The 144,179-nt window shown below is 37.4% G+C and overlaps 4 protein-coding genes across 29 annotated transcripts; 2 read left to right on the top strand and 2 right to left on the bottom strand.

Moving 5' to 3' along the window:
- The first annotated feature begins 9,558 nt into the window (after positions 1 to 9,558).
- On the top strand, positions 9,559 to 36,653 carry camsap1b (calmodulin regulated spectrin-associated protein 1b). 3 transcript variants are annotated; one of them, XM_079873276.1, is made up of 19 exons: positions 9,559 to 9,693; positions 10,095 to 10,259; positions 14,982 to 15,244; positions 21,465 to 21,626; positions 21,934 to 22,014; positions 22,661 to 22,693; positions 26,100 to 26,241; positions 27,273 to 27,412; positions 27,524 to 27,620; positions 27,819 to 27,954; positions 29,174 to 29,265; positions 29,880 to 29,958; positions 30,059 to 32,318; positions 32,655 to 32,791; positions 32,909 to 33,123; positions 33,232 to 33,334; positions 33,475 to 33,596; positions 35,343 to 35,461; positions 35,570 to 36,653. In XM_079873276.1, the coding sequence occupies exons 1-19, from the start codon at positions 9,633 to 9,635 to the stop codon at positions 35,864 to 35,866; spliced, it is 4,704 nt and encodes a 1,567-aa protein (XP_079729402.1). In that variant the 5' UTR covers positions 9,559 to 9,632; the 3' UTR covers positions 35,867 to 36,653. The 3 variants fall into 3 exon arrangements, with proteins under 3 accessions (XP_079729402.1, XP_079729400.1, XP_079729401.1); XM_079873274.1 differs by having other exon boundaries at positions 27,819 to 27,987; XM_079873275.1 differs by lacking the exon at positions 22,661 to 22,693 and having other exon boundaries at positions 9,560 to 9,693; positions 27,819 to 27,987.
- An 887-nt stretch (positions 36,654 to 37,540) lies between these two features.
- Positions 37,541 to 43,463, top strand: LOC307158768 (uncharacterized protein). The gene is made up of 5 exons (XM_079871665.1): positions 37,541 to 37,774; positions 37,860 to 37,958; positions 38,850 to 39,374; positions 39,725 to 39,952; positions 40,069 to 43,463. The coding sequence occupies exons 1-5, from the start codon at positions 37,768 to 37,770 to the stop codon at positions 41,790 to 41,792; spliced, it is 2,583 nt and encodes an 860-aa protein (XP_079727791.1). The 5' UTR covers positions 37,541 to 37,767; the 3' UTR covers positions 41,793 to 43,463.
- On the bottom strand, positions 42,168 to 129,186 carry kcnt1b (potassium sodium-activated channel subfamily T member 1b). 24 transcript variants are annotated; one of them, XM_079871640.1, is made up of 35 exons: positions 128,663 to 129,186; positions 126,671 to 126,716; positions 126,359 to 126,526; positions 82,083 to 82,162; positions 81,692 to 81,797; positions 76,214 to 76,306; positions 76,033 to 76,081; positions 73,148 to 73,207; positions 72,425 to 72,499; positions 72,003 to 72,086; positions 69,603 to 69,697; positions 67,881 to 68,061; positions 67,454 to 67,618; positions 67,206 to 67,342; positions 63,438 to 63,501; positions 62,845 to 62,953; positions 59,903 to 60,029; positions 59,384 to 59,533; positions 58,372 to 58,607; positions 57,974 to 57,994; positions 56,909 to 57,122; positions 55,472 to 55,577; positions 54,871 to 55,043; positions 54,260 to 54,331; positions 54,034 to 54,168; positions 53,772 to 53,883; positions 53,046 to 53,147; positions 51,521 to 51,604; positions 51,031 to 51,159; positions 50,737 to 50,757; positions 49,356 to 49,647; positions 47,981 to 48,043; positions 46,190 to 46,201; positions 45,722 to 45,806; positions 42,168 to 44,676 (listed from the first exon to the last, which is right to left on the bottom strand). In XM_079871640.1, exons 1-35 carry the CDS (start codon positions 128,691 to 128,693, stop codon positions 44,559 to 44,561), a joined length of 3,795 nt encoding a protein of 1,264 aa, XP_079727766.1. In that variant the 5' UTR covers positions 128,694 to 129,186; the 3' UTR covers positions 42,168 to 44,558. The 24 variants fall into 24 exon arrangements, with proteins under 24 accessions (XP_079727766.1, XP_079727783.1, XP_079727777.1 ...); XM_079871657.1 differs by having other exon boundaries at positions 59,903 to 60,011; XM_079871651.1 differs by lacking the exon at positions 46,190 to 46,201.
- Positions 129,187 to 130,090: 904 nt separating this feature from the next.
- On the bottom strand, positions 130,091 to 142,216 carry LOC307159116 (uncharacterized protein). Its single transcript, XM_079872329.1, has 8 exons — positions 142,077 to 142,216; positions 141,590 to 141,705; positions 140,900 to 141,083; positions 138,123 to 138,266; positions 137,820 to 137,953; positions 133,816 to 134,027; positions 133,495 to 133,601; positions 130,091 to 132,056 (listed from the first exon to the last, which is right to left on the bottom strand). The coding sequence occupies exons 1-8, from the start codon at positions 142,097 to 142,099 to the stop codon at positions 131,978 to 131,980; spliced, it is 999 nt and encodes a 332-aa protein (XP_079728455.1). The 5' UTR covers positions 142,100 to 142,216; the 3' UTR covers positions 130,091 to 131,977.
- Between the last annotated feature and the right edge of the window lie 1,963 nt (positions 142,217 to 144,179).

The following is a 144,179-nucleotide window of genomic DNA, read 5'->3' as shown; positions in this document are numbered from 1 at the left end:
CACTCCACAGGCCACAATCAACAACCTGATCAACTCTATGCGAAGGAGATGTTGCACTGCGTGAGGCAAATGGTGGTCACACCAGATACTGACTGGTTTTCGGACCCCCCGAATACAGTAAAACTGCACATTTTAGAGTGGCCTTTTATTGTGGCCAGCCTAAGGCACACCTGTGCAATGATCGTGCTGTCTAATCAGCATCTTGATATGCCACACCTGTGAGGTGGATGGATTATCTCGGCAAAGGAGAAGTGCTCACTAACACAGATTTAGACAGATTTGTGAACAATATTTGAGAGACATGGGCCTTTTGTGTACATAGAAAAAGTCTTAGATCTTTGAGTTCAGCTCATGAAGAATGGGGGCAAAAACAAATGTGTTGTGTTTATAATTTTGTTCAGAATAGATGACCAACAGAGGACCTCCAGATACATTTGCTTTTTTCTTTTGATACCAGGAACATTTTGACATTTTCATGTGTGCCTTAAAGATCCTGACACCAGGTACTCTTTGTATGAAGTTTGATACCCTTTCCCTTGATACTCTCTCCCTTTGCCATGTCAAAACTAGGTAAATATCTTTAATCAGTTTGATTCTCGATTAGTTTGTCAACACCATCAATTGTGTCAACACCGTAAGATTTCATTTTTATAAAAAAAAAGGTATGTTTCTTTTGTTCAATTGAGTGTGTTCATACATTAAAACACCAACTTATCTACATGCATCAGTTTCTTGTGTGCACAAAACCACTGATTGTATATATTAAAAATTTAAAAAATTGTAAACTAAATGAAGGTAATTTAAAATGGCTAATTCCAAAACAATGTAAAATAATATTAAAAGTGTATACAATGCAATTTCTCACTTAACCTTGCTAAGGCACACCATTTCTACACACTTAAAGACGTTACAGTGTTGTTGAATTGCTCAAACACACAAAAAAACATATTTTCATGTGTCAGACGGAGTTGACAAATGTCAAGTTACTAAGTGAGTAAATGTCAATTTTTATAAAAAGTGGTTAAATAAAAAACCTATTCCTTTTCATGGTATGATAGATGAGACCCGTGTTTATGAAGATATCCAATTCAAATGAATGTAGTATCGATTTTTTGTTTGTCACTTTTCAAAAGTACTTTTGTCCCTTATCTCAAGAATCAGTGCTACACAATTTGGACCACAATAAAAGTTTCAGGCTCATGGGCTGTTGAAAGGTCTTGGTTTTCCTTTTGTGTACATTAAAGGAGAACTCTGGTCAATTTTAACATTGAGCTCATTTTTTTGTAAATTTGGAGTGCTGTCAGTACAGAGAACAACGACAAAAATCGGTGTTGCCTACACCGTGTTATCCTCTTTTTAAAATTTGCACCCTGTTGACTTCAATGGGGCAATATTTAAACCTGCTTTTAGCCTCTTAAAAGGAGAACTCCGGTCAATTTTAACATTGAGCAATTTTTTTTGTAAATTTGGAGTGCTGTCAGTACAGAGAACAATGACAAATATAGCTGCAAGCAGCCATTACCGGGGCCAAGCAGAATAAGACGACAAGACAGGCCGACATGTCTGAAAGTGTCAGACCAACTGCAACAATGAGCAATTAAAGACATTTAAAGAGGATTTTAGGCAAAATGCCTGAAAAATCATAGAAACAATAATTAAAAATATGATTTAATGGATTATCACTTTCGACCAATAGGTGGCGCAGTTACAAAACTCATGTGATGTGGTCAGAGTGAAGTTACAATGACACATACAATGTTTGGTGTCAATATGTCAAGGCATTGCAGAGATAAAGCCTGATTAGTGCTATTAGCATCATGCCTCAACTTTGCTGCTGCGCTATACAAAAACGGTTTCGTCTGTCGACACGAAATCCATAACTTTTAGTCGGCACGGTCTGGAGATGATACGATTCGATTTTGGTGAAAATCGGACAAACGGTCTAGGAGGAGTTCGAAAAAGTAGGTTTTGAATGAAAATCAAGATGGCGGACAGGAAGTTAGGCCAAATAAGGTAAACTTGGTATCTATGTTCTCAGCTTGACCCAAGGAATCTACTAAGATGAGTTGCATTACAATAGGCCAATTTATTCAAAAGTTATTAGCAATTTTGGAAATTTTGTTATAACTTTTGACCACTAGGTGGCGCTGTTTCTAAATATGTTGGGTACCTTCAGGGGATGGTGCAGATGGCACATTCTGAGTTTTGTAATATTACACCAATGCATTTGTTTAGTATAGCATTTTATTTCACAAAACTGTATTGAAGTCAATGGGAATTTCATGTTTTGTTCTATTATAGCGCCACCAAGAGGCTCAGTCCAACCATTTTTTTTATGTGTCCTCAGAGTGAGCCCATACATATGTGTGTCGATTTTGGTGAAAATATCTCAATTATCTTCGGAGTTATAGACATTTATATGAAAAAACACGTAAAAAATGACTGACACATGACTTTAATTGGAATTTACTACCTCTAGACATCCATATTTTCGCATTTGGGCTTTGACGTTTAGTTAACAAGCTATGATTCCAAACTTCTGACGGTGGTTTCGTCTCGATCGGACAAACGGTTTCGAAGATATCGCCTAATGTTTTTTAAGTGCTAAATCACAACGCTACACAAACCGTAAGGCGAAACCTAGCATGTTTGGTATTGTTGGACTCGGCAAGGATTCAGGAGTCTAAAGAGATGAGTCTCCTGAAAATAAGTCAACCACACCCAAAGTTATAAGCATTTGAAAAAAAAAATTCACCACTAGGTGGCGCTGTTTCGAAACTTCTCAGGCTCCTTCAGGGCATCGTGCTGATGACCCACACCAAGTTTCGTAACAATTCGTTAATGCGTTCATAAAATACAGCATTTTAGCACATAATTCAAAATGGCCGACAGTCAAAATAGCCGATATGGTAAAATTGGATATCAGTCGACTCGGCATGTCGCCCTGAATCTAACGAGACCAATTTTATGATTTTTGGACAAACTGTTCAGAAGTTATAAGCAAAAATAGCCATTTTTCATATCTCCGGACCAGTAGGTGGCGCTGCGCCGAAACGCAGCATGTAGCCTCAGGTCATGCTTGTGAGTACATGTACCAAGTTTGGTCTGAATACGATAAACCGTTGCGGAGATACAGCCTTACGACTGTTTTTGCTAGCGCTACGTAAAATGTATTCATGCGTTTATCGAAAACGGTTTGACGAATCAACAAGATTTTAATAACTTTTTGTCACCACTGCCTGAAGATGATCCGATTCAATTTTCGTGCAAATCGGACAAACCGTCTAGGACGAGTTCGAAAAAGTACCTTTTTAGGAAAATTCAAAATGGCGGCCATGTTTTTATGACGGAAAATGACGATATAGGGTGCAATCGAATCGGCATGAGCTCAGGAATCAGAGGAAAAAAGGATTTCGCTGATTGGCCTTACGGTTCAAAAGTTATTAGCAAAGTAAAAGTGAAACTTTGGACAGGTGGTGGCGCTAGAGGGAATGACTTAGACACACCAAAATTGGTGTACTTAATGTTGGGACTGTCCTCTATCAGAATGTCAAACCAAAACAACTTTCCCGCAATCGGTTCTATGGGCTGCCATAGACTCCAAGAGCGGAAGAAGAAGAAGAATAATAATAATAAGAACGCGAACGGATACAATAGGTGCCTCCGCACCTTCGGTGCTTGGCCCCTAAAAATCGGTGTTGCCTACATCGTGTTATCCTCTTTTTAAAATTTGCACCCTGTTGACTTCAATGGGGCAAGTTTTAAACCTGCTTTTAGCCTCTTAACATCCTTGATGTGTCATTACAAGTGCACCAGCCATGTGAGTGATTCCTTTAGAGCAGTGGTTCCCAAACTTTTAACAGGCATGTACCCCCTGAGACATTATAGATCTTCCGGAGTACCCCCAACACCAATTGTTAACAAGTTTTTTTTATTTTTATTAATATTTATTTTTATCAATTTTGTCAAGAATAGTGAATAGAATCATAAACATATGATACAAATCTAATCAAAAGTCAACATATGATACAAATAGGGCTGTGACGGTGACAGTTTTTTTACCACCGCGGTAGTAATGGACCCAAATACCGGCGGTGTTGTGGTGGTCTGGGGGTTGTTTTGAAATAAATAAAAAAACAAAACAAAGAAACAACACACTAAAGCCTGTAAAGCACTGAAATAAATATCAGTAAATACTGGTAACTTACATAATATAATAAAGTTGAATCTATTTAAAAATAAATAAATAAATAAAAACTTTCGTTAAATTTTCCACACAAAGACGCGTGATATAGCCTACCGCTCTGCTCTTTGAGAGGGATGTGGGACACGAGCAGGAAAGAGACCATCGATCTATTTTCTGATATCTTCATGTTTTCTACTTGTAAAAGGTATGAAGAGCGAATTCTATCTTCCACAAGGGCATTTAGCCACTGATATAGCATTTAGGCTATGTTTGCGCGCTGCCAAGAGAAAGCCAAACTAAAATCACCCGCGCGTGTGAAACGCGCTACAAATGAACTTGACGCGCCTTACCAATTATCATATGTCTAATAACAAGCACAAACTGTGTTAAAAAGAATTTGACGTACAAGTAAAAGTGTAGGCTATCTGTCCTAACACAGTAAAGAATACGAAAATAATCGACCTAAAAGGGAACAAAGGAAGAAACGTTTATAATCCCCTTTGGAAATGGGTGAGACGCGAGTGAAGATATGGGAAAAGAAACAAGAGATTCCATGCAGGGATGAGTCACGATTTTTGAATATTCGATTAGTTGATTTAATTATAGAATATCTAATGTTCTAATGTCTGTTGTGCGATCATTCTCTAAAATAAAATCTCCATGTTCTGGTGCTGATGCGGTGGTGACGAGTTCATGTAACCAGAAGGTGACGCTGCCAATAACGCACATAACAGCTGTCACAAAGAGCCGGCAAAAGTAATGATTATGAATGTGTCAAATATAGCAATGAGACATTTGAATAGTTTATTAATAAAGTGTTTGTTTTTTTGTGTCAGTGTTAGTTAGTTGTTGACGATGCTGACTCGTCATCTTTGCAGTGAACGCGCCTATAGAGAGAAATGCACACTTCATATACGGCTAGTCGGTTTATTTTCGTTTTGAATTGTTTTGTTTAAAAGTAGACGGTTCAAGCTCTCTATAAGGAATAACTAATGGAATATTTTTAAATTCGCTAATAATCGGATGACCAGATCGCAAACCAGAATTCAAAGCCGAAAAAGCTTAAGTTTATGGGCTCACGCACAACTCTCTCATTCGTCATGAATTCAAACTTTTCCATGGCTGCGATATAACATTTAATTGCTAACCTATTATTTCTTTTGTAAACAAAGCTTTGTGTGTCATAATATTAGCTAATGTAAAACAGCATTCATTTTTTTTTTTGGCAAACCACCGCCGGTGCTACTCAGCCACCGCGGTGGCGCTTTACAACTGCGGTGGTGCGGTTGTCAAGATTACCGGCAATTCGCGTACCCCCTGAAATCAGTCCACGTACCCCTGGGGGTACGCGTACCCCAGTTTGACAACCGTGGCTTTAGAGTGAACGCGGGTGAATCTGACTGCAGTAGATGTGAAAGATATTAATAAAAGTGATGTTATTTCAGCCAGCGCTCATACCTGTATTTATATCCTGTTTTCGGCTGAAGTCCACAGTAGTCGATTGTCGAGTTCGGGCGCATGATCGTACGTACTAAACCTACAGTATGCGCGTGAACTCGACAATCGACTACTGTGGACTTCAGCCGAAAACAGGATGTAAATACAGGTATGAGCGCTGGCTGAAATAACATCACTTTTATTAATTAATATCTTTCACATCTACTGCAGTCAGATTCACCCGCGTTCACTCTAAAGGAATCACTCACATGGCTGGTGCACTTGTAATGACACATCAAGGATGTTAAGAGGCTAAAAGCAGGTTTAAAACTTGTCCCATTGAAGTCAACAGGGTGCAAATTTTAAAAAGAGGATAACACGATGTAGGCAACACCGATTTTTGTCGTTGTTCTCTGTACTGACAGCACTCCAAATTTACAAAAAAATGAGCTCAATGTTAAAATTGACCGGAGTTCTCCTTTAACATCCTTGATGTGTCATTACAAGTGCCCAGCCACGTGAGTGATTCCTTCAGAGTCAACACGCGGTGAATCTGACTGCAGTAGATGTGCAAGATATGAATAAAAATGATGTTATTTCAGCCAGCGCACATACCTGTATTTACATCCTGTTTGCGGTTGAAGTCCACAGTAATCAATTGTCGAGTTCACGCGCATAGGTTTAGTACGTACGATCATTCGCCCGAACTCGACAATCGATTACTGTGGACTTCAACCGCAAACAGGATGTAAATACAGGTATGTGCGCTGGCTGAAATAACATCATTTTTATTCATATCTTGCACATCTACTGCAGTCAGATTCACCGCGTGTTGACTCTGAAGGAATCACTCACGTGGCTGGGCACTTGTAATGACACATCAAGGATGTTAAGAGGCTAAAAGCAGGTTTAAAACTTGCCCCATTGAAGTCAACAGGGTGCAAATTTTAAAAAGAGGATAACACGGTGTAGGCAACACCGATTTTTGTCGTTGTTCTCTGTACTGACAGCACTCCAAATTTACAAAAAAATGAGCTCAATGTTAAAATTGACCGGAGTTCTCCTTTAATGCCAATCTTGTCACCAGAGTTCATTAAGTAAAAAGCTTCTTTCCACATCTGGTCTCTCTTTGGGAATCTCAGCCATCAGTCTAATAAATCCTGTGTCAATATGAGCAAACACTGATTGATTTCTGAGGACAGGACCCTCCACAACCAGAGCACTCCAAAAGATTTTGGGGATGGTTAATGTTTCCAGCTGATTAACTCAGCATGGGTGTTATTCCCACTCCCTGGTTTAAGCACAGTGCAGGATCAACCAGAGGCATGAAATTCATACAAGCTAATTTATAATAAAATATCAGTATTATGTATAAAACAATAAAAACAAACATCAGCGTAACATTAGGGATAAATTCCCATCCTGAGTACACTCTTCAAAATAAAGGTCACAACAAGGACTATTTTCAGTTCCCTATAAAGAACCGTTCAGTGAACAGTTTATATTGTTATAAACATTTCCACTTTAAAGAAGTTATTTATTTATTTATTTTTGCCAAATGGAAAGTTGACAAGGTCTTATGGATGTTGAAGGTTCTTCATGGAACCATCAATGTCATAGGGCTGTGAAACGATTAATCATGATTAAATCGCATCCAAAATAAAAGTTTGTGTTTACATAATATATGTGTGTGTACTATGCATAAATATTTTGTATGCATGCATGTGTGTATATTTATATATACAAAATAATTATGCACAGTACACACACACATATATTATGTAAACACAAACTTTTATTTTGGATGCGATTAATCGCGATTAATCGTTTCACAGCCCTACAATAAACCTTTATTTGTAAGAATGTACCATGAATCTGTGTGTCATTACAACCTGACCACTGACAGGCCTCTACACCTTCACAGTGGTAGTTATGGCAATTTAATTTATTTACCATCATTTTGTGAACTCCCTGTCAAATCTCAGCCTTGATTTCCTAGATTTCTTAGCATTAATCTAAACACTTAGATTGCATCAGTTGCCATAAGTCAGACCAGCATGAAGTTACATAATCCATTCCACGATGACCGCACCTCTGTGTCTGCAACATGTTTTTACATATATACTTTGGGCAAAAATTTATGTCTACACATTAATAAAAAAGTCAAAGGCAGTGTTGTGTGTTTGTTATTGCCTTGCCTGTAAGACTCAGAGCAGGGCAGTGCAGGGAGGTGGATGTTTGCTTTTCAAGATGAATCAGTGTTGAGGTGTAACTTGAGATATTATAACTGATTACATGTAATCTGGATTACTTCATCAGGTTCCCAAAATTAATTACTTGTAATTAGATTATATTACATTTTAAAATAGTACTCGTAAACATAATACAGTTGCTGAGGTTACTCAGTTATTGATTACATGATTACTTATTATTCACAAAATGGAAGTAAATTATTCATAATTCAATGATTTGCCCAATAGTTTTCCTTTTAAAAAAAGCTCATTGCATATATATTCTGACAAGTTTTGTGGAATTGCACACACAAATAACTGCCACTTGTAATTACATGGAAAATTGAGAGGCAATATTTTTAGTAAGTGTATTATTTTTGATTGGTTTTATTTTAAAATATTTTCTTTTAATACATTTTTTTGAGATTTAATTATTAGCTTTTCATCAATTTGCAAACCCCTGCAGATCCTACACAAACCCCAGTTTGAGAAAGCCTGACATATGTTTAATGCACTTCACGATGTTAACAAAGAGGAGAATACATTTTCTTTTTCTTCTTTTGTTTGTTTGTTTGACAGAAATTCATCTTTAACACTGGCATAAAAAACAGATACATCAGACAACACTGTACAATCACATTATATGCCACATAATAGAACACATGGGGCACACATTTATCTCTATCAGAAACATGATTAAAACACAGTGATGAGTTAGGTACAAATAAATCTATAAGTAATCAGATTAGTGAGATTACATTACCTAAAATATAGATTGCGTAATAAATCCATACAAATTACATGATGAAAATTGTAGTTAAAGTAATCCACTCAGCACAATCAGCAACGTTTATACATTTGTTTATTTACTGTAGCCTACTTGAAAAACTGCAAGAAAATTAGAACAATTAAATATTCTAGATGGACACAATGGCAGTAGCCTAGTGTTTATAATCTTCAGGGAACATTAAAAAAAAAACACACACACCTTGTGTCTGCCTGTTACCTTTGCTTTCCTATTCTTAAATAAAAAGCATCTTCAAATAATTGGCTATCACAACCAACAGACAGGACAATAAAGACCGAGTAGGCTAAACAATAATATATCATATCATTACTGATTTCATGCCACGGACTGTACGTGTAGCTATATGGCGGGAATGTCCATTAAACTTGACTTTACAAAAAATAATAATACGACTGTAATAACTGTAATATAATTACGAAAGATTAACCATAATTTCAGCTCACTTGCATAAGAATTTAGCCTTATCCTAGAGGCATTAATTAGTATCTTTTAAACACACATAACAGAATATAAAACATCACTGTGCTTTTCTTAACCAAACACAACATCAGGCCTAATAACAATATCTGTCTAGGCTACGTTCTCATCCACAACAGCACATCTTGAATAATTGACATTATAAACTGTATTTAGACTGTTTGTTGAGGGTATTTTGAAGTGTGTTAGTAATGAAGGCTGTTACACACTCACAGGGGTTTGTCATTCATCCACCGACACTCGTATCTGCTCGGACTAAACGTGGCCTCATGATTCCCACCGGAGCCTTTTACCCTTTTCTTTCATTTCTCACCCACAGATTTGTTACAGTGGATTGTTGATAGCACATCATATGGAAGGTACGTTGCGGTATATGTGGTTGTTTTCATTAATTGCTGACAAAGGGGCTGTAGTTTAGCAGCGGGTTGCTAGTCCTCATCTCATTAAAGCAGCATTAGCTGTTAGCCGCTGGTAACTGTGTTTCATTCAAAACATGCAAACCAGTTTACGCTCAGGACAGCATCTCTCACAGATGGTTAAATCTGTCTCCCCGTGTGAGTGTTTGAATATCTAATATAGTATTATTTTGGTGTTTATTAGCTACCTGGGCGATGGCTAGCTAGTTACTTTGCATATAACTAATCACAGACTAGCTTATCTTGTTTTGTCAGGAGGTGGTTAGGTTTGTTTTGTTCAGTTGCTGTAACGTTAAGTAACAAACGTACATGTCGTTTATGTCTGGGATTAATATTATTACATATTTGAGAGGATAGTGTTGGAATAAAAGCTAACTTACTCGTGTGCTAGCTAGCTTGGACGCTAAAGAACTGAATTAACGTTAACGTTACTGCTCCAAAGCTCCTGACACATTTCCATGCAGCTTAGGAAACACCACTTGCCCTCACAAGAAAGCTTTTAAGGTTGTTTGAAAGTGCTTTTGCTTGTGTGTTTTCAGACGGTGGTTGCGGGATGGACGCGGAGCTGGGTGCTGACAGCGCCCGCAGAAAGATGGAGGCGGCGGGCGAGGCGCTGGAGATCGTGCCGCTGGAGATGTATGATTCAGCCCGAGCCAAAATAGCGGCTAACCTGCGATGGCTGTTCGCCAAAGCTTTCGGAATCGGTGAGTTGATTTAACTTTGTTCATGAATGAAAACAGGACCGAAAAGCAAGACTTGTATTTATTAAATTGATTTATAGACTCTGTGTGCTATGTAATCAAAGACAAGTTGGCTAGACAGCCAGAAAAAAATGTGCCTCTCCCCTTACTGTGGTATTATCACCTGCCATCACTGTACCTTGATACTGGGCAATTTATTGATAATGATAAACCATATTCATAGTTGGGCGTTGTCGTGGTGCATGTCCAAAAATTTCCATACTACTTGTACACACATACTATGGTTTTTACATAGTACTTAAAATGTGTCAATGCTATATTTACCACAGCAAAATGATCCAGTGGCAGAAACATTGGATCGCACTGCTATCAGATGATAATACCGTGGTACTTTGATGGATGCTACTGAAATTCATGTACCATGGTATTTACATAGTACTCCAAGCCCAGGTATTTCCAAGAGTTCATGGTACATGTCTGAAAAAACATGATAGCAGCATGGTACTTTTTTACATTTTTTTGCAAGTGTGAGCTAGAGGTGGGTGATATGACCGAAATCGTATTTCGCAATAACAGTATCCACCTTATTTAGAAGTTATTTTCTTCAGAGACTTCCAATTCATTTGACGCTATAGGTAAATAACTAGAATAATAGCAATGTGCACTGAAAGCTACAAACCAGTGTTACTATTATTATGATAATATGTGAAAATAATACAAAAACAATTATCAGTTTGCAATATCAAGTAGGATAACAGAATGTGCAAGTGCTTTTATTCACATATAGACAGTACCATGATCTTGACATGATACTCCAAGCTACTTAAAACTTGGACATGTCCAGAAAAAACAAAACAAAAAACATGGTGTTGCTATTATTATTATTATTATTCACTGTGGATTGATTTTAAGCAGTACACAAAATGAAAACTAGTCGAGATGGAAATACTGCCCAACAGGTCAAGCAATATTACAGATGTACTTATTAGAGCTGCGCAATTAATCGTTTCAATTATTATAATTATAATTATTTCTGTTACAGTGATTCAAATGATCACAGAATTACTCGGATAAAAGTTTATAGTTCAGAACATTGATGTCTACGGTAGCGATACAAATAGAGTAAATCACCTTTTGAAAGTAACTCAACACTTCAAATAAAAAGTTTATCAATTAAATCATTACACCAGAAGGTGGTGACAAGTGACTGGTAAAAGTGTATTTGTTATTGAATCATTCATTCAAGAGATTTGTTAAAAAATGCTGATTCATCCAGCAATGAAACAAGTGAAGTCTTTATGAGTGATTCATTGAATCATTCATTCAAACCAATTTTCTAAATAATAATAATAATTCATTCAAATTAACTACATATGTTTCGAATACACTTCAGCAATTAACATTTTGTCAGAACCTCTAGTAAATGACATATTATTTTGTTTAATTGTCCATTCAGAATCATGGGAGAATCCAGAATTGTGCAGCTCTAACTTATATATGACCTACAAATGTTTTGGCTTGGAGGGCAGCAGTCTGATTCCACCGTTGTTGTATTTGACAGTCGGGATCAAAAGCATTTGTCCCTTCTGCAGTGCTTGCACATTTGAAATGTTGTGGATGAACAGGAAGGGTTTTTCCTAATGCCACCAACTCCCTGTCAGCAGATATAGAGCGCAGGCTGTATGTGGGGCACCAAGAGTCTGTTTTGTATTTTATGTATGTAATCTATGTTAAGTTTTTTAAAAAGTCAAGCTTTCAGACATCTGTTAAATGAATAATTCCCCCAAAATTGAGAATTCTGTTGGGATTTACTCGCCCTTGATCCAGAATTTCTCTCTTCTGTGGAACACAAATAAAGCAGAATGTCCAGGCTGCTATTTTGCATGTAAAGGTGAATGGGAGAGAGGCTGTCAAGTTTTGAAAAAAAAATGTATCATAAGTCATAAATGTTCATAAGAGTATCATAAAACGTGTCCATACAGCTCATGCAGTGCACTGTATTGCAATACATATGCCATAAGATAGGTTTCAATATACTAAATTATGGCACGTAAAGACATTAATTGCCTGGTGCAAGTGCAATGCATCTTGATGCACATTTTATACATAAAAATAAAACTTTACTATTTCTTTGAAGTGTGAAAAATGAACAAAAAATGTACTGCATATGGACTTTACTAAATTTTGATAATGAGGCGTTATTATTAATTTCTGTTGTGAATCAGGGTTAACTGTTTGAGTACCTGCATATGGAAAAAGCAATGACCAGCAGACATATTTTCTCCAGGTATATTTTTAGCCTCTGCTCTAGTATCAGTCACTAATGACTGTAACATATGAGCACTGCAGTGTGTGGACAAATGTGATCAAACTTGTAGTGGGGTGGACTTTCTTTCATTTTTTGTTATGACATGTATTAATTTATTTCTTTTGTTGGACGGATTTAGTATTGACTCATGGTGGTACCAGAAGAGTTGCACACAAGATCTGTCTTGAGCATGTGGCTCCTATTAGATCATCTCATAAGACTGGCACAGTGGAAAGGGATCCCATTGGAGGATGTATTCAAGCATGCTCTGATATGTAGCCTGTGCCCCCTCTAACAAAAAAGCACCCCAATCTGCCATCATCGGTGGGTGAAACAAAAGTGGTGTGTAAGACTCCTGACCTCGTTTTAAAGCTGTGGAAACTGTCTCTCTGCTGTTGAATGTTTAACTATCTGAACTGTCTTTGCAGGGTGTGTCAGTTTGCCATAACAGTGATGGGTAATAATAATAACATGACTGTCAATAATTATTGTTATTAACGTGGGAGTTATTTAATTACTGAAGGGGTTAGACATGTGCTTGTCTGTGGGTTGAGGTTCAAATAAAGTTTATTCCACCATTATTGTGGAGTAATTTGTCCTCCCCCTTGGCTTTTCTGTTATTCAGGAAATTCCCTTCAGTAAAGCTGTGGTTAAAGCGGAGTTGTTTCAGCACAGTAATTGGCCTAAATGGAGATGAAGGCCATGTGCATCTTTACTGTCAGAAGTGGGCCAGATTTGATGGATTTCTTTGGATTCTGATGATTACTGCTTTGAATGTCCTTTTGAATGTCCAGTTCACTTTTTTTTTTTTTTAAGATTAAAAAACAAAACAAAACTTTGAATACTGCAGGATAAATACAAAATAAATGCTTGCAACTGGGCCCTTATTTAAGGCTGTCATATTCTCTTCTTCTGCTTTTTGTACTTTGGTGTATGGTAGATATTTGAAATTTTACATATTTTATTTTATTTTTTATATTATAACTATATGCAGGGCTCAACATTAACACTTGTCCGGAACAAGTGAAAGATACTAGGCTATTACTTGCCTGACCCGACAAATAACCTGATTAAAATGTCAGTAACAAAAAATCTAATGGGAATTACCGAAACGCAAGTGATTCTGATTTTATTTTATTTATTGTAAGTGTCGATTGATGGTGACAAGGTTGCCCTGTTGTTGAGGCTCGCGCAGCCTCTCAAAGAGAAATCGAAATAAATGTGCACAGCACACACAAACAAACTCGGTTAACATACTGCGGTAAAAATTTGAAATGTGGAGTTTTTATATTTATAACATATGACAAAGTTAAAGGGTTAGTTCACCCCATAATGGAAATGATCACATAATTTATCCTAGGTGTATATGACATTCTTCTTTCAGCCAAACACAATCTGAGTTATATTACAAAATATCCGTTAACTTTATAATGGGAGTGAGTAGCGCCTGAGATTTTGAAGCTCCAAAAAGAGAATCCATTCATTATAAACGTAATCCATATACGACCCCAGGGGGTTAATAAAGGCTGCCTAAAGCGATGTGATGCGTTTTTGGGGGAAAAAATAAAAATTTAACTGATTTACTTATATTAAATACCTTGTGCCTTTACTAGTTCTATATTTATATATATATATATATTATAGAAATATAGAACTAGTAAAGGCACAAGGTATTTAATAATGGTATGCCAAATAAATTTAAAGAAATGGTACAGGACCTATGGTTGATGCTTTACACTATATATTCTTATAAATTCCTAAAATGTTTAAACTAAGTTGGTATCCCTGTGCACATTAATGCAATGCTAAAATCATTCTCCTGTGTAATAATATGCTCTAAATCTGCTGTATTGAAACACAAGACATGCTCACTGTAATTTTCCAGTCTTTAAACAACACGTGCATGTGGCAGACGGACTGGTTTGGAACAAAGCAGACAGCTCCACGTGGTTCATCAGAGGGGGGCAGGTGTGTGTGCATAAATGCATGATGGATGATTGGACCCAGTGCCTTCACATTTAATGATATGGTTCTCCTGGGGGATACCGGTGCAGAGGGCATCGAAATATTTGTGGTTGGTGTGGATGGAGCAATGGCTGCCCAGACTAGGACATGTCTGGCCTTTCTTGCCAGTGTTTGAGCCTCATGGTTGCGGCCAGACCCCCAGCTGCCACATCACATCTGCGTCTGCACAGGAGATTTCATGATGAGACTAGGTCCCTATGTCTTGCTTTTCACACCATCACGCTATTGTCTAGCACATAGTGCCGTAGATGGCAACAAAGCAAGGGGTTCCCCGGCAGATTGCATATGATACCAGACATAGAAACTGTAACATCCCAAGTATTTCATCAGTATCTCAGCAGCATCAGTAAAATTTGTTTAAATCCTAATTTATTGTTTTCTCATCCTGTCAGATCACATCCCAGAGGACCTGCAAGACCCTTTCTACACAGATCAGTATGACCAGGAACACATTAAACCCCCGGTGATCCGGTTACTGCTGTCCTGTGAGCTGTACTGTCGCGTGTGCACCCTCATTCTCAAAGGAGACCAGGTGGCCTCTCTGCAGTCCCACCAGTCAGTCATCCAGGCCTTGTCTCGCAAAGGCATCTATGTCATGGAGGGCGATGACACGCCTGTCACAGATTCAGATCTGTCCTGCCAACCAATCAAAATGGTGCGTTGCATTCAAAATGTATTTGGTAATTTTGTATCTTTGGATGTGTTTGGAATATAGTACTACTTTTTTACTTTTTAAATTTTTTTACAGTATGCTGAATGGATAACGTGAGTTTATATAAGACGTGATTGTATATATTAAATAAAATGCATGATGTACATTTATTATTGAATATAATATAAACGTGACATTAAAAAATATTTTTTGTATAACATTTATATTCATTAATGTACATCAAATATATACTTAAAAAAAAAAAATATTATAGTGGGTTTTGTCATGCCAGAGGATATATGGATATATATATATAACTCAGGGTTCAGATAATGATACGGTTTTTGAGTCACGGATCGGACCATTTTTCAGATCAGCAAAAAAACAATAAATAAATATTGCTTAGTGGGTGGGCAAATGTCACTTTGCTTTTCATTTATTATTCAAAGTCCTGTTTTAGTACTTTGATACCACAGCAAAATCTACTAGCCGAACTAATAAAGTTCAAACATTAGGATATTAAAGAACAGTCTGTAATAAAATAAGAACAAACACAAACTACAAGCATAGATAAATACAATAGAACAAAGTTACATATAAAGTAAGGTCTAACAGAAGTATTCAGGTAAAGAAATGTAATAATTACATTTAAAATAACACTGTATTGTTCACTGTATAAAGTAAATATAGATTAGTCTTTATTAAATCTGTGTTTTGTTGTTTGATTAACATTAATGTCATAGTCAGCAGCAGGTATTTTATATGCTGCTGTCGCTTTAAGACCTAATTCACACATCCAATACAATGATACACATCCGATTTCTTTCTCAACTGTTTACATTAAATTAAGACATAACCTACTGTGTTTAGAAGAATACTTGTAGAGACTGGTACATTTGTCCATTTAAGTGCAAGGAAACGTGAAAGATCAATTCATTGTTTGAGTATGGAAGTGAGTTCTCTTTTGTCCCTTCGCTTGAATGATTTAAAGTCATTTGAATGTGTAAATTGGTAAGACAAAACACAACTTTCAGTCTATGACAGGGATGGACAACTTCGGTCCTGGAGGGCCACTGTCCTACAGAGTTTAGCTCCAACCCTGAAAAAATATCCTGCCTGTAACTTTCTAGTAATCCTGAGGACCTTGATTAGCTTGTTCAGGTGTGTTTGATTAGGGTTGGAGCTAAACTCTGTAGGACATTGGCCCTCCAGGACCGAAGTTGCCCATCCCTGGTCTATGATGATAAAACTTTGCAAGTAATCTGCAAATCACATGTGTGCCGAACCGTGGGTCCTGGGCCATATGGATCAACTACGATCCATTACAGCCCTAATATATTTATTAAAAAAATGATTTACATTTTTATATATTTAAAATAAGTATAAGGATAATCCACGCACAGCATTAAAAGATGTGAAGGCAAAAAAAAAAAATCAGCTACACCAGCTACGAATCGTTAAATTAGCATTCTAACTTATTGCCCTGCTACTAGGGATGGGCATTTTTCAAAAATATTGCATTCGAATATTCGGACTCATAAAATTCGAATATTCGAATATTCGTTTATTTAAATGACATTTAACGAAAAAGACGTTATTTTTTAAGTTAATTATTTTATTTTTTTTGTCACCATTTCTGAAGAAGCTTACGATTAGGCAATATACACAACAAGCTTACAATATATGTTAAAGTTTTCTTTTAATTGAAAACATTAAACAGTAGGCCTATGTGTAAACAAAAAAATATAAAGAACAAAAGGATATAAGCTCAAGCAGCGTGAACGGAAAAAACGCCTAATAAAGCAGAGTAGCCTAGCAGATTGCGCCAGTAACAGTTATCATACAGAACGTACACATACACTCGAATCAGCATATGATTATCGTGTTTATATTGTTTCACGTTTATGCTGAGAAAAACAATAATATCCACATGCAGGTGTGCCGCCAGCAATTTATGCTCGCTGCGCTGACAGACGTTTCAGAGAAACAAAAATAACGGTGTTCTAGTTCTAAGTTTCTAAAAACACTTTGCGTTTTCTGTTCTTAAACCTCTCTCTCAACGAAAGTTAAAGGAAGAATATGTCTCAAAATCAATTTGCTATTAGATAAGTTATCATCTCGGATCACTCGCACTACAGCTGCGCTTACCTGCAGTCGTGATGCAGTGATAGACAGCTGTCTTTCCGACTGCTGTTTGGATTTCATGTGATTTCTCATTGTGGTGATGATATTATAACTCCAGATTAATTAATTAATTTGATCAAATGTAACTCGATTTTGTAAAATCATTTAGTAACCTCATTTTCGACTAGTAATTCCAAACTTCGCGAGGCAGACGACGACATTATGATCAAATACAAACAACTTGTTAAACACGCGCCGCCCACAGTGCCACCCAGTGCATTTAATTATAACTGCGAGTTAGTGCTTGGGATTTATCAGGGATTCACTGCATTTACAACCCGCAAAGTATTTACGGCTTCATAAATTCAATAAAATTCGAATAGTATTTTATTTTTCGAATAATAATTACAGATCGAATATTCGAATATTCGTGCACATCCCTACCTGCTACCCCGCTAAAACGGTTCACACTTCAACCCCCCAATGTTAAAACCAAAACTACAACAACAACTTTCTTTTGTGCTATTGAATGTTTCTGTGTGTGTGCACAGTGCAATCTCCCATCTCTGTGTGTGTGTACGTGCAAAAGTCATCGCCAGGGTGTTTGATTTTGTTTTTTGTACACTGCCGTTAGTCAAAAGAGCCCTACCCCCATTTCTCTGATATTCTACTGCCAAGATATGGCAGGGGTCCCGTATGGACCTTTGTACCCAGCCCCAGGTCAAAAAAGCCCATCCCCAGCCCTCTTTGATATTCTGCTGCCAAGATATGGCTGGGTAGTGGGTAATATTAATTTGGGTTTGCTAGGGTGTTTTAGGTGGTTTGTAGGTAATGTTTTACAGCCCCAAGTTAAAAGACATTCCTAGAAATAATCCGTATGACCCCTTTTTGATTTATATTTCTTGTATAAAGCAGTAATAGCATAATTTGAAGTATTATTCGCATTCATTGCACACGCACCAGTATTTTGTCTGGAGGAAGAAACGATAATCGTGATGGTTGCTTTAGCAAGCGCTAATTACAGTCCAGAACCAGACAAAGAAAAAGCAAATGTGATATGGAAACTGTGGTTTGCAGAAATCTTCCTGTTGAATCTTCCTGTTGTAGATATCTCTGCACTGACAGGAGAAAGCTGCTATTGTTGGCATATCTAGCTTGTGTTTTTCCTTTCACGTATAACCACGTATAACAATCACCTGTCCAAACAATTAGTGTGATCAGTGCTTGAGCTAAAGTAGTTCAGAGTGGAGTGGATTTCATTGATTCACAGCTGTATTTTTTTTAGCCAGTGATGTGCTTTCTCCAGTGAATGGTGAATCACTGATGGTGGTGAATCAGCATTGTACACTCAACCGTGTTTTTATCACTTCTAATTCAAATCTTTGTGGTCAAGCCCACACCCTGTACAGAGCCTAATACAGTCTGATCCACACAAACCTGTTAGACCAAACAGAATGGCTTTGTGGGGTGTGTACTGTGTAGGTACAGCATGATGACTTTTAAAGAGGTATAGGCGTCATTTGTGTGCTTTGAACCGGTGTTATAGCATCAGTGCTACATAAATAGTTAGCTACATAAAGTTGTCAGAATGGAGTACCCTTACTAGTAAAAGTCACAACAGGGATTTACAAACTTTATGACGTGAAGTGCTATTTTTAATCTGGTTTAATTGACTATGTGCCATGCATATTATTTGTGTACGGCGAAAAAGCATGTTTACCATTCTATTTAGCTGACGTCTGGCTTAAATGCTACTGTGTTAACGTGGCTCTAAGGGATGTGGCTCTGTTTTGAAGTCCCAGAGCAGCCTTTATTCTCTGCTTAATGTTTAATGGATATCTGCCTGATCACTAAGTTTGGTTGACCACTAAATCATGTTGTGTAGCTTGACACATTGGCAAAACTTGGAATGGGATACTAGTGTATTGCTTACGGCACTGTACATTACCATTCAAAGTTTAAAAAAAGAAAGAAAGAAAATTAATAAATGTATTATTTAAGGATGCATTAAATTGATCAAAAGGTACACAAAAGACTTTTAAATTGTTAAATTCTATTTAAAATAAATGCTGGTTTTTTTTTTTTAACTTTCTATTTATCAAAGAATCCTGAATAAAAAGTATCCAAAAGGTTTCCAACAATTATTAAGAAGCACAACTATTTTCAACTTTGCTAATAATAAAATAGTTTCTTGAGCAGCAGATAAACGCAATCATTTTTTGATCAAATAAATGCAGCATTGGTGAGCATAAGAGACTTCTTTCACAAACATTAAATAATCTTACACCCTCCAGACCTTTAAATGGTAGCGTATGCTTTAATGATTGCAGTTGTTTTGCAATTTTAATTAGTGTCAAATATCTTAACTCTTGGTTGTCTGATCAACTAATGAGATTCAAAAAATAATGGCTGATTCAGTCAAGTTGACAGTATTTCATTGGGGGACACAGTGTGCTCTGGTTATATGGCGCGTATTGGCAAATGTAGTTGGTCATCTTGTTTTTTTTAATGCAAATTTCATACTGTGTGCTGCGCTGTACACATACTGCAGAGATGGTACAAATAGTGTGATAGGGTGCTTTTCTGCTTTAGTACAACGTTTATCTGAGTCCAAAGTCCATCACACTCCAATCTTCTGGTCGTCTGACATGCTATCTGAGAAAAAGACTGAAAGTTTGCTGACACTTTTGGCTTGAGTCACGGATCAGTCCGCTGAGATTGTGCTGGCGTAAGAACTAGTCAGTCGTTGACTGCTGTTGGGGTTGCCATGGTAACTGGATGGGCTTTGTTCACAGTCTCAAACTAAGACTGAATGTTCAAGTGCTTGGTGTATTTTGTAATAGGTTATTAAAATCATGAGGTCATGTACACGGTTGTAGCCAGCATGAGGAATGTTACATAAAGGTTTTTACATTTCATGAGAAATGCTAAATATTATGTTACCTGCTTCATCTTGACTGTGCTTTTTGGCAGATTAACTGGACTCAGTGTTTTTATTAGCTAGAGCTGTATGCCCTTCTTTGGGCTAAATAGGAGATTCCTCAAAGCTTTGTGCACATTTTTTTCCTTTCTTAGTCTGAGGAAGAGCAGCACCCTTAAACATTTGGACTTTCTGAGTATAGGGACGGTTTTTTTATTAGGTTGTAATAAAGTAGTACCAGTTTTGTCAATGTCCTGTGAAAAACTGTGAAAGAAACATTTTACTTTCATATGCATTATATTTATTATAAATGATTCATATTAATTAATTTTTTTTTTTTTTTTGCATGATGCTGGTGTGAAACAAAGTTTTTGAGTATCATAGGCTAGTTATGAGCAACTAACCGCTAACCGACAGTAAGAATTTTGACCGATTAAAATGATCAGTTAAATGGTTTAAAAAGTAGTTTAAGTCATTTTTAAAGTCATTTTTCAAGATATTTTAAAATGTTTTCTGCATGGTTAAAAACACACTACACTTATAAAATTGCATTTTTGATAGAGAAAAGAAAGGGATAAATCTCGTACAAGTTGCATTTTATTATTAAATTCGGAAATAATGTAAAATACTGGTAAATAAAGCAAAATGTTTACAAACATAATAAACACTTGTTATTTTTAATGGGTCAAATACTTATTTAGTAAGACTATGCCTGAAAAGGTTTGGGTTTTTTTGTTCATTTAAAAAAAGATTTGTATAATATGACTTCTTGCGTTTGTTTACTTGGTTTTATTGTATTCATATGATATTTGTATTTTTGTAATTCATTTTTTTGCCATGGAAATACCCTTAGATGCTGACATGGCATTGAATAAAACTATCTATTTATCTATCTAATGGGTCATAAACACTTTTACATTCTAATTAACAACCTTGTTGGTTAATGGTTAATGACTGGTTAAAGAGCTTTGCTTGACGTAAAAAAAAAGAAGAAATGAATATCCCTAATAGTACTACATTTACAAATGTACTTTATGCTGTCATGAAATTTATAGTGAAAACTTTGTTTATTTTTAGAAAGTCATAAAATGTTGATAAAATGTAGTTTGTTTTCTTGTTCTTATGCTGCATGAAAGTGCAGTAATGTGACACTTCTTTGTCCTCTGTTTTGTGGCACAGAGTTCTCACATCCCCATGATTGACGCTTTGATGATGGCCTACACTGTGGAGATGATCAGCATTGAAAAGGTCGTGTCCTGCGTGAAGCGGTTCTCCACATTCAGTGCCTCCAAAGAGCTCCCCTTTGACCTTGAGGATGCTATGATCTTCTGGATCAACAAGGTGTGTTTTTTTTGAGGGGTGTGGCCCTTAGTCAAGTCATGTTTGTATTGGAACTGTCCTTGATGTATCAGATTTACTTGCTTTTTAACAGAACACAGTTTAAATGGTGAAATTTCAGTTTGAATAGACATATTGTTACATGTACTAATAGCTTACCTGCATTTGTCTAGTGCTTGGCCAGATCATGTCCATTCATGCAAGCATGAAGACCTCTGCCAGCACTTTTAAAAGAAGGCTTTAGAAACTTCAGATGTTTATTTTGAATTCTTTTATATGTATCATAGCACTTCCCTTCTTTGTTCTGCAGGTGAACCTGAAAATGAGGGAGATCACAGAGATGGAGCACAAATCAAAACAGCATCTGCTGGATTCTCCAAGTCATCAGAAGGTACCAGACATCCCAGCACAAGTGTTTCACTCACAGATTGTAAAAACTCTCTAATTCTCAGGCGCCGTTTAGACCTGGTTTTAACATCTGTCTTGAGGAATCCATTCACAAGTGAACATCGTTAAAGACAAGTGTAAACAGGGTAGCATGTGTCTAGAAAACATTATTCAAACTGCATTGAAGGAAATGTTAGGGGGAAAGAGGTTTTCTTTTTCTTTTTTTTTTCTTTTTTTTTTTTGGTTTTGTAAATAATTGCAATTTTAATTGGAAATCTAACAATTAGACTTTTTTTTTCTCCCCAAATAATGCTGCCCCTAGTCTCTGATTTCAAGTGTTCACTTACTGGAGACGTGTTTGAGAAATACAATCGTCTGACCACTTGATCGTATCAAATGCAACGGTTGTTAATACCAGGTGTAAACAGGGCCTCAGGTGTCAACTGAAATGTCAAGACTCATCTGAATACATAATACTAATGTAACAACAAAAGACTTGTGGAAATGATCTAATATCTTCAGTGGCATCACTCCTACTGTTTCTCCTCTAACCTCATAGCAGGGTCACATCTGTCTGCTCTTTTCTTCCCTGACTTTACATCTTCTCTGCTCCTCTTCCCCTCTAACCTCCTCCCTCGCTACTGGGATAGTCTCCCTCAAAATGGTATTGGAAACTAGTACCTGTAAGTTTGCTGTGAGTGCTTCCTCTCCACTGCACGCGTAGTATGTGTCAGTCCCGACATGCGCCATCACCACTCAGGTCACGCTTTTATCTAATCAGTGCACACTGGAAGACACTGCCGTGCAGTGGCTCACGCTGTAATCGCGCAAAATGATCGGCCTTTCACCCTTTGAGCACATGCAGTTATGAGCTAACACATGCCGCTTAGCGTAATTTGTATGTGTGTGTGTGTTTGAGAGAGAGAGAGAGTCTGTGTGTGTTGGAGTCTCTTACTTTGGCTTTCGTCTTCTCGTCTTTTGCAGTCATTTCCATCTTCATTTGTCTATTTCTTGTTCTGTCTGTCTCTCGGCTTAGTCTGTCCTTCAGGCTGATCTTATGTTTGTACCTGCCCATTGCATGCTGGATCTTGTGGGGGTCTCATGAGTGGCACAGAGATCATCTGTCTCCATTCTGCTACCTTTACCTTTAGATCTGTCTAGCTTTCACTGTGTCCTGTCTGAAACCTAGACTTGGTGTCTGTTAGGGCTGAACACTTGAATACATTTACAAGATTATGATTATGGCTGCTGTGTTAAATGTGTAGATGCTGTAGTGGTCGGCCAATATATATGGTTAATATGCATGCCGATATCTGGCTTTTATTTTAATTATCGCCATTGGCTGATACATTTATTTTTTCAGTGTGTCTGATAAGAGTCAGAGAAGAGGGACTTTTATTTTGACAGCACTGAAAACCACAGTGCCTGCTAACAGATGTCTGATATAAATCGAAACGCTATAATACTTTGTTATACATATACCTCTGTGATATAAATATAAATATATATTTCATTACAGAAATTATTAATGTATTATTTATTGTCTTTAAATGTGATATCATGCATATTGGCTTTATATCAGCCGTCTGCTTCCCTGCTCTCTAAGCCTGCGGACCCACCGCTCTGCACATTTTGTATGTCTCCCTTATCTGAGACACATAGTTCAGTTCATGGAGCTCTTTTCTAACAAGCTAAAAAGTGTTTGTCATCTTTCTAATAAAGATGACATAGCCTACAACATGTGCAGAGCAGAGGACTGGAGTTGAGAACCACTGCCCTAAGATATTGGCATTGGCCAGCAAACAATCCACATCAGTTGACCACTACATTTGCGGATCGTTTGTATTTTGGGTTCTTGGCTTTTTGTTGGTTTTTGCACAGGTGTTTTATGCAACCAGTAATAAGAAAGTGTAGTTGTAGTCCTATATGTATCAACAGTGTATTAATGTTTCTTGATCTTTTGATTCATATCATTAGTTGTTGTTGAATTAAGTTTATTGTTATAAACTATTTTGTGGCCCGTCACTGTTCTGCTGTATTCTTACGTAAAGGAGCAGTTTAACTAAAAATTAAAAGTGCCATAATTTATTTACCCTCATGTTGTTCCAAACCCCATATGGTGTTGCTTTATCAATGGAATATAAAAGGAGTAGTTGAGAAGAATTTCCAAGCTGATCTTTTCCGCTCAACAAAAGTGAATGAGAACTGGGCCTTGGACCTGGACATTTTAGAGCTACATTGGAGCAGAAGAACTCATTTTGTTTTAGTGCATGTTGTATTGAAATTTTATGCAAGTTGATATTCTGAATTTTTTTTTTTTTTTTTCAAGCACATTTTACCAATTCCAAACCACATCAATCTTAATAACTACTATTAATTTTGTATTTAATAATTTATAAGTGATATATAATTAAGGAAGGTTGGAAGTGAAAAAATGCCTTATATTCTGGTGTTCGTAATTATTAAGCAGGTTTTCTTTTACAGGTAAAATGGACCAAAAAAGAGATTTAACTCACACTGAAAAGTCAAAAATTATTAAATGCTCATGAGAAGGATGCAATACTAGATATTGTGAAATTAAGGCGTGACCAATGGACAGCAAAACGCTCATTGGTTCAGCAGGGTCATACAAAAACAGGCCAAGAAAAAGACACGTTAACTGCAAAAAAAAAAACACCGGCACAGAATGCCGCTTCAGACAATTCCCATTTTGTCAAGAATCCTCCTAAGCACAGTCTTAAATTAGTAAAAAAGTATACGTAAAGAAAACATAGGATGTGTCAGATCCCCGTCAGGTCTTAAAGGTGAACTAAGTAACTTTTTTACCTTAACTGAACAGTTTCGGAGTCATTGGAATGGTTATATTACTTATTTCGGGTTGAATGGTGGTCGTTTCGCATTAAATAAAAATAATGCCTGGTGCCCGTGAGCGGAAAATACGCACTTGCAACTTTGAGCCGGTGGGCCGCCGGCCGCCGCGTCAGGAAGTCTCGCGTGATATCAGGTCTCGCGATGTAAACAATTGCTTTACGGCCAAAAGAAATCTGCTAAAATGCTGTCATTATTGCGCTCCCTCACGCTGTTTGAACCCGAATGAAGAAGACGTTTTAAAGAATGTCCCATCTGCTTTGATGTCGTTGATCTACTAGCCTCTGGTATCTGAGAATCGCCAACGAGTTTTTACAACAGTGTTGTCAAATATCTATTTCGAAGCTGTGGGGGGAGCTCTAGAGAGAAACCTGCGAGCAAAAAGCAAGAAATCCCGAAGTTACTGAGCCCCGCTTTAAAGTTTTTTTTTTTTTTAAAAAGCTTATTAAATCTTCATTTATATTATATTGACATTATTAATAGTATTAATTATACTGTAATGTTGAATGGCTATAATTAATGGCTAAAATTTAGGGGAAAAAAATAAATCAATCAATAGAGACATCATTGTCAGAACTGGTATCTGTGATACTGTCCTTCATTCATAGTGCTTCATAAAAGGGTGCCATAACATTTTTAAATATACTGTCTTTGTTGTTTCTATATTGTTTTGGAGATTTGACGTGAAGGTATTACAATATAAAAATATATTAAAAATGTTTAATGTTAGGTGAAATTAATTACAGAAAAAAGTGTGATTGGTGAAAAAAAATAATCGATTGACAGCAATATGGAGAAGAGCAACTTTGACATTCTGCTTAACATCTCTTTTTGTCTCTCTTGGAATTGTTTTTTTTTTTTTTTTTTTGAATGACATGAGGTTTAATAAATGACTATATATATATATATATATATATATATATTATTTATTTATTTATTTATTTTTTTTTTTTTTTGTATTTTTTTTTTTGGATGAACTAATCCTTTAACTTATCTGTTAGTCTTAGTCACTTATGTTATAACTGTTGTCTAGTGGCTATCTAGTTTTGTTAAACCGACAAATACTCTTATATTTAGCCTCAAGGATCAAATATGTTCCTCTTGCAAAAGTGCCTCTTGCCTACACGATACCAGTGCCATATACCAAAGGTTACTTTGTGGAAAAAAGGCTGTTGTTGTAGGTGGTTTTGACAGTTTGGCCTCCTCTCATGTCACCTCTAGGTACGGTATCGGCGGGATCATGCCTCAGGTAGACAGCTGCCCTTCTTCCCCCTGCTGGAGGACCTGATCAGGGATGTGTGTGACGGTGCTGCACTGCTGACTGTGGTCCATTACTACTGCCCAGACCTGATGAAGCTTGATGGTAGAGTGAAATAGCAGACTAGTTAACTAGTCTTAGTATTCTTAAAGGAATTTCAGACCTGCGTGTAATCTCTTCACCAAAGTGGCACCAAATCTAATCAGGTCTCCCAAACACTCCTACCGCCGCCTCCACCCTGCCCCCTACTTCCTCCTAAACAGTTTAAGTAGACCCAGTTACGCCATTGGTTGAGAGAGTTGTTGCTATGTCAGGCAACTTAAACAAACAGAACATGTTTTGATGGCGCCACAGAGCTTACTTTTTTGGAAAATCAACATGGGCCCACAGTTATTTACTGCACATTCAGCTGGGAAAGGAGAACGTATTGTCCCTTCAAGATTGGTGCTGCACTTCATTTTAATCTTGTAAATCTTTACGTATGAAATAATATGTTGATTTGAGCCTTAATAGACATGTCATTGTTTTTTCTCAAGATGCACAGCAGTCTTTTTTTTTTTTTTCTAAGGAATCTTTATAAAAGCTACTTAAATGTCCTAATTGAACTAAGGGCTAATCCTGGGTTAATCTAAGCCCTGTCTGTTAAACCAGGCCCATGCTTTTATGGCTCACAGTATGACTTGTAAAGTACAATGAGGAAAGAAACACCTGAAGGCCCAAAACTGAGCAAAAATATGCAATTGGGTGCAATTACTGATATTTATATGGCCAAAAAGTAATATAAAATTCTGATCTTCAACCAGATTATATAACGCCGGTGTAGCAGACTACTTACAATGTAAACAAACTGACACTTTATGTTTTCCAATAATATGTCTTAGTATGATGATATTTAAATGCTTAGATTTAAGCTCTGTAGTTTTTAATTGTGGGGGGCAAAACATATAATGCAATGCAATACAATGATGATTGAGACATTGTAACAGTCCTCTGAAATGTTGTTTTCTGATACTTCAACTCGCTAGCAAATATTGACCTCGTTTGGATTCAGCCCTTGGTTTAGCGTTCATGAATTTCAGAGCCTGCATGCCTCAGGATAGCTTGTTTGCTAACTTTGTGTTTTATGTTATCTGCAGACATCTGCTTGAAAGAGGTGACCTCAATAGCAGACAGCCTTTATAATATCCAGCTGCTGAAAGAGTTTTCCAATGAGTACCTTAACAAAAGCTTCTATTTGACTTTAGAGGACATGTTGTATGCACCTCCTGTGCTCAAGGTAAGTTATTCAGTTATGTATAATGCATCTCATCATTAACAGGACGTTTCATTTCCCTATGGATCTGTTCTTGATTTATTCGCGTTTTTTTTTTTTTTTTTTTTTGTGCAGCACAACATCATGGTATTTATAGCGGAGCTCTTCTGGTGGTTTGAGATTGTCAAGCCTGAGTTTGTCCAGCCAAGAGATGTTCAGGAATTTAAAGATGGTGAAGAGTTTTTTTGTTTGTTTTTTACTGTCCATTTGTCATATTATTGTGTGAAGTGCCTAAAGTTGTTGATTTGTGTTTTCTGCCTTTTTTCTGATATACATTTTTTTAAACCAATAAAGTTTACATGAAGCCTCAACCAACATCCTCAAAAGTTGGCTATTGTACTAATAATTTGACTTACTATTATCATTGCAGCAAGAGCAATGACTCAGCCCAAGAGTGCCAGGCCTACTGTGCCCATCTCCAATGCCACCAAACGGAGCTTCCTGGTGTCTCCTGGTGTGGTTGATCCAGCTCTTCCTGTCCAGAGCAGCCCGGAAGTTTGTAACAGGTACTTCCTGCACCCCGAAGAATCTGAGCCTCTGTAAGTGCTTCATGGTTTTGTCTCTGTTCCATATGTAAAATCATTCATTGTGGTAATTGTTGGTGTAAATGTCAGTGATCTGGTCGAACACTGTTTCAATGTAAAAATATGCCTTGGTCATTCTCAGATTTCCTTCTAAATAAACTTATATCTAACATTCCCTTCTTGCTAAACTAAAACTATTTCTACCAGGCAGACCCCTACTACTTCAGCTACCAAGTAAAAAAACACCATGCACCAACTTAGTGTTCACTATGACATTCTTCACAAAGTAAAATTATAAAACTTCTAATGCAGAGACTTTAGAAGTTAGGCTATGTTTCACATTTTATTAGGCCACCTCTACTGAGGTGAGGGTATTTCAACTAAAAGCAGCAAAAAACTGTTTCAAGATGACGGTTACTTGGTTATCTAGAGGTATTACTGTTATTTTTCTTCGTTTTCGGGGAAAAAAAATTAGCCTCAAGATAACCTTGTTAAGACTTGTTTATTTTGTAATTAGGAATGGGTCCAACACCCTGCTAGTCAATTAGTGAGGTCGAGGTTAGATTTAGATATTTTTTTGTTTGTGTTTGTGCTTTAATTTAACTTGCAGACAAAGTTTAAGCTTCACATAGTTTTGCACATCCCTAGTCATGTGAGCAATACAAGATAGATAAATAAAAATGTAGGACCTCTGTGGGCTTTTATATGTTGGGAAATATTGCTTTTGCATTCATGCATGCACTTTAGAGGGAACTTTGCTTGCATGATTATGATTCACGCTTGAATCATATATTGTCTCATAACGTCTTTTGCCTTGTCATGTTGTGCCTGTGTTTTTTCTGCATGCTGAGACAGTACTGCACTGCCCTGCCTAACTTAAATTAATTTTAATAAGTTCACTTTGCTTACTTTTATTTCACAGCCGAAGTAAAAATACAAGCTACTCAGAAATAAAATACATTTTAATGTCATGCTAGTGCTCTATAATTGTAGTATTCAGACTGTTTTAGATGAAGTTATTCTTTTTAAGGTCCTAAACAGAGCAGTGCTGCTTGTCTATATTTGTCCATTCACATGGAAAATGTTTAGTGTCAGTTACGATTAGATTTTGGCTGGATAGACCTCTGGGGGCCTGGAGATCATTCGTCCTATTTTTTTGTGCTGGTGGTTTGCCAACCATGTTCTCTGCTTGCTGTTTCAGTAATAAGGGGAGTTCCAGCTTCAGCCCCTCCCATCCACTTCTGCCACTGAGACAAAGAAAAAAGAAGGCTCAGCCAGGAGAGGAAAGCACGGGTATGGCATCAAGCTTCTGCTGCCATTCATAGAAATACTCTTTAACTAGTTTTTTTGTTGTTGTTGTTTTCATGCTCACATGAAAGGCACCCAAAAATGTTGGGTCTCAGATATAGTTAATTTGTGTTTTTTTTTTTTAAAGCTTCTTTGCTTAAACTTTGAAAGTTGGATATTCTGTCCATTTATTTATTATTATAAATTGAAAGTTTAAATGGAATCTGTAACTTAAGCCGTTTAGGCAGAATATTGGGGATTAGTTATTTAGAACAAAGTCCTAACCAGAATGTTTGAGCAATATGATATTTGGCTTAAAGAAAATTAAGTTGGTTTTAGCCCCATGATGACCCCCCCCCCCCCCCCCCCATTATTTTTATGACTGTTAAGGCACTTTTTTCCTGCATTATGGTTATGTGAATGAATGCATAAATTATGAAATATACTTACAATTTGTTTTACTCAATTCATGCTGATTTACATAAACTGTTGTATTGTAATAATTTTTACTAGTTAATTTTCATATGGGGGTAGACCGAGATGTGTCAAGTCAGCGGTTGTTTTAGTGTGTGACTTTGAATCAGGTAATCAAATTCTCCGACTTGTGCTTTTCTTATTAGCCTGTCGAAATCGCTCCAATTCTTTTACGCAAGAAGCTCACTCCAGAGGATCTGTGGCTTGGACAGATAAACGGCAGAGGTACAACACTATTGCTAAATATAAGTACTTAAAACATATCTTTTAAGATATTACATTGATTTTATATTTAGTTTGGTAATTCTTTTCTTATAATAATCAGGCCACTATCTCAGCTGAATCGGTATGTTCTCCACTCTGCTACGGACAGCGATGCAGACTTGGCATCGGGCGACAGCGTTAGTCTGACTTGCTCTATCAGTGAGGACAGCCTGGCTTCCACTGTCACACCCAAGCACCAGAGCCATCCGGGTCACGGCAGTGTTAAACGGGTCAATGGCCATGCTCTACTGGGCAACGTTAACATGGATGAAGAGGATGAGCTGGTAACCATTGCCAGGGCCGATGCATCTAAGGACGACATCACCCTGTTAAACTCTGAGGATGCAGAGCGACTGAGTGCTACCCCTGGTGCTAAAACATGCATTTGGGGAAGACAGGAGGAAGCATCCTCAGAATCCCGAAATGCCAGTTTCTTTCTGGAACCTTTGATGCCTGCAGTTCTCAGGCCAGCCAAAGAGAAGTCCGTAAGCCTGAATAAGGAAGAAGAGTCAGGAGAAGGGCGGCATCGAGGGTCAGCACGAAGAGTGGCAGGAGCAGAAAGTGCTCTTTCATCTTCCAGACGGAGACCTCCACACACCATTAACCGGACCTTTACCCCCAACTCCAGCTCTGAGTTTGAGACCACTATTGAGCACAAATCCAGTGAACTTGTGCCTCTAGCCCCTGGGCAAACGCAAACTTTCAAACCACTGGCGACAAGTAGCGTTGAGCAGTCTTCTGCTGAGCGGTCACCTGGGTTTTACCTTCATTCATCTGTGCCTGAGGACAAGAGCCCTATCCAAGCATGGGACATCCATCCAGGGTCTGATATAGAGACCGTGGAGACCATTGAGGAGCAGGATGCAGAGCTCACCAAAGAGCTCCATCCAGACAAGAAACAGTTCTATGAGGAGGACGAAGAGTCGGCCAAGCTGCGCGAGGACATGAATGTAAAGGAACATCTGGATAAGGATGGTGGGAGCAGGTGCTCTAGCCCTGGCCAACAGTCCCAAGTCAGCAGTGTGGCTAGTGGCAGTGTGCGCATGACCAGTTTTGCAGAACGAAAGATGCTGAAGTTTGGTAGCAACCAAGACATCCGGTCCAGCACAAGTAGCTCACAGCGCACAACACCTGATGGCTCAGAGAGTTGCCCCCTTCCTCTGACCTCCTGGAGGATAAAAAGAGACCAGAGCCCCACACCGCAGAACAACGACAGTACCAACATGCTGGCCTCTGAACTTGTTCAGCTTCACATGCAACTTGAAGAAAAGAGACGTGCAATTGAATCCCAAAAGAAGAAGATGGAGGTCTTCACGGCAAGACAAAGGCTTAAGCTTGGAAAAGCAGCCTTCCTGCACATAGTAAAAAAAGGGAAGAGTGACACACTCCCTCAGCCTACAAAGTCTGAGTACTACTTGAAAGATGGCCAAAAACTCAATCAAGAGAAGTCATCAAAAGATGATACCTGTGTTGATTCGAGAGACGGGCCGAAAGAGGCTGAAGAGCCTGAGAAGGCATCTCTCGAGTGGGCAGGTGGGGGACCTGTGCCCCCTAGTGCCTTAGATATGGATGAAGAGATAGATCTTAATGAATGCAACCGCTCCATTGAGTTGCTGAACGAGGCCATAGGAAACATTCAGCAGAAAATGATGCAACTTTCACTCCAGCAGGAAGTGCTTATGAAGCAGAATCTCCAGTCTCCAACAGGTGCTGCTCAACTACCTAGCAGTGACCAAAGTAATGGTTCTGAAGCCAGGATCAGAGCTTCTATACATTTCGTTGAACCAAGTGGCAGTCCTGTGATGCGAAAGCCGCCCAAACTAAGTTCAGCACGGTCCCGTTCCAAACCATCAGAGCTGTTGCTTAAGGAGCACAGCAAAGGGCAGAAGAGCACTACTCCTACACCTACTGACAGCCCCTCTGCCAGGTTAATTCAAGGAGCCAGGCCCCCCAAAACAGAACCTGAGGACATTGTGCAAAGCTCTTTTAACAAAGACAAAGGGAATCCAAAAAGCACTACATTCCACCTTAATGATGAAGCTAACTTGAGGATCTCTAGGGAACCAAGTTCTGTGGTGCTCGGTGTCACTTTCGAAGAATCTATGTCCAGTACCCTACAGGACACTGAGGCTACATTTGATGATGGGCCAGCAAGGGATAATATCTCCTCAGAGGACATTTCTAGAGGAAAAGTCAATCTTATTGAAGTAGACTTGTCTGATTTGGCTTCCAACCCAGATGAAGAAAGCACAGATGTTTTGGATGTCACCACTGATGGAAGTGATGGGGAAAAGAAGTCTGGAATGGGCTTCTTTTTCAAGGTAAAGTCAGTGCAGTGAACAAGACATTAGAAAAATATTTATCTGAACTAAAATAGATTGTATTGTTCTGGCAAAGTGTTTATTTTATGTACTGCTAACATTTTATTAGTGGAACCCCCAACCCAAAGTATTAAATGACATGTAATTTGTCCTACTTCTACTTTCACCTGGACCTGTAAGCAAACCACACTGAGCAACACCCTAGCAAAAACAAACAAACAAACACTCAGAACGCTATAGCAAACATATAACAACACCCTGGGGAAACAGCCTAGAATACCGTATTGTTTCAGAAAATGTAAAAATCTAAAAAGTTTTGTTGTTAAATGTCTGCAGGATGAGCAAAAAGCAGAGGATGAATTGGCCAAAAAGCGAGCAGCATTTCTGCTGAAACAACAGAGGAAGGCAGAGGAGGCACGGCTCCGCAAGCAGCAGATAGAGGCTGAAAGTGAGCTGAAAAGAGATGAAGCCAGGTATTGACAACCCCTGAAGTGCCGTCCTCCAGGAATATAAAAACGCTAAAGAGAAGCTTTGCATTTTTTTTTAATGGAGTTTGTATGTTTAAAGCCTCTCTTCTCTCCCAATTCCAGGAGGAAAGCTGAAGAGGATAGAATCAGAAAAGAGGAGGAGAAGACTAGGAGAGAGTTGATAAAGCAGGAATATCTTAGAAGGAAACAGCAAGAGATGTGTGAGGAGCAAGAACAGCCTCAACCCAAACCGAAGACCAAGGCCAAAAAACAAAGGCCAAAGTCTGTGCTGAAAGAAGAACCTTCAATTCATATGCTTGCCAAGTGCCATGCTGCCAGTAAGTTTTAAATCATGCCTTCTGTTATTGCATTATTGCTAAGTTACATTTTTGCTAATAAACTTTTGATGGCATTTAAACTGAAATAATGAAACTGTCCCTCACCAGATGAGAATCTCATCAGTGCCCAGTCTGGTTCTAGTCTATCACTGACCTCTGTGGCCACCACTGAACCAGACAGTGTCAATTCAGGAGGGGCGGGATCTCAACGGTAAGTCCTTCCCACTGTCCTACAGGGTGTGTGCCTATGCGTGCTTGCATTTCATTAATTTGTTTCAGAATCAATTGAATGTGTCCAGACTGTGACCTCCAGAGCACATTAATGTTGCTGTTCGTTCTTTCCACAAACAGAGGGGAATCAGTAGAGTCATTTCCAGGCCTCAGTCGCAACTCCAGTCGGACTACAGAGAGAGATTGGGACAACGGTTCCACCGCGTCTTCCGTTACATCAACATCCATGGCAGAATACACCGGTGAGTTTTTCACTTTCCATTCTGTTGGAAGCAAGTGGTTTATATTTGTGTTGAGGCTCAATAGCTGTTGGTGTCATGTACTAAATTATTTAAACTTCTTTAGATTCCTCTGCACCAGGACAACATCCTGCATTAAAAACCGCAGCATGCTGCTGATATCATCTCGGCCATGCATTAGCCAGTATGTGCTTGAGCACATACATGTTTTGCTTGTGCAGACATTAGTGGATGAATTTGTCCTTTAATCCTGAACTCTCTGAAGTGTTTCACTTGTTTGCTGTGCAAAAATGTTTGGGTTCATGTCAGTTATTTGGGTAATGCTCAGAATTGCCTAGTTACATTACCATTGATGAATGTTATCTTAACATTCACCACAAAGAACCTTTGAAGCATGTAAGGCAATGGATTGTTTAGAAGGAGAATAGACAGGTTTGTGGCATTTGTTGGGTGTCAGAATGATGGATGAGGTAGTTTAGCTTTTAATCATGGAGACTGAGAATCTCCTGTACGCATCAATGAGAGCTGTATATAGGGTTCAGAGAGGGACACCATGTCCTATCTAAGTGACATAACAAATTGATGCAAGTTGCTCCACATAAGTTGAATTATAAACATTAAATATGTTCTGTTTAAGTGATTTTTCTCATGTCATAAAGCTTTTTTTTTTCACTTTCACTGTGGACAGAAAAATAAAGAAAATAAAATTGCTCTGAAAAATGCAGTCTGCTGCATATGATCAAATCTAAGTAACGATTGTGGTACTATTGTCTTTGGTCCTCTACAGAAGTCCCTGTGAACCTTTTTTCTTCTCATATTGAAAGTTTTTTTTTTATTCAGCAAGGAAAGTGACAGCAAAGCGATTTATGATGTTTCAAAATATTTCTATTTCAAATAAATGATGTTCTTTTTAATGGTAACCCTTTACATAATACATTAAGGTCTCATTTGTTAACATTAATTAATGTGTTAAACATGAACTAACAATGATCAATATATTTGTACAGCAATTATTACCTTTGTTAATGTTAGTTAATGAATGTTAGTTCACAGTGCATTAACTAATGTGAACCGATACAACTTTTGATTTTAATAATGTATATTTGCAAATGTTGAGATTAACTTGAACTAAGAATCAACAAAACTTCTACAATATTTATTAATCTTAGTTAATTGTAACTAATGTAGTTAATTAATGTGACCTTATTGTAAAATGTTACCTTTTTAAACTTTTTATCAGTTTCCACAAAAATATTCAGCACAACTGTTTTCAACATTGACAATGATATATTAATATTTTGACACATTTTTTGTGTGTATTTGTCCGTTCAAGTGCAAAAAGACACGGAAGAGAACTCCGTTCAGTATTGCACACTATACAGTGTGAGAGGCTACTGTCTGTGCGCACGTTTTGGATGTGCGCTGCACAGAAAACAGCGTGTGAGTCGTCTTGTGCTTGAATGGTTTAAAGTCATATTAAAATGCACACAAATCAATCGATATTATATTTTTATACTTAATATTTTAATTGTATAACAAGTATCCGATTCCTGGCCTTAAGTGTCCGATTCCAGAATTGGAATTGATTTTCGAGATCAATTTCGAGATACTTTAAAAAAAAAAAATTTTTTTTAAATCTTACAGACCCAAAACCTTCAGAAATAGTGCCCTTATAGGACATCCATTCTTTTCCTTAAGTGTTATATTGAAGTTTTAATATTTTTTTATATAAATATTTTGTCATTGTAGGACCCAAGCTTTTCAAGGAGCCAAGCTCGAAGTCCAACAAGCCAATAATCCACAACGCCATCTCTCATTGCTGCTTAGCAGGAAAAGTAAATGAACCACAGAAGAACTCCATTCTTGAGGTGTGTGACCAGTTTGGAGGTTCATGGCGTGCAAATAATATTGTGATGTTGCCAATAAATTTTAATAATGAACTATAGTAATTTAATTGCCTCCTTTTTGACCTGTAGGAGCTGGAGAAGTGTGACTCCAACCACTTGATGATTCTCTTCCGGGACAGTGGGTGCCAGTTCAGAGCCCTTTACTCCTATTTCCCCGACACAGAGGAGATCCACAAGCTCACCGGCACAGGGCCCAAGAGCATCACTAAGAAGATGATCGACAAACTCTATAAGTACAGCTCGGACCGCAAGCAGTTCACTGTAATCCCCGCCAAGACCGTGTCCGTTAGTGTTGATGCGCTGACTATCCATAACCACTTGTGGCAAGCCAAAAGACCCGCAGGACCAAAAAAGAGTGGAAAGTGAAGTCAGATGGCACTCGTAAGATCTGCACTTTTACATCGAGGCCAGTAATCACTTTATCTGCTTCCGTCAGAGTTTGGATGGAAGAGGCTCTCTGGACAAACAAACAGGCATGAGTCAACATGCACTTCATTTGAATGTGTTTTGGGTGGAAGTAGTCCTTTACCCCCAATCCTGTGGTCTTTTTACCTGATTAATTTTTTTGCTACTTGAAGTTTTTCTTAGTTTGGCACTGAATAGCGAAACGCTTACCCCATGATTGTTTTTGTTTGTTTTTTTCCCCCTTTTTTGCAAGGGATATGAGTATTCCTTTTACCATCTTCAAAACATGTCTGCTGCCTCTGAGGATTGCCAGAACTCGAATTCATGTAAAAAAAAAAATAGCTGACTTGCCTATCAAACAAACTTTTTTTTGCCTCCGAAACATGCTGCTCCTTTGTTGTCGCTGGGACAATCCCAGGTCTGCGTACTTTTGGCCTTCATGCGTTGTGGTACTATGTCTGTCTGTTTATTCAGTGCTTTAAAAAAGCAGCTCAGCTGTAGCCCTTCTTTTTTTTTTTTAACTTGATGGCCCTTTCGATAGGGAATCAAACAGATCTTGATATGTGTCAGACGCAGTTCTCTTCTCTTCTGTTCTACTCTGTAGCGGCCTCTCCACTGGACAGTCTTTACTATGGTGCACTTATGATCATGTTTTAGTGCTTTTATTATCATGCAATGTAACCATGTTGATGTTGGCACTGGAGCTTTTTCTCATGCGAAGAGCAGCATGCTCTGTTATGAAGAGTGTCGCTGTAAACGATTTGAATGACAGTATTTAATATATTCATAATCGGTTACTTCCCTTGCAGTCGCTGTCTACTTATTTACCAAGGTTGAAAACATTCCAGAGCGAAAAGTGTCAACACTGCCGACATCCTTGTCTAGACGTTCGAGAACACTCACAGAAGCCTCGTGTTTGGTGTCAAGATCAATTGAGTGTTGCACATGCACTTTATTTATTTTTTTGCTCATGAAGGTGTATAGCTGGGTTAGAATTTCAAAGGGCTTACTAAACCATTTTTTTGCTCCTAAAGCTATTTGTTGAAAAGAGAAGGTACTCTGTTATACACTGAGAAACATGTGAGAAACACTAACACCGAAAAGAGCACACTGACAGAACCTTAATGACTCTTAAACTACTGTATCCAAATAATAGGTGTTAGACTTGTCTATCCGTCGCTGCATTTTGTTTAATTTTTAATTGCAGTTTTGTATATTATGTGTTTTTATATCTTAACTAAAAGATTGTATTGATGTTGATCACCTGTTTTTTTGTTTGTTTGTTTTTTAAAACACTACTACTCATTCTTTGTCATTTTGCTTCATTTATCATACTATTATTTATTTTAAATAAGACTTTGAGAATTAATAAATATTTCAAGTCAATACATTCATTCTCATTTCTTTTCCTTTTAATTGTTGACATTCTCATCTTTCTTCCACTTTATTTTTTAACACCTCTTGCTTTATACAGTAATTGCGCTTTGCCTCATTTAATAATGAATATTAGTATAAAGTGTTAAACATTGTCCAACATTTACTTTAACATGATTTTTCATGTAATTGTTTGGCAGTTGATAAACTTTTATATCAATAGCTTTATTGTCATTGGGTGATTGCAAGAGAAGATGGTAGATTAATTACTGGGGGTCTTGTGATGGGCGTCTCAACTTCTGCGAACTGGAACACTGCAGGCCGTGCTTCATCGACAAGAACTGTATCCTTGACAGTCCACTTATGACACATTTGTATCGTGGCAACTGGCAGTTTATCCACAGCGGGGGACTCAGGTCAGGCATTCAGTGGACTGATGGTCATTAGACGGGAACTCTGCAGACATTCGTTATTTGCTGTTTTTCAGTATGCACGGTGAGTATTATTGCACTTCGATTTAATGTTGGCTTCAAAGCAACCAAATTGTGATATAAACAGATGTTTCTCTTCTTCTGCCCAGCTCTCTTTATTTTTGTGGTGTTCCAGTGCATACATGAAGCAAGGAGTCAGTCCTGTATACAAACAAATACAGACTATGTTTGCAAGGAGATTCCAAAAGGTAGGATGGTCTGAAGTCACTTGATATTCATAAAAAGAATGTGCGGTTACACTTTATTTTGATGGTCCCGTTCAGACATTCTGTTGACTAGACGTAATCTTACATCTACATGTTAGCTAACTCTCATTAGTAGATGGTCAGGTAGGGTTATGTTTAGTAGAATAAGTTGACATGTTACTTGCGTTACTTATAGTCAGTTGAATGTGTGTTGGGGGACCGTCACAATAAAGTGTTAGCAGATGTTAAGCATACAGTCTACTAATACTCTAATGAGAGTTAGCTTACATGAAGGTGCAACGTTACTTAGACCCAACAGAATGTCTAAAGGGGACCATCAAAATATAGTGTTACCAATTGTGCTTGTTATCTGCCAGAGAATACAAGTCAAGTAGGTCAGATAAGTGTCAACTCAATATTTTCAATGTTTTAAATAAAGACAGATTTTTTTTTTTTTTTTTTTTACAAGAAAATACTATTTTAGTCTTTCTACTTCAAAATTTCATGTTTAATTCAATTACTTGATATTTGTTACTTGATATTACAAGTAATTATTTGTGAGATGACCAATAATAAGCTCCTGAAAGGACACCAAAAAAAAAAAAAGTACCACAGAAGTGATCCATACGACTCATGCACTATATTCCAAGTCTTCTGAAGCCATTCAGTTTTACGACTGAAAATGGTTATTCACTGGAAATCCTGCTTGAGCCCTGGTCACCATTGACTTTCATTATTTGGAAAAGTGCAGTCTGGACATTCTTCTCAACATATCCTTTTGTGTTCCACAGAAGAGTCATAAAGGTTTCAGAGTATATTATTTTTTTAGATGAACTATCCCTTTAACAGGAGTTTCAGATTAACACATTTCTATTTCTTTTTTTTTCTTTCTAGGTTATCCTGCTGGCTTGACCTCTGTGATTATCTTTGTGAATGGTTTAGGAGAAATCAACTTGTCCATGTTTAACAGCACAAATCTTACCTCTGTGAACAGTCTGACTATGGCACACCAAGGTGTCACAGCAATAGGGCCGCAAACCTTTAATAAGTTTCAGAACCTCAAAACTCTTAATTTGGACGGCAATCTTCTTTCCCAAGTCTCGTCAGACTGGTTTAGCCATCATTCTGCACTTGAGACGCTCAGACTGTCAAATAATAAAATCACTACACTGGATCACAATTCTCTTGAAGGGCTGTCCAACCTGCTCATGCTGGATTTGTCTCAGAACCAGATTCACACTATAACCCAGAATAGTTTTCTCAGTCTTAGTAAACTGAGGCAGTTAAACCTGTCTAACAATCAATTGACATATTTGAGTGCGGATTTGTTTCTTCCACTTAACGGCACAAAGATCCGTTTGGATGGAAATCCCTGGGACTGCTCCTGCTCTGTGAAGGACTTTGCCAAATACCTGAGAGGTAAACATTAATTTCCATCTCATACTTAATCTAATGCAGCAGAAATATCCAATATAACATAAGCAAAGAAAACATGTATCATCACCTTATCCTCATTCCATTTTGTTGTTCAAAAGAACAGTTTTGAATTGTAATATTTTACAATATTTGTGTTTTTACTGTATATTTGATCACATATATTACTGTATTTTTTCATAAAATAAATGCCTTGGTGAACATGAGAGACATTTCAAAAACCATAATCTTACAGACTCCAAACTCTACATGAATAGTGTACATGAGGCTTATGATAGATAATTTTCATTTTAGGGTGAAACTGGATTTTAAATGACTTTCAAACATGTATGCAGGTCTGCAGAATGCCTCACTGCTGGAGAATGAGATGTTGGTGTGTTGTAACAACCCTCCTGCGCTGAAAGGTCTGCCAGTATGGCAGGTACCAGAGTGTGAAACCACCACAACCATGGGCCCTAACACTACGAGTTGTATTAATGCAAGCCTTACCACTGGAAGTCCTGCCACTGTAATTACAAACAAACCTCTCACAATTGGACACTCAACATTAATCATTTTAATTGGTATGTAGATTTATTGCCTTACCTTAGCCCCCAGTTGGGTAACTTTCATGTACTGTAGCTTCTGTTGGGTTACAGTATGTTATGTTGTGAATGACTAACCTTTTATTATTAACCAGTGGTACTGTGTGCCCTGGTACTTGTCATTTGTGTCCTTTCAGTACTGTACCACAGGAAACGAGAAAGGAAACATCTACAGGCTGTAAAACCTTATTCAGAGAGATCAGAGATTATACAGGCCAGTGAAACAACTGCAAAGAGCAACCGAGAGGAAAACAGAAAAGTGAAATCTGAAATTGCTGATAAAACGCAAATTGCCACCAGAGATGTCTTACTGAGGACAAACCAGATGGTGGTTGGAGATGATAAGTTATCACAGATTTATCATATTTATTCATCAAGGACATATGAAACTAGAGAACCCATTAAACGTGTGAGCTCCGCCGGACCGATCCTCTGCAGGACAGAGATGTTTGCTGAACAGATTGAAGCAGAAGTGGCCACTGAGGAAGTTGGGGATATGAATGATGAGTATTTCAATGGATGGATGACCTCAGAAAAAGAAAAAGACAATCTGAATATGAATATTGAAGAGGCGGAAAAGTTGGAAGATGGAAAAAACATTGCAAAGGAGGAGAGTGATGGATTCACTGAGTTCAGTAACACCACAGACACTCTGGAATCACACATGGAAAGCCTTCGAGAGGAAAATGAAGATACTGATAAGAGTGTTAAAGCTGGAACAAGTGTAGACAAAGATGTTCCTCAGAATGGTGTGGAGATTGATGTGTTGGAAGACCTGAATGAGTTGACCGTTGGAACAGGAAGCAGTCAAGATATTCTCCAGGTAAATCATGTGACATCCCAGTCTGAGGAGACTGCTGAGAAACTGCCTTACCTCACGATTGGTGCTGATCCAGAAAGCCAGACTTCTGTGGTCGATCAGAACACTGCTGAAGTTACATCTGGACCTTCGAGACCCATTCGGCGGGTACTGACCTGGCCTCCGACCGCGGTCCAGTGGAAGAAGCAGTGGGCTCAAAATCAACAATTCCTCAACGTGTTCCCCAAACTAATATTTGTAACCGGTTGCAGGCATGAAATCAGACCATTTCATCCCAGGATTTCTCCTGCAACCCTCCCAACCGCCCAACATTTCAATGCACTGGAGTTTCTGCCTGAAATCACAGCCCCAATGGAAGATGTCAGAGTCGCTATTGATGAGGACACTTACAGGGCAAGTCTTGAGTCATCCACTCAAAAAGCATTCCAGCATTTCACTGCACAAGAACACTTCACTAATGCTAATAAATCACTGAGGGAAGATGGCAGAATTTTTACAAATGAGGAAACATGGAGGTCAGATCTTGATTCGACCATCTTCTCCGACTTATCTTTTAAAAACTCGCCTATCGAAGAAAGTGAGGTCTGCTCTGAATTGTTCAGCATTTTTAATCCATTTGGTGGCAGCAAGTCAAAGCCTGCTGTCAGAGAGGAGATAAACAACAAGGATTACATGGAGGAAATGCAGAGCGTGAAGAAAAGGACACACCGGGATCACCAGAGTGAGCAGGTTGCATCAGAATTCCAGAAGCAGTCCAGAAGAGTTGAGAAAGCGGCACCAAGAGCTCATAGAGACCAGCGGCGGGGTCAGGTGTGTAACGAGACTGGCTCAAGAGCGCCCCCTTCAGGAGGTTCTCCAAAAGATGACAGCCTCTTGCTGGGGAATGAGTACACCTTTATAGACCTGCTACATGAGGTGGTGGAAAATCATGGGCGCTGGACTCGAGACCGATGGAGACAAACACAAAAAAACAAACTCAAGCTCAAACAGAGTCGTTAGGCACTGGAAAGATATACAATATAAAAACATGATTGATTTCACAAGATTTTTCCCCCAAGCTGATCTGGTATCTGTGCCACATTTGGAAAAATATGTACATTTATAGTTTTAAAAATGACAAATTTTATGATCTTAAAATAATAATCTGTTCTGGCAGAACAAAAATACTGCAAAATATGCTTAATATGACACTCTGTTGGATATGGTATGTAAAAAATATCAACTGCAACCGTATTTTTTTTTTTATAACAGACTAGTACACACATTTGGACTTTTTACTGCATCATTAAATGTAAAGTAAAATGTGTTAAATCAGGTTTATACTGTGATTCTATACATCAATAGAGTTATTATATCCATTGGTTGGAAAAACTGTCATGTCTCTGGCTGCATGCAGCATTTATTGATTCATTCTCACATGTTAGTACAGACTTCATTTAAGAACTTGTACAAAATTTAGAAGTTTAAGTATTGTTCAGTACAATCCAAAAACAGGAGCCAGCAAATGTAAACATGGGTCTCTGACACATTTGGCAAGATTAGGACATGCATGGTCCATGTTTTCTATAACTACTGAAAAATAAAACAAAGAAATTTTGTAAATTACAACAGCTGTGATCAGCTGGTCAAGATATATCTAAATCGTAGGGAACTAGTAAAAATAGAAGAAATCTGCAAGCTGTTATTTTGAACATGCACATTATGCATATCCTTTCCAAAAAATCAGTGACCGGTGGACAGAATGTAGGTGACATCTTAACACAAGCAGTAAAACATGAACATAGTCTGATTCACTGTACAGTATTCCGAGTAACATGTCAAGGGATGGTAAAACCGGACCCTTAGTAACACCCCTTTAAACTACTGACAGGTCTTGGAGCTATGCTATTAGCAATAAATAAACTGATATGCTAGATCAATGGAAGCAAAATAAGGCAGAAAACATCATAAATACACAATTATGAAATATTTTAAACACAATAGCTACAATGATTTCCCAGTTTCGTCACTTTCAGTGTCATCTCACATTTCCTTATGGAGACAGACAGGTAAGTTATATGAGAGGTATTCAAACTTAGCTACTTTGAGCAAAGTGGGCATTCACATATTCTGTATAATGAAAGATTAATACGTCTGCCTGTTGAAATAATAGAAAGATTAAAAACAAAAGCAGCTTTTCATGATAGATTGAAATGTCAGCTCCATATTTTCTGCTAGAAATGGCAATCGAATACAGAAGCACATCTTGATACAGAGGACAAAGAAAAAAATATAAATATATCAATATAATCCAAAAAATACAATATAAATAACTTTTTTCGAGCCATTAATTCACCTTTTAAATCACTCATAAATTGGTTTAATTTATGTAAAATGTATTGTGAAATGCAAATAATAAAAAAAAAAATGTCTTATGTAGTTTAAAGGGTTACTATGTACTGCTCTGTCAACAGAGTTTTGTGCAATAAAATCGGCAACTCCAAATGATGTAGGGGTTAATTCAGGTTGATTGGGGACACTTTTTCCAAGTCATTTCAAATTAATTTCATCTGTTTGTCTGCCTAGATAGATTTTGTTTGTCTTAAATGAGCAGTAGCAATGTACATTTTGCAAAATGTACATTTGCACAAACTTAAATACAGGTGCTGTTTTAAAAAGAAAACAAATGGGGGGAAAAAAACACTTGGTAGCTTTGAGAAATGTCACTGAAAACGAATGTCTGCTATTGCATCTGCTATTATCTTTTGTATAACCCAAAAATAAATTCTGTTTGACATCAAACCTTTTTTAACACTGATCGTGTGTATAGTATACCATTTGGCATCTCTTCAATTACACCTAATCAAGATCCATGCAATATGTATGATGCACCTGAAGCACAGTTGGCTTGTACAGTACAGTTCCTGCGAATCTTCATGTTTGCTGTTGAAGAGGTTCCATTTTTTGCTGTAAACTTAAAATCGTATGGCGATGAACTTTACGTTCTGTTCTCGTCCCATGTAAACTGGTATATGATCACACTTGTAGTGATAACTGACAATTAACAGTAAATAATCATGGCGTTTAAGATTTAGCTAGGGATTAGCTTTTCAAACTTCAAAAGTAAAACTGTGCTTTGAGGACGAAATCACAACAAAATACTGTGAATACTAAGAGGTCACTGATCATGTAAAAGAATAAGTGACTAACTTATATATGTACAAACATGTGTACTATATATGTGCTATATATGTTAAAAAAAATAGCACTGATGTAAACTAATTCTGTTCAATATCATACTGAAACCCCTCACATGTATTACAGGGCAGTATCCAGTGTTCTGGTCCACTCAGGTCAGCTGACTGATGTAATAGTTGTTTCTTTCTGCTGTCTTTAGCTGCCCTCTTCAGTACTGCTTTACCTACTGTTTCTGATATACACTGCCCTATAAATCCAAAGTGCTTGGACAGCCTGTTTGGTCCAAAGTGATTCGCACTGAGCCATGTCTCAAATACAAAAATGTAATAACCAGTCACACTCAGAGAAGTCTGAAATGTGCCACGAGATTCTACATGTCTGTGTGGTAGAAAAGAGGAATCTGTAAATTGTTTCAATGGAACAGTTAAAGCCGTTTGGCGTGGTTGGGCAGCTTGGGTTGTCAGTGTGTTGGCACATGGGTCGTATCTGTGTGGTTGGTTGGTTGTGTGTCCTGACACTCTTCATGCAGACTGTAGCAGCTCAAGGCGAAGGAGGGAGGGAAGTAGGGTTAAAGAGAACTTCCGGTTCTTACAGATGGGTCTCGTCCCTCGTTTCAGCTCCATAGTCTTGCCGTAGCTTCCCTCCTGCTGGAGCCCCTGGGAGATTGTCAGGGACGTGTGCCAGCGGATCAGAGCGGATGATATAGCTACGGAAAGGTGGAAATCAAATTGTACGGTTAAAAACCAGCCAGCTAGACCCAGCACACTGTTTAAAATCAAATGCCGATTCATAATGAAAGTCAGGTCCATCACAAAATGTTGAAAAAACTCAATAAAAACCAACGTCAAAGTGTAAATGCAAAAATAACTAGATTTGTATATGTTCTGTAGAAAACGGATATATGCTTAGCAATGCAAAACTCACCATCACAGTATCTTAGGAGTTCAGAGTGTTAGCATGTTGCCATATTGATAAGGTTCTGGATGGTTGCTAGGTTTTTATGGGTGGTCTGATCACTTTGAGATGTAATAGCTCAATAAGCTGGACGATTTAAGGTATTGTTCATGTTTTGTTGCACAAATTATGTGGGGCAATATACCAATATAAAAACTTAGTGTTAAGGGTTAGTTCAAACAGGCAGTCCCACCCCAAACTTATGCAAGAAGGTAATATGATGGGGAAAAAATGCATAGTGTCTTTTTACACTAACTGCAAATGTCCCGTCTTCTTCGCAAAGGCTTTTTATACTAACTCCGCCCATCACAGTTTGGTTGAGCCAGACAAAATTACAAAAAGAAACCAATCCGGTAACAAGAACAGTGCCGTGGAGAGAGGCAGAACCTGATTTCACCAAGTACAACATGTTCCAGGAACAACATTCCAATCAACCAATCAGATTTAATCAAGTTTACAATTTGTCAAGTTTAGGCTTACAACCAGGGTAGGTGCTTCTACCTCAGTGTTATTCGCTTATAATTTCCCTCTGATTTTAGGGATAACTTATGGTTAGGGTTTAGTTTAGGAGTAGGGATAGGGTTATGATTACATTTTCAGACAGGAATGTTGTTCTAGGATCAACAAAATTCACTGACCCAGGAACGTGTCTAACTCAGCAAAATCAGGACGCGCTGGAGAGTGAGGATAGTCGATTTCGATTTTGACGCGACCGACCTTGGTTTGAATACTTTTTTTGTTGATCCCATTCTTCTCCTTATTGAAATCACAAATCAGCTTTAATATCTGACACTTACACAATATCATTGAGCTCTAGAATGGTGTCCGGAGGAGGGTTTATCAGCACATACGACAACGTGTTCTGATTGTCATTCATTTCATCTGCAAGAGAAACAAAACACAACATCACTGTCGTACTTAACCTGTATCAGTTCTTAATAGCCAAAAACATTCATGTGACACAGTTCTGATAAATTATCTTTACCATTTATCTCTATCCCTATTCCCTATTATAAATAATGAAACTTCTCTATACTGTTGAGTTGAGTCAGAATAGCCAACAAAAGTAGGGAAAAATATTCAATAAAATGTCAAAAGGGGAGGCAGTTGTGTAACCCCACAGTGTTACGATTTTGTAGGCTGGGTTTCTGAGGCTTTGTTGTATTTTACCTGCTTGTAAATGACTGAGAAGTGTGAACCTTTGCAGTTCTGGAAATAAGGAGACTCAAGACTGGGACAAAGTGTCTCTGCTTCTCCAAACCCACCTGTTTGAGCCACTTATAGTGCCAGGCCAGGTAAAAGAGAGAGAAGGGCTAACCGTTACTGACAGGGCATGGCTGCATTTACGGAACGCCCATGCAACCACAAGCGCTCCTCATGCGCGGAAACATGCAGACAGGGTCCGCATCCACCCACAAATTCAATATTTCCATCCATATACTGCATCATATCACAGCTGACCCGATAAATGGTGCTCGGTTGCCATGCTAACACACAGGCCAAAGTCATCAAACAGTGAGACTGACACACACACAGATATAAGCATGCTTAGAATATCTGTCAGGCCCACTAATCTAAGGCTCGACCAATCAGAGTGAAGCAAAAAACATTAGTAGTGTGGGATTGGGAGGAGTCAATATTCAAATGCAAATGAAATAATTATACCAATGGGAAACCCAAGTACTTCTTACTTCTCCCAGTATCACCCCTTTAAAAAGAATAAAAAAATAAAAACAATGCTGTAGATCAGTGCAAGCAGACTTGTAAGTGTGCACCTAAATACCTGCACTAGGTGGACCCTTCCGACAAAGACTGAATGCTTTCTACTCCACTCTGTCCAAACATCCTGGAATCAAAAGCCCTCACTCATCATGTCTTAAATCAATGCTCATATGCCAGTGAGTACCTGCAGTACCCTCTGTCATGTAAGTACCCTCTTCAGTTCGTACCAGAGGAGAAAAAGACAACTACATCACTAATTTAACTATGAAATCAGACTTCATCATTTCATAAAACAGGTCAGCACTGCTGTCAAATGACATTGTTGTTCAGGAGCATGTTTTTGCAAGCATAATGAGACAATGTTAGGTGCAATACTGCTGATTTGGGTATAAAAAAAAGCATTTTAATATAAAAATTGAGACTAATAGCCATGTTAAAAATGCAATGTCTGTAAATGCTGTATTTACATCCACACATAGTCTGCAGGATGAAGTTACAGACTTTATTTATAATCGTATTGCATTCATAATAAAATGCTACACTTTTTTGCATTTATGTATATGTACGGAATAATGTACAGCCATGATCGCAAAATGATTGTGATCAGGGCGGGTGGCAAAAAGGCTTTTATTTTGCAATAATGACTGGCTGACTGTGCATTATACAGCTTATTACACAGCTACTTAAAAAAATGGATGTGGAACATTCATTTCAGTTGAAACGACTTGAAAAGTTTTCATTGTACATGACCATTTAGAATCAAGTATTCCAGTGTGCTGCTGTGTAATAATAATTATACATAAATGCAAAATTGAATATAAAAATAACATAAGTTGGCTTTACAGATAAGCGCAAGGGTCATTTCTAAATCATACTGGTTTTGTCCAGCGTCATTATAATGTCAATAGCCAGCAGTTTCCTGTAGTCTGTTTTTAATAAGATAAGAGGAAGGCTCATGGGACACAGACTAGCCTACTGATGTCATCTGGAAAAAATGTAAAAACAGGAGGACTGCAGGCAGCAGGCTTCAGACATATTCATGTAGCTTTAGTAAGAAACTGTCGGCCAGGAAAATGTAAGAATCAGGTACTTTAAAAATGTGCATATATGACTTTTGAATCTAAAAGAAAACGAAACAAAAAGGCCTATTGGTGCTTATCCTATTAAATACAGACTGCTGATGCTGTTCCAATTAATGTCACTGGACAAACTGAGCAGTGGAGTTTCCTATTAACATCTCCAGAACATCAGGTTTCATTCAGCTCATGAATCAAGTGACTTGTTCTACAGGAACGATCCTATACTACAGGAACAGTGTTGTTGAGTGGATTTACCTTGCAAATATCCTAGATTTACTCGGTTCATCACATCACTTGCGGTTAAATTAGCTACGTCCTCTACAGCGTGCAGGGAAAAGGCCAAAGTAGAAAGAGATAAGAAAGAAAAGGTCAAGCAAGCAGCTCAGAAAGCAGCACTTTATAGAAAGAGAAAGATCAAGAAAAATTCAGCATGCAAAAAAACACATTCTCAAAATTTCATTAATATTACTTTATACAGTTATACTATTATGGTTTATATTAGTTATAGGATTATAAAATGTCATTACTAACAGAACACTATGGTTTACATCTCATTTTTAAAGATGAAGTGTGTAATTTCTGTGTAAAATGGGAAAATAACTAGTTTAAACTATATATATATATATATATATATATAGTGTGTGTGTGTGTGTGTGTGTATACATTATATATATACACACATTTTTTATGTAAACGCAAACTTATGTTAGATGCGATTAATCAATCTGACAGCACTAGTTTTAACATTAAAAAATTACACACTTCGCCTTTGCCAGTTTTCAACAGTATTTCTCAGAGTTGATTAGTGAAAATCAGAGAATGATTTTTTGCAACATGGAGGATGGAAAGTGAGTCGTGAGAAGTTTCTAGAAAGGTGAATATAGAATAAAAGACCAGGCAGGACAAACAAAACAGAAGTTGTCGATGGTTAGTTCTGGCCATTCAAATGACCACCTATCCTTCAACAATAAATCATATTCATCATGACGCTATACAACCCACCTGCTATAATATGGGAACATCTATGATATACAGTGAGGTCCAACAGTTTAAGACTACTGAGAAATATTTTTTTAATAAATTATCAAATAAAAGTACAGATGGCCAGATGTTATTGCTTTCATTGAAGCTCAAGACATTCTATAGATCATCTCAAAACATGCTGGAGAACATGATCATTAGCTTTGAAACAAACGTGTGGACTTCATGCAGAAATTCAGATAATCATTAAAAAAATGAATTGTGCTCAAAGTGATATGTCGATTACACAACAGGAATATTTTCACTAGTGGTTTGAGACTATTGGACTCCACTGTAGTAAAATTTGAACATTAAAAATTCCCTTATATAATGATTAATAATAAACGCATGTAAACTATATTTCACTCCTCTTTCTGTTTGTAGTTTTCCTGTGATCCCTGATAAAGGATGTTTCATAAGAATAATGATTGATGCAGTGGACACAAGGGGACACAATGATTTACAAAGAGAAACACTGTGAAAACAGATCTCCACCATAGTACATTTATAATGACACAAGCATCAAAAAGACATCAGTGCAAGGGGTTCTACACCTTCAGTATTTTAGTAGGCACAAATGGAAATACTCACTTGCCCTCGTCAAACTCACCGTATCCTACAGTGGGCAGCCCTAAGTGCTTCATGCGGTTCTTCACCAGCTCTGACAGCTCCTGTCTCTCGGAGCGCCGGTACAGGTTCAGGCGCTGTTGATTGATGCGTTCGGCTCGACTGGGTGGTTTAGTGTTTTTCCTGCTCAGCCGTCTCGCCCACTGCATGCTCTTCTTCCGCAGGAGTGGGTGCTCTGATTGGTCGCTCCCTGTGGAGTTTCTGTGGGCGGTTTTCTCTTTCCAGGATTCCCTGCGGTCCCGCGGGTCCTCGCAGTCCTCCATAGACACCTGAGACTGGTCAGCATGGCAACAGGTTGTCAATAGGTTAACAATGTTTAAAGTGGTGGGCTGACGCTTTCATTGTCTGAAGGCTGAAGTCATTATGTTGTATTTTTTGTATCCGTTTATTAGCAGTTTAACCACATTACTTTGATAAAGTAAAGACATATATTTTAGCTGTCTCTAATTCAACATTTTTTCTTTTGTCAAATCAACTTAGATAATTAATGTGGTTCACATAACATAATATTTTGAGTTTCTGTTGATTTAACCAATCTCCTTATATTAACTCAATTTTTTAATTTCAACGAACTCAAAATTGTAAGGCAACAAGGTAACTTATTTTTTTTTTAAGTTAAACCAACAATATATATTTTACAGTGTGATATGAGCCTTGTCTACATTTAAGGTACAGTCATGTTCAAAATTTTGGTGTCAATAAGATATATTTTTTTATTAATACTTGTATCCAGCAAGGACGCATTAAATTGATCAATGTTAACAGTAACGACAATCTATTCGCTTGAACTTTATATTCCTCAAAAAATCCAGAAAAAAAGTATCCTGGTTTCCACCAAAAATATTAAGCAGGACAATTAAAAATAATAATGGTGTTGCTTAATAAATTATTAATTACAAAATTTGTGAAAGTTAATTCACTTCAAGTTATATCGCAATACTGATCATTTTCTTTTATCAAATTGCAGCCTTGGTGAGGATAAGAGACTACATAAAACATTATTACTGACCCCAAACTTGTAGTGAAAGTCAATCTGATGTTTTAGAATAAAAATAATATTTTTTGTATTAATAATCATTTTAATTATTTGATTTGACTTCAGTGCAGTTATAATGAAGAAACAATGATTTAATTATGGAAACAGCATTATAATGTTGTTTTTGTTTTTGGTTAAGAAAACTACTTAATGCACCTTTAAATAACCCCACTCACATAACTAAAAATGTTTTTTTCAAATATATAGATTACCAGTAACATATAAAGAGTAAATGACACAGGACAGACAATGAGCCATTGAAACATAGCATAATTCCATTAACATATGAGAATGTGTTTGAGAAATGGGGTGAAGTCTGCATTCTTACCTCTTTACAAACCTCCTTATACTTGAAAGAGCAATAGTTGTGAATGATCAAAATGAGAAATGATTAGCACAAGGATTTCACAAGCTTCAAGTCACAACACAGTTCATAAGGCAGCCAGCAAAGCCATGATTTAGCCCAAAATAAAGCTGTAAATCTTCAACACTGCACAAGATCAAGTAAAGACACAGTGACGGATAATATCTGCTGTGCAAGCGTCTGGAGCTGCATGGACCGTGTAAAGCGTATTTATCCGTGTCTGAATGCTCTGATCTCTTCCTCTTAATCTCATCTTACCTCCGAGGAAGAGAACATGTGAGATTCAGTGCGGTATATCCCAATGGGGATTTCTGCACTAGATGAACACAGCTTCTGGAATAGTCTTCCATACGTCCGGATCCATAAGTCCTCTTCCGATACCTTCATCTGTTTCAAAAGAGAATGGTGAAGCTCATTAACATGCAGGTCATATTTTACTTTTATATATATATATATATATATATATATATTGGGCTGAAATATAACATTTCGTGGGAGTTTTAATGAGAGTCGTCCATCATGTCACATACTAATCTGCCTTTAAAACTTGTGATGTTATTTTTACACCGTCTGTTTCAATTCAACACTCCTGTCAGCGCCAACAGATTTGTGGGTGGGCAAGTTCAAATAACCAGCTTTGTGCATTTTAACTCAAACAATAGCTTGCATAATACATCGCGCACTGATGCTAGACGTACTGGCTGCTGATGGTGTGTGTGGGTGCTTTTTTGTTTGCGGTTACACTTACAGCACACAGGTAGCCAGAGCCCGGGGTGGTGTCTAGACCCAGCAGAAGTCTTGCAATGAGAATCATGTAGTCCTTCACAAAAGACTAGAAGATAACACAGAAATGATATATAAACATAGAAACAGTCCCCAGAAAGCACACAGATGATCTCCAGACCTCACACAATCAGGCTCTATAGAGACTCAATGCCTGAGGGGAGCAAAACCTACTGCAAATGCCACTCAATGTTCTCTGCTTCTATCTGCCTCACAGAAAGGTATCAGCCTTCATGAGTATCAAATGTGTAGAGATCCAAAAATAAACTGCAATAAACTAATGTACACTCAACGGCTAGAGAATACTCATAATGCACTTGTGAGGGTAGTGCTGAATGAATTCCCTCGTCTCACCAGAAGATGGCGCCCGCAGCTGAATCATCTATCCATCCATTTTCCAAACTTCTGATTGATTATACAATTGTTTAATAAGGTTTAAACATGCTTATTTCCATGACAGAGTTCAATATAAATCTTTTCATTACTACTGAGCTGCCAGTTTATTTTCAAATGATTATTAAACAGCAACAAACTGTGAAAAGGCGGCAGCCCTTGCGGCGCATTCAGCGTCCAAATCCACTCACTCCTTCAATTGAACTGTATTAGTGGAGTAATGTAGGGAATAGTGAATGAGGGTAAAGGGGGTGATTTCGAACACAGCTTATGACTGACTGCTCATCAAGTTATGTTTCGTACATAATTGTTTTCTGTGCCTCTATGGTCAAAACATGCATATAGTACCAAATTAATTAATGTATATACTTTTCTATGATGCTTACATTGCAAAGCTATTAAAATAATCATTATTGATATACAGAGTCATGTACTCACCTTTACATTTTACTTCATACATTTTAATGTGGGAGGGGCAATGAAAAATTCAGCTGAACTTGAGTTTATTAGCTTTTTATTAACTATATATATATATATATATATATATATATATATACATACACACACACATACACACACTAGAGTTCAAAAGTTTGGGGTCGGTAGAATGGTTTTGAAAGATGAGGCTTATGCACACCATGGTTGCATTTATTTGAGCAAAAATACAGTAATAAACAGTAATATTGTGAAATATTTAAAATAACTATTTAAAAATATTTTGAAATGTAATTTTTTTGCTGGAAAACTACAAACAGAGTGTCACATGACCCTTCAGATATCATTCTGATATGCTGATTTGGTGTTGAAGAAACATTTATTCTTATATCAATGTTGAAAATAGTTAATAAATATTTAATATGCTTAATATTTTTGAGGATTTTTTGATGAATAGAAAGTTCAAAAGAACAGAATTTACTTGAAATAGAAATCTTTTGTAACTTTATAAATGTCTTTACAGTCACTTTTGATCGATTTAATGTGTCCTTGCCGAATAAAAGCATTGATTTCTTCGTACTGACCCCACACTTTTGAATGGTAATGTATTAGAATGCCTTTTGTACAGAATTAGCAGTATTTGCATCTGATCTATTACTCACCTGGTAAAGTAGAGTGTCCAGCATACTAATACTGAACACTCTGCCTGCAGCGAATGGGAGGCGGAACATGAATGCCAGATTAGAGCCCTTATCTCTCTCTATCTGGAGAAAAGGGAAAAAGATCACAACAAAAGATTGATGGAACTTTCCACCGCTGATGATCTCAGATTTTGAGACCATCTGGAAATCTGTGATGCAATATTATATTAGTTTCAGTATTTTCAGCCTTTTGAAGCATGCGATCACCACAAATAAATCATACTTAATAATCACTTGACAGATACCTAATGGAACATGTCATAATAAATTCGTAGAAGCAAAGTTGTTTCATAGAAAAGTTTGAAATGATATTATGTTAATGTTAGGCCTGGTTAGAGTAGTTAAATTGTTTACTGGCAAGGAAGAAAAATGATTAATTCTTAGTCCAAAAGTCTGAGATCACATTGACAATATGGGACTCAAAATGTCATTTAAATCTGAAAATAAAAATAATTTAGATTATGTCTGCACTATTTCTAGATCATAGGAGGTTTTACACAAACTCATGGAGCTCAGGCAGCTTGAATTTAATCATCTTGAAATTCATCTTAATTCTGCAATTCAGCTTTTTACTCAAACTATAATTGATATTATAATTTGGAATAATTACAAAAATAAATCAAAAGCACGTCTCAGATGTTTGGACCCCAATGAAAGTCAAATGGCGTGGCTGTTAAGATATGAGACCTTTTCAAGTTTGGAGAGAGCCAGGGAGTAGCAGTCTTTGGCACGAAACTGCATGAATCTCATATTAGAAGGATGGGTTAGCTCAGTGATTATGCTGAGACTAGGAAACAACCTAGTAGAGGACACAAAGACAAAAATGACGTTTTTCGGGGAAAAGTAATTAGTACCCAGTGCCATCACGTTTCCAGCTGATGCTGAAAAAGACATCAGCTTAAAGAAAAACAAACAACAACCAATTTGCTTAAGTTATTAATGTTCGTACCTGAACATGGTCTGCACATTGACTATGGTTTTAGCGTCTGCCATGTAGTCTTCCTCTGCACTCATAGTGCTCTCCTTATCCACCACCACCAGGTTATCAGCGTAGATGATGCCACACTGCAGTAAGTTATCCAAACTACGACAGAAACCAGCACAAAGCCACCATTCAGACTGGACTAAAGCTCATTTCATGATGTGCACGTTTACTGAAATGTTTAAAAACCTACTTGTCTATGGTACCAGCCATGTAGTACACCATAGGGAAACAGCAGATGGCCTCAAGAAAATGATTATCAGGCCTGGAAATGGAGAGGAAGAGCAGTTGAACAATGCTAATCCACTCACAGCTGCAGTTTTAAAGTTCTTAAAGGTTTGGCACTGGCAAACAACCTTATAAAAATGTATTAACGGAGTAAAAGCTTGTGCAAAATGTATGAGCAGGTAATTGCAAAAAGGATTTTGACATCTCCGAGTTGCCATGGAAACTCTGAGGAAGAATCTACAACGTGACGACAATTGTGTACACGATTTTGCATTACTCAAAGGAAGAGCAAATGTGTGGAGCATTATGAACATAACTCTTCTGAAAGTGTATAGCATTAGAGAGCAAGATGATACATTAAGATTGACAGTAAACTGCAAATTGCTATCATTTCAATATACTTTAGAATGTGAAAAGTCGATAAAGAAATATGCTTTTATGCAGATATTCCTGGAAGTGTTTTCAAGTGGTAAAGTCGGGGTTAAGTAATGGTTCTGCCTGCCTATCAAAGCCATCTAAAGTCATCATTGTGAACAGTAACATGAGGTGGGAAAAGTGATGAGGCAGCTCGCTCACGGGTTATCCAACAGCAGCACAATGGGATTCAGCTCCTTCCGGGGTCGGTAATAGGCACGCAGCGGCACTATGAAGTTGTACAAGCCGTTTCCTGCTGTCTCAGCCGAAACGATAATCAACTTGTTCTTGAAACCATACGCCTTGGCATCTTCAAAACTATTGTGCCGACAACCCTGAATCAAACACAATTAAATAAATGATGGACTGGAATAAATGATGATAAGAGGGATCAGATTTAAATGCATAGAGGGATTTAGGCAGGCTATAAATAAATGAACATATAATGGCATTGATAGGTATAAATATTAATATTTAAACATAGAATATTGTTACACACTATTATGTTGCAATAATTAAATAAATAAAAGTACAATGAAATGAAAGCATTAATAAATAAACAAGCCATGAAATATGTCAAAAAGTGAAATACCATGTGAATTATGTCTAGAAATAAAATGAAATATGACCTGAAATACCTTAAACAGAATGTGAAGTAAAGAAAATAAATATAATATGGAACTGAATGTACTACCCCATAACAATGAATTAAACTGAATCGGAATATCAGTATTTTAGAGTGAATTGAGAGTTATACACACACCTTGTCAAGTCGTAAACAACAAAATGGCGCCTTTTGTTGCAGAAGGTGGCAAAGAGTTGGGGAGCTTCCAATGTAAGGGGAGTTTGGAGGGTAGCCTTTAATACACCTTGAAAAAGCAGAAGGATATAAAATATCAAAGGTCTGAGTGTGAATTACAACGAATTCTTCTGTTTAAAAATGCACAGAATATACAGTACATGAACCCCTGACTGACATCAATCAATCTGCAAAGGCTTTATTTTTGAAAGCATTGCATTTAAATGATCAGTAGAGGGCACTGTGAGTGCACTGAACATTCAGCAGGGATCTTCACCAACTCTTACAAAATGTAAAAATGCTTAAGTTTTCTATGAGGGATGTGTTTAGGGGTAGGGTTACGGTCAGTGGATAGAATATATAGTTTGAACAGTATAAAAATCAGTATGTCTATGGAAATTCCCCATAAAACATGAAAACTTAATGTTTGTGTGTGCGTGTGTGTGTGCGTGTGTGTGTGTGTGTGTGTGTGTGTGCGTGTGTGAGTGTGAGAGTGAGTAAGAGAGAGAGAGAGAGAGAGAGAGAGAGAGAGAGAGAGAGAGAGAGAGAGAGAGAGAGAGAGAGAGAGAGAGAGAGAGAGAGAGAGAGAGAGAGAGTGCATGTCTTCTCCGGCTCTGACTGACATAAGCAAACGCAGTAATTATTCTGCAGCATCACCGCTGAAAGGCTGTTAGCAACTAATATGTTCGCAATATAGAAAGAGTACAGTAAGGAAATAACATAATAATAATTATAGTTTTACATAATAATAGTTTTATTCAGTAAAGATTCATTAAATTGATCAAAAATAGTAGTAAAGAGAGATTTCTACTTCAAATAAATGCTGTTCTATTTAAATTTCTATTCAACAAATAATCCTGAAAACATGTATCACGGTTTGTACAAAAATATTAGGCAGTATAACTGTTTATCAACATTGATAATAATTAGAAATGTTTCTTGAGCATCAAATCAGTTAGAATGATTTCTGAAGGATCATGTGACACTGAAGACTGGAGTAATGATGCCATCACAGGAATAAATTACATTTGAAAATATATCAAAATAGCAAACAGTTCATTTCACAATATTACTGTTTTACTGTATTTTTGATCAAATAAATGCAGTCTTTCTGAGCATAAGAGACTTTTAAACTGAACTTTTAAAACTTTTATATGGACGTGTATAGGATTTTATTGGCCCCTTTAATAATATTGGCCCCTTTTTTCAATGGCCATTTTATTAGCCATTTTGTTTTGTTTTGAAAAAGTAATGTTTAGTAAAGGAAAAGCACAGCTCTACACATCAAGCCTCATGATTCTTTGACATTTGCTGGCTGTTTAAAAAGTCAAAGACAAACGACTCTATTGCTGTTCCCCTTAAAAACCTTATGAATTTTGTACTTTTGACAACATTATTTACTCTATGGCCGGTGCTCCTTCCTCATCGGACTGGTTGGTCTCATCTTCAGAAGGGTCACTGAGAAGATCACAAGGCAGGATGGCAGAGGAATCTGCGATCTCCAGCACAGGGGCAATGCTGGGTCTCCTACTCCCAGCTCCGTTCTCCGTGGGCAGAGCCAGTTTACTGCTGTCAGCCGGCGGATCGGGATTCTGCAGGTCAATGGCCACAGTTCCTGCAATACAACACAAATCAGCCATGAGAGTGGAGGTTTTCCTTTTCAGCTTGCAGCATGGAAAATGCAGCATGAGGAATTTCATATAGATGTGTTTACCCGGTGAAACAAAATATCTCAAATCTGTTGTCTGATCTGATATCTCAGCTGCTTTGGTGCAATTTGAGTGCAATGAAAACTGCCAAAGAAATATCATCAATTTTAGCCAACATGACTCAGAATTTAGGTCAATTCCAGTTCATTTCCACCAGCGCATGATTTAAAAACTGAAAAATTTGTGTCAATTACTAGAACAATTGGCCTGCATACAGAGTAGATGATATGAATGTTTAATTATAGCATTTCTTAAATGCACTGAAGTTGACCTCAACCCTGATTTATTGCTTTTTATGAATAAACACTGATTTGCACATTTCAAATCAGTGCTTTGCAACCAAAATCTTTAAGCACAGTGAGGTTTCATTTAAAAATGGTGAAGGGAAGAAAATGTTCTGAAGGGAAATTCTGCTGTTATGTAGAAGAATGTTCTGCTGCAAAATGTTAAGTGTAGAAAAAAAAAAAAAAAACCTGTGAAGAAACATAATGGACTAAATGCTTTTATATAATTATGTTAGAGAGTAGTCCAGGGATATTTTACACATGCAAGTGCAGTTACCAAGCCCAATTAGAAAAACAAATCTTCATTAAAACAGCTTGCAGGACAAAAGACTTGACCTGTGAATTCCTAACGGGAATGAACGGGAGAGAAAGGTTTCTGTAAATGTTAACATTTACACAGACATCCACCAATGATGTCTTATGATTTAACTGTGATTTAACTAATGCTATGAAAACCACATGCTTAGACTTACCATATGAAGCAGACTGATCAACTTCAACAAAGGAAAAACAATAAAAGAAAGTATTTTATCATGAGCATGAGCATATATTCACCCTGTTACTGCTGCTTCTGAGTGCTACTTTCACACCACTAACTGGCATGTGTTAACCATATGGAAACCGCATTAAACCAACCCTGAGGCTAAAACTTGTGCTTCATTTGTTTCAGATGTTATGTACAGTAACAATAACAACACTATTAATGTTTAAATCAGTCGTTATGTTGCAATACCGCTTGGTGCTGCTAGTAGTGCAGAAATTACAGACTGCAGCTTTTAAAGAAACTTCTTTTTTTAATTCCACCCTTAGTTTGATTATTAAAAGGTAAAGGCTTCTGTTAGTGACAAGACGTTCAGGTGTGTTCCCTCACCCATGCTTGCGATGATGCTTTGCACCGGGAGACGAGAGGGAGCATCATACACGCCGGTGGTCGACAGCCCTTTGCTGTGCTTCTCCTCCTGTTTGAAGATGAACGCAGAGTTCTCCTCCTTGGTGATGTTGATGTAGAAGCAGGTATCTGTGGCAGACATGATGTGGCGAGGGCCGGGGTTCAGAAGTATGCTCTTATTCTCTTCTCTCTTCGTACCAATTAGGCACACACCGTATCTAAGGAAAAGACGATTGTTTGTGTTTAACACAGAGTTTAAGAGGGAAAAGCACAGTTGTAACTCAACTTTATTTGGGAGGATCTACATCCTGTTCCTGCTTCTTTTTATTATATTACATTCAACTTTATTGGCAATCATCCAGTAGTGAGCCAATAATCATCATCATCATCTATAAAGCATCTAAACAGAACTGCATATAGTAATATATTATGTGAATAAAAGTATTACCATACAAATGGCAAATTAAGTATACACATGGTAAAGTGCAGTCGACCATTATAGTGCAAATGAGATTAGTACAGTATGAGCCATATCAGACTGAGCAACAAAGTGCAAATTACATGATATGCACACTAATGTATATATCATGTAAGATTGCATATATCATGTGTAAGATTTTTATTTAGAGAAATTAATATTTTTATTCAGCAAGGATGCATTAAATTGATCAAAAGCGACAGTACAGACTTTTATGTTGCTAATATAAAATATATTGAATGGTGGTGTAAGTAGGGATTGTGATTAAAAAATATCATGAATAAAATTCAAAAAGGTGTAAAATGCAAACAGTGGTGTGCAAAACAGGGGAACAGGAAAATGTGAAAAATACAAGCATGCTCAGTCAATTGATTAATGAGTTTTTTAAAGCACATATATCAAGAGGCACAAAAAAATGTCAGATATTTCGGAGGGTTTATAAAATAATAATTTCACATACATCCGAATAGTGAATCGTGCATCTAAATAAATGTTAAATGCTCAACGATCACTCACTTTTTATGCGCATGGAAGGAGGCGTAAGTGAAACTCTTCCCGTCATATTCGCCAAAGAACTTGCTGTCCATCAAACGGATGTGGTAAACTTCATTCCCCGAGCAACGGCCATACGTCCTCTGCCACTGTTCTGGAGAAGTCTGTCCCTCCCTGAAACCCCAAACAGACAGTTAAAATGCAAGCGCTAAGACAACACTCCAAAAAACAGTGGGAAACTATCATGGGATCATTTAAGTTTTCTTTATGAAATGGTTTACCCAGCAAGTTCAGGTCACCGCATAGTCAGTCACCCTCTGACAAATGAGCACATAAAGTTTAATGCCATTGATCGGCTCTCCTGGCAAATCTGCTCTGACTAATTATTTGTGACACTATTATTTGTTAGGGATCACGGAATTGGAAAGGTTACGCGAGGAGCCATTATTCATTAGTAAATCCTTCAATAAACTAAACAGCATTTCAGGAAACCCTTCTCGTACATCAGCCGTCAAACGAAAGAGGAAAGACATCAGTACTCACTGTCCACGAGACGTGTGCACCAGCAGTGTGACCAGTGTAGAGGTGGCTGGACACACACAGTTGAGGGCCAGCATGGCGTACTTGAACTCCTCTTCACACACCACATGATCTAGAAAACAAAACATACCTACACATAATCTATGTGAGAATAATATAATATAATATAATATAATATAATATAATATAATATAATATAATATAATATAATATAATATAATATAATATAATATAATATGCACTGCAAAATATGACGGCAAAATGTGTATATATATATATATATATATATATATATATATATATATATACATTTTGCCGTCATATTTTGCAGTGCATATTATATTATATTATACATATAATATATATATATATATACACTCACCTAAAGGATTATTAGGAACACCATACTAATACTGTGTTTGACCCCCTTTCGCCTTCAGAACTGCCTTAATTCTACGTGGCATTGATTCAACAAGGTGCTGAAAGCATTCTTTAGAAATGTTGGCCCATATTGATAGGATAGCATCTTGCAGTTGATGGAGATTTGTGGGATGCACATCCAGGGCACGAAGCTCCCGTTCCACCACATCCCAAAGATGCTCTATAGGGTTGAGATCTGGTGACTGTGGGGGCCATTTTAGTACAGTGAACTCATTGTCATGTTCAAGAAACCAATTTGAAATGATTCAAGCTTTGTGACATGGTGCATTATCCTGCTGGAAGTAGCCATCAGAGGATGGGTACATGGTGGTCATAAAGGGATGGACATGGTCAGAAACAATGCTCAGGTAGGCCGTGGCATTTAAACGATGCCCAATTGGCACTAAGGGGCCTAAAGTGTGCCTAGAAAACATCCCCCACACCATTACACCACCACCACCAGCCTGCACAGTGGTAACAAGGCATGATGGATCCATGTTCTCATTCTGTTTACGCCAAATTCTGACTCTACCATCTGAATGTCTCAACAGAAATCGAGACTCATCAGACCAGGCAACATTTTTCCAGTCTTCAACTGTCCAATTTTGGTGAGCTCGTGCAAATTGTAGCCTCTTTTTCCTATTTGTAGTGGAGATGAGTGGTACCCGGTGGGGTCTTCTGCTGTTGTAGCCCATCCGCCTCAAGGTTGTGCGTGTTGTGGCTTCACAAATGCTTTGCTGCATACCTCGGTTGTAACGAGTGGTTATTTCAGTCAAAGTTGCTCTTCTATCAGCTTGAATCAGTCGACCCATTCTCCTCTGACCTCTAGCATCAACAAGGCATTTTCGCCCACAGGACTGCCGCATACTGGATGTTTTTCCCTTTTCACACCATTCTTTGTAAACCCTAGAAATGGTTGTACGTGGAAATCCCAGTAACTGAGCAGATTGTGAAATACTCAGACCGGCCCGTCTGGCACCAACAATCATGCCACGCTCAAAATTGCTTAAATCACCTTTCTTTCCCATTCTGACATTCAGTTTGGAGTTCAGGAGATTGTCTTGACCAGGACCACACCCCTAAATGCATTGAAGCAACTGCCATGTGATTGGTTGATTAGATAATTGCATTAATGAGAAATTGAACAGGTGTTCCTAATAATCCTTTAGGTGAGTGTATATATATATACATATATATACTGTGTGTGTATATATATACACATATATACACACACAGTATATATGTTGTTAAATTCAGTCGCACTTTCAATATTACAGAATGATCAGTTTGAAACACTTGACGTTCTCTCGAAAATAAATGAATTTCAACAAAATAAAATACATTATTAAAAAATAATAAAGCACCAAGCACAAATGGACTTCCTACTGAATTCTATATACACTTCTATCAGAAACATTATGAAATTAAAAACACCTCAATTCCACCGCACTTGTGAACTGCCCTAATCTCAGAACTTCTAAAGCTGAAAAAAAGAAAAAGAAATTCCAACGTTGCCACCCCATATCACTGATCAACATGGCATCAACATAATCAGAAAAGAATAAACACCCAGAATTGAATCTTATTTACTCAGACCAAACTAGTTTCATTACTGGCAGACACTCTTCAAATGAGATATTATCCTTTTAATGTAATGCATATATCTAGGAAAACAAATAATTTTCTTAGCTTTAGATGCAGAAAAAGCAATTGACAGTTAACTGTACTTTTTTTTTTTTTTTTTTGTGATGCTAAGAATATATAAAACCCTAACCATCATTACCATCATATAACACTATTTCAGATCCAAAAAAATATCCTTTAAAAACATATTCTTACATTTACTAAATACTGATCTTAATATCACAACCAGTACTAACTTCTGACTAATTTGTCAAGACCATTTTCATCTAAAACACAAAAATACTGTATGGCTAAAAAGTATTTACCTTTGTCAATGTGTTTGAATTAACACATGGTTTTATAGCACACAAAGGGGCATATTAATCCCTCTAACACTTCATCTCTTCTTCTGCTAAATGAAAATATGCAAATTCAAATGCAGTGACCCGAGAGGTGGAGGCAGTGCTACGCTTACAAAGTGAATACTCATAACCATGAAAGACTTCAATGAGGATGTATGACTTGGGAGGCGGAGAGTGTTGAATCTAGAAGGATCTATATTTATTATTCATACAGCAAACACACACAAGCAACAACCATATATACCACAATAATTGCTAACAGATGGCTGATACACATATGCCCATGTCTAATCGTCAGGACAGTTTTTACATTTCACACTTTTATTGACGTATTTTGTGTTTATAAATCAAAATACATTTAAATGTTTGAAAAAATAGTTTTGTCAAAATTAAAATGGACTATATAAAATGAAAATAAATTTAAAGGACATGTTGGTCACAAAATATGACCATGGATCCGCATTCGATTTGTGAAGAACGGATGAATGCTTGCTAAACTGCATATGAAATGATTTGACCTCAGGAAGGCAAAAGACTCACCTGCAAATTTGACATGGAATTTGTTCTCAGGTTTAAGAATCTGGACATATAGAGGACAGTTTGGAGCAAAGTCCTTCACAGCCCAGGCTCGCAGAATGGTTTGATGATCCTATAAGAACAGACAGCATTCTTACAGAGTGATGATATGCAAACTTACATTATTTCATTTTACCATTAATAGTAGATTAAGTTCGGGAAGATTAGTTGATGTATTTGTATATATGAAGAGAAACAATAAAAACACAGTAGATAGTCAGACTAAAATTCATGCAATAAGTGTCCTTTATAATGGGTAAGCCTACAATATGATAAAAAAAAATGAAATTTGAAAGATGAAAACAGTACAATTTTAATAAAGTATGAATAACATCAGCATATAGGCTTCAAGTTTCTCTCTCTTTAAGATTACTTGCATCCCATCTAAGATTTCAAGTTTCTATTATGGTTCATTTAAAAAATTAATATTGTTTTGATCAAAATAATTGGGTTTCTTGTCTTGTGCTTGGGAAAATGTATTTATTTATTGACTTGTTGTCATTGACTAATAACTTTAATACTTTTGGCAAGGAACTGTATAAAAAGTCTGTATTTACGGCTGCGGTGCGGTCCACTTCATTTCTGCTGCTGAGGATGAAGCACGCCTCTGCATCGTCCATCCTGCAGAACACACACCATCATGACACATCAGTGTCACTCAGAAAGGACACTTCACTATGCTATCTTCTATCTATACTACCCATAAAAGTGAGAAGGACTGCACATATGTGTATGTATGAATGTGCTGGTGATAGGTCCTTATTGCCATGTTTTTCACAGTCAGTACTGAGGGTCAATTTCACGGTATACTAGCCTCGCTATAGCAGTAAGTTCTTTCTCATTGACAAAGGTGCCTTTAACATTCTGCCGGTTTTCCCACTCCTAATGTTTTCTGGACGTGTTTAAGGTTCCAAGTAAACAGAACCTGTGACATGCTGTCAATAGCCATAGTAAATCTTTTTGACTTCCCTTAGTTTGTAAAAACAAGCAAAAATTGTGGGTAATGCTCTGACAATGGAAGTCTGTGTTGTAGGCCATTGCAATAGGACAGATGACACGACACTGATAAATTCAGCATCACAAACACTATCTATCCTTACTGTGACTGTGTAAAGAGATCAGACTACTTATATTTGTAAATCCACATTGTGAATTAACAGACTCACAAATTGTAAAAAATGCTAAATCACACATTCACATAGAGTGCAAATGTAACAGCTCTGCATTTATTGGTGCATTAAACAACAGTTTGTGGAATGTACAGTTTTGTAAGATTGCTAAAAAAGTATTTATGCATTTTTGTGCATGAACTGCCGCATGCATTTGAGAGAATCTTTGATACTGTTAAGTCCTTTAAAGCAAATAAAACTGTGATGAGAATAATCTCTCTGGAGCTGCAGGGAAATTATATAATGACAACAGTGATTGTGAAGCAGCAGACAGGAAAATTATAAATCCATGTCCTGATTTTAAGAGCCCTACAAACAATAACCAGGCATAGGAAAAATCTACTATGCTACAATAAAATATTAGCAATGTACACCATGTGTAGATATATAATCAGTTTTACATACAGTATAGTATTTATAGAAGTTTTGAATGGTCACCAAAGCAGAAAAATATTTTTGGTTTAAAGTTTAGCAGTAGGGGCAAACTGCAATACAGTTCTAAGCAGCAAAACCATAACTCCTTGGTGACAACTGACCTGTGCTGAAACGGCAAGTTTCGTGGCACTTTAATACAAGTGCTTTAAAAATATGAGCTGCAGTGCACATTTCTGCCTTTATACCCTTGAGAATGCTTGATCGTATAGACTTCAATTGAGTGAATTACAGCTAGAAAACAAATCGACATTGACATGTTGACAAGTCACAGATGCTTTCGATAGAGCTGGTTTAAAACCCAAACATTTAAAGATGAAAGACATACTGTACTGTGAGGAACTCCTATTGGCAAAAGAAATTAAAGCACTCACAACATGCAAAATTCATCCAGAAATATGCAGCACCAACGAACACATTAAAAAAATTAGAAAGCCTTTTTTTCTGCAGTCTGAGTCTTTTAACAAAAAAAGCCAATCTCCTCATGAAGTCCTTTAATTTCCAACCTTCCAATTACAACGCAGAGATTACACAACTGGCCAGGAAACTTTAGACAGACTGAGTTTTATGAGAAATTCATGCACTGGAATATGAAGTAGGCATATTGAGGCAGATTTGCTGCATTTATAATGAAGGAATATGTTAGATTTTAAATGCAGTTACATTGCAAGAAAAAGCACATATATTATCCTTAAATTTCAAGGCTGCTTTAATAAAGGAACAGATGGGCTTGAGACTGGTGTCAAATTTGGCTCTGATGGTGGAGCTTGCAGGTTTACTCTACACTTTTCCACACAGACTAATTTAGTTTTTTGGGAGGCTGTCCAAAACTTCCATTTGGAAACAGTTAATCAGTAGGCCTACGCTAGTTTAAATTTTAGAAATGACACATTGATGTACTGTATATCACTGTTAAAATATGACATCATACTTAAGACTCAAGTTTACTAACAGCTCTTTCACTCTTAGACTCTAAAAAGTCGGAAACACAAGTTATCTTTTACAGAGAATAATGAGATTTTGCTAATTTAATTAGCTAAACTGCTTAGCCCGACATTAGGCCAAACATTACCGGTGAATCATTGCTGTGCACTTTATAGTAAGACACATCCCACTGCCACAATTGCTGTTTTAAGTGCCGTTCTTGCAAGTTGTACTATTGATGTCTACATTTGATAGGCAACGGGGCTGCAAGTCATCTTGCTCAAGACCTGCACACCATATCTTCTTCTGTCCTTAAATATTTTTGGCGAATACAACTCTTAACATACTGATGAATGTACACGAGAAACACGAGAAATGAAGGTCTCTGACACTATTAATTCGGAGGTCCATTCTCAAATGTTCTCAGTAATTTAGTCATAGTATTATGTATTAATGTATTTAAAAAGGACTTGAAAAGGATGAAATCACTTGCAGCTATACAGATCAATTTGCAGATATATTAGACTGATCTCTCTGTCAACTTAACGGCCCTCTCATAGACTCAAACACAGAGTCAGAACCTCAAATCGAACTAACTGCAAGGCGACTTTAATAAAAAAAAATTCCAGGGTTTACATGCATAATTTTCTTTCGTCATCGGTCTCGATCCTGGCACACTAAGTGCCATTACATTTTTTTAAATAAAAGAGAAATACAGTTTTTGTTTAGTGTGGAAGAGGACATTTTTGACATTTTGTTCCACATGGGACAAAACGCCACCTGAGTTTTGTGCAACACAAGGTTAGATATACAATCAGTTTAAATCAAATTACCTGTGGAGGAAGTGATGGGATTACATTGAATAAATTTCAATCATGACAACTCTCAGAGTAGTTTTGGCATGTTAATGAATATGGGAATGTTAATGTATTTGGTCTTGGTGGACTAGATCTTTGCTGCTGCTGCAGAGCAAGTATGGACTTGCTACTGCCAATAGATACACAGACTCGCTGATGTGATACAGTACGTAAGATATGCTGCTCCAGCATAAATAGACATACATAGCAGATCTAGACAGATGGAGCTGGGGAGGTGGAGGGTTTCAGAGTAACTCTGATAGCGTGCTGAATCAGACTATTTAAATGATGAGTGAGCAAGCAATCTCATTGGCAGGAGAATCAGCAGAGGCCAATCGGCTTGTGCCATGTGGTAAAGGTGTGATTGCTTGCAGTTTGCCAGCACAATCTAGAGTTCCATGACTGAACTAAATATTTAAACAGCTTTTTTTAACTAACAATAATTGTTCAACATAATTTTCAAAGATAATTTTTGTTTCGAAGCTGCATTTAAAATACACTGGAATTCTAAATCTGAATGGTCATGTAAATGGACATGACACTTCTATAAAAGCCTATCCACAATTACATTTGTTTCATTTCTTAGCTCTTATATCTTAGTTTAATCATGAGCAAAATGCATCCACATATAACCAAGGGACTTTTTTAGGAAAAGATAAATGGTAACACTTTAGTTTAGGGTCCAATTCTCACTATTAACTAGTTGTTTATAAGCATGCATATTACTAAGATATTGGCTGTTTAACAGTACTTATAAAGCACATATTAATGCCTTGTTCTGCATGACCCTATTCTACATTCCTTAATCCTACCCAATACTTAAACTAAACTACTACCTTACTAACTATTCTTAAGCAGTAATTAGAAGTTTATTGAGGCACAAGTCATAGTTAATAATGAGAATTGGGCCCTGAAGTAAAGTGTGACCAAATGAACAACCTACTTGGCCCTCATCAGATCTTGGTCCTTCAGTGCAGAGCCTTGGAGGTAGATGACCCGTTGAGACCACAGTGGGATCTGCAGAATACGCCGCACCTGGATGTCCATCTCCGTGGGACAGAGTATCACCACATAATAATCCTATACATTTGAGAAATGTTAATACCACCATCACACACTGAGCTACCTTAGCATATTAGCAATACACAGAACAATAATAAAACACTCACATATACGGGTTTATGCATGTACCTGTAGTCTCGGGTGGGCATAGAACTCATTGAGGAAATCCATGAGCAAGTCTATTTTGAGTGAAGTGACACAGAGAACCACATGTTTCTCTGTCTGAGCACGGTGTCTGCTGTAGTTTCCACCTGACTTCTGCCTCTCCATCCAAAGATACGCCAACTCCTCAAACTGGTGTTGAAATGAGAGACAGAAAGCAAGTACTGTGTAAATGCAGTACATTTTTACTGGTACCACTCATTTCTTATTTAATCATCTAAAAAATTAAAAGCAAAAAGTGCTCAGCGAGGTTGGATCTCCATCCATTCAGCTGTGTAAATGTACTCATAAATAAGCAGTAATTAGGAGTTTATTTAAGCAAAAGTCATAGTTAATAGAGAGAACATTAATACGGAAGCTGCTGATTGTGCTGTTCGTGGGCTGATCGTGGCACCTGTAATGGCAGCACCACCAGAGCCACACAGATCATGATGACCACCAGTAGCTGAGAAGGCCAGATTTTGGGTGTGACGTCTCCATAACCAACAGTCGAGAAGGTGACGATGCAGAAATATAAAGAGTCGAAGAGGGTGAGACTCTTTCCTGCACGCTCGAGATGCTGAATCCCACAAGCCCTAAAGAGCATTACAAAACATTTCAGGAAACAATTTCGAAAATATACATTACTTAAAATAAATTCGGCATCATGGGACTTTTATAGTTGGAAAGACATTCCATGAATAGAATTCAGTAGAGCTGCTCAGTCACGATGTCAATTTGTAGGCTTGCCCAGAAGGCCATTTCACCATGGGCTCCCTCAGGAATTTCGAATGGGTTTTTAAAATAGCGGTTTTCGATTTGAGTAAAATGAGGTCGGTTAGCATTATTTCAAGAGACTTTCCCATTTTGTTCTACAAAACAAATTGACACAGAGTCATACCTCAAAAGGGTATTTTAAAACCAATTTAATTAATAATGTAAATATGTAAGGACTATAAAAGGAATATAAACTATCTGATTTATCATGTAAACTCACATTCTGTGGGAGTTGTAGTCCTTAGGTAAGAACTTTATTCTGAAATGTCCCTTTATATTGGTAAAAGGGTATCAAATATATATGCAAATATATGCTAATACAGAGTAAAACATAGGCTAATGAGGATAATAACATGAGGTTAATTAAGGACCTATAAAATATACTTTGTTGAAAAGCAACAAAATTTGACTTCAAGTTTGAAGAGTTTCAATCATTTCCTATGTGCTCAAATAGAGTGCAACAGTTGGGTTCAAAAATGGGCCTACCATTTACATTCTCCATAGATAAAGTGTTTTATTAAAACATAAAAAGTATATCTTGTTCAAGACAGACTAATATACTTAAATAAAAACAATAATATATACATTTAACTGACATTTTATTTTCAATTTAAAATAACTGTTTTTTATTTTAATATATTTTAAAATGTAATGTTCAGTAGCCATTACTCCAGTCTTCAGTGTCACATGATTGTAATTGTAATTGAAATAATTCAAATATTATCAATGTTTAAAACAGTTCTGCTGCTTAATATTTTTATGGAAAATGTAATACATGTAGATTCATTTTGGGATTCTTTGGATTCTGTTTTATATTTATGTATGTATACAATTATATATTTATATCATATATTTGACTATTTTTCAATAAACTATTATTTTCATATACTTGCTGTGCTTGGTGACCCACATTGTATTATAAAATATGTTAATTTCACAGTCTTGCACCATTGTCTTTTTCTCAGACCTTTTGTTAAAAACAAAGTTTGTGATATTGTGATTCATCTCAGAGCTGGGTGCTTTATGGCTTACATCTCTTTACTAAGGATTCTTTGTAAATCCCTACGGAGAAAATGAATGGGAAAATACTTCCAAAACCCAGACTTCTGAAAAAGGGGAGCTGTGACTGTTGTGCTGTATTAAATACTCAGTAGATTTCGTTCAATATTCTTAAAAAATGGTAGCATCTTGTTTTGACACTATTTAAAAAAAAAAAAGTTAATTTGGATTAACTGATGTACATTATTGATCAGGACGGTTAATTCATAACCGTGTGACTGTTTCAGATCTGCAGCATTAGATACAAGCCTGTAAAAGGCAAAAGCCCCATTAGGGATATCAAGAGATCAACGAGCTTTACCCAGTGAAGACCAGACAGAGCAGTGTACAGATCAGTATGAGGACCTGGTTGAACATGGCAGAGTGTGTGCGCTGAATGGCACGATGGAGATCATTCTAGAAAGTAACAGAGATAAGTGAGAGAGATCTCTTTCGTCAAGAGACTAAGCATAACACACACACAATGCAAGCAATGTGAGCTATCTCTGTAAAAGCCCAGTTCTAAAAAAATTCTGCCTATTTAAGAGCCTGCTTTAAAAATAACTTAATAACCTTCATTATCAGGTCTAGTGCTTCTCACACAATTAAATCCTCTATTCCACTGACCTTAATAGAGCAAAATATACAAGGAAATGTAAATGCCCTTTAATAACTGTACTGCTCAGCTATATATGAGATATAGACCTACATGTATGTTAAAGGTAGGGTAGGCATTTTTTTGTAAACACTTTTTGTTATACTGATTAAAACTCTCTTCACATCCTGATAGCAATCAAAAAATAGAAGTGGTCTTAATATTAAAACATGTACATATACAGTATCTCCTGTGGAAGACTCAGGACAAAAAAATCTGTCCAATGCAATGACCGAATGCTATGATACGATGTCCTACCTGCCTGTCAACAGACATCACACGTTAGGGTGACCATATTTTAGTTTTCAGAAAAGAGGACGGGGGCGTGGTTGATGGGTGGGGGCGTGGTTAATAGGGTGGGGGCGTGGGTGGGGGTGAATGCATCAAAAAATACTTGACAAATGCATTCACAACCTTGCAACTATGTTATTGTACTTTAATACATAAAGTAATACATCCCTCCCATTCAACGTTTGGCCCGCAACAATAGGATAATATATATAGGCTATAAAAAATAGTTTAGCTTTTAACACCTTTTACATGACACTGTTTCTTTTCATGGCCATAGGTTAAAATAAAATAAAAAATCTACTACACTATTTCAGTAACAAATTATTTCAATCCTCCTGATGTTCTCTTGTATACTTTATGTGGGCTCTAGGTCGCTAGCACCTTTATTTGACACGGACACGTACGTGCCAGCTTTGCATGTCATGCATTCTGCTTTACACGGATCCCGACCGAAACGAAAACACAGAAATTGTCTCTGTAAATCATCTGAGAGTTTACATTTGGGCTTATTTTTTTTTTTACGCTGTTAGCTACTTACATCTTATCTCGCACTTGACCGTATAGTGCACTCCGCCTCCCACTTGTCCCGACCGGGACGGTACGTGGGATTTTTTTTTTGCAGTTCAACTTTGAAGCTGCACTTACGCTTTGGCATTTTGTGTGCAATGCTGCTCCGCTGTCTGCTCTGCTTTCTGTGTATGTGCGCGTCGCAGAGCCGCCCACAAGGCAGCCTCTCGGGAATTACGTCACGCAACAAAGTACCGTATTGTGTGCAAAGGCAAGCGCCAGTCAATTTAAAGTAAACGCTTAATGGTCCCATGAAAAAAATATATAAAACCCCCCCAGACGCCCTGGACAGTACGTAAAAAGTGGACATGTCCGGGCAAAAGAGGACGTTTGGTCACCCTATCACACGTCATCTTTGACAAACAGCAGCTGCCTTTTACAGTTCTTCCTGAACCAAAACAACGGGCCAATGCTGCGTTCACGCCATCGTAACCGTAATAACGAGATGGCAAACCGTGATGTACCCAGAGCTGTTCACGTCAACACGATAGTGTCAAAACTATTACCACCGACATGAATCTGGAGCAGTCAGTTGGTACAAGTCAGAGCTCTGTAAGTTGTTTACATTCATTATTATTTAAATGTTATGTGGTTTGAGACAAGAGGTAATTTAACGGCATCTCTCGTCTCTGACTCTTTGCAAACTCTGCTGTGTGAGTTCATGTACTTTGGAGAAGGCGTGGCTTTGGAGACGCTCTGAAGGGAGGGTGGGATCTATTGCTTTCAAAGCTAGCTTGCTATTGCTAGTCTCTCCGAGATTGCCTACCCTACCTTTAATTACAGTGCCGTGACCAAGGGATCAGGACTTAAATGGATCCTTTATATAGTTTGGTAATTATCATCTCTCAAGGAAAATATATTTTAAGAAAGTATGGGGGGTAAAACAGAGAAATCTTTAAGGCAGTGTCACATTTTAGTGGTTGTTAGCGTTCTCTTTTGCTAATATCTTTGCTTAAAGCATTTGTAAAAGGACATTCCCCCTGCCAGTTTTTCTCTGGCCATTTGACCTGACCATCTGGCACAGAAGGGAATGCTGGCACCCTCTCAGATTTTGCTCATTGATGATGCATTTTCATTTGTCAAGTGCATAATGAAGTAAAGCTTCCCAACACAGCAATATCATCAAACAACACCAATGTTATTCTGCTAGGACAATAAGATTTCCTGGAGGCATGTAAAATGTACTACACAGCTGCACAGGATACTTACAATCATGTTCTCCAGTGCTGATTTGGCAAGCCAACAATTAAGAAACACAGGAACAAATATGTTTCTTAGCGGATGCCAAAAGATCTACAAAAAAATAAATAATAATAATTATAATAGAAAAGCTGTGTGCTTTTTCATAGATTTTACATTTGTAATGCCATTAGCACAAAATAATTAAACAACCTATAATTTGTTCCCAATGACTGCAGGTCAAAAAATGTCTATTTGTTACTTGGCTAATTGTTGCATTTTAGTAATTATCATTCCTTCTCACAACTGACTTTCAGGTATCAATGGCGACTTATATAATTACACTCAATCACAACAATATAACAGTACTCAACAATTACTATCAACAAAGATTTTGTGTGGGCAGCAACTTGATACGTGCTTCTGTGTCCACCAGAACCTTCATTACTTACTGTAATTATAAATGGCACTGTATTGATCATCTCAATGATGAAGGAGATTTGGAAAATTTGCTCCCAAATGTTCCCCTAGAAATGAAATAAATATAAGTTACACCGCAGAAGAATCAAAGAGTACTAACATGCACATTTAAAAAAATCAGAAAACAAAACGGTCTGCATCCTAAATCACTTCTGCATATCTGTCATAAACAGTTTTTGACAAATTGGAATTAGTGCATCCCAAATTACAGTGTGATGATAGTCAAATGTACTTGTATTGTAAATAGGTTGCAGTGTGGGGATTTTAACATATTTTAAAAGTATGTCAGTTTATAGGTGAAGTGTGTACAAGTTGTCTTATATCCCACTATTACTGTATGTGCAGAGACAACTATGTATATGTCAGACACCTATTGACTTCCCAGAAAAGTGTATACTGCCTAAGCATAATATACATTAAGTGGGCAAACTGGGATGCAGCCTTTAATTACAACAAAGATTACTTTCATCTCCCAACAACAGAAAAAAATGCCTTTTCTTGATAAATCAATGAAGAAACAGAAAAACAAGTTAGAGAAGTTATTTCTGTTAAAAGCGAGGAACACTTCCCATTATAGGGAAACTAGAAACAAAGGAACCCTTTAGTAGCCCAAGAGGAGCTGAAATTATCAGATTTAATTTAGATCAGTGGTAAGAAAGCTCACAAGGGCAGAATAATAATGACAATAATCTTACCTTATAGCTGAGATACACCAGGAGCATTGCTTGCAAGAAGCTAATTAAGGCCACTGTCACCTGTGGTGCAGGAAACAATCATCATTTTGATTAGCAGAGTATCAATATCAGAGTCTAATGAGAAATAACTCTTATCACAGTCTGAGTTCCGTCAGAGTGAGAGATGTAATTAGTAGTCATAAAGAAATGTCAAAAGTGATGTAAACTCTTAAAAATAAAGGTTCATTAATGCAAAACCCTCCTAAGGTCTGTCCTCTAGAACTGTCTCAGGCAGCAAACAGGACGAAAGAAGATTGCAACGGACAGACGCGACGACTGAGAGAGTAATTGGTGAACTTTATATAAAGTTTATATCATTCTGTTAGTCTGTGTTCCAGACAGACAGTCAGACTATGTAGTGATGGTTTTTATGCAGGTTATTCCATTATGCCAATTAATAGCGAGAATACACAGTCTTTATAAGAGAGTCATTAATTCACTCAGCTGATTCATTCAAAACACACTGATTTATTAAGGATCCAAACAAGTGACTGATTTTATGATGTATATTCTTTGAATTACTCACTAAACCGATTAGTCCAAATGCGATTTCTCATTTGAGTCATCGCAGCTGATTCATTCAAAGCACCTGATTCATTCAGGAATTAAACAAGTTACTGTTTTTATTCAATTCACTTTAATCTGTTTTAATCATTCACTCAATCAATGTTTTCGAAAACACTGATTCAATAAGGAATGAAACATTTCTACAGTTGCTTTGGCTTAGTTTGGAATTATTTTGTTGGAGGAGCAAAAACAGAAAGAACCTGCCAATATTGTGTCTAAAATATAACTCAATATCAACTTCTTGTTTATTGAACTGATGTATAAAAGCAATGTTACACCCACAGTAGAGATAAGGCTTTTCTGATTCTGATTCTAAACCACTTAAACACTGTTTCTTTTTAAAGGCATATATTCCAAAAGGTTTTACAATGTAAAGGGGACCTGTTATGCAAAATTCACTTTTACATGGTGTTTGAATATAAATGTGTGTAGACAACCACCCTATAATAGTAAAAATCCACCCACTTCTCTTTTTGTAATCAACCGTAATTAGCCGTTTGCAGATTCTACCTGTAGCATATGTGACGTCAAATATGCTTAGGCGGTCTTGCCCTATTATTATTACCCCGCTCTGTGTGAGCTGTACACAGTCCGCCATGTTTATCTCCTCGCCAGAGCTTTTTACAGCAGCATTCAAGTAAGAAATGTGTTCTTATTAAAGCTACTAAAGTTAATTCAATCAAGAGCAGTGAGTGATTTTCTGTTTTTTTTTTATTTATTTTTTTATTATTATTTGTATTCATATTAACAGCATATATAGTAGTAGGCTACTGTATATTATGCTGCTTTCACTTTAATACACAGATCTAAAATACACATGTAATTTCTTTGCTTGCTGTTTACAGTCACTGTGTATTTGACAGTTTAAGGTCAATAACACATGAAAGAAAACTTTTAATTACTCACGGGACGCTCTGTCTGACAGCCAGCTTTCTGTGCGGGTGGTTCGGGTGTGTGCACTCAGAAAACCATATATCAGAAGTTTAGACTGATTTATGAGTTATGAATTTAGATTTACCCATGGCTGTTTTTCAAATGTACATAACAGATTTACAATAAAATATTCAAGTCTCCCAGTCATTTACTTTACCTAAAATTGTGTAATTTACAATCTCCTGTTGATAAAAAATTGTTTAGATAAAACCAGATTAAAAACGGGGCATTTATATCTAAAACCGCCAGCAGGTCAAATTTACCAATCTATAATGCCTTCATTTTCACGCTGTGTGTAGGCTTACTGTAATCAGTCACACAAAACACATTCAAATAAAGATGTTTTAGACTACTCATTAATGTTCAAACTTTGGATTAATTATTAATTTTTGTTTTGCAATTTTTATCGCTACTGTGGTGCTATTTATTGAAGTGTACCTGTTTCCTGAAAAAAATATTTCCGATCTATGATGTAATGAATAAAACTAATTTTATGATTACCCCAAGTTGTGTTGTTCTCTTATTCAAATTATAAATGATATAACTAAACAAATTAATAATTAATTAGGTGAAACTGTGTGCTTGAATTTGTCGTTGCATCATACATCCTATGCAGTGCAGTGAATTATTATTCCTCTTTATTGTCTATTTTAGTCATTTAAATAACATGGGTTATCTTAATATGTGATTAATGACATTTTATTATAATATTACACCACCCAAATATGTATTTATTTCCCTCTAATTCTCATTGTCATTGCAGGCTGGTTTAGCCAATATTCACCATTAAGAAAAGTGATTAGTGAAAATGTATTACTTTGTGAAGACAGGGGCATAATACAGTGACATAATACGTTTTTTAGCCATATCAAAAGAGTAATCATGTGCATGGGTAAATTTAACCTGATGGCGGTTCTAGTGTTAAAACGCATGCATATAATAAACTTTCATGATGATGAAGAGCTGCAGTGTCATGTGATCAAATCCAAACAGATGTTTTAGTTTTTGGCAGAGCATATGAGGCACGAGCTGTACAGGCTCCGCCCTCTTCTGGAAAACAGTGGGGAGCAGCAGCATATTTGCATTTAAAGATACAAGCACGAAAACAGCATGTTTTTCCTTCCACGGAAAAATGGCCATTTACAACATGGTATAATAAATGCTCTGTGGGGTATTTTAAGCTGAACCTTTACAGACACATTCTGGGGACACCTGAGATTTATATTACATCTTGTAAAAAGGGGCATAATAGGTCCCCTTTAAAGTCACACTGTAAAATTATTTTGGTTCCACCTGGAACCTTTATTTTTAAGAGTGTGGTTTATAAAAAACAAATCTCAATCTACCTGTATTGCCCATACAGGAACTCTCCTATTCACCCAAAATATTAACTCCCTTCAAGAAACACAGCACAAGAAACACAAACAAATGTGAGACAATTAGAGAAAATATTCAAGAACAAACACACTTTATTTAGTTAAGTTGATTTGTGATCTGTCATAATATCTAAGTTCAGACAGGTCTCACCAGTTTATTTGCGGGGGATCTGTGGTCAGGTTTGTTGTGTAGTTTGCACAGGCTTTGCTGCAAAGGGCATCTGTGATGTTTGTGCAGTGTTTCCTATAATCATGATAACAGGCAGTTAGTACACAGCAGACATAAAAGTGAAAGACATCAGAGTTGAAAAGCTGAGGGATCATGCCTGCTGGTTCTAACATATATAACAGCGTAAGATTGCCTCTCTCTTATTTGATTGCTGCTAGTAGGGCTCCCTCTTCTCTCCCACCGTGCTTTCACACAAGTGCACACAGCTCTCTCTTTCTGTCACCTACAAACACACACACTGAGCCTAATTGTCTCTTAATGTTTTCTTGGTGCTTGCATTGAGACGACTCTAATGGACACTTCAGACAAAGTAGTCTGGGTTTATCCTGAGAGCAATTTAAACGATGCTTTTGAGATGTACTGTAATGTGTTTTGTTTCGGTGAGATGCTGTTGTTGTTTCATGGAAGAGTTGAAGAAAAATTATATTATACATTATACAACAGTTAGTTCAGGTACTCTAAGATGATTGGACATGCAGTGTTCAAAGATTGCTGAAGAATGTCTTCGTTTTTTCTCACTCCAGGATCACACCGAGTGGGTTCTTTCAAACAATTGCTTGGTATCTAACTATGGGAAACGCCTCAGGCGTTATAAACTATGGAAGCACCAATTACATCACGTCTGTCCGGAGGGCGGACCAATGACAGCTCATGACAAGGAGCCCACCCCCTCACCATAACGCAGTGATCCCCAAAATGACATCTTGTTCTCTTCCTTATGAAGACTTTCCTTCAGCACCTAGCTGCACCTCCTTCAGCTGCTCCAGTTCACAAATGTAACGTTAATGTTGACATTGCCAAAGTAGTGCAGATACCATAAGTTGTGGGTTTCTCTGCTTGTTACTGAGCTTTTCTGCTTCGCTTTTTAATAGAGTTGTGTCCTAGCCTAGCTAACAAGGCGAGTTAAGTTTCTGAGTATGTATGGGTGTCAAGCATGCTCAGTCCGCACTGGTTGATGTGGAAAGTTGTCCTCACTGTCACATAATGCCGGCTAGGATTTTGGAAAAAAAGGCTTCGGATGGGTGCATCTTTTATCCTTCCTTCAGCTTAGGGGGCTCAACTAGAGCCCGACCGATTTATCGGCCGATATGAGCCTGTCGCAGATATATCGGCATCGGTGTATATGATGCAGATATGCCGCTGATATGAACTTTTTTTTTTTTAGAACGTATAACGCTGATAAAATGCTTGTAGGAGAGCACGCTCCATTTACATTTAGTAGTGCATTTTGCATAATAAGTACTACTTTCACGTTTAGTACATTTTGCTGACTACTTTAAAATCGTATTAAAGTAAAAGTACATATGTAATTGAACATGTTTTCATTATGGTATTATTACTTTTACTGTAGTAAAAGATCTAAGTACTTCTTCCACCACTGGTAGAGACTAGAGTAAATAAGACTAATAATAGAAGATAATAAGCTTTTTTAAGTTTTGCCAGTGACACTCATTACATTATGTTATTTTTTATATAACGTTACTAAATAAAAAATATGAAGTGAAGATTATGCTACAGTATTTAGAATATAACAGAATAGAATATGCAATGCAAACTAGTTTGGTTCCAGTTCAAATGTATCATTCTCATTCAATCATTCACCCTGTCTCCATTACATATCTTTTTTTCATCATTATAAGGGTTTGAACACCACATTTAAGTGATCATTGCAATAAATGTGTTTATGTATATTTATTCTGTTTATGTATACTGTATTCTATATACTGTATAATATTCTATATACAGTTTGGACACACGAATGGGAAAGTGTGTCCAAACTTTTGACTGGTACTGTACTATAATATACACATTAATAATATCAGCCGATATAACGATATTGGCCTTTTTTACTCCCTAATATCTGTATCTGCATCAGCCAACTAAAATCCATATCGGTCGGGCTCCAGGCTCAACCCTCTCCCATGCAGGACCTATCTTCATGGGGGGATATCATGGATGCTGAGTCCCCAGAGCTTACGTCGCATTTTGACCAACAGCTGGGGTGGAGGGAGATGATGAGGAGATGTTAGCTTGCCTCCTCCGGGATGAGCCGGATAATAAGGAGGATGACGCTATCCTGTCTGCGGCCCAAACGCTACAGGCCTATGAGCGTGCCAAGTGGCAATTAAGACGGTGAATGGTTACCAGGGAATTTAACAGGATATTTATGATGGGAAAACTCCCTTCTCACCAAGTTAACTACTCTTCAATTGATATGAGAGGGATGGAGGAGCTTGGGCTCTCTAACCCTCCGACGGTCAAACAGTCAGTGGCTCACCACCTGCATCCAAACAGGCAGACCACTCTCTCATCTACCAGTCCCTCCCTCCATTGGACAATGTAACGCTTCACTGCTTCCATGTACCAGAAGATATATAAATCATCTGTGCGGACACTTAAGGCAACTTCATTGCTGATGGCCTATCAAGCCAAGCTATTGGAGGAGCTGGGAGCTTAGCTGGACTCCAACAATTCAAACTTGGTGGTCTGGGAGGAAATCTGTAATATAACAGACCTCAATCTATGCACCTCACGTGGTGTGGTACGGCTTGGTAAGGCTCTTGCGGGTGAGAATATCAGTGGAATACGTAAAGGCTCTTCATCAGTGTTGAGACCCCTGTGTATTCCGGATAGTGGCTCCGTTGGGAGGCGTGTCTCTGCAAAGATAGTGACAGCGAATGATGGGCTGGGGGGCTGTTTTATTTATGGCAGATCGCTGGATGCCCCAGCTTCACAAACTTCATATAAATTTGCAGTGACCCTGAAACATTATCTGCTGTTTGTAAAGGGATTTGGTCAGGACAGGCAACATGATGCTGGTGGCATATATTAATAAACATGTTCGTTGGAACTGCATAATTTAGCCCAGAAATAGCTGATTGTCTGAAGCACTGTTCACATCAGCTCGCTTAGCACTACACATGTCCCAGGAGTCCTGAATGTAAGAGCGGATCTCCTTTCAAAGGGCAATCTGTTATACAGAGAATGGGCACTTCACTCACAAGTGGTAGATCAGATTTGGAAGAGGTATGGCAAGGTTGCTGTAGATCTGTTCACCTCACAGGCAAACACAAAGTTCCACTGTATTTCTCTCTCAAGGACAAAAATGCACCTTTGGGTGTGGATGCGCTGGCACAAATGTGGCCAAACGTGTTACTATATGCATCCCCACCGCTGAGTCAAATTTCAACCACGGAGACTGTGGTTGGCAGAGATTGTTCTGCTCCTTCAGGGAGAGCCCTGGCCACTCCCATTGCTGTCACAAGCGAGTGCATGGGCAGATTCGGAGCTTCGGTGGGACGACATCCTCGTATATGCCGTTTTATGAAGGGAGTGAAACGATGGTGACCAGCGTCAAAGCATCTGATCTTGTCAAGGGAGGAGGAGGAGGAGTGGAAATTGCAAACTTTGTGTCCTGTATGAGAGGTACGGGTAAGCCATTCTCCTCGCAGCACCTTTCCAATTGGATAGTGGAAACGATTGAATTCACCAATACATCTATGGGTCTTTATTCCCCAATGGGCTTAAAGGTCCCGTTCTTCGTGATCCCATGTTTCAAACTTTAGTTAGTGTGTAATGTTGTTGTTAGAGTATAAATAATATCTGTAAAATTATAAAGCTCAAAGTTCAATGCCAAGCGAGATATTTTATTTAACAGAAGTCGCCTACAGTGAACGGCCGGTTTGGACTACATCCCTCTACTTCCTTCTTTAATGACGTCACTAGAACAGTTTTTTGACTAACCTCCGCCCACAGGAATACACAAAAAAGGGGGCGTGGTCTTGTTGCGCTCCCACGGAGAAGAGGAAGAGTTGCGTTTGTAGAGTGTGTTTGTCGCCATGTTGTCGAGACGCTGTTATTTTCATCCCGGAGTCCAATCACCTTTGTTTGGCCTTCCTAATGGGCAACGTGCGCTAAGCTGCTGTCGAATCACAACACAGGAACCGCTGGCACAATCAGAACTCATTACGTATTTCTGAAGGAGGGACTTCATAGAACAAGGAAGTTATCCGCCCATTTTTAGGACAGTGAAAACAGCGGTATACAGATAAGTAAATTGTGTGAAAAATACTATGTTTTTTTACACGCAAAACATGAACACATGTTATATTGCACACTGTAAACACAATCAAAGCTTCAAAAACACACGAAAAATAGGACCTTTAAGGGTCCATTCTATGAGAGATATGACTAGCTCATGGGCATTGTTTAAGGAGATTTCAATAGGAGATATTTGTGGAACTGCAAGCTGGGCTTCCCCACTCTTTTATCATATTTTACTGTCTGGATGTCACTACGGCTACTATGGCTCATGCAGTTGTTGAAGTTGGCTCTTTGGAGATATGAGAGGTTATCTTTCATTCTTGCTGGGTCTGTTCGGCGACTTTGGAAAGCAAGCGCATTGGCCATATCATTCCCATAGTGAGATACCGAGAGATTGTTTGAAAGAGAATGTTAAGTTACTTGTGAGGTATCTCACCAAGCTTCCCTACTCGCATAACACTGGTCGTTTTGGGGATCACAGCAGTATATATAGGGAGGGGGTGAACTCCTTGTCATGAGCTGTGATTTGTCCGCCTTTTAGACAGACATAGTGTAACGTGGTACAAAGATGTGGTGCTTCCAAAGTCTATCACGCCTGAGGTATTTCCCATAATGAGATACCAAGCTCTGTTCTCAGAGAACCTGGGTTATGCAAGTAACCTAATGATTTCTTTCACCAGTGAGGATGAAACCTGAAGTGGAGCTGGACCAGGCTGAACAAAAGCAATTTATACACAATCAAGAGTGCACTGTAAAAAAGGTCTTTAACTACTACAGTATGTATTAGCATTTAAATTGATCATTTGATACACTGCTGAGCCTTCCCTTACATCTTAACCCAACCCTAAACCTACCCATACCACCAAACCTGTCCCTAACCTTACCCGTATCCCACGTCAATAGCAGCAAAAGTGTTTTGCAGTACAATATGAATACAATAGGTACACTGTACTTATTTTTTGGTGTAAGTACATAGTAGTTAATATACGACACAACACCTAGTATAAAGTGTGACCAAAAATTTATTTCAAATAAATTCTTAATACTTTCTATTCATCAGGGAATCCTGAATCTTTTTAATCAAGGTTTCCACAAAAATATTAATCAGCACAACGGTTTTCAACACTGATAGCAACAAGACTTTTTCTTGAGCATCAAATCAGCCTATCAGAATATTATAATATTCTAAAAGATCATGTGACAGTGAAGACTGGAGATTTAAAATTCAGCTTTGCCATCATAGGAATAAATTATATATTTTTAATATATTCAAATAAAATTGAGCATGTGAGTAAAAGATGGCAGAATTTTCATATTTGGGTGAATTATCCTTTTAAGTAGTTAATGTTTACTCACCGTGCACATGTGACCTGGTTAGTTGGATCATCTAGTGAGACTCTGATTATATAGAGGAGACATGTTAACAACTTCAAGGAGAGGTTGAAGAGGCGGATTCTGAGACCTGCAAGTAAATTATAAAATGGAGATTCACACCATAAAACTCATCTGGAAAATGTATTAGAAATAATTCAGCAGTATGGCAAACCTGCAAACTTACAGTACCTTCATAAATCCAAACAAACAGTTAAAACAGTCACCTTCTCTGTTAGGATGATGGAGGCCTTGAACATGTATACTATAGTGATATTGAGATCCATAAAAATTGTTTATGCTTGCAGTAATGGATTTTGCTTTGTTGGTTTGTCTGTGATTGTAAATGCTCAAAAGGTCAAAAGATTTTACTTACTTGACCTTTGGTTTTTGATGAAAAAGAGCTTCAACCTCTCCTTGAATGTGTTTTCATTTACATAAAATTCCACCTGCACCCTGTCGAAAGGAAATAAAATGATGTTTAATAAAATTCTTTACATTCATTATTTACATATAGTAGTAAATGTAAGGTGAATTTACAAAAATATGTGGACACTTAATCACCTTTATCTAATGTAATGGCATGCACACATTGTTAAGTGTCCAAAATCATTTTATGATTAAAATTCTAAATACTTTTAATAAATGTTGTTTATTATGTCTCTGCATTTTGCAACATTCACAAAGCAATCCCATAATGCACTATTAAAAAAACTTCAAGCAGCTAAAACTATCGGGTAAATAACTTCTTTTAATCTCCAGATCCATCTCTGAGATGTATGCAAGCGTTTCAAATCTATCATGACATCTGACAGGAAACATTAGCAACGGTTGTGTTTCAAATGAACTCTCAGTAGGTGTCAGCCTCTCCCATCCTGCAATGTTTCACTAAGCACATCACTAAACATGTCTATATGCTTGAATTTCTATATTTTCATCATCTTGCAACAAAATCCATCATGATCCAAAATCCAGCATCTCTGAATCTAGCCCGATGCCACACAAAATCACAGCATCTGAATATGCATACTTCCAGAATGCAAAAAGCACAACAGTTCGTCAAAAAAGTAGTACTGCATGTCTGAATAGCCATTATACTAAAACACAAGGTAAACAATTCCCACTCCTTCTAAAGAGATTCTGAAATCCCATGAAACCATGTTCACACTATACACATTCATACTTATGGAAAGTAATTTATGGTCAAGAAGTAAGTTCATTATTAAATTCTATTTCTTTGACAGTATGTGATTTCGGACGCAGCTAATGATTCACAGCAGACAATTCCCCTTGACATACAATAGCAGACATACAATTCCCCTTGCTGGTATACAGTGCTCATGACTGTCACGACATACAATTTCCCAGGGCTCTAACCTGTATTTCAGTGATATCTGTCAGGTATAGACATTTTATGCATGGTCTGAAATACTCAATATTTCTCAATTATATTTATTCTAATTACACCATCATTTAAGGGGGATAAGCCATATCATATCATAAAACTTGAATAATACATGATTTTCACAGAAATCATTTCATTTGGCCTTACAAACTAAAATCACTATGCGTTCACTTTGGGAATAATTGTTCGGAGTATGTTTGATATTTGTGACCCTGGACCACAAAACCAGTCACAAGTCGCATGGGTATATTTGTGGCAATATCCAACAATACATTGTAAGGGTCAAAATTATCGATTTTTCTTTTATGCCAAAAATCATTAGGATATTAAGTAAAGATGTTCCATGAAGATATTTTGTAAATTTCCTACAGTAAATATATAAAACATTTATTTTTGTGAGTGAATGCAGCACAATCGCGAACATAAATAGACAACTTTAAAGGCGATTTTCTCAATGTTTCGATTTTTTGGCACCCTCAGATTCCAAATTTTCAAATAGTTGTATCTCGGACAAATATTGTCATATCCTAACAAACCATACATCAATGGAAAGCTTATTTATTCAGCTTTCGGATGATGTATAAATCTCAATTTCAAAATTGTGACCCATGTGACTGGTTTTGTGGTCCAGGGTCACATATGTGATGTCACAGGCATCATACTAATGGTAGGCTTAGGCTAGAGCTTCCCAAAGCCCTTTTATATCTGTAGAGGGCATGACATGATGTATATTGTAGGCAGTAATTATGAGCAGCATATTCAGCAGAGAAAGAGAGAGAGATCCTAGAGAAAAGCCATTGTTTCCAGCTTCCCCAGCTCTGTCTCCATGGTGATGCCTTTAAAACAGGCTGTGGTGACACATATACGGTATATATTTTCAAAGCTGAGGGCTGTTTTGTGTCAGGCAAAAAAAAAAAAAAAAATTAAACAAAAAGTTTACATAAAATGCGACATATTAGCTTTCTTAGTTTCTTGAAATAGTCCCAGACTGATTTTCACTTCCAGATTTTATATGGATGTGTGTATCTGTGATTTGCACCCACGTATATGTATGTGCGCACAAGCACGAAGCAACAGAAACAAGCTCACACACACATTCCAAACTTGTACGCAAGTCTTCACTGTGCCAGAAATAATTGCTCTGCCTGACTGTCAAACTGTTTCTCACATTAGAAAGGACTGAAATTATAATTGCAAGGAAATCCATAACACTTTATGCCAACATGGAACAATAGGGCTGGTCAATAAAAGCTGAACTGATAGTAATTTAGTCTCTGTAAAAATCTTTAGTCTTCTGATTTGAGCAGCCCCAAATATACCGTCACTCCACCCACGTACACTAGCTCTCCAACAGACAGATACTCTATTTATAGTGCAAGGATCATTTATATTGAAAACTCAGAGCCTGTATGCTCATGTCAGCCTACTTTACAGAGCTTTCTATGGGAACAATCATTAAAAGTTAGCATGCAGACATTCACAACACTGTGTGAAGCAAGCGTTTTCTTAACATTGGAGTTACAAAATCAAAACATCCATTGAAGTAAGATATATACAACGGCAGTAAGTGTAGAAACTGAGCATCAAATGTTCTCCTCTTAGGTAGATGAAATAGTTACACAATATAGTTCAACATGTTCTCCGAGTGCTTCTGTTGTTCTCATTTATGGGTGTTGTAAAGAGAGTTTTGTCTTCTTTCACCATTGTCTTGATTGTTTGGGGTTGTTACTTTGTAAACAAATAAGATGTTTAAATTCAACAGAATTTGAACCCTATACAGTACACAAAAAACACACAAAAAAGAACATATTAGCCGCTTTTCCACCGTCGGGCCGAACGGTTCTAAGAACGGTGAAGAACGGTTCCATTACATTTCCACTTGAGCCTGGTTCGGCACAGCAAAATTACAAACCATTCACAGTCTGGAATTCTCAGGGCGGTTAGATAACTGTGCTGAATCGTGCTGGTAGAACGCATGTAGTGACGTCGCTCTCAGGATTGGCCACCTGTCAGTTGCCTGACTACCAGTTTCTCTATTCGAACGACGTAAACACGTAAAGTTAATTAAAAAAACTTAAATATCCATAACGTGGTCGCTATTTACATCTCATACCGTCTGTAAACTCTTCTTATGTCAAATGTGTGGACAATATATATTGGGGCGATGATATAAATGTCTATTGATGGAGACTTTGTTATATCATGCATATCGCAGTATGTAAATAAATGCAGTGCAGGACTGCTTAAAATTAATGACATGTTAGGGTGAAAAAAAAATGTGTATGAATGAGAAAATAAAGCGGGGGACGTGCTTAATGTTCAAAAGAGTTATTAAACACGATAAGCCAGAAAAAAAGAATGTTGTACTCACGCTCGAAGACTGACATAACTTTCAGAGACTGAAGATGTGTTGTGTAAAAAATGTGCTTTAAAAGAGCCCCTGTGCCCTCGTTTGAACATCCTCCTCTTGATGGTTCAACTCACAAGAGAATTTTCAGAATGTCCACATTCAGCAAGTAAATATAGAGCAAACTGAAAGCCATTTGAGTCAGGAAGCCGAAACCTAGACAGCAATGTGACGTTTGCAGCCTACATACTAACCACAATCAGGGTGTATAGTTGCACAACATCCGCCACCTCAGAAATTATTTCATCAGGGCAACTATTCAGCCACAGGTGCTATTCTGCTTTAGTATTCACTCCTGCAACTCCTGTTATTTCACTGTCCTCAAATGGTGGAATCAACTTCCCCATACAAGTTAACATTGTAAACATATGCAATAATAGTTTGAAAAAAAATCCATTTTAAATGGAACAGTTTATTGAACTTTTAGACAAATCAAATAAATAAATAAATAAATAAAAAAGTTACATATGTGTTTTTGTTGAATATCATATTTGATACATCAGTCTTTTTGGCTCCGTCACACTCGGAGGAAAAAAAAAACACCTAAATTTTCTCAAAGAGGCCCAAAAATTAGCAATTTGGTGCAGCTGTTGATATTTATATAGCCATCTGACAGCTTGTAATGTAAATCATTGAGATATTTTTAATAGTATAGCAGACCTTACATATAATGCATATAAAGTCAGTCGTCACTTTATATCTCCCAATAATATGTCTTAGTAGGATAATATTTAAATGCTTAGTTCCCAATCAAAAGTTTCTCTCCATGCTGTGTTTCATTCACTAATAAGAACGTTCTTTGTTCAACCGGTTGTGAAGCATGTGTGGCAAACATGCCAAGAACTTGGCTTAATTAAATAACCTCTGACGATGATGTCATTGGGACTCGCACTCGTGAGAGGCTATAAATAGATGTGAAACAGACGTGCTTTTAGGTTTCTTTGTCTTCAGAGACCACATTGTGTGTGCTTCTGCTCTCTCTATCCCTTTGTTAGGAGATAGGCTGTTAGTTAGGGTGCAGTATTTTCTGATAGAAAAGAAAAAAAGAGAACTCATCATGTCCCACTTTATCAGGAGATGCATGCCTCCCTGTTCACAGCCTATCCCTAACTATGACTCGCATGAGTTCTGCTTTGAGCACTTGAGGGAAGAGCAAGCTACTCTTGCGTTTGAGGAAAGCAAGTGCGAGCACTGCGAATTGTTTTCCATCAAAGAGCTCTGCGCTAGACTTGAAAAGCAAGAAATTCCCGCGGTATTGCGGTAAACCGCTTTAAACCTCAACCCCCCTCCCCACCCTCCCCCAGTTTTTTTTTTTTTTTTGCGACATTGCGGCTGGAACAACAAACAAAGTGTGTCAATGATAATCTCAGGTAGTGTTTATGTGCTTTATTTAATGTTAAAAGCATGCAATGTGACTTTGAATATTGTTTAGTGCTCCAGCTTTGTAGCTGTAAAAGCAACAATGGATAATTCACCTCAGATCTTCAAATTAAACAGATGGAAACAAGACGTTCAAACTGTGAACATACAAGTGTAACTGTTTTAGTAACTCAGTAGCCTATGTATTTTTAATAATGTTTAAATGGTGTAATATTTGTGAATTTGATTATGTAGCCTACTACATTTTCTTGCAAGTGCCGTCAAGATTCCTCTCTGGTGCTGTGAGTGTGCACTTGCCGCGACTCCGCGAGGGTTGACAAATGCGGTCTTCATGTGAGAGAATTCTGTTAAATAAGCACGTGCAATTAAAAGCTGAGGTCCTGCTTTTACTTTTTTTATTTATTTACGGTGCGGCTTGGACGCGGCGTCCGTCGAAAATAGACTATAGGCGCCTATCTTTATTGAAGCGGCGCGGAGAGAGGCTTCTGAAACGCGCCGCGTTGTGTAAACACAAGCATTGACTAGAGTGGGCGCGAGCAGCTCCGGTAGCCGTAACACGCCACAGAGTGTAAATAAGGGGTTATAGTCAATAGCCTACGAATGGAATGTTATTATGTGTCATGAAACAACTTGCGAAAGGTCGGATTTGCTCCATCTTTTGATGATAAGTTTTGTTTAGAAAACCTTGAATCCATCCATGTAAGACACAATGTTATTAGACAAAATCCATGTCATTAGAATCAATGAATCCATGTCATTAGACACAACGTGAACACATGTGAAGGCCAGTGTTTTTTTTTTTTTTTTTGCGGTGATGACGGTGACGAGCTCAGACCCGCGGTAGGCGTCACGTGACCGCGGTATTGCGGTAATGCGGTAACCGTCCCAGCCCTAAGTGGGGCTCGCGGGTTGATCTGGCTGAGGAGCGAGAAACGGGTCCTTCTCTTTCTTTCGTGCTCTCTCCAGATAGAGAGGTCCTTGAGCTCACTTCCAAAGTGCGCCTTGGCGTTTCTTCGGACCGGGCAGAGGATTCCGCCTCTCTTGCTTCTGCTGAGATGGAGTTTGAGAGTGCCACTTCCGTGTGCTCCTCGCGTGATGATAAAACACGAGGAGATACTCGAGGTGGTGTCTCATGCAGTGGCCAGATTACAACTGGACTGGCCACAGGAGCAGGAGACACCAAAGCGCTCAAATTTAGATGACAGATTTCTGTCCGGTGGCCAGGGGGAGAGGCCTCAGTGTCGGTCTCTATCTCCATGATGAGTTAATTCGTTCATGGGGAAACCCATATTCCTCCCGTGTCTTTGTGCTCTTGACATCGACTTATTCGACTACCGTGGGTGCAAACACACGTGGTTATATGATGATGCACCAGGTGGAAGAGATTCTCGCAGGCTATCTCTCCCCTGGAAGTGCATCATCTGCCAGCGCTCCACACCAAGCCGTGCAGAACAACATCCATGCTGGTGGGGAAGTTGTTTCAGGCAGCGGGTCAGGTTGGTGCTCCCCTGTACACTATGGTAGTATTACAGGCATACCAGGCTGACCTGCTGAAGGATTTAAGCACAAGCGGAAGTCTTGATGAGAAGGTGTTTTCATAACTTTGCCGGGCCACAGATCTGTCTCTCCGGGCGACTAAACAAACAGCTCACGCCATCGGCTACTCTGTGTCGGCTATGGTTGCCAGGGATAGGCATCTGTGGCTCAAGAGTATCCATGTCATCTTCTGGACTGTTTGGTGACTCCGTTAATGCAGTGGTCAGCAGCTTTCGGGAGGCAAACAGGCACAAGGAGGCATTTAATAAGTTTCTCCGAGCTCAAGGGCTGCCGGCCACCAAGCCCCAACCCAGTCTGGCTCCTGAGCGGAGAGAGGCCCAGAGTAGTGAGTCATGCTCCCCCTCATAGAGATTGGGGACCAGCTTGCCATTCTCAGCAGCCTAGGAGGAGAAAGGGGCACAAACATTTATATTTGTATCAATTTTATATCAATATGTAGCTCCTTTCCGACACCCTCACAACACCGCTGTTCCATCCCCACCACCTTCGGTGTTAAATGTTCAGTTGCGTCCTGTCGTCTCCCTGAACACAGAACATTTAACATCCCCCAACAAGATGATGTATTGAAATGCATAGATTGGTTTGTCACAAGCGATCTCAAAGACGTCTATTTTCATATAGAAATTCTGCCACAACACAACAAGTTCCTGAGTTTTGCTTTCGGGGGTGAAGCTTACCAATATCGGTAGTTGCCTACATAAATCACCAAGGCGGACTGCAATTGCGCCATCTGAACAGACTAGCGCAGCAGGTTCTGCTGCGGGCTCAGGACAAGTCCCTCAGATTTACATTCCTTGGCATTTGAATATGTGATCAGAATTTCTGTCCAGGCAGGCTGTGACACACAGGGAATGGAAACAGATTTCGGAAAGATTTTACAAAGCAGAGGTGGGCCCTCTTCTTCTCTTTGAATCACCCAGCCCTCCTGGGTCTGAAACCATGGTCCATGTGTGGCCCAGTATGCGTCTTAATGCATTTCCACTGATCACTCTGCTCCCGAGAGTCCAAGGCCAAGGTCCGTCAACAAGGGTCGTGCTCTTATTGATAGCAGAACTTGGTTCTCAAAAAAAAAAATCCCTCCTTGATGGCCTCTCCTTGGGCGATTCCGGTCAGGAGATACCTTCTGTCTCAGTAGCAGGGGACAATGTTTCATCCCTGGCCTGAGCTTTGAAATCCTCACGTTTGGGCCCTGAGGGGTACCAACTAAGAGATGCTGGGCTTCCAGCTGATGTAGTGGAGACTATTCTGAGTGCCAGAGCTCGCTCCTCTAGAAGAATTTATTAAATGGTGCGTCTTTGAAAGGTGGCAGTTCACTGCCAGATTGTTTCAGTGCTGGAGTTTCTGCAAGAACAGTTGTCAACAGGCACATGTCCTGCTATTCTCAGGGCATTTGTGGCCCACATATTGGCTTGCCATGCTCTGATTGATGGGGTTCCAATGGAGAAACACCCACTGATCGCTCGCTTCATTTGTGGAGCTAGGTGGCTAAGGCCTAGCCTGGGTTTCCCCATGCTGCCTTGCGCGCAGCACGATTTTATTCACGCTGCTAGGCAGCCTGGATTCCATGGACCAGATTTTTATGACTTTATGACTTCTAACACTAGTAACTTTCCAGCTCTACCTACTAAATCACTTCTTGATATAATTTAAAAAATCTGCGCACTCTCCAAGAATAACATAGATTTTATATACTCTTTGATTTCTTCATAGAATTACATAACAAAATCAAAGCAACAATGGGAAGGTGAACTTGATTTGCAATTTTCAGAAGAAGCATGGCAAGATATTATAAATAAGATTCATTCAAACTCAATCTGTTATTCAATTCAAAGTAGTTCACCGCCTCCACTGGACAAAAGCAAAATTAGCTAAATTTTCCCCAAATACAGATTCCTTGTGTATAAGTGTAGAGTTGAGATCGCTAATTATACATAACTGGTTTTGGTCATGTCCTAAGCTTGTTAACTTTTGGCAATTTAATATTTAATTTTCTTTCAGGAGTTCTGCATGTATCCATTAATCCTTTCCCCATTTTTGCAATATTTGGTATGACTACAGAACTCTGTTTAGATAATAATGCTAAAAATATGATTGCTTTCTTGACTTTAGTAGCTAGACGTCTTATATTGCTTAAGTGGAAGGACAGATCTCCTACTTTAGTCATTGGATTAGAGATCTTGACTAAATAATAATATTTGCAATATTTGGTATGACTACAGAACTCTGTTTAGATAATAATGCTAAAAATATGATTGCTTTCTCGACTTTAGTAGCTAGACGTCATATATTGCTTAAGTGGAAGGACAGATCTCCTACTTTTAGTCATCGGATTAGAGATCTTATGTATCATCTTGCACTAGAGAAGATTCAGTACTCCACTAAAGGCTGTAGTCAAACCTTTTTCATTATTTGGCAGCCAGTGCTGACTTACAAATGGATCAAAATGTATTTTTTTCTGTATTATTTTTTGTTTGTTATTTCTCTTTATTTTCCCCCCTCTTTTTTTCTATCTGGCCCTGTGAGGCCATAATAATATGGTACAGAATAGTCTGTAAGATAATGTGTAATGGTGCAGTTGGGATGGGGAGCTCCTGGAGAAGAGAATTGATTTAATCTTAATCTGTTTTTGAAATTGTTGTTTTATTATACTATTTAAAGCGGGGCTCAGTAGTTTCGGGATTTCTTCGCTGTATTCTAGCTTTTTGCTCGCAGGTTTCTCTCAAGAGCTCCCCCCACAGCTTCGGAATAGATATTTGACAACACTGTTGTAAAAACTCGTTGGCGATTCTCAGATACCAGAGGCTAGTAGATCAACGACATCAAAGCAGATGGGACATTCTTTAAAACGTCTTCTTCATTCGGGTTCAAACAGCGTGAGGGAGCGCAATAATGACAGCATTTTAGCAGATTTCTTTTGGCCGTAAAGCAATTGTTTACATCGCGAGACCTGATATCACGCGATACTTCCTGAGTGCCGCCGGCTCAAAGTTGCAAGTGCGAATTTTCCACTCACGGGCACCAGGGGGGTGTGAAACGACCACCATTCAACCCGAAATAAGTAATATAACCATTCCAATGACTCCGAAGCTGTTCAGTTAAGGTAAAAAAGTTACTTAGAGCACCTTTAAAATATCAATAAAAAGACTTTGAACAAAAAACACATGCATGTGTCATTATAATATTAACATTTTCTGAAAATCAAGCTCAGATGGAGTTGCAAGGTTTTTGACCAGCGAATGACAGATGTTGTCTGTTACTGGAACAGCTTCATCTGAGGCAGTCAGTGCATCGCATTCGTTTTGGACAAAATATCATCATATAATAGATGAAGCAGGATATTTAAATCAGCATATTGGCTATAACTAGCAGCAAATACTAAGACTCTTCTCCGCTTTTCAAATACAAAAAACATTAGCCTTTATAGACATAGTGATTCTTGAGTAAAAAAACCCACTGTACTTAGTCAAACATCAGTTCTTTATTTACCTTTGCATAGCAAACAAGAAGAGATCTCCAAACTGCGTGCTGCACTTCATTCACGATAAAGGCAGGGTGGAGTTATGAGGTTTTACTGACAGTTTGAGGATCCAGCTGAATTATGAGGTTTAGTCACAAGCTATTTTAAATCCTTTTCATTGGTTAAATATTTGCAAAATCCACTTATTTATAATGATGTGACCAAGCCAACATAATAAAGTCAGTTCAGAGTGCCAAAATTGACTCAAAACGTTGCACTGATTGTTGATACCAACAATGGATGGAAACAATATAAGAGGGAGAGGAGGAAGAGTGCATGTAAGAGGTGGTGAACAATGAGGAAGAGGATGAGGACGAGAAAGAGCAAGTTGTGGAGAATGATGTCAAGGCTGGATCTGGCACACCAGAGGGTTTTTTCCCTTTGCCTGACAAGGGAAGACATTACCTGTGATGTGGAGAAAGTCCTCAGGCAAGAAGACGTATGCTGAGGCAGAATTAATCTCTCATTGACCTTGATTTTGCAATTGCACAACTTGAGTACTGCAGCATGCTTTTCATTTAGAGTTGTTTTTTTTTTTACTTTTCGGTTTTTGCAGTTGGGTTCCTGTATTTTCACAGTATGCAAGTGCTGAATATACAGACATTCAATATGCCTAATATTCAGTGCAATATTATACTTGCAGTGCATACAGTATACAATTTATTCACCTTACTACTGTAAGTTGTGAGGTAATTTTTTACGTAACTGCGAAATTAGTTTACTTTGTTAGAATATAATTTTTTTCTGTAACTGTTTTCCATTTTTTAACGTAGTGTTTAATGAATGATCAGTAGTGTTTATAATATTGACTTGCTATGGATCTGAAAGAATTATTTGATTTTGAGCACAGATAAAATAGTTTTGAGTCAACTGTTTGATTTTGTTAGATGAGTCAGAGGTTTTCTGAATGTAGTTTGAAGATTTGGTTAGGTGTTTAAGGTTTTGAGAAAGTTGGTGATGGTTTCGAGAAATATGTTTTAACAATTCAGAAAAACTGTAACATTCCCATAGGTCAACACCAACACCTCGTAAGGGAACGTCTGGGGTTACGCATGTACAAGATACATTGTCTATTTGCCATTCTTCACAGATGTCTGCATGGCTTCTGCAGACAAATAGACTCTGGGGATTCTGTGACGTACTTGGCCTTTTTGTTGTCTTAATTTCATCCTGAGAGAGGACCTTTTCAGGATTATACTAAAATCATAAAAACATTATAATAATAATAATAAATCAGATGACAGAAGGCCAGTTGAAGACTGCGTATAACAGGCTTCACAGCACAGTGCCTTAGAAATGTATGTATCTAGTACGATACAAATTAGAGGTCGACTGATGTACCGTTTTTGCTGATTCATCTGCAGATTCTGTAGCCTGGTTAAAACCAGACCATTCTCAGTAGTAACTGAGTTATGGTCTGGCAAGCTTCATTAATAACTCATTTCCAAAGGGGCGTCACCAACGGACGTCGCTCAAATGCCTCTGGACGCAATTGGATAGACCTAAAACCAATCAGAGCGATCATCATCGTGTAAAGCCATATGCCGCGTCCCAATTCGCTTAAGTTACACTACGCCATAAAAGTATGTACTCTTTTTGTGAAGAAAAGGTATTTACTTTTGAATGTGTAGCAAAAAAGTAGGCAAGCTTTGGGACATACTACTTCGTCATCTTTATCGGACGGATCTGTCGCGTGCATCCTGTCACGTAAACTGCCCTGTCAATCATCTTGTCACAGTTAAAATCCTCTATTAAATCTAATTTAATTTCCTACCGTTTCGGAGAGAAATGTAGTAGCAGGTTCATCTGCCAGTGGGTCTTTCATGGAGACTGTCCTCATGTGTTTGCAATTTGAATATAATAATGCATTTAAAAGTTGGTGTGCTTCACCAACGGACATCGCTCAAATGCCTCTGGGCGCAATTGGATAAACCAATCAGAGCGATCGTCAACGTGTAAAGCCCGCCTCAACGTTTCTGATTGGTGCCTCGATTTGGACAGATTAGAAATCGGCTTGAATGGGCTCTTTGCCAGACTACTTGCAGAGCAAATCTAAATTTGCCGGAAGTTTGTCTGGGTTTTCCTAGGCTACAGATTCTGCACTGATAACTGATGAATTAAAAACTGTCACTGATGCCTCATGGCATTTGTTTTGACACATGGCGCTACACTCTGCATGGAGCGGAATACTCTGATGTGGATTTAAAACAATGAAAGGTATGTATAATGCCCCGGTCCTAGTCTGGCCCGGTTCTACGGGGTTGATAGAGGTTGCTAGGGTATCGTATTTGCGAACAGATTCGGCAAACGCTCAGTGCGCATTTGGGTTTGCTTTCTGGAGAGCATGAAAGGTTTTTGTTTACAACATGTTTTTTGCAGCGTTGAGCAATGCAACTAATCACAGACATGTCCGTTGATCTCTTGAATGCAATAGCCAATCAGAGGTGTTTAAGCTAGTCAGAATACACATGAACTGTTCAAAACAGTTGATACCCGATATTCCACACATTGCATAGGTAACTATAAAGTTTACTCTAATCATAGAATATTGTAGGTACAAAATGAATAGTGCTCCAAAGTTGTCGTCTTTTGGTGAATTTCTCAGTTTCGAAGCTAAAATATGTCACACGGCCTAGGCGATTTGTGCAAAACCATCGATTTTTCAAAAGAGGGGTGGTTGGGGGAATCCATCCAAAATTTGTACAAAATATAAATGTTTAGCCTTTTGTTAAAATGACTTGCACTGTTTGACCAAACTCGCCGTATGCTAGGATAATGGAGGACTTTAGGTTTGCAGGACCTCAAAGAACAGCCTCTGATTAAAAAAATGCGCTGTACCACACTGAGATAAGGTGCAGATTGTGCTGTCAGTGCTTATATGCTTTAACTTTGTTTGTTTCTATAAAATATGTACAAGACTGAATCGATGCAGGACTTATAGGCCTAATATTCTGGAATAGTGACAGTAAATGCTAAAGTAAAATTTTATTATAAATAGCAGAGCCGATCAGCCCTAAACGCACACTATGCAAGTTGCGTAGGGCCCCGCAAATTACTCAAGGCCCCACCTCCCCTTCGTGTCAAAACGCGTCAATCAAAGTTGAGCCTACAACATCGATGTGAAAATTAAGCAGAACTATCCTTCTGGTCACGAAAAAAACACCATGAGAGTGAATTGCGGGAACAGCAATCAGGTAAACTTGTGTTCTCTCCTCTCCAAGTTTGATGTCAGCAAAGAACTGTAAAGTTAATCTGATGTGCATCTCTCTCTAGTCTGTCTGTCTAACCCAGCTGGGCAGTGCATCTTCTGTCTGTGTCTTGCTTGCTTGCGGCCACTTCCAGGGCTGTGTTCTGTGACTTTGTGCCTGACAAAAAAAGTGAGAGTGAAATACAACTATTTATTACGATTGATAAACGACAAAGGGCAACGGTGTTTGTTTATAAACTGCAGCTCGGAAAAGATAACCGCGTCGCGCGTTAACATGCGTTCATATGAAGAAACGCGGCCTTTCCAGAAAAACATCTGTGGGGACCAGTAAAATATGGGCGTGATGGCACTCTTCATTATAGGCACACATACTTTTAAAACAAGACAATGATTATCTAGTCTCCAAGTCAGTTTAGTTACAACCAGGGGCGCAGATGGCACTAGAGACGGGGGGACATGACCCCCCCCCAGATTCATAGTGACCCGATCCGTCCCCCGCCCTCACTATCCCTACGAAAGGCGACAAAAATCGGTAAAACAGAGGATTAACCAGTGTTTTCGCTGTACATTAGCCAAAGTAGTGTCCCGGCCCGCCGTTGCTTCAGAATCGGGTCGGGGCAGACGCAGGCTGACAGAGGTATAGAGGGTTAACTGAAATTATAAGATTTAAAATGCCTCCTGGCCTGCAGGCAATTTCTGATGACAGTAAGGCAGGCCCTAGTCAGTCAAGTGAGGATCTGCAGGAGGGCAGCCACAGTAGAAAAAGACAGCATGAGGAAGGAGAGACAGTAGAATTCATAATGATAGACTTTGTATGCTGAGATAAGCAAATGTTTAAATAAAACATACTTTGCTGAAGACATGAAGTTTTGGTGGGTGATTGGCATACTAGTCAAATAACAGTCTGATCATGCATTGCTAGTGGTGATCAGGTAGGCCTTTGTTTACCTTTGTTCATTGTTGTTTATACATGATTTCAAATAAGAATCCCACAATGGCTTTTTAGTGCAAATCATTAGCCCAAATTACGCAAAGTAACTACTTGAGCACTAGTTAAAGGCCAAATTACGCAAAATAACGAATTGAGTTTAAATCATTTGCTGACAGCTTGGTCCCCCCCAGTTAAAAAATCCTATCTGCGCCACTGGTTACAACTCTGCAATAAAGCAAGATGGATAGCAATGTATTGACATTGACTATTGATTTATCGGCTATATTGCATTTAAAATGTTAATTGGCTGGACATACTGGTCAATATGGATGCACATGCCTCAGTAAATAATAACCAAGTATTGCTTTTATCATTTAAAACACAGTGACATGCTATGGCAAGCCATTTTAGCTTTTATTCATTCACAGGATGCATTTTTGATATCAATAATTAAATTTGTACAATTTAAAATGTGAATTCTTGATATTAAGAATGTACTTTTTCTAGTAACAATGTCTATTTCTGAGATCAGGAATTACATTTTCATTAGTACTACAGATGCTCTGGATCGGCGTATACGACGTATAGCGTGTTCCAGGTCCTGCCAATATCCAGCAACTTCGCACAGCCATTGAAGAGGAGTGGACCAACATTCCACAGGCCACAATCAACAACCTGATCAACTCTATGCGAAGGAGATGTGTTGCACTGCATGAGGCAAATGGTGGTCACACCAGATACTGACTTGTTTTTGGACCCCCCACATTTTAGAGTGGCCTTTTATTGTGGCCAGCCTAAAGCACACCTGTGCAATAATCATGCTGTCTAATCAGCATCTTGATATGCCACACCTGTGAGGTGGATGGATTATCTTGGCAAAGGAGAAGTGCTCACTAACACAGATTTAGACAGATTTGTGAACAATATTTGAGAGAAATAGGCCTTTTGTGTACATAGAAAAAGTCTTAGATCTTTGAGTTACGTTCATGAAAAATGGTGGCAAAAACAAAAGTGTTGCGTTTATAATTTTGTTCAGTGTAGTTAAAGGAGGGAGGATTGTAGTGGGAGCACTGGGGTGTCAGGTGTTACTGTGTGGCAAAGGCAAATGGTTTACATAGCTCATGGGTCAGGTAGGAGGCACCACTTAGGGAGGTATACCCTCAAAAATACGCCCCTGGTTTCAAACGCTGAAGTTTTTGTTCAGTGCTGAGATCTGCATGCTCTCAAGTCCTCTCATTATAACAAAATAGACAATGCAAAAAAGAGATTAATTGTGTAGTGTAGACAGCTTCATAGATTATAACTGAGATGAAATCAGCTTTTTAGTGATTATAAAGAAAGCACTTTTTGAGCGCTGCATATATAATCCATGCAGAATTTGAATTAAAGTTTTGTTTTTCATGCTGCTAAGAGGACCAACGACCACGTACACGCTGCAAAGTTAATATTTATATATTTCATTTAAAAGTACAATACAATTTGATGGTTCAGTCAATACTGTTTATTTTTATATAAAGTTCAGCACTATTTTACTTTCAGTGTTATGTTTTAATTCAGTATATGTTTTAGAAAATATTGATTAATTAATCGGTTATCAGCAAGTACTGCCCAACTTAGTTATTGGTATCTATAAAATCCAATATCAGTCGACCTCAAGTTCAAATAGCAAGATCTCTCCCAAACTCTTGGCACAGGATCAAGACTCATCTTTTATCAGTTATTTGCGCTAGGTTTTATTGTTCTGTATTTTTATTAGGTTTATTTGGTTTAGTTAGTACTTCATTATATGCACAGGAAGCATTTAATTGCCTTTATCTAATTTCTGTAGCTAAATAAGTCACCCTTTTTAAAAGCATCTGCTAAATGTAAATGAGTCATTAGTCTGTAGACCAAAGAGAGGTGACAAATACACCAATAAAGACAGATTTCACTCGCCACGGAAAGCTAGACGGATACCACGGTTCCGCTCTGACTTACTGTGCGTTGGTTGAATCCATACTGTACTCTTCTGTGTACCTGGATAAGGCAGACATGGGCGACACAAAAGGGGAGAGAGAGTTTTCAATAAAGGACACATGCAAATTATAAACATGCAAAAACATGCTGGAAAAGGCTGGGTTGGCCACAGTCCTTATGAAAAGCACTGCAAAAGAATATCTGACAGACATCTTTGTCAAACGTGTGTCATTGTGCTGTGACACACTGCATTTTCACAATGTGTTTATGTTATGATTTTTTTTTTGAAGTGCCATTTAAAAGCTTTGAGCACTGAGCTGGATCCATAATCTGGATGAAAACCACAGGAGGATGGAGTTTTCATAGCCCCAGGGTTGCTCTGTGTGGCTATTTAGTTGACACAAAAATGGATGATCATGATATGGATCACATGGAGGTTAGATGATGACTGCATTATCACAAACAACTTGATAAATTGAGAGCAATATTGCTTTTAATGATTGATGTACAATAATATTGCACCAAATATTGGCGTGTACAACTGTCAAATAGGTGTAACTGCAATGGAAAAACAACTATTACTAATAAGCAAAGGAAACATACATTCCTGAAGGAACAGGCTGAGTGAATATCCATGTCAAATGAACTGCATATTCTATCTGAATTTATGGGTCAAATGTTCTCTGTGAATGGATTACATTAAATATTCCGTCTGTGTGGTGTGGTGAGCAGTGCAGTATTTCAGCTGAACAACCACAGAGCTGTGAAGGGTTCATTACATTGTAGCACCATCTCACTGGCACAAGCAATCCAGTGTAGCTGATCAATTTTGCAGGCAGAAATTTATATTAAGAGGCCAAAGGCAGGAGGCCATAACCCCAAATAAACCCAAACTCAAAAAGACTGCTGCATGTGTTTTCTCAAGGGACATGCCTTGTGTGTTCAGTGCATACTTATTAATCACAAATTCAAAAACCTATTATCTTAATGATTTCTTTATCACCTAGTTAAACACAGTCTACATAGATAGGGTCACTAACATGACAAAATGTATTCAATTACTGATTGTACCCTTCCTCATCACTGCATGTTTTACTCAAACATTAGTCTGTAAATATATTCACTCCATTCCAGTAAAGGCTAGTCAAGAGTACAGTAAGTGCTCTGCTGATATTATCAGTGTTATGTTATCTCCCAGTAACCTTTAAGTGGTGCAAAAATTTAAGTAGATAAAAGACATTGCGAAACACCTTTCACTGAAATTACATATACGCTATAGATGCACGAGTATGGTGGGACGAGTGGAGCGTGTTGTTAGAGTAAGAGTGAAAAACGTTGCAAAGGTTTTTTTTTTTTTCTTTTTTTCTTTTTTTTCATGTTTTGGCTAAATTTAATACAAACTGATAAAGTATTGTATACTTTAAATGTTTTTTTCACCCAAAAATACTTTTTGTGCGAACAATTTCTTCTCTTCCGTGTCAGTCTCCTAAGCTGATCACATAGTAAACACAGTGAAGAGGTTCTGGGTTCTATGTCAGAACAGCGGCTCATTATTGGCCAATTACAGGTACAGATGTTTCACCGGAGCGCACATTAGAGATCTCTTTCCACTTGAGTCATAGAGAAGTCACAGAGAAAACTCCTAAATGTTGTATGCAAGCACCAATAACCTCAAGTGCTTTGAATGTGAAGATTTAGGCCACAAACGTTTCTCTTGCCCGCATAAGAAAGTGGATAATGAATAGCAGTTGCCTGTTGGTTCAGCTGAGAGCGGATTATATAAATATATCAACAATACCGATACAGCGGAAACAAGCGACAGAATAAAAGCGAAAGACCTTCAAAGAAGGTCATCAAGCACAGTGAGGTGAGTGAAAGAGCAGTGAGCAGGCTGGATATAGTTCTGCTGTTGTCAGGCATTTAAGCGCTGAAGTTGAGGATGTGGATAATAGTAAGAATGTGACTCATATATACAGTCAGTAGAGGAAGGCTCAGTAGATGAGTTGGAAGGACTCTTTCAATGTACTGATGATAAAATGAGAGATGATGAACGATGGTCTGAAGGGGCAGAGATGTCAAAAGTGATTAAAGGAGACTTGTATACTGTAGCTCAAATGAATGAATTTCTTGATGAAGCTAAGGGTAAAAGTGTTGAAGTGATCGATTTTTTTTCAAAACTTGAACAAGTTTATGGCATCTGTAATGTGGGCAAGAGTTAGCAGTTATGAAGAGCTTTCACAGCAGAAACGCTTAGACTAAAGAAACACATTACTGCAATTCGACAAAGGAACTAGAAAAGAGAGGCTAAAGAGGGGAAAAAACGAAGTAAACACTATGGCTAACATCTTCAAAGTACAACTTCTTGACTCTTTTCTCACGAGTCTCTCTTTTTTAGGCCTTACGGCTGGGATCCCTTAATGTTAATGAGATGAGGGATAAGAGGAAGGCTAATACCATTATAGAATTTATCAGGTTAAAAAAATCTAGATGTGATTTTCTTGCAAGAAACTGTAAATAATGGGTGGGGGGAATGAGTGTGTTCTTAATCATGGAACTAACTTGAGTGCAGGAGATTTTTCTTTTTTCTCCAGCCTTAAAAGTTAGAATTCTGTCTAAAAAAAATATTTTCTAAAGAAAAGAGGAACCACTATGTTTTCATTTATTGTTTCAGTGCGGGAAACTTGAAGCTTTGTTGTCTAAATTAAAAGAATGGTGTAAGATTTTAGGAGAAGTGTTCTCAGCCATTCTTTTTATTTATGGGCCCAAGAATAACAAAAATAGAAAGCAGATCCATGTGTTGCTTAATTTTTTGTTCAGGCATCAGGCAAAAATGGCAATCTGGCTATCACGCAAAGGTAAACTCAGTGGTGTGGGGTCAACTGATCCATAAATGTTTCAATTTTAAAGGGTTTTGTGTCAAATAAAATCAAGGTTAAAGGTTAAATATGCTTATTATCACCTGGTCAAAGATCGAGAGACTTTTTAACTATACTTGGGGAGTGAACCAGTGTTTGTCAGCATTGATGGTTCTCTGCAAATGTATGTCTAATTGTGTAGTTATTTTGTGTGTATATTTGTGTAGTTCTTATGTAATCTTTTTAAATAATTAATTAAAGGATCTTCAAATTCAAGTCTCTCTCTCTCTCTCTCTCTCTCTCTCTCTCTCTCTCTCTCTCGCTATGTCATACATACATCAAAACTTTGCAGAAAGATCTTTACACTTGTGATGTAAAGTGCATCTTTACACTTTTTTAAGGGTCATCCATGTTCACACTAAGGATGATAACTATTAACTATTACTTTATACTAATCGTGCTAATTCTATGAGAATAGTTTCACACCACAGCTATAACAATAACACAGAGAAACTTTTTTTTTTTCTCAGCTGATGAACAATAAAACAATTGACCGTTAATCAGAAAGTTATGCCATCTGCCACTTTGAATGAGTGAGCTCTTCATAGTCGGGTGATTTAGTAAAATCCACATTTCATTAAGGGAGAAAATGGTGCTGAAATTCAAATGTACTGTTATCAATTATTATTTATAAAAAAATATTTGAGACTCGGTGCAATTATTTACCAATTAGAATAGAGTGTTTCAGAGAGCCATCTCATTTACAGGTGACTGCAGTTCAAAACAGATCAGTCCATTTTCCACAATGCCTGCTTAACTATGCCCAGATGCAGTTTAGACAGGCATGAGTGGAATAATATATCAACCTGTATGACTTTCTCTTTTCCGTAAAACACAAAAGGAGGGATTTTTAATAATGCACTGGATGCTCTTTTCCATGAAATTACAGTCAATAGGTTCTGGAGCTGAATCATCAAGCTTCAAGGACAAGGGGAAAAAAAGCATTATAAAAGTGTCAGAATTGGTTCACACAACTCATCTGCTACAATCCAAGCATTTCATGATGGCTTCTGTCATTTTAAGCCTGACCATCTCTTGACCATCATAAGCATTCTATAACCTTTTGTGTTCCACAGCAGAAAGAAAGTCAAGTCATTGAGGATTAAAACAACATAAGGGTGAGTAAATTCATTTTAGAATGATAATTTTAATCTATCACTTTAATGGGTAGAAAATGGAGTGAAACAGACACTGACCGAGACAGCTCAATGCGCTGCAACTGAAGAAAACACATGCAAATAGAAAAAACACCAATTAAGGAAACATCTTCATCCATTTGACAACATGTTTGCTGCAAATAATCAGAACACAACCACATACAGAAACGCGCTGCAAATAGCACAGACCACATTGGATATGTTTGGGACCCCAAAGTGATGAACTGGCTGGGGCCACTTAAGGCCCTGATATACTCACAGCGAAGTTATTTTTCGTTGTTTGCTTAGGGGTAAAACTAAGTTTGTAATACGTGAGCAGCGATATATTGTTAGCAAACATCCGGCGCCGCCCACTCTGCTGAGAGCGACAGTTAGATGAATATGTATATGTGTTGAACGCTTTCCTCTCAATAACAAAATAAACACAATAAAATTGAGAAAACAGCAAGCATTCATTTAAATAAAGCATAAGAAAAGCATTTGATCATAGCAACAAAGTTTGCACGAGCTCTGCAATTCGTAGCGAACTTTTCTGGAAAGGTTGTTGTGGCCTGATTTGTTCGAAATTATGTCACATCAATTCGTTCTTCAGTATATCAGGGCCTTTATTTTTCAATGTGTTGGTGTTGACCAGAAAAGTTAGTTTTTTGTTTATTTTAACATCCTGATCATATGTGCGTTGTGTATGAAGGTAACTTAAACTCATAACATGTAATTATACGTGTTGCGTTCATATTCTGGGCTCATCTGCTTTTATGTACATAGGTATGCATAATTAGTATGGTATTTACTGAGTTTGATAATATCATATAGTTCTTTTATTATCACTGTCTAATGCATTAAGCCACAATCAGAACGTCCCCGAGGAGGAAGGGGGTTTTGTGACATCATCGCGTTCAAAAGAAGTCCCATTTCATTGGCTAGGCGCCAACCAATAAAACAACTCCTTTGTGCCCCATTTTACATATTTGTGACTACTTGTCTGCAGCTTCAAATTCAGAATACAGGTTTGTGACTATTGCGAGTGCAAATCTCAACATTCAACTTAAGATTTTTATTTTACAGGTTTTCACATTCTGTGAGTGTAAATTTTAGTGTACAAGTACGAATATTTGTTGTACAAGTTCTCTAATTCACATGTACATGCTCTTGAGTTTTGCACCTTCATACAGTAGTTGTGAGTATTTTTTGCTGCGTGTTTCTTTATTTGGTTGCGTTGTGAATTATTGCAGCACATGTGTTGTTAAACTGATGTGTTCTTTATTTGCTGTGCTTAATTTTGTGTTTTTTCTATTTGCATGTGTTTTCTTCTGTTGCAGCGTCAAGCTCTCTCAGCCACCATAGAAACATCTGTTCTGAAAGTACAAGTTCACATACATCACAGCAGCATATTAGCAAAGACCTTTAAAGCAGCAGACTCTGCTGTATGGATCCTTGAGTGCAAACACTGGCTAAAAAAACTTTTGCTGTTGCTCCATCCAAGAAACTGTCAGAACTTCAGTCTTCAAAATGACCACTTTATTCTACAGGGAACTGCTCCCACTTACATCCCCAGAAAATCAGGAAGAAACCAAACGACCAATCAAAATAAGTGACACAGGGAGCCACATACAGATGGATTTGTGCACAATAACGAAGTGTAGGAATGATTTGAACAGTCTTCCAAAAACTGAGTGGATGAACCCTACCCCCATCCTAACAAACACACTCCCATTATACTGATTGCTGTGAGCCTGGCCAGGTGGCAGATTTTCAAGCTTTTTTAGCACTAAATACATTTGTGTTCAAAGTTACCACAATATCATCTAAATCACAGTAACATTTGGGGCATCTTTATAAAGCTTTACACAACCATTTTCCAAATAGCACGTCTAACACTTTGTTCCAATCCAAAGTGTCACAGAATGTATGCTTTGATAAAGGTAAAATTAGATACGGGATGATTTCTGCCATATTTTACAAAAGCCAAGTTCTTTAAAACAATGGAATAATATTTCAAGTTCAAGCAGAATCATTTACTTTAGGGGTGCTTAATCTTACTGCTGGAGCTCAACTTTCCTGCAGAGCTGAGTACTAACCACACACACACACGTTGGGTTCCCCCACGTTATATGTTTTATGGGGACTTTCTATAGACATAATCATTTTTATACAGTACAAACTGTATATTCTATCCTCCAACCCTACCCCTAAACCCAACCCTCAAAGAAAACTTTCTGAATTTTTACATATTCAAAAAAACAAAACAAAAATAATTTAGTATGATTTATACACAGTTTTTCTCATGGGGACCAAATAATTTAATCAAAATATTATTCAAAAAATTTTGGTATTGCTATTCTTTTGGGGACATTTTGCCCCCACAACCTAGAACTACATACACACACATAAACACACACCCAAATCAGCTATCAGTGTCTTCGGGTTCAAAATTACAGACAGTGGTGTTAAAGTTGGAATTCAAGTCTGCAGGAAGATTTCTGTTCAAATTCAAACAAGATATAGATTCACATTATACGCAATCTTTTCCATGTGAAAATAAATATAATAGATAAACTGTTAATCAAATGTGTTAATTTAGTTAGCCATGTCTTAAAAAATGTGGAATCGGTGCTTTAAAAAAAAAATTGTACTACACATATGCCACTCATGGTGCGAGATGATGGACAGGCCAGCAATAGGCTCATGTTTAATTACATTGACAAAAAAATAAATACATTTGGAATGTCAATGATTTACTTCACCACAATAATGTAATGCCATAAATTATCTTCACTCGAGGGCTTTTCTCAGCATATGCAGTGAACTGCATTTTGATTATAACAATAATTAATCATATAATGCAATTACTTTTATTCAAAAAATGTAATTAATTGACAGTCCTAATAAAAAGCATAAATTAAATAGACAAATAAATGAACAAATAAATGATCAACACACAAAAAGATAAATCTATAAGAGTAGAATTTACAGATTCTCCGGAAACTGAGTTACATATGAAGAGTTCCAGTCCCCAAGTCGTCATATACTGACGCTTTCAAAAATGCTTCAATATCTGACGCTCAAAGCACCCTTTAGCGTCCATATGAGACGCATAACCCTACCACAGACCTAAACCTACCCATAAACGAAGCGTCTCATATTGACGCTAAGGGTGCTTTGTGCGTCGGATATTGACGAACTTTCGAAAGCGTCAGTTACATGACGCCTAAACCTACCCATAACCGAAGCGTCACATATGGACGCTAAAGGGTGCTTTGAGCGTCAGATATTGAAGCTTGTTTGAAAGTGACGCTTTGGGGTGAGAATGTGTTGAGAGTTCAGATGCAAAAGCCTTTTAGTGCCATCTGAAATTTTCTTCTTGAATGATCATTTTTATCAAGCTCGATTATTTAAGTTCAGTAATTTCACTTAAATGGCAATTAATAGGTAATTAATTGCCATTTAAGTGAAATTACTGAACTTAAATATACAAACTTCATAAAAAGGATCATTCTAGAAGAAAATTTCAGATGGCACTTAGAGGCTTTTGCATCTGAACTCTTCATATGTAACCCCAGACGTTCCCTTTCAAGGGAATTTTGACTCTGCATCTTGGTGTTGATGCTATGGGAATGTTAATACCTATGTCATACTGAAAAATGCCTACCCAACAAGATTGTGAAATTATGTTCAAGCACAGACCCTTCTGGACAAGCAAAATAAATTAAACCAACAGGACCTGAGAGCTGTAAAACCTTATGAATGTGTGCAGAGAGTACCACCCTTCCGCAGCATAAACATCTTGCAAAGATGAACCCTTAAATAGTGTATTAGAAGAAGCCACACTCCAAGTAGAGTGGGCTCTGATCCCTAGGGGTGAAGCCAAGATGGGTACCTCATAGGCAAAGAAATTGCATCAGTAATCCATAGCAATAAACACTGCCTGGTGACAACAGAACCTTAGAAGCCCCCCAAAGCAGTGCAAATCTCTTACAAAGTTTTCAGCAATAACAGATCCTTGAGAGTCTTAAACTCCTCTGAGGCTCAAATGGAGCATCTGAAAGACTACATCAAGGTCCCGGGAAAGAACTTGCGGTCTGCAGATAGACCCCAGCCATCTGGCACTGCGCAAAAACAAGATACCATGGGATGCCTCCCCATACAAACTCCATCAATGTAAATGTGTCTGGCCGAAATAGTGGCCATGTAAACTTGAGTGTAACAGTGACCTGAAAGACGTTCCAGTAGGAACCAACCGGGAAGAGGACTGGGTCCAAGTGGTGCTGAGGTCCACCTTAGAGCATAGTTTCCTTTTAAAGTAAGCTCCAGCATTTAAAATGGTCACACTTGTGACAGCAACCATGTGTATCCAGGTGACCCTAAACGGTCATCCAAGACCGTTATGAGGGGAGCCGTCCACCATAACGACAGCAACATGCCTCAAGTGTAGGACCCAAGGTGGAAGCCAGGGTCTGTCTGAAGCAGCCACGCGTAAACCTGTGACCCAAAAAGGGTACTGAGATGGGTCCAAGTAGTGCTGATCGCATTTTGACACCACCACATCCCCCTCAGAAAGGGTAGCTCCATAGGGTTAGACACTAGACAGTCACCCAGGACCTCTAGGAGAGAGGCCTTCACCGTAACGACGACAGCAACATGCCTCAAGTGTGGGACCCAAGGTCGAAGCCAAGGTCTGTCCACATAGTTCCTCTACAGGAATATTTACTCCTTGACTCATTTACCTGACCAAAGGATGATTAAAGTACATTTTCATTATCTGCATAATTAAATATTATTTCACTGTTTTGGGGTTTTCTTCAGGGATATTCACCAGTCAAAGTGGTGCCTTTTGATTCTCAAAGTGATAATGAGGACAGAAATTAAGAACACCTTTGGATATTAGAGAGAAATAAAATAAATGGTTAACCATAAAAACTATGGTTATTCTCTCTTATTTGGCCTTACACTCTCAGAAAAAAAGGTACAAAAGCTGTCACTGGGACAGTACCCCTCAAAAGGGTTCTAATATGTACCTTTGAGGGACTAAAATGCACTTTTTAGGTACAAAGGTGTACCTTTTGAAAAGGTACCGCCACAGTGACAGCTTTTGTACCTTTTTTTCTGAGAGTGTATTAGGCAGATCAACTGAAACTAAATGCGGAAGCATCCGTGCATAGAATCCATCGCACGTAGAAGTGTGGATTCAGAGAGAACTAACTATTCAGAGAGATAATAAAGTTGTCATAGAATTTAATATGTATTTGATTTAAATAATAAAATATTGTTAAAGGCCTGAAACAAATGGAAAGTTACATGGAATATTTTAAAAGAATTCTCAGGTCCATTCAGTACATTTTCATTCATTCAGTTTATTTTAAATTACTTGACACTTGTGGCACCTAATATCAGACCCGACCCATGTCCGAATCACTCGTCAAAGTTTTGGACCTGAACCCACTTGGGTCGAACCTCGGGTTTTCGGATCCAAGTGGGCCCGTGAAGAACTCTAGTCTTGATGACGTCACCTGACCTCCATCGGCTTCACACGTGCCTCAGACACCAGTGCACACTAATGGCGTTTCCATATCATCAACACCATTACACAGCGTTCGAAGTTCCCTCGAAATGGAACGCAACTTATGGAAAAATTTACTATGTTTACGTGTGCACCAATAATGTGATTATTTCTAATAATCAGAGTAAGGTCTTAATCACAGTAAGATGTTTACATGACACAAGCAGAACTATTTGTGAGAACTCAGAACTCTTTCATTTTCATTAATCTGATTATTCGCTAATAAGTATGGTTATACCACACTCAGATACTGTAGGCATACAGTATGCATGTTAATCTACTCACATCAAAATACATTTTTATGGACGTACTGGATATTATTTGGTGCAGTGATGAGCATCGCAATGCCGGGTTTGCCTACACTGCCGTAGTGTTTTTCGCACAGTCTGAATGAAGAAAGATACGGAGCAGAGACTGCACAGTGAGTTGTGTTGACAGAGTTTAGCAATTTGGAGAACTAGAGAAAACTTCAGAATAATTCATGAAGTTGTGTGAACAACACACGGCATTCGTATAGAACCGAACACATGCGCACTTTGGTCAGAGCGGTAATAATGCGATTAAGGTGTTTACATGCCTGCTTATTGCGTTTACATGAGGTAAAGTTTAATCGCAATATTGCCAAAATCCCATTATAATCACATTATGAGGGTGCATGTAAACGCACTGATTGGTGTATCAACTTAATCCAAGTTGGTCAAACAATATAACAAGTTCTGTCAAATCAAAAATAATAATGTTTTTACTTGTCGATCCAAGTTTAATACAGTAAGTTCGCATTTAACACTAAGCTGAGCATTAATATTATACAATACTGACATAAAACTTACTTATTTTGTTGGACAAACTGAAAAGGTTATATAGAGTTACTTTAATACTCCATAACAATTTGAAGATACTCACTCAAATGGAAGAAACTTCACCAAAGAGGACACTAATTATACTCTAAAGGTGACTTGAAACAACTTTTACAGCTAAATATAATAATAATAAAAAACACTACATAACGCTAAAACATATATTATTTCTAAATAACAAACATAAGTCCACATGCTCACACAAATTGAGTGCATCATCAGTGATCAAACTGAGCATCCTCAGCAGCCTGTTAGTTGAACCCTTACCACCAAACATTATTAGATATTAACAGTTATAGAAATGTAAAATATTTAAAGCAAAGTAAATTTGTTTAGTCATGTTTTTACGATTTTATAAATATATTTTAGATCCCTTAACCCTACCCCCAAACCAAAACATCACAACATTTCTAGAGAGTATATAAAATGTAACGGCAGAAAAAATATTAATATATTCAAATAATCAAAATTTTTATAATATTAGAAAAAAAAAATCAAGATGCCAAATCATATTTCTTATAAGTATTTCTAACATAAGTATTTTTTTTTATTATTATCAAGAACACAGTTCATGACATTTCTGAAATCACAAAATAAATCATTAATTCATTTAATATAAGATTATACAGTTTATTTTATTAAAAAATTATTTGAAAACAAGCAGCTTTGTCATAATTACATCAGAAAATATCTTTTATAGGGGCAATACTGTTTTGAACGACAGTGAGGTCTAACCTACGTGTCAGAAAGGTTTAGAACAACTGATGTAGGATATCTACTTACTCACAAAAAGAACATGTATATGACTGATGAAATAGAGTGTGCAAGGAAGGAACATGGTGCTCTTGGTTTCAGACTCTTGAGTCTCTGCTGTCGGACTGAATGATTTTTCGCTCGTCTAAAGCTACACCTACATACAGTACAAATACAAAACCTGCACTGCACCACAGCATTTCACAGCACCCTCAGAAACATTCTCTCACTGTGAGGTGCTCTGAAGCTCTAATTCTTTTACAAACCTGATCTATTTAAAGCTCAGAAAGGGAGTTGTTGACATATTAATGCACAATTGTAGATGATTCATATACATTGTGTCATTATATGACAATGTATATGAATCATCTACATTGTCATTATATGAAAACTGGTGTAAATTTCATATTTTGGCTCATAATATACAGTATTGTGTACTGCACTTATGTAAGACTCATTTAAAAAAAAAAAAAAGACTCAATATGAAAAAATTGTGATATACCGGTATGTCAAATTGTCAAACTAAAAATGAAGCAGACTGCTCAGCATAGGCCTCTCGTTTGACAGCTTGGCAGGAATTTATGAAATATGTAAGATTATATTATATATTATAAATATATAAGATATATATATATATATATATATGAAGCCCTAAATGGTTTAGCTCCAGTGTATTTAACGGATCTTCTCTTGCCCTACAATCCATCGCGCTCTTTAAGATCACTAAATTCAAGGTTTCTGGTCATTCCTATGATATCTAAGTCCACTAAAGGAGGGAGGGCGTTTTCACATTTAGCTCCTAAACTCTGGAATGGCCTTCCTGATATTGTTCGAGGCTCAGACTCGCTGTCCCAGTTTAAAACTAGATTAAAGACGCATCTCTTTAGCCAACCATTCACATAATGATTACCTTTTATACTACAGTTAAATCGGATCAAATGCATTAATATTATGAACAGCAGCTATGCTAATTATTTCCCATCTGCTTTTCTGTTGTTATCTCGGGACGCTAGTAAGTAGACTTCAGATGCCCAAACACCCGTGAAGAGACGACTCGACGCCTGTGAAGAGATGACTTAATGCCAGTGATGTTATGCCCTAATACATGATTAACTAACTTTATTTTTCTATGTACATTTCTGAAATGCACTTTCTGTAAAGCTGCTTTGAAACAATGTGTATTGTGAAAAATGCTATACAAATAAATTTGAATTGAATTGAATTGAATTGAATATATATATATATATATATATATATATATATATATATATATATATATATATAATGTATAATAATATATTATATATTATATATATATAATATATAAGCACAAAAATGTGTCATCTGTATTATCAAAAAGCATGATGGGCAATGAGTGATCTTTTAAAGAGAGTTGACCATTCAAACAATTTACTTCTCCTCTTTCACTCCTTGCTGTCTACACTAAGTGCTGAAATAAGAAATGGAAAGACCTGACAGGGCAGAGAAATGTCCTTCGGTATAATCAAAACATGTTATAAAGTGGTCTAAAAGTAGCTTTGAAGTCACTTTAGATCATTCAGGTTTTTTGTTTTAATATTTGGGTTGTTTAGAATTGTGAAGGCAGAGATGGCTATTTGTGTCGTGGTGCGTTTTGCATTAGTCACTATCAAAGGTGCAGTTATTTAAACTTTTGAAAAATTATTTTGAAATAGACCAGTCATCAACTAATTCAGGCAGAATTCTGGTACTCAGTATTTCAGATTATGGAAGTGTGGGTATTATCACTAACTAGTGTGACACCGTTAGCACTTACATAAACTAAAAATGGTGTTTGCAGCATCTCAGAGTGGCTTGATTCCAACTCCATCTCTGCTCTGAGTTTGGGTAACTGTGACGTGACATGCACATTTGGGAATTCAACATGCACCAACCATCTTCCCATACTTAATAATCTGAATGCAATTGATGAGTTAATGTTTTAAGGAGTATAGTAACAAGCAATTTAACCCTAATGTTGGAATTTGAATGACCACATGAAAATACACTGCATAACTATGGAGCCACTAAAGGCACATGGTAATGGAAAAAAATCTAAGATGGGAGGAAAAAATATATTTCAATGATTTTGTGTTCGCTCGCAAAACCTTTTCATTCCCTCGCAAAACGTTTGCATTCTCGAGAAACTTTGTGTTCACTCACAAAAGAACACAAACCTTTTGCGAGAAAACACAAAGGCATTGAAATATTTTTTATCCCCTGTCATATTTGTATCCTTCACCATGTCACTGTAGGGGCTCTGTGTATAACAGAATGTCATTAAATTTTATGAGCAACTCCATTTTTTTTCATATTATTCTGTATTGTGTAAAACAACATTTTAATTAATTTATTTTTACTGGACCTCATGATGGTAAGAAAGAAAAAAGTTAATTGACATTTCTATTCATCCTAGTGTAAGCGTTTGCCCTATTTATAGTCTGCTCTTGGCAACTAATGCCAAGAAAGACCTACCTAGTGTTGTTGAGGCATTCACTGAGTGGATCAATAGAGAGACAGAGAGACATATTTCCTCCTTTCATGCCTTGGAGGACTCAAAGAATGTTACATTAACATCACATTTAATCTAAACGACCAATAAATACTAAACTGCTGGCCACCAAAAACCTCTGGACCATTTATCTTTAGGGGTTCACAGGTTTATGGGTTTAGACTAGGGATGCACTGAAATGAAAATTCTGGGCCGAAACTGAAACCGAATTTTTTTTTTTTTTTTTTTTTTTTAAATGAAATGCAGTCATTTTAATGATAATGAATTTAAAAAATACAAGCCAATAAAATAAAATAACCAGAGCGGAGCGCATGTGCATAAAGCGGAATATTGAGTGGAGCATCACACAGTGATAACGGCTAGAGCGAGAGTGAAACCTGAGCGCTGAACACTGAGGGGTGAGGCGACATTTATTTTCTGCTAACATTTTCAGCAGTTTTTGTCTTTCGGCCAGAAAATGCCATTTTCGCGGCCGAACTTTCGGTGCATCCCTAGTTTAGACGTCACAACAAGTCTGAAATTAGAAGTCTGAAGTCAGAATTTTAATAAGGTAATACAAGAGGATTAAACTGCAGATAAAATGCCATAAATACTTTGAATTTTATCTTGCCAAACAATATTGCACGGATTATTACATGGTAATTACATGAAATAATTAAAAATAAAGGTTACACTTTGTTTTAAGGTGTCTTTGTTTAATATTAAGTAACTACATGTGTTAAGGGTTAGGATTAGGGTTTGGTTTGGGGTTAGTTGCATGTAATTATGCATTTAGTAACTAAATGTAACAAATCTAACAATGACACTGTAAAATAAAGGTTTACCAAAATAAATATATTTACATTTGTTGACATGCAATAAAACATAACTCAAAGAAGCATCAAAAAGACCAAAAACTGCCCCTTATAAAAACTATTTTGACATTTTTGCACAACTCTACAGCTCTCCCATTGCTCATCTCTCATATTCGGCTCAACTGCAAACACAAGTGCCTTTGTGCACCATTATCAGTACACAATAGAGCAATAGGCTGAATGGGTAGTTGGAGTGGATTACATTATATAGAGAACATCATTGAACAGATATGAAACCAGCTCTGTAGAAAGCTGCATTAGGTCCATCGAGCTTCAACTCACATTGAAATAACGGCTATAGAGTGAGATGAGAGCTGGGTGTGGACTAAGAATAAAGAAAAGCATTGTGAATGATTAATCTGCCTATAAACAAACCATAATGAAAACATCATATTGAGATGAGATTTGCATCTAGACTGAGATATTGATTTATTACACCTTAATAAGTGACAATGTGCTTGACAGCCTCAAGTGTCTGTTAGGCAAAGGAGCTTCAGTCAACAATCAGCATTATATGGCCATGGTTGTAATATTTTGCACCAATATTGCACCAATAGTAAATTTTCTATATCCCTAACCATTTGTTAACAACATGTATTCATTATGTCAATGAGCTCATTGTTTCTGCCTTAAATTAATACACTGTTTATTAATTAATTATACATTAATTCATTGTTAGCTAACTGTATTATTTGTATATGTACATTTCTGAAATCCATAACTTGGACACAGTCACCCCGAACAGATCACTCTAATTTGTAGACACATGCATTTTCTGTAAAGCTGCTTTGAAACTATATGTATTGTGAAAAGCGCTATACAAATAAATGAATTCATTTATTTAAAATTAATACAGTTATGCTTGCTCATCTGTCAGTTGGATCCAATATTATTCAATAATGAGATGTAAAATAGAACATGCATTCAAAATGAATGGATGGAGGTGTATTGATGAAATAAATTCAAATTAAATATGATATTAAGGCCACACAGAGCAAATGTGACTATGAAAATACATCCGTTTGCTTGTTCACCAGCTCTTTAAAAGCAGTAGGTAAATCATTTGTCTATCATGTGCTTCACACAAAGCATCATATTTGACTGTCAAACAAGTCTATTTGACACATTAGTAGAAGTTTCTACTAGTTCATTTTTCTGAGTTGCTGTTGCATTAGGCTACAATACAAAATCAGTTTCATTCCTTAATGTAATAAAGAGCTATTGCTGGATGCAGCACCCTCCTGTCAGTCATATTAAACTATAAACGTTTTAAGTGGCTTTTGTAATCTTTGGATCAGATTAATATTGCCACAGCATAATCAGGCAGAGATATGACATTCCTGTATTAGATGATCAAAACGAATAAAGATGCACTGTTGTGATTCGCTCAAGACTACTGGAACAAAATCGCCACCTTTTACATGAAAGCTCAACTAAACACGAAATATATGTTTTTTGGTCATTTCATCAACCGTCGTCATTAGCTCATTCGTTTTAAATTATTCGCAGTGAATGTGGCGCGTGCTGGAGGATGCTGCAGTTTTATTATCAAACAGCGTTCACACACACATGCTGCCTGAAACGGGACTGCGGTACCTTTGGCCAGCATCGCTCTCAAAAGAACCCATCGTCCGAACAGGCACCGCCGAATTGAGCCAAATTTGCTCGAAGGATTTCCTGACTTCGGTCTTTCCGTCCGGGTCGATTTCGGACGGCGTCTCGGGTTTTTTGGCACCTGCCATTCTTCAGGCTCACAAGTTACTAGCAGGAGAGATGGACGGGTACCGTCAACGCGAGTTCATGCTTCACTTCACTTTACCGCGCGTCGCATCCGTAAATACACCTGCTGTCGGACGCGCGTTTCGCGCTCACGACGTCGATGAGGGTTATCACACGACTGAAGAACTGAAGAGGCGCGTGGAGTCTTTAGTGCTCGATATCGAGATTCTCCAGCCTCAACTGCGCAGGTCCGGCTCAGAAGTGTATCTGAACCGAATCACATTACCACATCAAAACAAGACATCAAGCTTAGCCACACATTTTAATAATGCTGCTGAATAGCATCCTTTCCGGTATGAAATCAATGGAGAGATGAAAGGTGAAGATAATGGACTGTATAAGTTAAGCATTTTTGAGAACAGCATAATCTGCATTAAGAAATGTTATTAAAAGTGAGGTGAGAAAGACATTTTTAAACAAATTCAACTATTTATTCAACTAAACAGGAAATCTACACTGCTACAATTGTTGTTGTTGTTGTTGTTGTTGTTGTTGTTGTTGATGATGGTGATTCAATTGCATTCTTTATTGGTAACTAAATAGGCTATAGGGTGCAAATAAATGTGTAGCAAAAACATGAGATTTACACTAAAGTATCTTAACTGGGACAGCTGTGTGTTAATTTAAGTTACAGAATGAGCACAGAATACAATTTTCTGAAGAAAACAATGATTGTGTGTTGTGAATGGTTGCTAGCATATTGCTATGGTGTACTGAGTAGTTGCTTACTTGCCCAATTTAAAAGAGCCCAATCTCAAGTTTCTAAGATAGTCAGGTCTGTAGTTGGTTGCCAAGGTGTTGCTATGCAATTGTCAAACTGTTTTGAGTTGTTAGTGCATTGCTATGGTGTTCTCTGTAGTTGCTACTTGCCAAAGTTAATAGAGCCCATCCTCAAGTTTCTAAGATAGTCTGGTCTGTAGTTGGTTGCCAAGGTGTTGCTATGCAATTGTTAAATTGTTTTAATGGTTGTTATCACATTGCTATGGTGTTCTGTGTAGTTGTTACTTGCCCAATTTAAAAGAGCCCATCCTCAAGTTTCTAAGATAGTCTGGTCTGTAGTTGGTTGCCAAGGTGTTGCTATGCAATTCTTAAAGTGTTTTGAGTAGTGGTTAGCACATTGCTATGGTGTTCTGTGTAGTTGCTACTTGCCAAAGTTAACAGAGCCCATCCTCAAGTTTCTAAGATATTCTGGTCTGTAGTTGGTTGCCAAGGTGTTGCTATGCAATTGTCAAACTGTTTTGAGTGGTTGTTAGCACATTGCTATGATGTTCTGTGTAGTTTCTACTTGCCAAAGTTAATAGAGTCCATCCTCAAGTTTCTATTCTGTTCTGTAGATGGTTGCCAAGGTGTTGCTATGCAATTGTTAAACTGTTTTGAGTGGTTGTTAGCACATTGCTACTGTATGGTGTTCTGTGTAGTTGCTACTTGCCAAAGTTAATAGAGCCTATCCATGTTGCAAGATATTCTGGTCTCTAGGTGGGTTTCAGGGTGTTGCTATGCAGTTGCCTAAGTGTTCTGGGTGGTTGTTAGTGTGATGCTATGTGGTTTCTATAATGGCTAGGTGGTGTCTAGGATGCTGTAAGGGTTTTATCCCATTTAGTATGCCGAAACATAGTATCACACATCCTCAACAAGTCAGGTGAAATTATGTTTATGTGTATAGTTGTTGTGAGGTTTACTGATCACACTAAATCAATGAGACATGTTAGATAAGAAGCACATTAAGGTCGTTAACCTTTTAATACAATTGATTTTTCAATTACAGTTCAACACTGATTTAAAGAAATGTATATTTTTTGTCATCATGACACTCATTATGTGTCCTGTCCTAAAGGCTTACTAATATTCAAATATCTACTGTACATATTGTTCCTCCAGAAACCACACACCTTTTATATAAATTCTAACAGCACATGCACTGGAAACCAAACATAAACACGCAGTCATGAAATCTTCAAGAATAGAGAGTACGGCCCACTGCCTGAGTGGGAGTCTCTGTTCTTGTTCAGTCTCTGCACTAAGGATGACAATTACGTAACACTAGATTATGAGAACAGTAGACAGGGGATTCCACCAATGAAATATCACAGTGACACCCTGTGGTCAGAGGAAGAGCAATACACATATTTCTCAATCTTCCCTGAGACCGTGTTATAGTTACTGTTCCTGAGAATTATTGATTTTTATGAGCTCAGGAGGTATGAGAAAAACGCTCACTGAGCTGAATCTACTCGACATTCAGACCACCAATCAGATTTTTATTTTAAAGCAACACCAAATATTTTTTTTTTAGCTAATCAAGTTTACAGTTCACTGCTAAATGTTGTATTCCAATATCATGTATTTATATCATATTTATATTTTTTGATATAAAAATATCCTGAAAATAAGATCAATTTAATTGTGAATCTAAATTGTGTGAAGATGATAACACCTTTCGGAGAAAAATAGTTCCAATGGTGTTTTCTCACCATGATAAAACCTTTTGATTTTATGATTTTATATCAATTGTCCAAATCATTAGCCAATACAGTGCAAAAACGTAATTTACAATATATTATCTTATGTCTAATTTTTTTTTCTGCCATAACATTTCCAGTAACATGTAGAGAGACTTTAAATTAACAATGACCTTGAAACACTACATGATACTGTACAACATAAGTGTCTACACGTATCCTCATTTTATATATTTACCTGTACACATACAGTATGTCATACTGCATAATGGAAACATCATGCTACCCTTACAAAAAATTAAGTATACTTCAAGTTAATTTTATTAAGTATACTTATGTAGAAAGTGATCTAATATCAATGTACTAGAAGTATACTTGTGAGTGTACTGTTTCAATACTACTTGGGACTAAATTTGCCGATTTTTTTTTTTTGTTTAAAAAAAGTATACTTTTAAGTTTATACTTTGAGTGTAATAGTAAACTGAGCACACAACTAGTTTACAACTAAGTTTTTAATTTGTACTGCAACTATACCAGAAGTGAACTTATAGATATACTGATAGTTTACAAGTCAGATACTTGTAGCACATTTTTTAGTTTATGAAAGTACACTCTCAGAAAGTGTGAAGTGTACTCTTAGTAAACTACTAGTTTAGTAGTTTTATACTGCAAGTACAGCCTACTTGTACGTTTCTTTAGGTGAACATAACATCATACTTATAGTTTACTATTTATATATTATTTTTGCACTTTAACTATACTACTACTGTACACTACTACTTATACTACAACTACTATTTAGGTATTTTTTTATACTTGAAATACTGTATATACCTTTAACTGTAGGCTACTTTAACTCTTTCCATTTTAAAAACCTTTTACTCTAGCTTCATGCATCCTTTTTTTATCAACACTTGAATGTGGGTAAATTTCATTAAAAACAACAAAAAACTTTTTAAACAAAAAGCTGGAAAAACAAATCACATTTTTGTCAGACTATACTATATTATTAATATTCTTCAAAAGCACATTGTTCATAAATCATATTGGTGCGTAATTAAAATGAAATTACTGTTATGTTTTCGAAAAGAAATGTAAATGAATATATTGTAGATGTGGTCTCTGAATTTGTGTCAAAGAAAACAAGAAAAAATTAGTCCCCAATTTAGTCCAGCTGTTGTACCGACTGTCTAAAACGGTTTGAAAATTTGTATTGACAAATGCACAACCATCTGAAAAAATAATATTATTAATAAGAATTTCACTGAATAAACTAAATTGTCTGATTAAGTAAAAAAAAGCTCCTTAAACTCATTCTATGCTGAAGATTTAATTATAAAATATATGATTGGCTAATACATGTGGTAGCTTGTCTTATAAAACACATATGTTGTAGACCTATTTATTTCCTATTTATTATTATTTTCTGCTGTTAATCATAAATTATCCGAAGGCAAGCAAACAAATGTTACACAAAAAAAAAAAAAAAAAAAAACACGGCAAAGTCAGAGAATTCACAGCCAAAGCATCTGACAGAACAGACCACTAATAACTAAACCATTTCCCCGTTCAGAACAGCAGATGGAAGTCTTGAGTGTAGAGATGATTTCCTGTCATTACACATTAACACGAGGCTGAGAGCTCCAAATTTCTACAGCAGCAGCCTGAATCAATGCGAGAGCCCCATGGGCACAGTCAGCCAAAACAGCAGCAAACACGCCTGTGAGGAAAAAATGCATTTAATGCTCTTCTACAGATATAGCAAAGTATTGGATTCTTCATGCCTTCTGGCATAATATTACATCCTTATACAGTCCTGATGAAGCATGTGTAAGATGTTCGGGTCTGGGGGGTCTGGTGGGAGAATCAACGCAGAGAAAGCCGATGGATTTTACAGATGGATGATTCAGAATATGGCTCTCTGCACTACACAAGTTCCACATTACTGCTCTTAATTAAAGAGATATAATCTGCATTAATTAGCAGAGATATAAAAACCAAGACAGAGACAGTCCAGAAGATTTCTAAATGAGAGGAAGCATTGCTGGCTGTAATTCTGAGATTTCATGGTGCATTTCACAAGGAAATTGAGCATCCTATTGGGGGGCAGGAGCACTACAAAAGGAAAAGTGTTAAATAATTGACTTCTAAAAAAACAGCTGTGCAGAAAACAATAAAAAGAGAATATGTGCAAAAACACTCACAAAAGAAAGAAACAAATAAATAAATAATGTATTATTAGTAGGGCTGTCAATCGATTAAAACTTTAACATTATTCACAGATATTGAATCCCCAAATTAATGTGAAACATTCGTTTAAAGGCATATTTTAACTAGTATTGAAGGCCAATATCGCAGATACTAACAGTGCCATAGCCATTCAGCATTACAGTATACTTGAAAGCCAGGCCTAAACTGCAAATATAGAACATTAAAAATATTATAACAACTTTTAATTGTAAAAACTTTAACATAAACCTACCATAATAAATGTCACTTTTGGCTGTGCCTTTTAAATAGTGTGTTTGGTGATGTTCCTGTCTCAGCAACAGATGGCTTGATCATAACAGCCAAAGGATGTGGGGAAAAGACATTGACATAACTACTTCAGGAATAAAAAAATGTATGCAGCATTAATTGTGTTAATTATTTTTTTACTTTTAAACAGGAAATATTATTTATACAGACATTAACACCAGTCCTTATAAGAACTCTTTAGTATTTAAAATGGGTAGAAAACAACACCTATAGGAGAATGAATGGATACAAACTGATCTTAAATGTAATATTAAACAGCCGTGTTATTACTGAATGTTATTTTAGTAGGGAAATGTCTCATTGCTATGCAGTCATCACAATATTCTAAAAAAATACAGATGAGATTTCTTGGCTAATCTCTTAATAGGCTGTCATTTTTCAGTAAGGGGGATTGAATAATTAATCAGGGAGGTGATATTGTAGTGTTGTCTTTGTGCAGTGATTTGAAATGAACACGTACGCAATCAGAGAGGGACTGTCTCTCTGCTACATTGATCACAAACAAGGCAGACGGCCTGTTTAAACAGAGATAACAGATATCATAGTGGTTCTTACTAATCTAAGTTGTCATGGCCACAACACACACTCAGTGGCCATAACATTGTTTATACATGGTCATGAAATGTGATGTGTACACCACCCTTAAACGAACAGTCACCCAAAAATGTAAAATTCTGTCATCATTTTCTCATCCTCATGTCATTCCAAACCTGCATGATTTTCTTTGTGGAACTTAATAGAATATATTGTGAGAAACAGCAAATCTGTTGCTTGAATTGTTTCTTACAAAACTGACATGCAAAATGACGAACCAACTTAATATGTTCCACAAACTAGATTATATGCAAACATAAAATCATCTGTTGGCACTGTGTAATATGAGACTGCAGTATAACATGAGATTAAATGCAAGTGGTTTTATTCTCTAGTCTTGGGGAAATTACTCAGGCTCTAATGAGAGGATTGAAATCTCCACCTCCACTAAGCAGCATGTCTCCCATTCCACTGAATAGCTCTTGGCTAACCTCTGAGACATCTCTTCACACTCGCTGAGCCGTGTGACACACACACATACACAAATGTTCTCGTGCTTTTTGCTCTCTCTTTCACTGCCTTCATTAAAACAGCTTATCACATTCGACAGCCAGGGCTTCAACAATGGCAGCTAATTTAATTGTCAAGCCAGAGGTCTCATTTGCAGCACTACCACAATCTTTTATTTGGAGAAGTGTGTCAACATATCAGAATGGATCCTTAGGAAAACACACTGATGCTTGCATTTATAAATAAAGTTTTTTCTATCTCCAGGTTTTGACAAGAGGCGTTGTCTGTTTACTATCAAAATCCAGGTGGATATAATACAATAGTACAAGCTATATTTTAGCATTATCTGAAGAACATGTGGTTGGTGCTTGTCAGTATACAAGTTGAGACCATGCAATTGTTGCCAGGTTGTTGCTAAGCAGTTGCTAAGGTGTTCTGAATGGTTCCTAACATGTTGCTGTGCGGTTGCAAGGGTGTTGCTGTGCAGTAGTATAAAATAAGCTTGACATTTAGTCATAGATTATTGTCAGGGAACAAACCTACATTTGCCACACTGATAAGAACATTCCGGGCATTCAAAGTTGATTTACATGACGAAGAACTTCAGTGAATGCAGTTCAACGCAGCCGGTAGCTTTTGTGAAAGACGGATATTCTGACAATAAATGGCAGTCGCCCATTCACTGTGATGCAGAGGCCACTTTGGCCTTTAGTCTAGACTGCATAGGAGGAACAGCCCTAAAGCACATTCACCTTTCATACTCATGCCAGCACAGGCTCAGATTAGCACAAAACACCTCCACACTGATGCAGTCAGATTGACGTCATGTAATGATTTTATATCCAATCTTGCTATGCTTTGTGACAAATCCAACAAGTAGCTGTTGTGCTCATGGGCTTTTTGGAATTAATTCGATGCAATATTATAAAATAAGGTACTTCAAGCTGCTAGTTTAGCCAGAAAGTTTATCCATCATCAGTTTAGACTAACAAACATCATAATGCCCACAAAACAAGCCTTTATTGAGACCATTTGACATCAGTTATGTGAATGAAAATTCATTCTTAAGTGAATATATACACCACACACACATACATGTCTATATTACTAACAGGGGACTATCACTCTATACTGGCCAAGAGGGGACTAGTGTTTCTGGTCATTTTGAAGAAACAAAAATGACATACAAAATTTTCTTTTAAGATCTTTTTTCATAATATAACTTTAAATATGCATTTTTTAATTTTTTAAAAAACATGCCAAGAGGGGACCTGCAACTCTGACCGATGTCTAACTATCCAACAGGGGACTTCCATAGCCTGCAATGGAACTGTGTGTGTGTGTGACGAGTGAAGTGAACTGGCGTAAAGTCTGTCTTCATTACGTAACATATAAATTATGTATATATACATTTATAAATATAATGTTCACACAGGCATCAGAGATCACAATATGCACACACACACTTAAATATGTGGTTTATGGGTACTCTCCAAAGGCGTAATGGTTTTTTTATACTGTACAAACTGTATATTATATCCTTACACTATAATATGTTATAGGTTACTAATTATCCCCTTACACCAATTATTAATACTCATTATATACATTTGTGTCCTCATAAACCAGATATACAACACACACACACACACGATTTATGGGGACTTTCCATAGACATAATGAGTTAAATACTGTACAAACTATATATTCTATCCCTACCCCTAAACACAACCCTCAGAGTAAAATTGTATTTATGTATTATTACTATGTATTTTTACATTTTCAAAAAACATAATTTAGTATAATTTATAAGCTGTTTATGAATCATAAATCAAAATGTCCCCACAAGGTCAAACATTTCTGGTATTACTATTTTTGTGGGGACACACAACGCTGCTTTTGCTGCTGTTGATGAGGATAAAATAGCTTCCACTGACACAACCACAAAAAGGTGAGATTGATATGATTGACTGCAGCAAAGTCACATTTGACTGTCTTAAATGAAGCTGACAAACTACTGCTGATGCTCTGTACTGTCATTTTGGCATGAGAAAATGTCCTCTGTCCTCTTCAACTCCCACACAATATATAGGTGCATATATACATACAGACACATATACTGTGAAAACATGGGAGTTGGGATGGACAGAAACTGAAATGGAGGGAACAGTAATGCAACTGAGAGAGAAAAGCAAAATAGTCAGAGGAAAGGACCTCTGGGCAACCTTAGAGATAATCACAGGACTTACAAGCACATGCATACACACAAACAGCCTTAATTTCAGAACAGACACAAGCACACTTTCCCACACACAATCTCATAATTGAAATGACAGCAGCATGTGGAGATTCCCGACCTCACACCACGTTAGAGCATTAGCCTATGACTCAAGCGCGCTCTCTCTCACACACACACACACACTGTAATCTCTAATGATCAAGGATGATCAGCACCAAACTGTTCTGTTGCACAGACAGCATGAGCTGAACAACAGTGTGAAACATTTTAGTGTGAATTTACCATCTTCCTGCTAACTAGTTACAGTTCTGTCACTTTTGCATAGTAGTTATAACAATTAACTGACAACTGACAGGGAAAAATGTAATTAAGTAAGGGATAATGTACAGTCAGCCAGTAATTACTGTATAAACATTTTTAAGGACATGTACATTATGTCTACTTTCAAAATAAATACAAAAATGGCATGAATTGTTCTATTGAACTGTACTTGTAGAGACTTGCATAGAGACAAAATGACAATTTCACTTCAGTTCATTGAGGTTTGCGGGCATTGGTTTATACACAGCTCTCTTAAGATCCCGCCACAGCATTTCAGTCGGGTTGAGATCTAGACTTTGACTGGGCCAGTGCAACACCTTGATTCTTTTCTTTTTCAGCCATTCTGTTGCAGATTTGCGGGTGTGCTTGGGATCACTGTATTGTTGAATGACCCAATTTCGGCCAAGCTTTAGCTGTCGGACAGATGGCCTCACATTTGACTCTAGAATACTTTGGTATATTGAGGAGTTCATGGTCGACTCAATGACTGTAAGGGGCCCAGGTCCCGTGGCCGCAAAACAAGCCAAAAATCATCAACCTTCCATCAGCGTGATGAACAGTAGGTATGAGGTGTTTGTGCTGATATGCTGCGTTTAGTTTTCGCCTAACTTGGCGCTGTGCATTATGGCCATCATCTCTACTTTGTCTGTCTGTCCAAAGGATATTGTTCCAGAAGTCTTGAGGTTTGTTAAGATGCAACTTTGCAAACCTAAGCCATGCTGCCATGTTCTTTTTAGAGAGAAGAAGCTTCTACTGGCAACACTTCCAAACATGCCATACTTTCACGTCTTTTTCTACTTGTACATAAACTTTAACATTTAACATGTTGACGGAGGCCTGTAAAGTTTGAGGTGTAGTTCTTGAGGTGTTGTTTTGCGATTTCTCTGAGCATTGCACGGTCTGACCTTAAGGTAAATTTGCTGGGACGTCAACTCCTGGGAAGATTGGCAACTGTCTTTTCCACTTGTGAATAATCTTCCTTACAGTAGAATAATGGACTTCAAATTGTTTGGAAAATGGCCATATAACACTTCTCAGATTGATGGCAGCAACAATTGCTTTTCTAAGATCATTACTGATGTCTTTCCTCCTTGGCATCGTGTTAACACACACCTGAAGGCTCCAGACCAGCAAACTGCCAAAACTTAATCACACTTGCTAATGATCAATTAATCAAAATCACTTACCCTCTTAATTCCTGGAAGCAGTAAGGGTGTACTTAGTTTGTCACTCATGACTTTTCCCATTTTGGCCTTGTTTTTGTTAAATAAATAATGACACTGTGTAATGTGCCATGTGTTATTATTCATCTGAGGTTGTATTAACCTAATTTTAAGACCTGCCAAGGACCAGATTAGTATGTCCTAATACATAAAACCATAGCATTCAATAGGGTGACCTTTCTTTTTCACATGCCTGTATATATATATATATATATATATATAAAGTATAAGTATCTTCACATGCGAGTAAAAGAAGTTGAATCAGTGATAAGTCCATGATTGCAGCGCTCACATGGCAGGATATTGCTTTCTGTGTGCTTCATTTCTAAGAGCTTGAGTCACAGTTAAGCTTTAGTGTGAAGATAAATTATGTAGTGTTCTCATTACATTGACTTGGCCTGGCCTGGCCTGAAAAAGAAACTTAGAAAGGGAAAAGTTTGAAGTCAGCAGTCTCCCCTGAGACACATGGACCACTTACGACCTGCCAGAGAGGGCTCAAATAATAGTGTGCAACCATTGCCATAAGCATTGTAAGATAATTAAACCAAGCCAGTGAATCTTAAAATATGACTACATGCTTTGACTAGCTGAGATATGCAACAGAATGAAGGAGTAATACAAGAACAGAAGCTGGATTTAAAAAAAACAGATTAATGATTTGTGGCTTGCGCCACAGAGGGATAATAGAGCACAATTTTCACACACCAGAGGGAAAACGAAGAATACACCAAGCAAACCACAGCAGACTCAGAGCAGCCATGATGTCTGTTATTGTTAGCTAAATTATGCAGAAATAACGTACTTCTTGTGTAAACAATTGTAAAAAAAAAAAAAAAAAAACATTTAAAGAAACAGAAATCCCACTCAAAGCCCAAGGATGATAAAGTTTTCTTGAAAACATAAAGGTTCCCCTGAATGTCACCTCTGCGTTTTTTGTATGCATGTTTAGAAACAGCTCACAGCTATTTAAATAAGTTACAATGGCTCTCTTATACGCAGGCAGTCTTGACTGTACTGTATGTTACGGCCTTGAATCCATCACAAAGCGTTGAGTCACTGAGCAAGAGAAACATGTACAGTGTTTCTTCAGCCCTGCATTTCAGCCTCTATTTAACTTCAGCACCACAGTGAAGGACAGCTCCCCATAACCCAAAAAACACACACACTTCATGTTATTCTCACACAAACGCACAGTTTACACTCATTATATATAAGTCCATAAAGCATACATAGAACATATACACCAAATGTACAATTTGCTAAGATGCATTTTATATCTGATATTATATAACAGTTAAATCCAGTCCACTGGTTTGTCGGTCCACTAGTTTGCTTCTGCACTTGCAGGTGTGGTATTGATATAATTAATCATACGGAATGCAGTCTCTTTTTTAACACACACACACACACACACGCACACACGCGCACACACACACAAAACTTAACGTAAAAATGTGCTGCATGTGGAAGCATCTAAATGTTTATGTATGTATTTATTTATCATTTCTAGTTTAAGTTAAAACACAAATTCTTTAATTATATTTATTATTTAAAGGTGCACTTAGTTATTTCCCCCTCATTAAAAACATTTTACACATAAAAAATTAATAGCTGTTTTTAAATATTGTTTTAAAATAATAATACACCCACATAAGATGATATCAAATAAGCAGACTAATTAAAGTTGCCTCATGAGGGTCGACATGTTAAGATCGCATGACCAGTTTCACTTGCAGAATAAATTAAACATGGTTGACAGTTCATAGTCCATTTCTACAAGTAACTGAAAAGCCTAACAGTTTCACCAACAAGGGATCAGATCAGGTAGCTCCATGTTTTCTCTTTTTACAGTGTAATAGTAAATGCCAGTTCTGCATTTTACAGTGCTGCAATTTCCTCCTTACCTTAATTTTTCAGCTCTTAATTAAAAAGCAATGGCAAGAAAAACCCTATATGTGGACAGCAATACCAGTGTACTGTAAATGTGGGCCTTATGAAAGCTTTATGAATTCATAAAGTACACCTCCTGAGAGTGAGCCACTGAGGACACACAGTATGAAGTTACCTGTCATCGTTCTGAAATGATTGATCTCCGAGCAGCAGATCTCTAAAGCGGTATCGTGGAGGTAGAGGAGGAACCTCAGAGTCCACATCGGCCATTTTCAGGGTGGAAATGTCCAGAATAACACCAGTATTACTGCTGTTATTTCTCTGAACAGTCTCCGTGGGCAACCTGAAGAAACAGATGTAAATCGTAAATATATTATATAGTATACATTATGCATGTATACACAATGTATTATTCATTAATAGTTTCAGGACTACAACTAATCAATTGTAAGATTGTGGACAAAATTTGCATGTTTAGCATGTTTACCTGTCAGCAGCGGAGGATGAGCATCGTGGCGGAGTCATGCTTGGCTCTGACAATATGGAGAGAAATGATAAGGATTACTGCTAAATGTTATAGTCACATGCATAAACATAAAATGAATCCATGCTGTTGTAGGCTAATGCAGGGTTACAGCAGAAATACATGACTTTAGGCTAATTCACATAAGCTGGAAAGCTTTAATAGTTTCTATCTAACAGTGAATCAATAACATGACATCTTTCACAGATAGTTCACCAGTATCCTTGGCCATAATTATACCCTTGAGGAACTACAATCTACGCACTGATTTTCACCTTTTATGTCATTCTTGTCACATTTTGTACACTGTGAAAACTGTCATCTAGAATGTTCCCTGTATGGTTTCTATTAGCACTCTCAGGGACACATGAGTGTGTAATGACAGTAGTGAGCCACTGCATTAGTGTGCAAATCGCTGATGAGTGGGTGGAGGGTTATCTGGCTGGCCAAGGGGTACAGTGAAGTACAGTGCATAAAACTCAGACTAAAATGTACCTTTGCTCAAGGGTTATACAGTGTTCAGACGCTAATAAAAAGGACTGTGCTGAGGATATAAAAAAATGGGTATTCCTAAGGCAAAAAATGGCAGTGACACGCAAAAAATGCCCTTGCAGACACAGTATATTTTGACGGGCAACTGAAAAATGTACTTCATATGGTAACATCTAAACTAATTCGTTTTATAAATAACTAAAAAACTGAATACAGTACATAACAAATCACAAATATATTAAAGGGATAGTTCACCCAAAAATGAAAATTCTGTCATCATTTACTCACCCTCAAGTTGTTTCAAACCTGTATGAATTTCTTTTTTCTGCTGAACACAAAAGAAGATATTTTGAAAAATGTCTGTAACCAAACAGTTGATGGACCCCATTGACTTCCATAGTATTTTTTTTTCCTACTATGGAAGTCAATGGGGTCCATCATAGTATTTTTTTTTCCCTACTATGGAAGTCAATGGGGTCCATCAACTGTTTGGTTAAAGACATTTTTCAAAATATCTACTTTTGTGTTCAGCAGAAAAAAGAAATTCATACAGGTTTGAAACAACTTGAGGGTGAGTAAATGATAACAGAATTTTCATTTTTGGGTGAACTATCCCTTTAAAGTAACTTTTTAAAGTCAAATCAGGAAGAAATAGCTCTTTAAAGCAATGATAGACCGATAATCGGTTCAATATTTGTTAGCGATATGCACAATTAATTGGTTACTGGTTGCTCACCATCAAGTCTAGAAATAAAAAGCACCATTTGGTGGAGCTGTACAGAATACCACTCAACAATATTCACAGTTAACAGATTTAATGCACCGTTTGGACAATTATCCTTTATATAACAGCCATTTATTCTCAAGCAAGAAAGGCATAGCTCATTAATTGATAAATTATACAACTCAAAAACAAAGATGAAAATAAGACTGCATTTAAAAACATTGCATAATTAACATTGTTATTAATATTATTATTTGTATCATCATCATCATCATCATCATTAATAATAATAATCTGTATTGGCATTATTGGTAAGATTATTATTATTGGTAATAAATATTCAATAGTTGTCCAGCTCTACTTTAAGGTAACAACATATTTAAATAATATAAACATATAAAAACATATACAACAATGAAAAATAGATTATGCATGTCAGTTATCAGACACAAACACAAAATCATCACCATCATCATCATCTGTACTGATATTGGTTAGAAAATTCAGTTTTTGTCCAGCTATGTTTTACAGTAACAACTACATACTTTTACTTTTTATAGTGGTTTGCTTTTTTCCCCCAAACATAGGTTTTCAAAAATAATAATAAAGCAATGTATGGTTGATTTTCACAAGCAAATCAACAGCAATCTTCACAAAACAATATGATACATGTAAAAAGTACGAAGCACAGCGCAATAAAACACGAATTAGTCATCCGTGACATGACACGATGTCCTCACCTGCCTGAGACTGGCTGCGCGGTCCCATCATTGTAAATAACCGTGTTACTGGCGACCCAAGCGCCGCACATTTTTTACAAAAGCCACTGCGAAGAGTCTGTGAAGGACTTCCGATGGTAATGTCCTCCTAATAGATCCGTCCTCCATGGAAACTTGCATCAAAGGGGCGTATAACGACCCTGATTAAACCCTCCTCTTACAGACGACCACCACTGGGCGAAATTCCCAATACCTTCAACATCTCTGTTTATTTTTGTCGCGTGCGATTCAACTTTGCATCTATGAGATGCTGATGATGTTGGTTATTATTTAAGCAAGATAATATGTTGTCCCCATCATACAACCATCTAGAAGTTCACGCGTTCAGATTCTCTCTGCATCCTCTGAGCCCAAAGCCTTGATTCGCGATAAGAAAACGGTAATTGCTGCGCGTCAGGAGAGATGTAGGGCAGCAGGGAAATATTTGAGACGCTGTCACCTCTGCATCTGTTAGGTAAAGCCACTAAGTCATCCGTACAGCCTTCTCTTCTCTCCCCTTCAAAGCTTACATCGCCATCTCCTGGACCACCTGAAATCCTCGACAACACGGACACTAATGCGCTTGCAATCCTAATGTACTTAAATTAGACTATAGCATACTGTATAATTAAACTATATATGCACCACAAACATTCACATCAAAGTCAAACATTTCATGCTATGTGCATTCTAACAATGAGCTGCTAACCAATCAAAATCAATAAGATTAGATTAGGCCATTCACTTTTAGATGCAATTAATTTAATAAAAATCATTCAAGCAGAATTAAAGTGCATCTTTAACAATCAAAGTAATTCTTTATTAACACAATTAAAATGGCCATAGACATATTCATGTAAAACGAATAATACAAATTAAAAGACAATACAATATTCATTTATTTTCAATAAATTGATAAGGTAATAAAAAGTAGCCAATAATAGCATCCTTACAAGGTTCAAGACATAAGGCGCAAAGTTCATTGAAATTTTATCTTTGTATTGATGTTGCTTTTTAAATATTTGTGAACAATGTTTATAACAAAAATTGATTTGAAGAATGTTGAGTGGTGTAACCATCAAATAAAAAGTGGAAATACTTTCTTGCTTGGACCTTGAATGTACATTGTTAATGAATGTACAACATTAGTTAATTTTTTTTTTCTTGACACACAGTCATAAGGGTTTAAATGGGTTATATTGTCAGAATGTGTCACGACAACAAAATGTCTCTTGAATATATTAGACACTCAACACTGACTTTGATTTGGTGGATAACCAAGCTGATTCATTGCTTTCATTATTATAAGAATTAATATGGAAAGATTTTGCCAAACATGCATAGGATTTCTAGAATTCTATAAAGTCTTTGAGACAGTTGTGCAATAGACATTTATGATATCCCAAAAATATCAAAATTACTTTTAATTCAAAAATAGTTACAGAAAATGTGTTCTCACATAATTTGTATGAACAATGTGTATTTTCCAAATACTTTCATGAGTCAGAGAACATTTTTAACAGAACAGCTTTAATATTTTTACACAATCTTATGCTTAAAGCTTTGTGCTTTGTCAAAAGTTGTGCCTAGTTCTTACACGAGGGAGATGCTGAACCTAGATAAGGTTGTTATACGATTGTGATATGGGATGGAAACCCAAAGGCCTGAGGTTTATACCCTGCCCTGGAAGAGGTGAAATGGAGAAGTACTAAGATCTCCTTTTATTAAAGTGCCATTGACCAATGCTTGTAACTCCAGATTGCTCCAGAGGGACTGTCCATTAGTAAGTGTCCATAACAAGGCACTTAAGTGTGCACTGATTTTTCATTCCAAACTTTATGTCTGTAAATAAAACCTTCCCAGAGAGACCCATCTAATGTAATGGATGGTTTCTCTCATGTTTGAAATTAAGTTATTTTTCTGCTTACTCATTTCATTACTCACCTCTATAACCTGACATATTAGCTCCACTAACCATAAAACTCAATGATAACACATTGTACTGCTGTCACAGATACACTCACCTAAAGGATTATTAGGAACACCTGTTCAATTTCTCATTAATGCAATTATCTAATCAACCAATCACATGGCAGTTGCTTCAATGCATTTAGGGGTGTGGTCCTGGTCAAGACAATCTCCTGAACTCCAAACTGAATGTCAGAATGGGAAAGAAAGGTGATTTAAGCAATTTTGAGCGTGGCATGGTTGTTGGTGCCAGACGGGCCGGTCTGAGTATTTCACAATCTGCTCAGTTACTGGGATTTTCACGCACAACCATTTCTAGGGTTTACAAAGAATGGTGTGAAAAGGGAAAAACATCCAGTATGCGGCAGTCCTGTGGGCGAAAATGCCTTGTTGATGCTAGAGGTCAGAGGAGAATGGGCCGACTGATTCAAGCTGATAGAAGAGCAACTTTGACTGAAATAACCACTCGTTACAACCGAGGTATGCAGCAAAGCATTTGTGAAGCCACAACACGCACAACCTTGAGGCGGATGGGCTACAACAGCAGAAGACCCCACCGGGTACCACTCATCTCCACTACAAATAGGAAAAAGAGGCTACAATTTGCACGAGCTCACCAAAATTGGACAGTTGAAGACTGGAAAAATGTTGCCTGGTCTGATGAGTCTCGATTTCTGTTGAGACATTCAGATGGTAGAGTCAGAATTTGGCGTAAACAGAATGAGAACATGGATCCATCATGCCTTGTTACCACTGTGCAGGCTGGTGGTGGTGGCGTAATGGTGTGGGAGATATTTTCTTGGCACACTTTAGGCCCCTTAGTGCCAATTGGGCATTGTTTGAATGCCACGGCCTACCTGAGCATTGTTTCTGACCATGTCCATCCCTTTATGACCACCATGTACCCATCCTCTGATGGCTACTTCCAGCAGGATAATGCACCATGTCACAAAGCTCGAATAATTTCAAATTGGTTTCTTGAACATGACAATGCGTTCACTGTACTAAAATGGCCCCCACAGTCACCAGATCTCAACCCAATAGATCATCTTTGGGATGTGGTGGAACGGGAGCTTCGTGCCCTGGATGTGCATCCCACAAATCTCCATTAACTGCAAGATGCTATCCTATCAATATGGGCCAACATTTCTAAAGAATGCTTTCAGCACCTTGTTGAATCAATGCCACGTAGAATTAAGGCAGTTCTGAAGGCGAAAGGGGGTCAAACACAGTATTAGTATGGTGTTCCTAATAATCCTTTAGGTGAGTGTATATCAAATAGACTTTTACTAAGAGAGCAAACTAAAGCTTATCAAATGAAGCACAAATTTAGAGCAAGTCCTTGTTGTGTCTTTTTAGCAAGACAACCCCAGCCCCTGTGTGCTTAGTCTTCATACATCCAAAGTGTCTGTCAAGAGAAGAAATAGAAAATGCATTACCAAAACAAAGAGATAGAGTCCTTTACGCTTTGAATAGAAGACTTGATGGATGTGTAAGAATACAAAGTTCTGTCATGAAACTACATGGCGCAGGCTTGATAGGTGCTTAAAGGGATAGTTCACCCAAAAATGAAATTTCTGTCATTAATTACTCACTCTCATGTCGTTCCAACCCCATAATACCTTCGTTCATCTTCAGAACACAAATTGAGATATTTTTGATGAAATCCGACAGCTTTCTGATCTTTCAAGAAAACTTTCAAGGCCCAGAAAGGTAGTAGAGACATCATTAAAATAGTCCATGTGACTACAGTGGTTCAAATGTAATGTAATGAAGCGACAAAAAAACGTTTAGCATAGGAAAAGAGATTGTTTAATACATTTTTTTGGGGGGGGGGGGGGGGGGGGGGTTGCACACAAAAAGTATTCTTGTCACTTCATAACATTACATTTGAACCACTGTCACATGGACTATTTTAATGATGTCTCTACTACCTTAGAAAGTTGCAATAACGTTGCTGTCTATGGAGGGAACAGAAGGCTCTCGGATTTCATCAAAAATATCTTCATTTGTGTTCCGAAGATGAGCGAAGGTCTTACGGGTTTGTAACGACATGAGGGTGAATAATTAATGACAGAAATTTCATTTTTGGTTGAAATAACCCTTTAATGAGCTCGCTGCTCAATCTTCAAATACTTGGTCAACATTTGCTGTAGAAGTTGCACAAGGTTAAAAACCAAGCATTATGTTTTACAATTTTGCATTTCATGCAGGAATAAATTACAAAGCACAAAAGCAGCAGCGATTACGTTATCATGTTTATACAGCATTTCAGCTGCACGCAGTGTCAGAGTCACGCTCCGTTTTTCCGTATATCTATTGGTCCAAACGACTTCCACATATACAAATAGAAGAATAGAGTGTTTTGACAACTCCGCTGGTTGTTGGAGGTTTCTTTTCTCATCTCCATCAGCCTGCAACATGATATAATTTGTTAAAGCCACACATAGTACACATTCTAATTAGGTACGTTTGAGCCATATTGGCTCAGGCAGACATAACATAGTCCACTAGCATTAAGCCATTCAGCAAAGCAGGCCCAGGCACAAATAGCATAGCCCATTAGCATTAAACCATTCAGTAAAGCAGGTTCAGGCACAAATACCATAGTCCACTAGCGTTAAGCCATTCGGCAAAGCAGGTTCAGGCACAAATACCATAGTCCACTAGTGTTAAGCCATTCGGCAAAGCAAGTTCAGGCACAAATAGCATAGCCCACTAGTGTTAAGCCATGCGCACCATACCACCATACCAGATCTATTCCGCCAAGACCAAACATATCAACATCGTCATGTCCATTACCATGCCAAACACTTAAGTTGTCATAACAGAAATATAGTTCACACCTCCAAGTGTTTGAGTCAGGGTTATAAGCCTCAACTGATGTAAGAGTAGATATCCCATCTGAGCCTCCGACTGCCAGCAGCGTCCCATCAAACACTGCCAGTGAAACCTACACAATGCCAACATGACAAGAGATGGAAGGAAACATTTAGAACTATAAACTCACTTTACTCTGTCAGCCATGAGGCAAGAATATATTGTGAATAGTGTCAGTTTTGCTGCGGTGTACTTTACAAAAAACTTGTGTGTCAGTAGGTGTGTACTAAAAAGTCAATAGGCACTGAAGAAAAGAAAACAGGCTGCTGTGAGGAAAATAGTCTTACGTTAAAACGCTTATGTCTCATGTGTTTGACCGGGGTCCACTTGAGGTTGTCAGGGTCAAACTTCTCTGCTGTTTTGAGCTCCAAATGTAGTTCATCTCTGCCGCCTGCCACGTAGATCCGCCGCAAGTATACCGTACAACCAGGCTGCTCTCTGGCAGACCGCATAGGAGGACACGGACGCCATGTTCCTTCCAACGGGTTAAAGTGCTCAACTGGTGAGGGAAATACAGACTGGTCTGTTATGAGTATACTTGACATTTGAAGGTGTGCTAAATACTTTATTATTAAAGGGATAGTTCAGTCAAAAAAAAAAAAAAAAAAATCCGTCACCATTAAAGGGGACATATCATGCTAAATCCACCTTTTTAGCCCTTAAATGCATTGTGTTGTATATTTGGAGTGTTTAGAAGTACAGAAAAGTTGAAATTATTCTCTTCAGGTGCTTCGTTGATATCTTTATATTCTGTTTTGGCCTTATTTTTCAACCTGTTCTGATTTTTCTGTTATCTATGACGTTTTGTGAACTATTACGTCACAGTATTTGCAGCGGAACTGCCAAATAAGGACATTGACTTCCAGCCCAACACTTCGAGCAATCCGCCATTTTTATTTCTCGCTGCAATTTTGTAGTCCAAGCAAAAAGATGCAGAAGTTACGAGAGGGTAAATTAAAATGTTCGGTTGTTTGATGTAGTAACCCACACGCTTCATTACACCGTCTAATGTAGATGAACTGCCGTGCTTGTGACAGGGCGCATGTTTAACTGAAAGAACGAGCAGAGAGAGAGAGACCCGGTCGCGCGCACGCACTCTCTCTCTCTTCAGAGCCAGGCGAAAATGTAAACAAGACACCGTCTCCAAACTAGACGCTGTCTTGCTCTCTCTCCCTCGCACATATTAATCAAAATAAATCGACACGGTGGTAAAAGGTCGGAAGACCAAAGTTTCATGTGTAAATACAGTAACACACCATTGCGATACATCCATATGAAGACGTTGTTCTGCAGGTTCATTTTCATCTCGCTCCGGCTCCGACTCTGGCTCGAACATGTAAGGCTGGCTGGACAAGTCTTCTGTTGTTGACATTTTGTTAATAACATGTGAATAAAAAGTTTCTGTGCCGCTAGATAATCGTATCTCTGCTATCAAACTACAAAAATGGCCGAACGGGGTGGAGTTGAACCGAGTGTCACCTCTGCATCCTGGAGAGGGGGCAGGGTATGAAGTGTCTCAATTGTATTTAAAGAGACCGCACCAAAACGAGTTGCTCTCAGACGCACATCAGAAAAGGGGTAGAAAAGGGGCCTGTGGAGCTATAATAATGAGGAATTCAGACCCAAGCATTGCAGTTCCGATTTATATAGACTACAAATGTATGATTTATATGTAAAAAGGAACGATTTAAAAGCATGATATGTCTCCTTTAAAGGCACTGATATCCTTCAAATTAACGTAGTTTTGGCCTGATTTTGTTAGAAATTACGTCATACCAGTTCGTTCTTCAATTTCGTTTGTAGTTTTTGGATTTCGAAACAGCTTGACAAAGTGAACTTTCTGCAAACGTTTGCTCTGGCTGGTAAACACCTTCGTACTACCATTGGTCTGTGACGATTATGTAATAGGTGTGGCTCTGAGGCTCTGCATTATTTGAGGTAGAAATCTTGTTCGGTTAATTTCTTCTGTTCAGTCCGTCAAGGTCAGACATCTGTGAGTAAAAACATGCACACACTGGAGAGCAGCTTTATAGATGTTTGCAAATAGTATAAAGCTGCTCAGGTATTTCGAACTTCTTTTTTGACCTAAGCGAAGTGAGTATATCTTGGCCTTTACTCTCCCTTATGTCATTCCTCTTTCTTTTGTAGAAATAACAGAATGTATTTAGCAGAATGTCAAAGCTGGTTGTTTCCATATATTGGTTTCTCCACACTGACTTTGATTTGAGGAATAACCAAACTGATTTAATTTTTTGTATGAACTACCTCATGTATTTGAATAAGTTTCAGATAAATTAAGAGGGTGATGACTTTGACTCATGTTGTTACAAACCTGTATGACACTTAGCAGATTGTCCAACTGCTTGTTTAAATGAAGACATGGTGATTATTATTTTATTGTATAAAAGAGCAGCTATAACATTTTAGGGTGAATTATTCATTTAAGTGATGTTTTGATGGCCACATTAGTCTTTATACTGCCATATATGAATAAGTGAAGTGTTGCACAAATGGAAAATATTTTGGTTATTGTATGCCGTTATCATAAGCAAAACAAGTAGAAAATATTACTATTTAAAATGAAAATAATACTACTTGGCTGGTCAACATGGCGACCCACATTATGTTTTCTAGGCCACCGATGTGATCATATTGTACACTACAACATACTTGACAAATGTACTATTCATTACTTTAGGAGTAGATTTGTATTATTATTTTTAAAACTTTTAAAAGTTTTAAAAAGCACACTTTTAAAGATGTTCCAGCAAATGTTCCAGTAATAATTCATATTTAATGCAGTGTATAATGCAGCACATAATGTTTACCCTAAATTTAAATCTTTATTTCTGTTCTGTACAAGATTTTATTTTATTTTATTTATATGCAATTGTCTGTTTTTTTCCCCACTGAACAGCTTGTAATTGGTCCCAGTGCACTGACAAGTAAATCCAGGGAAAGGTTGTGGGAGTTTTCTTGACCCTCACTTCTCACAGACAGAAATAGGCATTAATACATTCAAGTATGGCACTTCTATTTTCCCTTGTTCTGATCTGGATATATATTTATTGCTATGAATGTGAATGTCTGCGAGATGAGCTGGCATAATTTATAAAATAATAATAATAATATAATTTGTTACATTTATATAGTGTTTTTCTGGGTACTCAATGCGAGGCATTGGAGGCATTTGGGTCACTACTGATGTAAAAACATCAACAAATGCTGGCCTGTTATTATTAAGTGCAGAGTGACAACGTGTAGTGTTTTTCATTTAGCATGTAGACATTTCCCAAATCCATTCTTGCCAAGTCCTGTCCTCCAACTAAATAGTATGCTTTTTAAAACAATCAGAAAAAAGCTCTCATTTTGATATCTGATTGATATCACATCATTCTAGGGCACAGCTGATTGGTTCCTGCTGTATCAGTAGCCAATGAGCTCGCTGCTCAATCTTCAAAATATTTGGTCGATTAGACTGAAGACTGATTAGACGATAGAAGTGCATGTATTGAACGTCAGGACACAACCGTTGTTTTAAAAATTAGACAATATGGATAGTAAACCAACATAGGCTCATTGTAAAAACATGGCTCTACCTACATTTATACAAAAACATATACAATTCACTTCAGTTTCCAGCCTAAATAGTATTAAAACACCAATAACGTTTATTTCTTCAGATTATCAATTGATAAAGAATTGTTATTGCACAATTATTTGCACAATAGTCATCTTCATTTCACAATACTGTGTTATGACCTTAAAAAAACACTTTTACCATAGTCCATGATTTGTAAACTAATACTTTTTGACATTTGCATCACATAACCAGCTCCACACGTATGGCATTTCTCACATAGTAATCTTGCTCGATAGCTCCTGGTACAACATTGTGCTTGCTACGCAGAACGCTCGAGTACGAGTACAGTGAAACTTGAGTCATGGTAAAAGAGCTCTATGACAAGAAGCATAGAAGCGTAGAAGCAAACTAATATGGCATAGTTGCTTAGAAAATACATTTCATCTCTAACACACTTGAACTTGTGTGTTGATGAACACTTTCATCAATGCTAACACTGTTGGTTAGGTTTAGTGTAGGTGGTACATTATTTTCAAACACGATATAACTTTATTGAGCCACTTACTGGATAAACTGCTGTAATGCATACAACAACCAACGTAATAAAAAGTTACCAGGTTCACGTTAATTTTACTTGCAGAAATTACTCTACAAGCACATTTTTCCAATGAGCCTGGGTTGTACTAAACATTAATTCTCACTTCTGACCTGAATTCAGTGGAATGTCTCCATCAGTTCCTCCCATGACATATAAGAACCCATCCAGTACTGCCGCAGACGCCCCAGAGCGACGCTGGAGCATTGGAGCCATTTTGGTCCAAGTGTCCAGCACAGGATCATACCTCAATAAAATATTTAGATTTGTCCAAAAAGATAATAAAGAGGAAACCAATGTCATATATTCCATATGATCATATGAGATAAAATGTCAAAAATGGTATGTTTTATAACAATTATTTAGAACTGTTGCCTGATGCCATGTCTACATGTGGCATCTGTAAAGTAGCCTACCTCTCTACGATGTTGGTACAGACTGTTCCATCAAATCCCCCCAGGGCATACATGAGCCCATCCATCTCCACCACACACACACCACTGCGGGGGCTGCTGAGGGATGCCACCTCTCTGCTCCACAGATTCGTGTTTGGGTCATACCTGGTGAAGAATTAAATTGCCACGAGGAGGTTTAACCATTCTGTTTCAACATATTTCTGGTGTTGCTGAGTGTGAAATGAGTCAGACTATAGAGAACAAAGGGACTGTTTTGCATTGCAACGGCATCAAGTCTTAGCTATAGGTCAATTAGCAAAAGCTTATAAGTAAAAAACAAAACAAAAAAAAAACTTACTGTAAAAGGATAGTTCACACAAAAATGAAAATTCTTTTATTAATTACTCATCCTCATGTCGTTTCAAACCTGTAATACATATTTCGTTCATCTTTGTAACACAAATGAAGATCTTTTTGATGAAATCTGAGAGATTTCTGTCCCTCCATTGACAGTTCACACAACTGACACTTTGACGCTTCAAAAAGTTCATACGATCGTAAAACAAATCCCTACAAATTGAACGGTTTAGTTAAACATTTTCTGAAGAGACTCAATAGCTTTATATGATGAATAGATTTAATTTAGGCTTTTATTCACATATAAATATTCATCAAATCACACATCAGTTGTGGTAAACAGAGGCTCAAGCATGTTCGCTTGACGTGCAAGAACCAATGAGGTTCATTCTTGTGTTACGCAGAATGTTTGAGCTTCCGCAAGAACCAATGAGGTTTGTTCTCACGCGTCAAGCAGGTTCGGTTGAGCTTCTGTTTATGTTTGCTGATCAATGTTTATATGTGAATAAAAGCCTAAATTAAATCTGTTCATAAAGCGACCGAGTCTCTACAGAAAATTTGGACTAAACCACTCAATTTATATGGATTAGTTTTATGATTTTTTTATGAACTTTTTGATGCGTCAAAGTGGTGGTTGCAAAGCTGTCAATGGAAGGACAGAAATCTCTCAGATTTCATTAAAAAAATCTTAATTTGTGTTCCAAAGATGAAAGACAGTCTTTCGGGTTTGGAACGACACGAGTATGAGTAATTATTGACAAAATTTTTGGGCTCCCTTTAATACAGACTGAATGATATAATTGAATTGATTATTCATAATATAAATTGACTGCAGAATCTGTATCTGACAAATGAATCTGTCCTCAGAGCTGCTGTGCTGTGAGAAAGAGGCAGATGAACTTTATAAAGGATGTCATGCAGGATGTCATTAACACGTAATTTGATCATTCACTCATCAAGCCATATGCACGATGGTCTCGTGTGTCTGTGTGGTTGCTGGGGATTTTAAACCATTTTAATAATGTTTGTGTGTGTGTTTTTAATGAAGACTACAGGAGGTATTCGTGTGTTTGTTGGTTGCATTGCTCAGCTTTTGGCTTTAGGTTGCTAATTGAAGCCCATCTCCATGTCAGGACAATCTCACCGCTCCTCATCCAGTTCCTACTCTAATACACACACACACATATACACTTTATTAGTTACAATACATTATATTATATTATATTATATTATATTATATTATATTATATTATATTATATTATATTATATCTAATGCAATGGTTTACATACAGATGTGATGATTTTTTGCTAACCCAAAACCTTAAAGAGATAATCCACACTATAATAAAAATTCATACTCACCCTCATGTAGTTTTCATAAGTAAATGGAAGATGTAAATGAAATCTTAAATTAAATCAGTTTATCAAATAAAGTGACAGTGTCTCTACAAAAGACTTGGATCAAACCATTCCATTCATTTGGATTACTTTTAGGAAGTCTTCTCAGTTTTTTTTTTTTTTTTTTTTTTTACTTTTTAAAGCATTACATTTTTGCTTGTGTGAACTTTAAATGGATGGACAAAATAATGAGAGAATATATAAAATGTCTTCATTTGTGTTCCAAATTTTTGTGCGGGTTTGGAATGACAGGAGAGTGAGTAAACAGACATTTTCATTTTTGGGTGAATTATTCCTTTAACAAGCCTTCCAGAAACCAGGTGATATGCCAATTTGAAGCAAAACTTATTTTTCCTGATTTATAAGGTTTTCAAATAGCGATGGCCACTACAAATGTCTTCACAAATCTATTTTTGATATTTCATTATATTTGTGAGTAAAAAAGAAAGAAAATTTGTCTACAAAAGTATAGCCAATCTTGTTCACACACACACACACACACACACACACGCACACGCACACACACACACGAAGGAAACCAGAAAGCCCCCTTTGCACTTAGCAATGCTTCATTGTTTCCTTAATGGAAAGTGAATGGAATATATCACTGACAGCATATGAGTAAAACAAAACTTATCATGTCCAAGCAGTGGAAACAATAATCTCTGAAGGTTGAGTTCAAACTAAATTACACTGAAGTAGGTTATTAGATTTATAATGAGACTGACCAAAAATAGGTCATGATATATTAAAGAGTCAAAATATCTCACCTTCACACCTTGTGTTGCAGTACATAATGACTAGCACACCTTTGCCCATCTTTAAAATGATGTACTATGGAGATATTTAGGAAATGAAGAGAGCTTCTCATGTGCACTGACCTCCTTTATTTTTATCTCAATGATAATTATTATTTTGCACTTCACAGTGTGGTTATGGTGGGCCCAGATCAAAGGAAAGAGTTCCAAAATCAGAATAACTAGGATTTTTAGGCAGAAGCTTTTTAAGCGCATTTAAAGAATGCCTTTTATCACGTTCTTACTTCTCCACACTGCTCACACTGGTGATGTCATCACGTCCACCTAGAGTAAAGATCATTCCACCCAATGAGCAGACAGCTACATCTCCACAACGCTTCAGCATTGGCGCCATTGTTCTCCATTCATTATAGAGAGGATAAAATCGTTCCACAGCGCATGACGTAGCTGTTGGGGTCCAACCACCAACTGTAAAAATTAAAACAAGAGAAAGAGACTGTCAGAAAATACATGTGCTACACAGCTTTATGTCATTGCTTATACCCCTCATAGCTCAGTGTTTGTGAATGACAGCAAACATCATCATGAGCTTGACAAACGGACGTGGTATGGACCAGTATGGTTCCGACACCCTGAAACAAGATGGTCACAAATTGGCTTATTTGATTAGTACCTTAGAAACAGTACCGAATACTCAGTATTTCTTGTATTTTACATCAAAACATTTGATTACATGTTCAAAATCCTGTTTATACAGGGTTTGATTGAGTCACGGATTGCCAATGTGCTCTGACTTTTGAATTTCACAGCAAACAGAAAATTAGAGCTTGAATGTGTGCCAGGGGCTGTTTGGCACAGTGTAAAATAAATGAGAAAATGTTGTTTTCTGTCCCTAGTTCCTCATCAGCAGTGTAATTTCACAGATTTATTATTTAATTATTTACATTTGCTATAGATAATGTAGTGACCCTTACCAATGAACATTGTGTCCATGAGCTGCTTTTCAGGAGAGATTTTGGATGAATTTACACAGGGATTGTGTGGGCTGAAAGGACGACCCGGTGTCTTCATGAGGTCAGTGATTGTCCATCTGACAGGGAAAAAACACCCATGTTACATTTTGATCTTTAGAGTTGTCAAGTAACTTAACATATAAAAATAAACTTTTATAATATAGATAACATTTGCTTGTGGGAAAGATTCCTATATGAGTTGATGTCATTCATAATACAACCATATCATTTTTTAAATAACCAACTATATAATCCATGGTCATAAGTTTACTTTCAATCATTGTCAGATGAATCTTTTTTCTTTATTAGCAACAATTCATCATAATTATATAATAATATTCACTGCTTTCCAAAGAAGCAGTATTAGCCACAGAGACAACCGCATGAGAATCATGCTAATCATCCCTTTACATAACCAATCACAGCTTTCATAAAGAGAAGTAATTACCCTTGTTCATCAAGTATCTTCATGTCCTCTGTTTCTGTTCACTGACTCAGTGAGGCAGAAGATGTGGTTAGTCTGTTGTTTAGTGAGGCAGTGTGTAGATATGTAGATGTACACGGTTGTCTTGATTAGATGGTGTCCTTTTATTGCCCCACAGATGATATTTTGCCCTTTCGACGAGCTGGAGAAATCCCTGAGATGCATATCGTATTTGCAGCGTGGTTTAACAGTCTGTAATCATAAAAACTCAAATCATCTGATATGTCTTATGAAATAGAATGTGTTCCAGAAAGTGTGTGGAAATGTTTTGGGTCCCGTAAAGCATCACAATAAAGGAAAAATCTCAATAAGGAATAATAAGGAATATGTCACACATGTGGTTGGGGAATAACTGTCAATAAATTGGTTTAGTATCTTTTTTTTAGGTTTAGGGTTAGTACAATCGTAGTAATCGTAAAAGTAATCGTATCACTCGGATAAAACATTTTACTTTCAAAGTCAACCTCACCTAACTCTCAAAATCACCCAACAGTGAAAAATGAGGGTCCATTAATATATGTTTTCAATTGTTCCTTAAAACTTATGGAAATAGTACAAATATATTCTTCCAAATGTTTAAATTGTAGTGTAGTTTGGTGTCCTAAAATAAAGTACAAAATCACAGCACACAATTCGCAATGTCAGTGTTTTGTTGAGCATGTTTTGTCACAACATGTTTATATGTGCACTTTCACTGCAGACAAATACAGTTTACAGTTTTACGTAGTGCTGTATATCACCACCTTGAATGTCCAAAGATTATCTCAATGTATCAGATGACAAACACAGTGTACTGGAATGAACACAATAAGAAAAAACCCCATTGTGATGGTGTTGCTCATTTATGATATTGCTAATATAAATCAACTGATTTACAACTGAACATTGCCTTTGGTATTTAGAATGCATTGCATACCCAGATTCCCCAGCCACACTACAATACGGCACACAGGGCAGCTGTAAATTTACCTTATTCTTTGCATAATTTGTATGTTTGCTTGTTCTAAGATGAATGCGGTTTGTTATACTGTAATTTTGCCTGAAGGATGAAAGAAAACTGAAATCTCACAGGTTCTAAACAAGAGGCAATCTAGTGTGCTAAGAAAATGTGGGCTTCAAAGATGAATCCATCCAAGCCATTAAACCTTAGTTCAATCAGAAATCTACATGATTTGAATATTTTTCCCATTGTGCCTTTTTCTGAAAATGTGATAAAGTGATTCTCCAGAGTGTAAACTCCATCATTAACTTCTAGTCCAGCACACTTGGCAGATCTGCTTTTGGGTGTTTGAGCAAACAAGCAGCATTTATAACCCTGTCACATAAATCGTGTTTACTATCAAAAAATGCAATTCCAAAATAATCATATCTAATGTGGTTGAGACTTTTCTTACAAGAGATGTGTAACTTACAATTTCATGACACTCTCTCTCTCTCAAGACTACTATTTAAGTGATTGGCTTTGAGAGATTTGCTAAAACTGAATGTACCACTTGCTTACACAACACATGTATTTGATGTATGTTTATTTGAGACATCTCAAAAGCACATCCATTGGAAGGAATCACCAGGGGGGGCTGGCTTCTGAGACAAATAAAAACAGAGGTGGTCTTATATAAGACACTGAATGTCAGAACAATTTAAATCCAGACGGAATGGGTTATCCTCAATATTGAACACAGCAGGGAGTTAGACGTTTTTTTAAAGAAGGTTTTGTCCTTTCAAAGATTGCAAGAAAGAGCATCACCAAAGAAGCAGAATGGTTATTGCAAATCAAAAGCTCATGATGTTCTTTGAGGATGTTATTAAAGAGCAAAGGGGAAAACAGCCATAAGAATTTAATGTGCTACTTAGACCTGACGTAGCATTTATTGGGTAATCCTGTAATGAGAGCACATGACTGTATAAATAACTCTTTTGATCACAGGGGTGTTTGCCTTTCATATTTAGTTTTAGCCCTCATAAAATTTTTTAGCACCTCATGAGGTTTCTGAACCATAATATGACATCATAAACCAGTTTATTTCTAAAAATAAAATGCCCAACATCTGTATATCATTAAATAAC

The sequence above is a fragment of the Squalius cephalus genome (assembly GCF_949319135.1).
Source record: "Squalius cephalus genome assembly, chromosome: 5".
In the NCBI taxonomy this organism is placed as follows: Eukaryota; Metazoa; Chordata; class Actinopteri; order Cypriniformes; family Leuciscidae; genus Squalius; species Squalius cephalus.
The sequence above is the reverse complement of the archived record's forward strand: the minus strand, read 5'-3'. Positions and strand labels throughout refer to the sequence as shown.

Excerpts from the sequence above, each read along its gene's own strand:
- kcnt1b (XM_079871640.1), bottom strand. The coding sequence starts at position 128,693 with ATGATGGGACCGCGCAGCCAGTCTCAGGCAG. Across the intron at positions 68,062-69,602 it reads CTCTGTCTGGTCTTCACTGG|GGCTTGTGGGATTCAGCATC; the intron begins GTAAAGCTCGTT and ends AATGCTCTTTAG. Across the intron at positions 55,044-55,471 it reads GTTGTTTACGACTTGACAAG|GGTTGTCGGCACAATAGTTT; the intron begins GTGTGTGTATAA and ends TGTTTGATTCAG.
- camsap1b (XM_079873274.1), top strand. The coding sequence starts at position 9,633 with ATGCAAACCAGTTTACGCTCAGGACAGCATCTCTCACAGATGGTTAAA. Across the intron at positions 21,627-21,933 it reads TGATCTTCTGGATCAACAAG|GTGAACCTGAAAATGAGGGA; the intron begins GTGTGTTTTTTT and ends TTTGTTCTGCAG. Across the intron at positions 29,959-30,058 it reads TGGACAGATAAACGGCAGAG|GCCACTATCTCAGCTGAATC; the intron begins GTACAACACTAT and ends TATAATAATCAG.
- LOC307158768 (XM_079871665.1), top strand. Across the intron at positions 37,959-38,849 it reads TTGCAAGGAGATTCCAAAAG|GTTATCCTGCTGGCTTGACC; the intron begins GTAGGATGGTCT and ends TTTTCTTTCTAG. Across the intron at positions 39,375-39,724 it reads CTTTGCCAAATACCTGAGAG|GTCTGCAGAATGCCTCACTG; the intron begins GTAAACATTAAT and ends ACATGTATGCAG.
- LOC307159116 (XM_079872329.1), bottom strand. The coding sequence starts at position 142,099 with ATGAAGATACTTGATGAACAAGG. Across the intron at positions 137,954-138,122 it reads TGTACCAACATCGTAGAGAG|GTATGATCCTGTGCTGGACA; the intron begins GTAGGCTACTTT and ends TATTTTATTGAG. Across the intron at positions 134,028-137,819 it reads AGACATTCCACTGAATTCAG|TTGAGCACTTTAACCCGTTG; the intron begins GTCAGAAGTGAG and ends TTCCCTCACCAG.